Raw genomic sequence first — 144,179 nt, forward strand, 5'->3', positions numbered from 1 at the left:
TTTTCACTATGCAACCTCTTTCCCTGATTCATGTCTCTCCTTGAAGCTTAGTTCACATATTTCATTTTGTGGGGATATATTGTAATTCACCTAGTGGTGTTAGCTCATCTAGATCCTTGAATACCAAATGTATTCTTCAAATCTGCTTTTCTTAACCAGAAATGAATCTCCTGGTTTCATACTGTGTACATTTTAAAACTGAAGATTCTCCTCATTATTTCTAGCTTTACCATAATGCAGAGCTTTAAATTCTGTTGCCTAAACTTCCAAACAGACCCTTTAAAAGTAAAGACAAAGTGCGTGTCATACTTTGAAAAAAAAATCTTGGATTAAAAGGTTAGAAGGAAAGGACACCAGCGTAAGTAGCCAGAGGTACAGGGGTTCAGACAGGCCAACATGAAAGGTGGGTGGCCAGCTTTCAAGGACTAGCTGGTGGCCTCTCAATCCTGGTGTCCTAACTTTGAATACTGCCATTACTGGGACATTTGACTCTTTCAGTTTTGGTCTCAGTCAAAGGGCTCCATCTTTCCTAAAATGCAGGTGAACCCAGGTTCAGGACAATGGCTTAATGTGTCATGAACCACTTATCCTTGTGTCCTCAGTCTTGAAAGGTGATGGGTCATGTAACTTCAGGGTTCCTCATTGCAATCTAGAAAGCTCCAAGGAAGACACTCCCTAAATGATTAACAAATCTCTATGTAGCTCTGCAAAGAGATTTGCATCAAGATTTACAGTAACAAAGAATACAGAATGCAATTCTAGCTTTGTTCTGATTTTACTTACCTACTGAGCATCCATAGGCCCAAGTGAAGAGTTACGGTTCACAGCAAAAATGTTTTTTAAGTCCATGATTATCCCAAGAGAAAACTCAAAATATTCTTTTAATGGGTAAGGGTCCAGGATTGTACCTATTCCCCATCCCAGTGGGCCCTATGTCATAACTGCATGAGAATGTACTACATTGTTTGGTCCACTAGAACCTATGAAATGCATCCCAAATAAAATTTCTGTTTCAATACATAAAAAAAACCCAGAACTAAAGCATGGTACCCATTAAATTTTAGGAAAGGTTGCCACAGTGTGTGGATGTGGTTTGTCACCACGTCAACAGATGTCATGTTTGAAATTATGCTCAAAATGCTATCACAAACTCGCGATATAATTTGTTTAATTTCAAAATTTTACAATTATGTTTGCAAATATGAGACTTTCCATTTGTGGTATACTGTTCTTAGGTGTATTATGATATTATTCATGTTCTGTCCATTTTATTGTATGTTGATTTTAAAGACAAACAAAAATGTAAAAGAGAATGTTTAATTCTTACAGAAAATAAAGGAATTGAGTTATGTCTTCTGCCTTCTTTCAACAACATCAACTTTAGAAAACTTGTACCTGTTAAGTACTTTCTAATATCTAATTTAAAAAATTGTTATTAACACATTTGCAGCATGTAATGATTCCATTCATCATGAGGAGTTGGTACACGTATGTGCCATGTCTTAACCCTCGTTATTCCACTTCACCTTTCTTCCTTCCCTTCTCCCTCCTTCTCTTGGTCTCCTTCCCATTTGCAAAAGATCTACCACCTCTTTTCTACTATCTATATTTTCTCAGATATACATAGTTATATATATTTATAACTTTATCATATATGTATACATTTGAAAATTAGATTAGATTGGGTTTTTTGTTTTGCTTTATGCCTCAGGAATGCCTTTCTCAAGAATGCAGAAATTACCTCATTCAAATGTAAATACCAAGGGAGATAGCACCACTAACTCTCATTTTCTATGGGAAGACTGTGTCTAACATGAATAAGCCCCTCCAAGTTGCAAACCTAAATTTTATAGAAAGTTACAAATTTGTTCACCTCCTCCCCAAGGTCAGTTCACTAACACACAGGGTGACTGCACGGCCAGGTGCATCTGGAAGGTGTATGGGATTGTGTGGGAAAGAGGTGTATCATGTCCTCTTACTTGAGGGCTACTTATTGTTTATGTGGAAATCATGTGTGTTGTATGTTGTATTTGGGTATGTACCAGGACAGTGAATTCTTCCTGTCTTTGTAATTAATTGGCAAATTGTCCGTAACACATATCATATTCTGGCCTAATGATTATTCAACAATAAAAAAGTGTTCATTCTCTATTACATTTTGGGAGTGGTTTTATTTGGGAGTGTTGGGAAAATTTTTATTTTTAATTATATTCATTTAAAAACACAATTTTATCAAATGTCATTTAGATCAGCCTGACACTAATGAAAATATATGTGTAAATATTTCGACAGGTGAGAGAAATATAAAGCATATGCTAGACCTTTATTATGAAATTTATTACTAAGATTGTCTAATTTATTTATTGATGAAATCATTTGTATGCATAATCACAGTGTAAATAAAAAGGATTTATCACTTGTCTATTATATGTGAAATTCTCTATTTTGCATTGGGTATGTATGTGGAAGAATAAAACATAGATCCTATCATAAAATATCTCAGCATCTTTTGAGATTTATTCTCTTCTAAAGCAGTAAGTCATTAACTGTAGTGTAAATGTGAGTAAAATAAGCCGTATGACTCCACCTACTTTATAAAGCGTCAAAAGATAATAACTTTTTTAGCTCATAATAATCCTGGGGTAGTAGTAATTTTACTAGTAGAATTGTGGTATTCATCATGAATACATTTTAATAATAATAATAAAGGCGAATATGACATATAAATGATTATTTTATATTATTAAAATAACTCACTAACCTTTTCAAAATTTCAAAAGAGTAACTGAACTTTCTACTTTTGACCATGAACCTTAGTACTTTACCTATGTTCATGAAATATTGAACACTTCACTCTCAGCAAATTATTATTCTTCTGTTGTGAATAGCAGTGAAATGGTTCATCAAAACTCAGGTAAAAAAACTTCTAAAATGAACAATCAAATATAATGACTAAAAGGTTTTATTGTAAAATGTGAAAAATACAGTAAGATAAATGAATATGTGCATACTCATCAATTGGGATAATATAAATATAAGTGATTTTATTCACAAAGAATGATTTCTCTCAAATGTCTAGCAATTACTTAATCACTTCTGTAAGACTTGTGAGAATGAAGAGTTAAATTATTTATATCAGTTAAATGGCAACTGTTTACAGATGAAAGTAAGAAATTTTTTCTTTGGTATAACTTAATTAAAATGATGTAATAGAATTTGACAAAATGTCTGTATTAGGAGATTTTTAAAACCTGGAAATAAACATCACAGTACTGCAATTGAACTCAGGGCCTTGCACCTGTTTTGCACAAAATCTGCCAGGAAGCTCCATCTCCCAACTATTTTAAAAATTATATTTGGACACAGAGCCTAAATAAATGGCCCAGTTTGGCTTTACACTTGAAATCCTTTTACCTGTTACCTTACCAACAGCTGGAATTGCAGGATTACACCATCTTGTCTGAATACAGGCATATAAATCTCACACAGTACTGTTTAAATAATAAATCTTTCAAAAAGATAAAGTAGCTATGAGAATAAGTACCTTTTGGTCAATGCAGAGATTTTTGGGAATTATACTGCCAAGTTAAACTAACATACACTCTACTAAATTCAGTTTATTAGTAGTAAACTGAAATGAGTTTCAGATCTAAACTGTCATCTGTAGAAAATGTTAATTTTCTTGCAATTTAAACAACACTTAAAATACAAAAATTCAAGATTATTTGAAGAATGCATTTTTTCTAAGAATACAGTTATATTAAAAGTATACTTATTGACTAGGAATTCTCATCTCATTGATTATGTTTCTTTTGCAATCAAGATTCTAGACTCATAGTTTTACCATTTCAGAATGGAATAAACAAAAAAATAGGAAGTTTTGAGAGAGAAACTTTTCTTACACTTGTATTCATTTCTATTACACATACTATTAATGAACTACAATGACCAACTTCCAAAATGACTAACTAAAGTTTACGTTATAATAACTTGATGGTAGAAATTTGTGTGAAACTTACCCACATATTTTTTTTTGGTCTGAATCAGAGTTTTTTATACTAAATTTAGTGTGCACTAGCACATGTGCAGCTACCCCAACTACTACACAGAAGGGATCATCAAACATATATTTTCATGTATTTTCTTTTTAAAGCAATTCACAATAATGAAAGAAGAAACAGAAAACTCACTTTTTTTTTTTTTTAACTTAATCAGTTTACACCACCTTGTCTCAAAACATTCTGGTAATGGAAACCTATCACAGCAGAGTTAAAGAGCTCCCCAAGGGAACTTCAGCTCTGTGGCCTCCAAAATATACTTGTGATTTTACAGCTTCTTAGAAATATCTTTAAAAGATAGTAAAAGCACCTTAAACATAAGTAATACAGTGAATTAATTTGGATGCTGTAAATAAATATTATTACAGTTTTTCCTGAAGCATTTTTTTAATCAAGGGAGAACAGGTAAAGAAAATAAAAAGATAAGAGTCACTACAACTGGGAGAAAGAAGGGAAAAGTTTTACTTAAAACTAAAAAAAAAGTGTATAAATTTCTGAGGCAAATATTTTTGGTACCAGGGATCGAACTCAGGTCCTTGCGCTTGCAAGGCAGGTGGCGGAACCACTGAGCTAAATTCCTGGCCCTAGACCTGTCTTGTTCGTAAATTTGTCTGTGGATCCACTTTTGTTCTATGAGTATTTTTTCTGCTGTTATAGAGGTACCTGGTTTGCTCAGAATTTACTGTGTCACATTTTCTCAACCTCACCATTGATTTTTACCTTAATTAAAAATTTTCACATATATAGTACCCAAGGGGTTTTGTTATTTATTTAAAACTTTCATACCTGTTACTTTGTGTGAAAATGCACTCTTAGATTCAAGGGAAATTGATTTTTAAAAATATACCAGTATTACATTTTCTTTGCTTTTCCACAACTTTATCCAGACTAATACCGAGTGTAAGTAGGAAAGATGGGCCACATTTAATGCGAGTCTGGATGCACTGTGGGGTATGTACTCCTCATGCTTTCCCATGCCCAAGGCCCTCCCTTCTCTGCTCTCCACGCATGGACGTCTCCGGAAGCTCCCTCCTGAAGCCAGGATGCGAAGCCTCAGAGCATGCAGGGTCTTCTGTCCAGGCAGATCATTCTGGGCCATTTCTGATCAAAACTTTTCCTGTTAAGCCTTCACGCTCCCATATTGAAAATAGTTGACTGAATAGTTTACTCTTACTAAATTTTATTTTGTTATTAGTACATGTTTTCTGTACATTGTTACATTCATCACCAGATGTGTGTGTATATAGCACATCTTGTTTTTCATCCCTCCCTCTCCGCCTTGGCTCCCTTCCTTTTGCAAAATATCTGTCTCTTGGTTCTCTATTATCTCTCATTTATTTTGCTCTTTAATATATTTATACTTTAATTTTCTCATGCAAAAAGAAACCATGTGATATCTAAGCTTGTGCATCTGATTTATTTCATTCACTATTATGGTCTCAAGGTGCATCCATTTTCCTACAAAAGACCATTTTATTCTTCTTTGTGCCAGAGAGGTACTCACTGTTTGGAAATACCACATTTTCTTTATCCAGTCCTCTGTTGATGGACATATAGGCCTCTTCTAAGGTTTAGCTATTATGATTTGTGCTGCTATACACATGAGTATGCATGATATGATGTGTTAAGATTATGACATGATGTCTTTAACACTTTGGGGAAGATGCATAAAAAGGGAATAACTGAGTTAAATGAAATGTCTTTTTTAGATTTTGAGGAATCTTCATGCTGAATTCCATAGCAATTGTACTGGTTTAAATTCACACTAACAATGCCAAGAATGTAGAAGTGTTTCTTTTTCCCCACAGCTTCATCCATATTTGTTATTATTTAATTTAATAGCAATTCTTTCTGGAGTAGAGTGATATTTCAAAGTATTTGTATTTCTCTAATAGTCAGAGATTTTTTCATATATTTATTTGCCATTTGTACTTCATGTGAGAAGTCTGTACTTATTTATTGGACCTTTTATTTTGGAGATCTAATTTTTTGAGTTATTTATATATTCTAGATATTAGTTCTCTGATGTGTAATTGGCAAATTTTTTTCTCATTCTACAGTTTCTCTTCACTCTTTGTTTCCTTTGCTGTGAAGATTTTAAATTTGATATGATCTCATTTGTTGCTTCTTAATGTTCTTTCTTGTGCATTTGGGGTTCTATTCAGAAAGTCTTTGCCTATGCCTATGTCTTCAAGAGTTTTACCTATAATATCTTCAACCAGATTTACAACATGACCAACTAGGTTTAATCTCAGAGATGCAATGTTATTCAACATTTATAAATCCCTAAATGTAATACATCACATAAATGAAAGTAAGGTTGAAAAGCAGAAAAAGCCTTTGACAAGACCATAAATCTGTTAACGATAAAACTCTAAAGAAAATAATAATAGAAGTAACTTATCTCCTTCTAATAAAAGCCATTTATGAAAAACCTACTGCTAACCTCACATTAAATGGGGAAAGCCTTAAAGCTTTCCATCTTTTTAAAAATTTTTATTTTTTTGGTAACAGGGATCAAAATCAGGATCTTGCATTTGCGAGGCAGGTGTGGTGCCACTGAGCTGAATCCTTGGCCCTAAAGCTTTCCTTCTAAATAAGGAAAAAGTCAAGGACTCTACTTAACCACTCCTGTTCAGTATAGTACTCGAAACTCTAGCCACAGTGATCAGGAAAGAGAAGGAAATGAAAAGCATATTCATAGAAAAGGAAGAAGGTAAGTTATCATTATTTGCAGTTGACATGACCTTTTACATGGAAGACCCTAAAACTTCCACCAAAATAATCCTAGAGATAATCACCAAATTCAACACCATAGCAGGATACAATCATTCAACAATCAATAGTACTTCTGTGCACCAATAAGGAACTCACTGAGAAAGAAGTTAGAAAAACAATACCATTCGCATTAGCATCAAGATTATATATGTAGGAATTAACCTAGCCAACAAAGTGAAAGTCCTTTACAATGAAAACTACTCTGCTCTGAAAAAGGGTATTGAAGAGGACATCCAAAAATGGGAAGAAGTCCTGTTTCTTGATAGAGAGAACACATTTTGTGAAAATGCCTGTATCTCCAAAATTGATATACAGATTTAATACAATGCTGTTGAAACTACTAAAAGCATTCCATATAAAACTACAGAAAACAATTCTAAAAGTCAAATGGAACCAGAAGAATTCCAAAATAATCAAACGAAATCCTGGGCAACAAGAGCGAACAGGAGGCAGCACAATCCAGAGTTTGACGTTATGTTACGAAGTTACAGTGATAACAAGATCGGGCACAGAATCAGACACACAGATGAGTGGACAGAATAGAAGACACAGGAGCCACTCCAGCCACACTTAGCTATCTGATCTCTGACAAAGCGGTCAAAAACGTATCTGGGGGAAAGTCAGCCTCCTTAGAAAATGGTGCTGGGAAACTGGTTACTCACATACAGATGTGAACCTCGACACATCTCTCTCAGCATGTACAGAATTAAAATCAAAATGGATCAGAGATCTAAATATTACAATACAAACCTTAATTTTATTGAATTTTCATCCTGATCCATGCTGTCTTTTCCTTCCTTCTTGTGTATTGGTATTATGTTCAAAAATTCCAAAGGCTTCTAAATTCCACCTCAAGTTCTTTGACAGTGGTGACTTGGGAGGAGAAACTGAGAAGGAAACAACTACCAAATTTAGTTTAAGAAATACTATTTATTCCACATTTTTTAATACAAATGGTTTCCTCAAAAGGGCTGCAAACTTTAGTAATCTTTGTAGATTTTTGTGTTTCACAGTTTCATTGATAATCAGAAAAATGTCCAGATTGTTTTGTATGATTTTATAGAGCATTAGTTTGATTCCTTAATTTAAAAATTAATTTAACACAGATTGTACATATTTTTAAAGAAATTTTTCTGTCCGAAAGATTAAACATAGTTTCAGTAACAAAGTCCTATTAAGAATGGTGCTCATCAAATATGTTTCAGAGATTTTCAAACAACTTTGTCTTTAGTAAGCCTATCGTTGTCCAGTGTTCTTTAACATTGGGTTAAGAAACATCAAACCTTATTGAATATGGTGAGAAGAGAGAGAGGAATTATTTGAGTAATCTCCTTCTATTATTTACATATATAAAAATATTTAGTTTTTCCAGGAGATTGGTACCAATTTACAGTTAATTAGGAGCAAGAAAACACTGTAGTGTCTATTTTAGCCACTTACCCACCCAATTATTCAAATACACCCTGACCACAAATTGCATATTTTTGCTAATTTTTATAAGATAATATAAAAAGAAATAAAAAAGACAATTTTATCAAATTTATTCTGTACAAGAATCGATTCGTTGAAATGATACCTGCCAAAGGGATACTCAGGATCATCAGTGCATGAACAAACCTACTGTCCCAGTGACACCTGGGTAAACTGGTAAGTGGTTAAGAACATAGAAGAAAGGAGTTTTAATATAAAGTAATAAATGTTTAAGGAGGTAAATATGTTTAACCTGATTTAAATACTATACAATGCAAACCTGTATCAAATATTACATAAAATCCCATTAGTGTGTGCAATTTTTAAATTTATATATGAATTGAAGTACATTTTAAAAAGGAATTTAAAGTATCTGTCCATCTTTATCTTTATTATTTTTTTATTTATGTATTTATATTTTAGAAGCAGGGTATTGCTTTGTAGTTGACTGGCCTTAAATTTGATGTTTCCCAGGCTGTCTTCAAACTCACCATCTTTCTACCTTCAGCTCCCAAAGTCTGGGATTAAAAGGAGTGGCTAACAATCCCTGCTCATGGAGTTTTTGTAAATAATGCCAAATGTGATATCCACTACTGTTTGAAAACATAACATATTCTGGGTAGTTTACACATTTTGCCTCACTTTGTGTTACTACTTTATCTGGTTAAAATTTCTTGCCATTCTATCCTGTTACTGTAACAATTTTTGTCCACAGCACTTATCATTAGCTGACACCTCAGTACAGATTCATGGGTTAATATATTACCCATCTCCTCTACTGGACTATAAGAACAATAAACAGGCTGAGATTCGCTGTATGTGATGAATATACAGTGCCTCTCTGTGCTACATTTGCAAATCTTGAAACAATGCATGGAAAATAGGAGACACAAAATCAGTATTTGTTATTTGAAATCATGAAGAAATTGATGTTCTGAGCAGTTAACTGATTGCTTTAATCCTTTCTGCTTTTAAAAGCTACTGCACAAGTTGGTACTAGGTCTAATACGATCAAACATGAAACCTGTGCATTTTCTCTGCACCATCCTATTTCCAGGGTAAAGCTGTGTGCTTGGAAGTGTCTCAGTCTCCAGACTGAATGCCCTTGAATGTGGGGAGAGAGGGGCGCCTGAGAGAAATCACATAGCTGCATATGTCTCTCGCCCACTTAGAATCATCTCATAATTAGGTGGAGATTCTTAAAATACAACAGAGACTTTATAAGGCTCAGTGTATTTTATGTTAAGGTTATCCACTGTGATCTTCTATAAAATGTGAACCTGAATGAATATTTCATTAGATATCTTATAAAGAACCTCAAAGAAGCCAAGTATGGTACATGGTGTGTCAAAAAAACTAACACGGATGGCATTGAGACACTGCCATTGTAAAATATTCATAACTATATAAGTATTTGTTAGGAAGTTGGAATCATAAAAACTTCTTGCCTGGAAATACATCCTCTTTTGTCATTTAGGAAGATGAGGTGAGGCCATGCTCTGTTCTTTTGGTGTCCTCCAAACATATGGGGGGAAAGTCAGACATTGGTAAATATACTTTACCAAGGTAAGACTCTAAACAAATAACATTACTCTAAAAATAGTAATCAGATTAAGAAAACTTTCTCTCTCTCTCTCTCTCTCTCTCTCTCTCTCTCTCTCTCTCTCTCTCTGTCTCTTCTGTCAATCTTTTACATGAAGAAACCCCATTTTTCATTCTAGGCCCTGTAACTCAGTACTCATAAGATGATAAAATGGTAAAATTGTATAATTTGTTATACCTTGCAAAGATCTTTCCTATATTACTTCACCAAAGGCAACCGCACAATGAGATCTCTCAAAATGAGAAAATAGAAGCTTAGAAAGTTTCTGCGAGTTCTTGAAGATTTCACACATGGATGTCAGAGAGTAAACTTAATGTGCTTTTTCTTATTTTTAAATTTTGTTCATTCATTTGTCATTTATAATCCACAGATGGCAGTTCACACTTTTATCAGATGCACCATACTTTGAAACATGCATACATTGTGGGATAGTTAAATCTAACTAACAAATGCACTATCTCACAGGATCATCATTTTTGTGCTGAAACACATTTAATCACACTCCACATTTTACAGGAATGTGCCGTTTTTACCATCATCACTTTGCTGAACAATAGAGCTCTTGAAATTTATCCTTTCTGTCTACCTATAGTTATTTATCTTTTGACCAGCCCCTTTGCTCCTTCCAATCTTTTGTGACCTCTATTCTACCCTTTACTTCTAAGTTATTAGCTTTTCAATCGCACAGATGAGTGAGGCCATATAGTATTTGTCCTTCAGTGCTACAGTGGACATGAATCACAAAAACTTCAGCTTTTGTTTCCTCCTTGTCTTCCTCTTATTCTTCCTGCTCCTTCCCCTCATCCTCTTTACCTCCTCCTTCATCGGTCTCCTACTCTCACACAGGTAAACACACTTACTAACACTCCAAACATGTAATAATTGATTTCCTCAGAAACATTTTCCTGTAAGCATTTCTGTCCTCAATCAGAAAACTGAAACTTTAAAAATAATGCTCAAATATCTAAATATGAGTTTTTGAATAATACTAATAATGATTAAACATTCTGAGTACTTATTGTCAGACATTTTGTTATTCTTGGATATTTACAGTGATCTTAGCCAAAAGACCAAGAAGCAGTTTTGATTGGTTGTTTTACCTCATTAATACATTAAGTGAACAATATAATTATGTCAGCTTTAGAAGGACAAAATCTGTGGATGAGATAATTTAGTTTAGCACTGGAACAAGATCATGTAACTCATATGACTAACTAGGACTTTTGTCGAGTCTTTCTTTTCTATAGTGACTTTGTGTTTCATTTTGCATCCCTTGGTTTTTGCTTTCAGTATTTCATTTATTTCACAAACAAGTGTCTGCTATGCTTATCTTTATACTTACCAATGAAAATATAGCAATTAATGTCAAATATTTTTATTCAACCCGCCAATCACTGGAGTCAAGCTAAATAATTAGCACTCATAAACTAAATGTGCTCATTTTTTTTAACCTTCAATACTTCTACAGAACGTATTCTTTTATCACAGTCCACATGAATTAATTACTGTAATAGAAAACTAAAATAGAGGGCTGGGAAGCAATTATATGATTATTGGTTTAAGGATCAAAGATTTTGTCTGAACCATTCTGGCAGCACTTTTAAGCTATTTTGAAGCTATAGAATCTAAAACAAGTCTACAAAGTTGCCAAGATATCCTGTATCAAAGAGTAAAATCCTTATGGTTAAACACTGAAGAATAGATATCAGCCTGGGGATTTCTATTATAATTTTGAATTAATGTTTTTCAAGAGAGAAATATGTGCAGGAGAGATATTAGATCAATCAATAGATAGATATTTCAAGCTTCCATATTTATCAATGCATTATCTGAATAACATGCTATAATTTTTACTTAATTTTCATTATTATAAGATAAGGAAACTTCAAGGAATGTTTAAAGCCTATATGCTGTATTGCTCTTTATGGACCACTATTTCAACCACAACTAAAAACATTTTTTCTGTCATCTACTTATTCATTTAATCCATAGGATTTGATTTCTTTAGACGTCATAATTTTCAAGTTGCAGAAAATAAGCATCAATTCAGAAAAAATTATTCACATAAATCTCGCTCTCACCATCCAACTGCTTGCTACATGGGTCCCAGATGCCATTCTGATTGATTTTCTTATGTTGCTATCAAAATGTCCATTAAACAATTAGTTAAATAAGAAGTAAATTAAACTATCAAGATAAATAAATTACCACTAGAATGGAAAAGTTTGCCAATAAATCTTAAAATTCTGTGACTTCCTTTCATAATCTGTGATTTTAGCATCACTGGACTGACATCTTAACAGAAAGCATAAACTAAAAATAAAAATCATTTGTTCTTATGAAGAACTCAGATGCTCTGTGTTGATTCCTTCCTATTTGTCAATTCACTTAAACTCTCACATGGACACAAAGACCTCTTAAAACTTCCCAAAGACTTGAAATCTCCACTGTTTGACTGAACACTAACAGTGCTGAAATCTGGGTAGCAGAGAGAAAGGAAGACTATACAAACTGACCCATTTGGCCACTTTTAATGTGACTAATTTCTTGATGAATGGAGTCATGCACCTCACCAAAGTCACACAAATTGCAGCAGGCTGATACTGTATCTTCCAAGAGAAAATTTTATGCCATATCACACTGGCCCTGCCACATCTCGAAGTTTCACGTAAGTGGACGAGGGCCTCAAGCAGCATCAATCAGAAAGCCCTAAAGGTCAAGCCAGATGCCCTAAGGTCTTGTGTGGACTGCAGTCAGAGAGATTTCATATGGAACCGCAAACGAGATTTGTGGGAAGCAGAATATCTAAATACGTGCAGAGCGGTTGTCTGTTCTAATGCAGCGAAGCCAAGCAGGGAAGCAGAATGAAAAATGAAGGCACAGTTTGTGGAAATGCTCAATTTGTCTTTGCAGTTAAAAAACTGACAAACAGAAAAGAAACCACTACTGGTAGGAAGCTCTTTCAGTTCATTTTTTCTCTTTTTTGTTTTATTTTTGTTTGATATGATTTTATACATACAGAAAAGTGGCATGACTACACAAGATTGCTTATAGGCTTTTTAGTTTTTTCATTTAAATGGATTGTATTAGATTTACTGAAAATTTTCATAGTAGTTGTATAATTTTCAATTTCAGATCATCACATAAGAGGTCTATATTTGTCATATCCTTGAAGATATATTCATATATATGTAATATTCACATATCTACAGTTGTATAATATGTAAAATATAATGTAATATATAGTCATAAAACATGTTATAAACATGTGTATATATATTGCATATGTGTTAGCATCACATTTACACATTTGAGTTATATCTATATCATTAGCTGGGCATATTCAATATTGACACTGTATTATACACTAGTATTAATATTAGATGGGATATTGTACCAATTTTCCACACACATCCAATTTCCTTTTTACCTTCACTTTCTCAGTCGGTTCTACAATTGGCAGATTTCAGAGACTCTAAGTGGACAGCTGAATACAGTTATCTTCTAATCTCCAGGAAGTTGTTACATCTACCAAAATTACTCATGAATTATTCCATCCATCAGTAGTGAGGGGAAGTGGACCTGAATACGTCCCTGGCAGTGTCACCTCCGTGTCTTCATTTTCTGTCTCACTCTGGAGGAACAGCTGTTGATCGGTGGAGATGGTTTCTCCTATAGCTTAGAGCTGCACTGGGAATGTGTGGAGAGGTATTGGTATATATGAAATCATTGCCTAGTACCCTATAAATATGTACAATTCTTATGCTTTTATATATTACCCAACATAATTTAAACTTAAAAAGAAGTAAACTCACAGCTGAGGTATATACATATATTTTCTCTGGAAATTTAGTTTGGACTGAAGTTTCCTAGCTGTGCTCCAGGGCAGTACACAAGGACATCATCTTCTTGCCTGAATCAAAAATAGGGGAGATAAACTTAATATTTATTATCAAAATCAATGTCATTGGCTTCAGCATTTTACTAGCAAAAACAATTGACCATATTCAGATATACTTGAACTTCTCTTTTCTGAAGGTGTATATTGAATGCATTTATGGTCTGTATCCTAAGTTCAAAGAATATTAGAATGTTCCTGATTAGTCGGTCATTTATGACGCTAGTCTTGAAGAGTTGTTTTGCTTAATCGTTGCTGTTTTGAGCAAAATAGAAAACAGGTATTCCTTTTATGGTCTGTGATTTTTTTATATCAGTTTAAAAGACAATGCCTGTATTGTTGTGGAACATTTTCTTATTTGACAATTAAATATATTCTTAACAACTCTGAATAATAACTACCTAGTTTGTGTTTACTCATTTCAGTTATGTGATTTCTTCCAGAACTGTGAAACATTCTGACCAATCACTTTAATATGAGCTATTTGGGCATTAAGCAAAATCTGCATTTCTCATTTGATAAAATAATTTTGAGAGTTCTAGGGTAAAGGTCTGGATATTCAGTGGTGATATGAAAGTGAATAACTAAGAGTTTGTGTTGAGGTAAGAGCAAGTTTTCTTGAGAAACATTTTATTGAACCAAAATATTTCAGTTCATAATACAAAGGAGCATTCTATTTTACACCCAAACAAACTGTGACATCCATACTAGAAATTGCACCGTATCAGGCTTCCCAAATATGCCTCAGTTTTGAGAAATCTGTGCTCTTTCCTGAAAGGGCCTCTATGACTTCACGCTTTGCTCGATTCATTCTGTGCTGAGCTGCTGACCTTCAGTGCACCGCGCTCAGGACCACAAACGCCTGGGAAGCAGGAACTGGGACATGATTACACGGATAAGACTGGTGTTGAGAAGGTGAAACGTCAGTCATGAAGAATATTTAATGTAATTAATTTGCTGGTAAAATAATGTTTTTTAACATAACAGTAATTTTAAACCTCTTTTTCAAAAATACATTATGCAACCTGAAAAGGACAAAATAATAATCGAAGGGGACTGTGCAGTCAGTGGTGAAATCAGCGTGCTCCAAAAGGAAACTACTGAGGGTGAAGGTGTAGCTCAGGGCAGAAACATTCACCTTCCCAGGACCACAAAAACGAATAAATGAAGTCTCTTTTTTCTTTGGAACTGTATTTCCTTATACTTACTGTTTGGGTACCAGCATCCATACCCACCTGACGGACTCTTTCTTCCCTGTCTTACTGTCACTTTTCCTGCTTACTCCAGAATCTAAATGTCACACTCACTAAATGTCTTTTCTCTCCAAATTGCTTCCTGACTATGGTGATCTCTCGCCTACTCACAACTGTTCTTATCATCTGCTAATTGGCCCTTTCATCTTGCCCTCTCTCCCATAGAAAGGTCATCTTCCACCTTCCCACATGAGGACCATTCATAAAATATAACTCAGATGAAGATTCCCTTGAGATCATTGTCTTAAAATATTTAGTGGCTAAATATGTACTCGAGAAGAAAAGGCAAAGTCCTTACTATATTGCCGGATGTGGTGGCACACACCTGTAACCTGAGCATACTGAGAGGCTGAAGCAGGAAGATTGCAAGTGTGAAAGCATCCTAAGTAACTTAACAATTTAGTAAGAACTTTTTGTTAAATAAAAAATAAATAAATAGGGCTCAAGATGTAGCTTAGTGCAAAGACCTTGGATTAAATCCTCATCACACACACATACAGACCCTGAACTAAGAATGTTTGTGTTTTACCTCCAATTACTTCTCTAACTTCCCTTGTTATTCCACCACACACACACACACACACACACACACATAAAATTGGTCAGAATCTGTGCTACTGAAAGTGGCAAATACAGACCACATGGGTTATTGGGCACTTGAAATATGACTAATTCCAATAAGATATATTGGAATACATAGTCTACCTTTTGATAACTTGGTACAATAAAAAAATACAAGACAAAGGCTGAGGGTCTGGATAAGATTTCCATGCATCCTCCGAGTCTATGTGCTGCCAGCTTGGTTGCTCTAAGAACCCTGGGACCTGAAGCAAGAGCAGGCCTGGGGTGTCCTCAGAAGAAGGCACCCCTATGGGAGCCCTGCCTCTCAGGACAACCTGTGCAGGGCCCAGCCTGACCCAATCTCCGCTTTCCCCCTTCATGCAGTCTCTTCTCCCCTCCCTGATCCAGTCCTCATCTCCTTGTGTCCTTAGTCCCTCTCCCAAGTACACAGCAGTGGACGAGGCCTTTGGACTCTGAACACCCTGCACTGGGAGCTCAATAAAACCCCATTCTTTATAAAGTTAGGACACACATGTGTAAATACCGAATAGTTACTCTAGTGTGAGAAACTGAAAGTGTAAATAAGGACTAAAAGGTATAATAGATAATGTGAAATAGAAGGAAAGGGGCAAAGGGGAAGGGGAATTCGGAGGAGTATTGGAAAGGAAAGAAGGGAATAGAATTAATATGAGAAAATTGAAAAATGGAAACAAAGTCTTTGTAAATAGGGAGGGATGGAGGGGTTGAAGGGAGGGCTGCGCAAGGGTGAAAAATAAGAACCAAGAGAGAGTATGTAAAGGTGCAAATTTCCAATGATGAATGTCATCATATTGTATACCTAAAATGTACCAATAAAATAAAATAAAAAAATAAAGTTATCCTGTTCTAGATACTTTGTTCCACTAACAAAAATACATTAGTATACCCGTTAATAATTTTATATTGATTTAATGTTGAAATAATAATATTCAGATATATTGGGTTATTAAATATATTGTAAAATATATTTTAACTATTTCACTCTTATTTATATCTGGCAATTAAACCATTTAAAGATGCATATGTGGCTTGCATTTAGGGTCCTACTGATCATCGAAGATCCAGATATCTAAAGTTCTATGAACAGGAGCTGCTGTTCATATGGCTACATATTCAATGCCAGTGTCCTCATTTGTAAGAATAAGTATATGTTCTATATTTTCCATGAACACAGAGTAAAGATCTCTCTAAGCTCCTGTCAAGTGGACATAATGATTTCCTCCTTCAAGTTAGTGACATTGTTCTAAGACCCTGTCAACACCATTAGTGTTCATGGTACCCAGGCTACTTCTTTTTCCTGATGTCTACTCTTATCTCATACATTTTGATACTCATAAGTGATCATTGACATATTAATTCTGTTTTCAATCAAAAATTAATTTATCCTGTGGAGATATTTGATTCTTTTCTGAATTCATGGAAGAGGACAATGATGATAAACAAGTTTGTATACTGAATCAACAGCTTAAAAATAAAATGTTACAATTATACAAAATTCTGCATAAAGTTTGTGTGTGTGCATGTGTGTGTAAACTTGTGCATGGGTCAAATTATTTACATTTTCACATAAGTTTATGGAAAAAATTTACATGAAAGTAGGAGCTAAATAAAGTTGTTAGAGAAAACATTTGAAAAAATAATGAGAATTTCAGTGCTTAAAACGAATAAGTTTGGAAATATTTGTAAAAAGAATCAGTTCCTTTATTCATGTACCAAATGCAACTTAGAAAGAAATTCAGAGAACTTTGTAATTTGTATATATTTAAAAGTTCTCAAGAAATGCTATTCATAAAAGGACATATATTTTCTATAGAATCATAAAGCATCACAGCAAATAATAACTGTTCAAAAGTTTCCTTCTGGGCCGGGGATTTAGCTCAGTGGTTCCGGTGCCTGCCTTGCAAGTGCAAGGTCCTGAGTTCGATCCCCGGTACCAAAAAAAAAAAAAAAAATTTCCCTCTATCTTCATGTTGGATGAGGAAAGTCCCTCAAAGGTATATATTGTTTTGCTTTTACAACATTCAAGGTGATATTTCACTTTTCATGAAATTATGGGGAATTTCATGTGTATTTATAGTATTTACCTCATAGTTTTAAATATTATTTTATTGAAACTGTCCACTTTATGTCAACATTTTCATATCCTCGATAAGAAGTTGCTAACACACTGTCTCATAAATAATGTTTACTATCATATTTTATTTTGAGACATAATATATTTAAATAAGTACAATATAGTTAGAAATCTTAAAAAGGAGGCAATTTCATTTAGTTTGACCTAAATTCTTCATAATTTTTTAAATTCCATAAACTCTAGTAGTTACTTTCAGTAAACTCTTAAGGGAAATTTTCGTTCTTGAGAGATTTGGAAAATAAGTGAACATATTCTTTTCAAAAATGATTTTCTCTAATTTCACCCCAGTACAAGTTATTTATTAATGCATAAATATCACAAATAATTTGAGATAATTTATACTAAAGGTAAACATTACTGAAGCTACTACTGTATTTCTTAAAATATTCTTTTTCTTCCTATACCTCATTACATCTTTAAATTACTTTCAATGACATTTTTAGAAAAAAAAACAAGTGAGATATATATGGCTATTTATAATTTTGGGGATCTAATTTATAAATTCATTTCATATATTGCTATGAGCATTATGTAGTTAGTTGGGGATGATAATTATTGTAAGTTATATAACAAAGAATAACAATACCCACTCTCACTCTGCTCAAGAGTGGGGCTTAAATGAAAAAAAGTCTACATATGAAAAAATAACATACATTCACTTGATTTACTCCCTGGTAATGTTGAAGCAATTGTGATGTACTAAGCAATAAGTGACCAAGATATTGAGGACATAGATGTAAATAAGAAGCAGTTTCTATGTATTATAAGGTCAAAACAGAAGGTCATTTCTAATTTTTAGCATGTAATTTTCTTTTCACTCCATTGAATGTTATTTCTGTCATTACACATGCCATCAAACTGGATTACCATTTTGTCTTGTCTATAGAACAAAAATCACTAATTGCATGACGTCCGGGAACACAACTAATTTAGCACAGAGAATTAGTGCATATTGAAAATTTTTGCTCAATGAAAAATAATAGGTAGCAAAGATGGTAGAGCACAATCACTTTTGAATAATGTAAAGATTATTTATTATCCCTTTTTTCCCTGAACAGTGTCATAAATGCTATAAGCCTCAGATCTCTCATACATGAAGTAAAATAAAGGAGTTGAATCAGTGACATGTAGAAATTATTCACAAGGGCTTTGAATGACAAAAGTTGAATAAATAAATAAATAAATAAATGAATGATGGTTTAGTGAACTCAATAAATCTATGGTTAAAATAAATATAGAGAAAACCTTCTCTTACTTCCTAACATGGCGTTAAAATTAATTAATTTCAGTGTCTCAAAATAGAGCAACTGATAAAGCATTTGCTAAGTATATTTACTAAAAATACAATTGGGTTTAATGAGAATATTGTGGTAGTTGTCCCTCATTTAATAATAATTATAATTCAGGATAATGTTTTACAGATTCCTCAACCTTTTGAATGTTTTAATTTAGGAAATAAATTCTTCTTACTGATATATTTTTTTTCCAAGCTTGTGAAAGAAGAGGTAAAGGTTATTGCTACATTTGCCTCTTTATGGTTTTGATTAGTCACTTCCAAAATATGAATTATCTTAACAAAGTTACCATATTTTAAAATGTTTATAATACATAAACAATATATGATATTCAGAACAATTCTCAAATGAATGTCAATCTAACTGGAAAATGAATAATTTAGATAAATCTTAGCATTACAGCATTTTTATCTTGATGCTTTCTCTAGACTTTTACTTGTTATTTTTAAACTGTTTCAGTCCATAGCCACATCTGGCCACACACAAGGAAAACATGATAGATTAATTCATCCTAGACCTTGTGACACTAATCCAAATTCTGGAGCTTTATTATTGCAGAGAAAATCTTCTGCTTTTTGCAGCTAAAGAGGAATCGAAGTCTCTTAGAAGAGATCAACCTGAAAGTTATGGTGATATTTATTTTCTGAATATAGTGTCACTCTCCCTTGCTGCAAGATTTGTTCACAACCATTTTTTCCTTGACAAGTTATTAGAGCATATTTAGAGTTATTTACTCAGGAAAATGCAAATTCTAATTTTAAGCTTTTAAAAATTTAATGTATTTTTGCAGTACATGATTGTATGCATTGTAGGGAATTGGTACATGTAGATAACATATCTAAGTTCTTTTTTATCCCCTTTCTCTCTCCTCTCCCTTTCTCTTCTCTCCATCTCTTGATTCCCTTCCTTTTTGCAAAAGTTCTACCTCCCTGTTTCCTATTACCTACCATTTATTTTGCTCTTTAATTTATTTATACATTGGATTTCTCAAATGAGAGAAAACATGCAATATTTAAGTTTGTGTGTTTGATTTATTGCACTTAACATTAAGTTCTGTTTCTTTACTGAGAATTGTGTGTTGATTGATGAGAAGATCTTTTCTTATATTTTTAGGTTTATTAAAATGATGTCTGAATTAAAGTGAAAAACATACTCCAGTCAATCTCTATATACTGAGGCTGAAAAAATGGAAACAAAGTCTTTGTAAATAGGGAGGGGTGGAGGAATTGAAGGGAAGGCAGGAGAATGGGGAAAAAATAAGAACCAAGATACATCATGTACAGGTACAAATTCCCAATGATGAATGTCATCATATTGTACACCTGAAATGTACCAACAAACTTAGTGAATAACAAAAAAAATACATTGAAAAAATGATGTAAGTATTGTTCCTTGAGAATTTCCAAGAAAATAACATTAAAAGTCACAATTACTTTAATATATAAATTGACAAGACTTCTGCAGTCAATAAGAGAATAAAGATAAATAAAATGTCAGTAAACACTATCAGTGAACTCTGGTACATTCATCAAGCATGGACATGAGATATTACAAGCGGAAAGTGAGACTGAAAATAAAAACTAATCTAAATAAAGGTAATAAGAGCCAGTATAATATAAGTGCATATCATTAGGAAACAGGAAGAGACCAAGATAGCAAACTCGGTGGAATTTTCTGTCAGATTTGAATAATCAAAATAAAATCTGGGATTTCATTATCAAACTTCTAATGCTGATGCAAATGTAATTGTGAATTCAATTGCAAATGCAATTGTGGATTCTAAGCATTTCATTTTGAATATAATATTACATGTTTTTATGTGAGTAAATGTATATAATGAATATAAACTTCAGAATAGCACAACATTGTGGTAAAAATAAGTTTCTTAGTCAGAAATTTATGAACCAGAAATGCAGATTGACAGCCAGGGATGGTGTTGTATGCCCATAATCCAAGCCCTTGGGAGGTTGAGGCAGAAGGATTGCCTCAAGTTCGAGGCCAGGCTGGACTACATATTGAATCCAGGGCCATCCTGAACTACAAAATGAGACCCTGTCTAAAAAACAAAAAACAAACAAACAAAAAAAACCCCCCAAAAATTTGGTTGACTGGATTTTGACACACACACAGAACTGAATATTGTATAAAACCAAGTGTGATAGAGAAAAAGTGTGATAGCTTCTGTTGTCCAACTTATGAATTGTATGCATTGAGTCAATGAACTATAACATTTTGTACAAAGCTAACATTAAATAGAAAACACTTTAGCATAATAGAAAGTGCTCTATCTTTTGGTTGCCCAACATTTATTGAATTTTGAAAACATTTGAGCCTTTGAAAATGCTTTCTACAGTGAACTCAGTGATCTACAATGGTAATTAAATTTTTAATTAAATAATTTTACTTCAGAAGCTATTACAAATCTTTAACAAACATACTCAAACATTAGACTTCTCTCCCATACCAATAGTTTGCTTTATCTTTCAGGGAAAGTTAAAGTAAAATCTTGCAAAATGGAAGCTAGTAAAATGTATTCTTAAAATGAAGGCCAGAACAAAGTAAATTAAATTGACAGAAGACTTAATTTTAAAATTCTAGAATTTTGCCTTGGAATTTCTCCAATTCTGAAAGAAAATTTTTGACAGCTCTTGAGCAGCTTTATTCAGAGACTGCTTTCTTGACAAATATTTGTTGTTTTTTTTCTTGTCAATGATTTATAAAATTGATAATTCAGGAATGATTACTCAGGAAATTGAAAGATGTGGACAAAAAAGGGCTGCAGAAATTACAGAGTTAGCTGGAAGTGTTAAAGTTTTTGAGCCCATGCATAAGACTAATGAGCGATGGTGGATCATTAATAAATAGCTAAGTGTGTGTCTCGGGCCTCCTTGATAGCTCATGAAAAGGTCATTATCTCTTATTGCAGAAGAGTGTGTTTAGCTGAGCAGTAGCCTGAAAATACGATAAAGTCTCAGATTTCCAAGGACATTTGAATTCAGTTCAAAAACACATCTCGTATGCTCTTTAAAGGGCCCTTGAGGAGGAAATCAGGATGCTTACACATGTTTCGCACACATCTGGATGAACAAATCTGAGAAGCTTGGCTCTGCTGATGCCCTCGAACTCTCCCGGCCTTCAACAGTGGCCTTCCTTGGCCTAGGCTCGTAAGAGGTACCACTGTTGCTGTGATGGAGCACACTGAAGAATCCTTTCCCATGCAAGCAAACGAATCTTGAATTTCAAAGCAGTAGCTATGCTAGAATAAGGGTGTGACCTGCTGGGCTGTGCTGGCTCTGATAAAGTAGGACAGAGATCTCAGTGCAAATGAGCAGCGATAATTATTTCACATGTGCCAGCAGGAGCCAGAACAGAAAGGCGCAGAATATGACACTGGATTGGTTTGGAGGCATCTTGTCAGTTTCGTGGAGGGCATTGTAGATGTTGACCCTGGAAGCAAAATAGATGGACAGTTAGAAACCATGCTGCTTTAGCTACAATCGAAAGCGTTAAGAATAAAAAGTAGAAGACTTCACTCTGGAGAAGGGGCTTTGTAGAGGGAAGAGGGGGACGTCTTACCTAAAATCAAGCTGTCTTACTCACTGCCACCTCTGAGCCCATTTTCAGATGTAGAATGGCTCGATGAAGAATCGGTTAAGTTTTAGAAGGAAGGAAAACAGGCAAGTCCTGAGAGGCTTTCTTCATCCTTTCCACAAAGGAGAGACGGGTATTTTTTGTTGTGCTTCAGAGCAGGTGGCGTGGACCCAAATTGGTCACGGCAGAGTCTGAGACAGGGTGATACGTGTTCTTCTTAAGGAAATCTTGAGTTAAGGCTAATCTCACCTCGGTTGTGGCTCCTCAGAAATGCATGCTGTCTCATTAAGGAAAAATTATGGCAAGGGTTCAAAAATGTTATATACAATGTGATTATTCAGAAAATTAGAATGGAAAGTGGTTTTAATCTGAGCTACTTGAGAAGCTGAGGTGAGAAGTTCACCACTTCAAAGCCAGTGTGGGTTAGCAGCTTCTCTTAGTCAGGAAGACTCCATCTCAAAATGAAAAAAAAATGGAAAATGGCTTGAATTGTAGCTCAGTGGTAGAGTGCACCTGGGTGCAATAAGCATTACCATGGAGCATGGGGGAGACACTTTTCTCTAGTAATCTGTTTCCATTGTCTCTCTAAAGACTTTTTTCAAAAAATTATTACAGTCCATGAAGAAATGTCAGTTAATATTGTTAAAATTTCACATTCAAATACCATAAAATACAACTGTAAATAATTTCACAAAAACTTTTAAGAAAAGTATAAAATGAGTCTACATGTAAAAATACACATTTTGTAAAATACTGGCAAAATTTCAGACTTGCAGCTAAGAAATGAGTTATATCAATAAATAATATTCATTTAATTTTGATTGTTCATTTAATCATTAAAAAGTATTATTTTAACACAAACTTCTAATATGAATATCTTAGCAATATATTATATATGATAAATAAATATTTCCAAATAAATCAAACTATGTACTAAAGTTATCTATATAAATATATTTGATTGTACACAGTTTTAGTGGACAATTTCATTATTTGCACACATATATATCAAGTAATTACTACTGAGATTGAGGTAGAGAACATTTCTACCACTCTCAGAAACTAGGTGTAGAAACTTTCCACTAAGTGGTTTTACTATATACAATCAAGCAATTTTGAAAACTTACATTGTGGTAGTTTGACATATTACTACTTGCAGATAAAGAGATTACCTAGTTTGGATTCTGCATTGTCTGGTTTTTTCTACAACATAATAAACATGAAGTCTATCAATATTGACATATATAGGTAGATGGGTACATGAATATAGGATAGTATACTAGGATTACTACTCTACTATGAATATACTACATTTTGCACTTGTTTTGCCTAAACCTTGCACTTGATAAGAGAGATTTAGTTGTTTTCAGTTTTGAACCACAATTGAAAGAAGTGGCCACAAGCATTTTTCATAACATATGCATAAATTTATTTTAGGAATGTTTCTAGAAATAGAACTTCTGAGTCATTGGTAGTTCTATGAATGTATGAACTATAAAATTTTTATAATATACAAAAGGTTGTTTAAAGTGATTCTACAATTTTATACTTGTATTAGGCTATTCTTCAATAATTTATAAACTCTAGGGGGCTGGGGATTTAGCTCAGGGGCACCGCACTTGCCTTGCAAGCACAAGGTCCTGAGTTCAATCCCCAGTCCAAAAAAACCCCATATATATATATGAATTCTACTTGCTAAACATCCTTGACATTTGGAAATATCATAGTCATGTTTCTGGCTTTGCTTTTTAATTTCAGAAATTCAGGTTATTCCAAAGTGGGATCTCAGCCTGTGTGATGATTAATCTAGACTGTCAGCTGGATTGGCTGGGGAGACCCTAGGAGATTAGTAAAATAAACTTCCAGGAGTGTTTGTGTGGGTCTTGGAGGTGAGACCTTGAGCAGTATACAGGAGCCTGGGTTCCTCTTTGGCACTGTCCCCTGGGTTCTGACCCCTGACTGGAGCAGCTTTCCTCCACCATGTTCTTCTGCCATGCTTTTATTTCAGTAGGGGGCCAGCCAAACACGACCAGAAATGCCAAGCTTTGAGTTGAAATAAACTTCCTTTCAGCTGCAGTGTCACATATGTTGACCCAGGAGTGGGCAGCTGAGGCATACATCACAGTACAGCAGACTCCTAACTGGGCTAACATAGAAACAACTTGGGTTACAGCAGGAATTTTAGTTTTAACTTATGACCAAGGTCTTGAGTTACAATCCAAATGCTGGCCACTTGTGCTTCCAGATGGTCTCAGATACAGATTTAACCCTTAAAGAGTCCTGGAAGGAACATTACATCCTTTCCTGTGTTGGGTTAACTCAGAAATCCTGGGTCGGTGTTTCTGCAAGGACACTGAGATCTGCCTGTATACAGGAGAGAGACTTTGAAGGCTGTGTAGAGGAGCCTGAGCCTTCAATTTGAAAAACTTGAGTTACAACCAGCCCTTGGTAACGAATTGAGTTCATAAGTCAAGGGTCCACTATATTTGCATTTCCCTGACTTTCATAACATTTTTACACTATAATTATTCTTTCATATATCATCATTTGTGAATCTTGTTCAAACTTTCATTTTTGTTAGTAATATTAGTCTTAATATTGTCTGAATATTAATTTTGTGTAGAAATATTAATATACACATTAATATCTTCTTCCAGATATATAGTATTCTAGTTTTACTATTCTTTATATTATAAAATAGATATAATACAGTTGTTTTATAGACTAACATAACTGAATCAGTTTAATGACCAATAAATAAATATTTCAAAAGGAATGTGGTCTATATTTTGTGTCACTTTCTGTCTTAAAATATTCCAAGATTTAAAAAAAATTTATTATCACCATTACTGTGGTATTCATATGACAAAATTCAATGTTGGTTCATTTCATGATTTTTAGTAATATTTTTACTATGATTTTTCAAAAGAAGGTTTTACTCACATTGTCCAACATCACACTTCTGAGATAACCGTGTGGCCTGCATCACGTTGATGGCGCCCAATACATCACTATTCAGTTGGATCTTAAAAGTATTGAAATAGTTATCTAAGTTTAGGGAGGTGGAGGTAGAAAATGAGCAATTTGCAAGAGGATTTCACATGTGCAGGGACCAGCTTGAAACCGCGCTGAGCAAGGTTTTAATATTACTGAATTGGCTTATAATTTGGCTACTGATTAAGTTATGAGTCTGTCCTATGCCTGTGCATGACTTGCTAGATGAGACTTCAGCTGGCATATGGAAAAAGAATTCCCTGTGCCAACAGTCACAATTGAGATCTCAATAATCGATGATACTCTGAAGTCTCTAAAAGCAAGATGACATGGCAGCTGGGGAATTATGACCATGCGGCTACTGTCCTAGATCAAACATTAGCTAAAGATAAGGCAGGTGGCTTGTTAACTATGACCTGTCCTTCACAAGGTTGCATCCTTCCTCCCTTTTCTAAGCCTAGCTCATCAGTGCCTTAGTCCTACTCTTCCCTACATCTGCCTTTGTTTCCCCTGCTATGTTGTGGGATCAATAAATGCTGACAAGTCTGAAGCTCATGGTCTTAGCCAGGAAGAGTGAGGGTGAAATCCTGGCCCCCTCATAATAAACAGTAATTTGTTCTTTATTCTTTGTCTACTATTTCATTCCCTGCTGTACCCTCAGTCAGGTGGCCTAGGCAACCCCAAAACACATCACTAAAAGGAAGGAAAGAACAATATTAGGGATAGAAAAAGTAGGATGACATCACTGTGAATCCGGCCTGGGAAAAGCAATCATGAGTTGAGGACAATCAGGTTTTTTTCCAACGTCAAAGGAGAATTTTTAAGCACCAGTGATAACTGAAGAAAGTTATGACTGAGAATTGCAAATGGGCATTATTACATGTAAAATAATTCTACAAGCCTTATAAGAATGTATAAATCAAAGGATGCAATAGAATTCAGATAAAAGAATCAAGTTATGTGCTTATTCTTGACAAACTCCTGGCCCCACAGAATTATTTTATAATTGTATATCAAAATAAAATTATTTGTCTCTGCAAAATCATACTAGAGAGACCACTTTCCTGAAAACATAGTGTGTGAAAACATGAGAAGGTGACGATGACTTATTAAGGTATATATTTCATGATGTCAGACAATATGGAATCACATGAGAAATACAGAAACTTCTGTGAACTATGTTGGAGTTAAGAAAATGCATAGTCACAGAAAAAAGTAATCAGTAAGCTACAGTACATTATTTGGAAGGGGGCCTGCAATTCTTAGAGTGCCGCTTCTGAACTGAATGTTTTGCAATGTGATTTTCATGCATTGAGACAACTACTGAACACCCATCAGGATCTTCATGTTTACTCCATTCCTATTTTGAGTTCCAGTGTGTTGTATATATGTTAGTGTGCCATACGAAGCTATGTAAACATGCACACAGGTAAATGGGTATTAATGGTATTTTCTGTGTCTACCTTTCATACTCTTCTTACTTTTCAAATCATATTTATGCACAGCCACAGCTGCTTTCTCTGTGTCCACTTCTTCTTTTCTCATTCCTCCCAATACAGAGGCTACAGCAGAAAAGAAGGGAGAGATATCTTTCGTGTTTCATGGTTTTATAGGAACAGGTATAGAGCTACACAGTTTTTTAGGTACACACTCTCACTTCTCCTGTGACTCCCAACTTTTACACCTATCATTCAGTTTGAGAGAAACTTAATACCTTCTTCCTTTAGTGAAAATTTAAGAAACAGGTCAAAAATAAATTACGTGTTTCACTTATGTGTTTTTAAATGTACCATGTGGAAAATTACTTATAAAATTTATTGACCAAATAACATTTTATTGACTCTGTCTCCGATGATTTACTCTGAGATATCTATGCACATCCTTATTTGTCTCAGTAGCTTTTAAGTCTCTTGCTCATGGGATCTTTCCTCTGAATCCTTCACACTCAGCACAATATCTGCCCTAAAATGATGGTTGGTGGATGTTTGTCTCATTGGATCAAATGTTCAGATTTCTCAGTGTGAAAGCTCATATGCTTTTCTGGTATATTTCAAACATTTAAAAAATGCTGTAGGTTATGTAAAAACACATTATCACATAGGTTGCCGGAATTAATGTCAAATGAAACCCTAATCATATCTTTGTTTTTTTTAATCTGGTACACTTCTCTCCTCAATTTCCACTGTTGCTTCATTAGAGGCACAACTTAAAGTAAATTTGGCAATATCTATTATAATCTTTATGGGAAGTTTGCAACTAAGACCTGGAAATCAGGACTATTTGAATTATCTCAGTGTATATACAAACCAAAGTTGTTGGCATCTAATTCAAAAGTCATATAACTTCCTAATACCGAAATGGAGTTGAGAAGCATGGTTATATTTAGGAAATATAATGAAGGCCATCTCTGCTAAAGAATCAAATTATAGGGGCTTCAATAAATCTTCTTTTATCTAAAGCCCAACCAAAATAAAAAGTTTATCAATGTAATACATCAGAAATTTAGGTTCAAGCAAAACACAAAGAATAGTATTGAATTTTAAAAGCTATAATTAGTATGTCACATTGCCATATTTCTGTATTTTCCCATTTAAACACACATATGTACATACACACACTCAGAAAGAGATGGAGTGAGAGAATCTGTTTTTCTCTGAAATTCATCAAATATCTATGTATAATTTCTGATACAGGAGCCTTCGAAAGGGCACGTCTGTGACTAAAATTAATAGTACAAATCTAGATTTTTAAAATCATTATAGTTTTCTCTAGAATCTGGAAGGTATCATTTTTCTACCCTTAATGATTTTCTTGGTCTTAATTAGTCTATATTAAATAAAAATCATGTAGTTTTCAGTTTATTTTTTCCTATTATTCAATAATTGAGACAAGAGAAATAAAGCTACAACTAAGGGAAGCACCATAAAACTGAGACATGTATAGAAATAATTGATGGTATATGGAAATAAATGCATTTGTGGTATTTTTAAAAGCACTTAAGATACATTTTGAAGAGTATTTATACAATTTAAGATAATTTACTGCATTCAACGAGCAACTCTGGTCAAAAGTAGACTTTCATCACACAAAATTCATTTCTCATTTTATTAGCTTTTATAATTGATAAGATGATTTATGTATGAGATGCTGTCTTCCATGTGTGTGAGAGAGTGTGTTTGTGTGTTCACATACACATTTCTAGATGTGGAAATTTCTTTTGTTGAGATTTCAAACTAAGTCTTTGGAAGAAGTTGGTATAAAAACTGCTGTTACTACTGATTTCCTGAAACAACAGGTTTCACCAAATATTAGGATACCTTCTAAAATCATTATTTTTATCTCATGTCTCTTTATTACATATTAGATTTTAACTTGCACATCCTACATTGTTCCTTTACATAATGTGAAAAAAAAACCCCTGACAATCCTGTAAAGTTCCACTGGAAATTTAATCAGCAATTAAAGGAAAAATTTGTACTTCGTTTCCTGTTAGCTGCTCCTGACTATTTCTCCATCCCTTCAGCGGTGTGCCTGTTTAGGCCTCTGCGTCTGGGGGTTGTGAGTTCTGATTACTCTGTACCCAGAGCTTCTGCTTTTAGAGTGCTCTGTAACAGTGTGAATGTGCTACAGCATTACGTTTTCCTTTAAGTAACTCAACCCCAAAGCACCCAATTGTCTTCCTTAGAATAACCCCAAAGCAATTCATTCATTGGAGTTTGAAGCTCACACTTGAAAATACACGTTAACCTGGCCTGAACAGACGCTGAAGGCTTCCCCTCCAACTCCTCGTCTCTTTTCCGTTTGTCTCGTCCTCCTTAAGCTGCAGCCGAACTCTCATTGCTCTGAAATATTATATATGGCATCTTTCCTGTCTCTGGGCTTCCTAGAGCTCCATCACTTTCTTTCTAATTTACCCACCCAAACACCCTACGGAGTGGACCTGAGACACCTCTTGAAACCCTTACACTTTACTTTCATTGTGAGGGCATCAGCATCAGTTACAAGTGGTCACTAATGTTTATGAGATTCCTAAGAATATTGTAAGTCATGTTTCCTATACACGCTCCATATACATTTCAATTATTTTAGATGAACTTTAATAAATTATATGGTTAATAATAGAATTTGAAAACTATGTCCATAAAATTCACTTGAGGATACAAATACTGCATAATTAACATGAAGAATCTGCACCCTTATTTCTGTTTTAGAGTTTGTATTTAGGTACAAAAACACAGATGCACACAAACACATGCACATACACACACTCTGAGCAAAGAGCTATGATAAACAGTATTTCAGTATTTCCTTTATACTTGTGCAAGGTTATCAAAGAGTTAATTAATATTAAATTTAAAACTAAATAATACCCAGGTAGTTGGGAAATTCTTTCTTAATATCTGTTTTAGCAAGTAGGGATTACCAAACGTATTTTAGCAAATTTTTCATTTCAGAACAATAGAATTAATAATATCAAAAAATATTTTGAATAAATTGATATTGATTGGAGCAAGGCTTTTTATTAGTCATCCTTAAAAACCTAAAGAGGCATTTGCTTTCTAAACAAACAAAAAACAGGTAAACCAAACCCAGAAACTTTTTTCAGAGATAGTGAAAACTAGGCTATACTTCTCAAAAATTTCTTACATTCATTTTCTTTTCTTCTAAAATATACACATGTAGACACACACATTTCAGCCCTCTATATCTAAGAGGTCCACTTCTGCATATCATTGCATGATCCATCATGCAATGTGCATTAGATCAAAAATAGCTGTATTTGTACCGAATATGTACAAACCATTTTGTCATCATTTATTAAATAATATAATATAGTAACAACTTACAAAGCATATACATTATATGAAGTAATCCAGAGATGACAATGTATATATAAATATATGCCCAAGCAATATGTAAATATTACATCATTGTATTAGGGATTTTATCATCCATGCATTTTGCTATGGCAGGTGTTGAGGAAAAAATTTCTTGTGGCTATCAAACAATGATTGTGTGTTTGTTTACATATACATATACATATACATAGACACACACCTACACACCTAAACACACATAAGTATGTGTACAAACATTCTCTAAATACCTATCTAAACACCTAAACGTATATCACATATGCACAATTGTATTTGGCGAGCTCAGCCTGTTCTCTGTTAACCGAGACCACCAAACTCATTAGCAAATTTACTCAAATATTAATTTGTTTTTAAATATATCAAAGTGGACCACCATGTATTTTACTATGACAGAAAGGGAAAATAACAACTTACCCCCAAAAAGAAACTATCTGAGATTATTTATCACCTATGGGAATACTGCCTTATTATTACAATGACTTTGCATATTGTTCATGTATATTTTTTAGACCTTTGTTAAACTCTCATTTTCCCTTCATTTTATCTAAAACCAAAACCAAACCACATTCAAATAATGCATACACATAGCACTGTGCTCATTTTCTGAAGAACAGAGTTTTATAACACTTTTGAGGCAGGGTGAAGAGGGTGTATTGTCTATTAGGTTCCACTTTTGAAGCTGCCACTTAAAAAGTAAATGCAAATTCATACTACAGTATTGATAATCTGTCCACACACAGAAGAGAGAACCTTAAAACTGAAAATGCTTTCAAAGTCACAGCCTTGGTTTCACAGTGTGATTTATTGTTGACTTTCCTCAGCATTTTCTGGTTGTTAATTCCCATGGGACTTGTGGAGTGGCTACACTGCATTTCATAGCCTACTTCTGGAGAGCGCTTTCTCCTATAGGTGGTTGAAAAGAATCGCTGAAGGCAGGCTTTGTAGAATGTTGTTTTTAAATTCTACCCTATTCAATTATTTTTCTTTTGATGGATGTCCCACTCTAGTTTCTTTATCTTTAACCAATTTAGCACCAGAAATTCTGGGTAAAGTAGAAATTATCACAGCCATTTTAGAAGGGATGGTATATAAATTATTTGCCAAAATTGTTTACTAATATAATCTTAAGAAGGTTAAAAATAATACTTTTACTGTATTTTAGCTTGAAACAATATCTTTAAAAGTAATACAAATAATGCATTAAATTCTATTACAACCACAGTAATTATGTTTATAACATTTTGTTACTTTTTATTTCTAGATGACTAAAGTGAGATTCCTAATACTTTTAGAATTACAATCTCATAATCATAAATTATAAAATACAAATTTATCTTTAAACATAATCTAAATATATTCTCTTATTGCTAGAGAGGAAAAAATGATCACGAGTTGAGGAAAATCAGGTTTCTTTCCAGTATCATCTTTTGGGTATGGAAATATCTGTTCATATTGGAGAGAATCACTGGGGCCTGTTAACCACCATCTTGCTTTGTTTGCAGTGATTTATTTTGAAAAAAATTCATTTTATCACTACATTCAAAGTCACAATTAAACGGCATTTTGTTCCATTTTAGAATGGAGTGGAAGTTGTTTTGCCTTCTTTAAGTATATTAATCTGCCCTTAACATACACAGTGGGTTAACTGGATAATTATCAATACTGCATAGGTCAAAAAGGTAGAAAATGAATTTGGAATGCTTTTACTTTAAAGAAATAATAAATATTTGAAGAGATAGATATGCTTAATGTGATATAAATATTATATAACACATACATGTCTTGAAACATAAATACTACTACATTAATAGATATAATTTTACATTTCTATATATTGGTTAAAATAAATTTATGATAAAAATTCACACAAACTTTGTAACTTCATTTGAGGAAAATTAAAAATTGTAAAAACCAAATGTAAGATAGGCCAGGGATTTAGCTCAGTGTTTCTGCTGCCTCCTCACAAGAGCAAGGTCCTGAGTTTGATCCCCAGTACCAAAAAAACCCCAAAAAACAAATGTAAGGTAAAGCAAAAATACATAACTTTTTAATGCTATAATTAATATCTCAGAAGCAGAATATATTCTGACTCAGTTAAAATTTATATTCTTCAAATCTTTTTTGAAAGATGATGGCCTTTCATACCTACTTGTGACCTTGTGATAATGAAAGTTCTAGCTTTAATTCAGGGTATCTTCTTTCCCATTTTGAATTAATGGGGCAATTACGCTTCAGGTAATGAATATGCACTCACAAATAGCATCTGTTATGGCTGTGTCTAGATGTTCCCCCAAAGCCTCATGCTGTCATAGGTGGGGCTTTTTCAGAGGTGGCTGGATCTAGAGTGTGTGATGCTAGAATTGATTTATGGTGCAAGGCTAGGGTCAAGGGTACTAGGATTAAGGGTGTGAGTGCTGCCTGCCCTAAGTAGCCTGGATAAGACATAAGGGATAGAAAAAGCTATAGTTGGCCCTCATTTGCTTTGCTACTTTCTTCCCCCCCATGAACTGTTTCTCCTCTGTGATGTTTGTCTGCCATGCCACCCTGGCAGGAGCAAATCCATTATTGACTGAAACCTATACAAAATGTGAGCCAAATAAACCTTTCCTCCTTTAACTTTACTCATTGTGTATTTTTTATCAGCAATAAGAAAAGTAACTAAGACATCATCCCAAATATCTAATAAAGCATCTCATCAACTTGCTTCTTAATTTCTTATGCACTATTAGTAAATATGATTTCATCAAAATTTCATGCATACTAAAGGGTATTCATCAAAAAATTTGGTTCATACTACTTTTACTCCTTTTTTATTATTTTATATTAGACTAATTGAATAAGATTTAATTTTTCTACTGGGATTATATATCGAATTTCAGCCCAAATATAATTTGAAATATCTTACATTGACAGGTAATTAGTAAATGTTGATTAAGTAGGTGTAAGTGAGTAATCTGTAGTATTATTAATCACCTGTATATTAAAAAGAAAGACTGGAGAAAATTCAATTAGAATTAATTGATTTTTAGTGTCCCATTCCATTTTGGAATTTAGTTTTATATTAAGATTCTTTCTATCTTCTTCTTTGTTTAAAGTTGCAAGTATTGCAAAGGCCTATTGATTATTGTATCTTATTTCTGTATTCCTTGCAAAATATTTGGATTGGCTTACTTTTATTTTATTTTTATTTTTTATTCATGCCTTCCAACAATGACATGTAGCAGGCACTTACAGAACTTACTAGAAGAAAATTTAACAATCAAGTGATTTTATAAATGGAAAACCAGGTCTATACAACTTAGTCCATTTTCAAAATCATCACATACAATATAAGTATTTTAAATGGCTTTCGGTTATTTCTTATGAAACTGTTAATGTTTTCATTACTAGAATTGCACAATGAAAAGAAATCATTTGCCTTTATATCAGTTCCTACAGCCAATTATTAGTGAATGAGTGAAAGAGAGCAACAATTATCTTTCATTCCAAATGTTAAGTAAAGGTACTTGCACAACATAGGCCTTAAGGAAGTGATGAGTTAATGAATGTGTTCATAAATAAATGAACAATGAGAAAAAAACCCTAGATCTTTTGTTCAAATCCCATGTTTTATATGGAAAACAAGTCTAGAAAATCTGTGGTCACATATACCAAATATGATAAGAATATTATATTCACCCTATGCTAAGAAGTAGCATATAGCAATTAATAGCCAATTAGGATATAAAATAATGCAGCATATTCACAGTAATTGTACTTTAAAATTTCAAATAGTACTCTTTTTCATGACTTATAATAACCTTATTTATTTACTTATTCATTTATTCCACTCCCATCTTGCAAGGGCCACCACATTTAAGCACCTGGGTGAGACTCACACAGTGCAATGCCAAATTAATCTTACTGGTCTCAGTTCTCCTCAGTGTCTGTCTTTCTTTGTTGAATATAGTTTTATATCATGTTCTCTTCAGGATATCTCATTAAAATGCATTTAATCCAACAAACCAATTCTAACTAAGATATTTATTAGTGAAATTGTTAAAGTACACTTTTTCTCTGGAAGTTTAACCAGAAGGCTTTAGTGCCTGATGTCATAGACGGAATGATTTCCAAGTCACAGGGCAATCCTTTTCCTGACACAACATTGTTTGTTTACTGCAAGTTGTGCTAAAGTCCTTCACTGCCATGTGTGTAGCAGAGCATACACTACCAGGTCTCTGTTGGTATAGTAACGCCTCAGGTGAACCTAGACTGGAGATGACACAAGGAAATGCTGGTGCAGAGTTAAGGGATTTAAAACAAATGGAAAGGTTAGACTCCAAACCCTGTTTTTTTCAAAAATTGACCACAAACATTGTATTTTTTATGGTGTATGTTTAGGTAGCTTTTTAGTTTTTTTGATGCCATTGCATCAATATCTCTCATATATCCTTCCTCCCTCATTTGTGATGTTTCTGGCTTATCTTTGTATTGAACACATTGAACAGTTTTAAACAATATTCCTTCATATATAGTCCCTTAAATATTGCAGTGATGTGTGCATACCCATGTTTATAGCAGCACTATTCATAAGAGCTAAAATACCGACAGTATCCTGTATGTTCATCCATAGATGAATGGATAAAGAAAATGTGGTATCTACATGCAACAGAGTACTACTTTGCCATAAAAAAAAGAAAAAACTTGAGTCATTTGTAGGAAAATGGATTCACCTTGAGACCATAATGTTAAGCCAAGTAGATCAGACACACAAGTTTAAATGTGGCATGGTTTCTCTTCTATGAGAAACCCAAAGTACAAATAAAGAGCAAAATAAAAAGGTAAGTAAAGGAAGTGTCAAGTGAGATCTTTTTTAAAAGAAAGGAGACTTAGAAATAGAGAGGGAAGAGGAGTATAAGGGAATAAAAAATAATTAAGAAGTGTTATGTATCAACTCCCCACAATAAATGCAATCATCAGGCACTGCAAACTTGTTTTATTAAACATAAGAATTTTAAAAATATATTAATGCCTATTATTTTACCAAAAATACAGTAGTTGAAAATTATGCTTGAAATTTGCATTTGGGAAAGTTAGACTTCCTTAAAGGAGGGTTTCTATTACAATTCAGATTTGGAGTTAGATGCAATGTTCAGACAATGCACACGGAGAAGCATGATGGCCATGGACAAGCTGCAGTCTCAATCAAGTAACAGGCAATGATTGCCCTCCTAAATGCAATCCACCCTGAGTCTATTGCGGATTGATGTAAATGGAGCAAAAAGAGAGAGGAGGCCAAGAAGGTAAAATTGAAAAAAATATAAAGAATTGTGAAATACTGCCCACCATAATAGCGAGGAAGGGACTATTTGAAAAATGAGGCATGTGATAGAAATATTCAGAGAAACAAAAAACCTAGGAAGAAAAGAACTTTTGGTAAGAGAAACTAAAAATTGTTTTAGAATTAGTATTTTTCTACTAGTGAGATATCCAGAGAAGCTAAGTGAGAAATTCTAATATTGAGGAGAGTAATCTCAAAATGTGGGCCCTATTTGGCTACACCAACAGGAAGGAAGAAATGCCTTAAGAATGACCAAGGTGGTTCTAGGGAGAAAAATAGAAAATAAAAAGACTAGAGAAGAGAGAATCCAGAGGGCTCACGGTGTGTTTGAAGCCAACATGGCAGGGCAGCAAAACACAGTTTGTATACAACTTTTTTCCATAACTAGGAACACTAGCAATAACCAGAACTATTATTTCATTAAACCAATTTTATTTTTATTAGAATGTATAAATTAAACTAAATTTTTGTACTGTTCAAATTTTTCCTTGTTTCTTTCCAATATAAAATCTAATCATAATAGAGTGCTTAAAATTCTACAGAATGTACACCATTAAAACTACATCAATATATATCATCCCTTTTTAAAATTTGTGGTGTTCTATTCCTTTAAAATAAGTAAACTACATCACATGCTTTATTATTGTGGCACAGATTCTTTCAGATCCAATCTTAGTGTTGTTCTCCAATTGATTGTATATCTAGAGTCCAAAATACTGAGCAAGTGTATTTGTATCCAATGAGAGTTAAACATAGTGCCCTTTGTTATGCATCTAAATTATGATTACCTTATTTTATTAGAAGCTGGTTTAGATATATCTTGCATGAAATATAGCCAAAGTGTTCAGTAAAGATATCTTCATAACCAGATTTATATTTATAAAAGAAAAATTGAATTCTCAGATCTTTCCATGAAAACAGATTAAATAATACACTATACCTTGGGGAATGAAAGAACATGCAGAATTAAAGAGTGAATTTCATCTAAAAGTAATTCCAAAGTAATTTGAAAAAGATTGAGATTGTAACCAGACAGCCGTTCTTCTGTGTGCCTATTGTATAATTTGTCTCATGTAATTTTTTTTCTTAATTGGCCTTAAAAGTGAATTTTTTTATAAATAAAAGTAAAGTTTGTCTGAGCATTAAAATAAATGCATCTGTGAATTCTCAGCATGTACTTCAGTGTGTTTCTATTGAAGCATTTTATGAGTCAGAAGGCATAGTCATGCAAATAAGATTAAAAAGAAAATCTTTCTGCCCTCTTTTACCTGGCTTTTTTCCAAGTATAGTTTTCTTTTTAATTTTTAAAAATTTTCTTACTGAAAGAAGCTGGTCCTGAATATGGGAGTTGGAGTGAGTTAATCATAAATCATCTATATAACACAAAATGTCCAGTAAGGTTAAAAATTAAGTTTATCATCTTAACCTTTAAGTGTGTTCTTGATGGTTTCACTGTAATATATCTACTTTTTGTGACTTAAAGTCATTCTTTGAGAATTGTACAGTCTGGTAGTAATCTTACAAGACTATCATTGAAAAGGTGTTACATTATTGATGAAAATATCATTTATGTGACAAACAATTAGATTTTGAACATAGTTTATTCCATTGATGAATTCCTAGGGAGGTTATTCTAGAAGTTGTTCAAAAAACTTGGGCAACACATACATGTCCCAAACTCAAGAAATCGATTTCCCACTGGTTGATATGTGGAATACACTAAACATATGCACACACATGGACATATATATAACATGATATTAGATATAGGAGATTGCATTTCAAGTTCACTTTGCCCAATAAATTGTAATGACAGAATATCTCCGAAGTGTCCTAATAAGATTGTGTGAAATTATTGACGTTTTCAGAGATGAGAGACTGTATTCTGTTTTGTTTTGTTTTTTGAGGGGGAGCTTTGGAGATTGAAAAAGTCCATAAGAAATTAAAGATTTTAGGTGAAATTTAAAAAAGTAATTTGCACAAGAGTAAAGGATATTCTCAGAATTAACAGACACAGCTAACTCTATAATCAAATGCTCTTGTAAAGCAGTTCATGAAACTAAAAAGACTAGTAGTTACTGTTAGCATCAAATGACATTTAAGACATTTATGAATTACTAACTTTGAAGACACTCCATAACATAGTCTCAACAAGAATATGTACAGAATTTAATAATTTTAATCTTCTACTACATAGTCTTTTGTTTTCCCCGATTTTGTCATATCAATATTATATCTGAGTGTTTCTAACTTGTAACCCAACCTGTGAATGTATAAGACATGTGTCCAGTTTTCCTTTGCAACTTGGAAGCTTTGAGTTAAATATCAAGTATCCACTATCATTTCCCTGGGTTTAGAACCAAGTGGAAACCTATTCATCATCCCAAGAATATGCAAAATATGCCTAGCATGGACTGAAGTATTATTCAATTTACTTGTCTTAGAAAACACACCAATTTAACCAAGGAGACTGGCATTTGAAAGTCTGCCAAGCTATTTACAAGTAAGGCAAAGAGCCCAAAGGCAAGAGCCCAAGGGGGAAGCTTTTCTCTGTAACACCAAGATGCAATGGAGGGAAAGGTAGTGTTTAACATGGAAGATCATGTTCCAATCTACCTTTGTTTAATCAGTCTATTTTGTTTAAGTTTGTTTGTTATGAAAATATGATTTAGGATCAATCTAAGTGGAGCTGATAGTTTTTCACAAGGAGTAGCTTTTTGTACAGAAGATGAAAAAGAAATAATGATAGGTAAAATAATTGTTATAATGATATATCAATATAGTGAAATATCAACTTAATTGGATCTTAGGTATCTTGAAGCAATTTTCTTTGTAGTGTCTTAAAAGGATCTTAGGACTGACAAGTACTTAATTTAAACTTTTGTGTTTTCTGAACATAGATTTCTCATTTCATAAATTATTTTGTGCTCTTTTGTGCTTCATCCATGCAATGTTATTTTTATACCTCAAGATTTCTTTTGAAAAATGGACATTAGCATAAACTAGCAATGCTTACACATGAGATACCCAGCCAAACAACACAAATTTTGTATTGTTGAATCATTAGGTAGGATCAAAGTAGAAGTAAAGATAATATAACTAATTAGATCTGAAGCAGCTGGGGGCATTTCACTTAACCTGGACAGAACAATCTGAGGACAGAGTTGATGTTTTCCATGATATGGGAGGATATAAACATTTAGAAGATTGTGTTTTATTTTTTTCTGTTTTAAGCAATTGTCACTAAAAAGTACTAAAACTTCACAATTTCCATCCATTGACCATTTAAACACCATAAACCCCAGCAATTACAAATATAGCTATGTCTTTTAAATTTATCTTTTGCAATGGCATAAAATAATGATAAAATTTATGTACAATCAACTTTGTGTGGTGGACACATATTTTTAAAAATTAGCATTGTTATGGTTAAAATGCAGTGGGAGAGGAGATATATTTCATACAATGTAAAAAACACCTTTGACATTCTTCACACCAGCTCTCCAGACTTTATTAATAAACCCTGGAGCTGTGATACATATTTGTGGTCTCAGCTGTGGAAGATGGTGACAAAAGTGCCCAGGAGTTTGAGGCCAGCCTGGGCAACATAGTGAGATTCTGTAACTCCCAGTCCCTTAAAATCTTTCAGTAATAAATGCTGATTGATTTCAAGCCTTCTCCTAACACATATCTGATATAAGTAACGTGATTTCCATTTCCGGATGCATGGCAGTATTCCAAGTGCAGTCCAGTGTTTCCTGGGCTTTAATGTTCTACGGCTCTGCAAGCACACAAGTAATTTTATAATATACTAAAAGAACACCATCTGCCTGTCTCCCTTTCATTCTCTTATGAGTACATAGTGACTCTTCCACAGGCTTTGTCATGACAAATTGAGGGCAGAAGCAGATGGAAATCTAGTTATCTTCTATTAAGACAGATATTGAGAAGGTTTGCAAATGTAAAATAAAGCTGCTTTCCACTATTTTTTAAGAAAAGATAGTTATATTAAATTAAATGCATTATTCATGTTACCCTGTAATGGACTTGCAATTGATATTTAAAGGGAATTTTTAAAAATGTGTCAGGAATTCCAAATTTGAAGTGAACCTCAATTGCTTCTCAGTGGAAGATTCAGGCCCCTCCTTCTGAATGGAATTGGCTGAGCATGGCCGGCTCTGGAGCCTCCGCCAGGCAGGACTGAGCCAATGTAACTTCCTCCCTCAGGTCACTGTAGAGTTCTGATGGTAGCAACTGCTCCATCCAGCCGGCTGCCTTCAGTGAGAGAGAAAAATAAAGACATGGAAAAATTACACCTGCCAGAATTAGCAAGAGTTTGATTGAGAAGAAATTTATTGTGCTTAATGAATTGAATCTTAGCACCTCAAGCTCTAGTTGCTGAACAGGAAGAAGTACAGACTTGTTAGACCTGGAGGAGCTGTGCCCACCCCAGGCCACATGCCCCCTACAGATTGTCCTGCAGTAGACATGGCAGATCAAGTGTGCTGCTTCCATGGCACTGTTAAAGATGTTGAAGCATGGCTGTGCTGAGTTCCAATACAAGGAATGAGTCTGTTGCAGGGAGAATTTTTTGACGATTACACCATCAGAGTGATTGATGTGTGTTCAATGCCATAGTCAGGAACTGGTGTCAGTGCAAAATCAGCTGATCCAGTGGGCCCAGCCTAAATATCAGATACTTTGAAGCAAACCAGATGGGAAGGCCTGAGTTGATATCACAGTCACTGTGGCATTGTTGGGTTTCTGGTATGGAAATCAACACTCAGCAGCATGGTGACACCTGTGGGAGAGAGCTGTGGGAGAGGCTGTGAGTTCCATTCAGTGTCCAAAAGGAAAGGTTGCTATGATGCCTTCAGATTGACTCATACGGGTTTAGTGGTCTTAGGGCATGAACCAAGACCAGCAACTTCAAATCTGGGTCACTGATGCAAGCCCTATCTCCAGGCATTAATTTGTGGCCTACGCAGACCTCATTACTCCACTGCAATTGATTATGGAGTTGTATTTGCATAGGAAGAGTGGAATGGAAGGCGTAGTACATCAGGACCATGGTGAGTACTAAAAGCACAATGAATCAGTTGGGAAAGAGATGTTGGAATTAGCTAAGAAGTATAATAAAGCTGTAGAAGAAGAAGAAAAGATGACAACTGAACAGTTGGCAACAAAGGATGTTGGCAAACCAGATAACAAGTGTCATTGGGAAGAACATGTGAATGTTCTTATGACTTAAAATATCAACCAGTGTTTAGCAGCTATTTTGGATACTATCATATTTTAACAAAGCAATGTCAAAAGCTCTTAGTAATACATTCAGCATATAGCTTTTTCTTGTTCTTGATGCTCACAGTCAAGGGATCTTGAAAGGTGTGCTTGGTAAATGAAGCGCTCTGGCATCGTGTGTAGCACTGCATCTATCACCTTCCATCTCGCTTGTGCAATTTCTTCTGTTTCTTTAGTCGGAGCGTTTGTAGATTACAAAGTTGTAGAAGAATACATCAAAGTGGACAAATTTTGTTAAGATCTCATTTAATATTTAAAGTCGTTGCTTAGAAAATAAAATACATTTAAAATAAAGAAATTTCAAGTTTAATTTCTATTTACTCTATAATTTTTAAGAATGTAGAGTTACATGCGTAGAACTGAAGTCTACAGAAGTATAGCACAAGTTTGCCAACTTTTCAACTGACAGTGAAGTTTTATCTTGTTGATTTTCAGATATGAATTATTATTTTTGCTTTGTCTTTGTTCTTTAGATCATGATTTTATTTGGAGTTCAGATCGAATAAAGTAAAATACACAACAGCAAACCTACCAGGGCAGGAGTTTCTGAACCATGACTCTTCAAACTAACCACACCAGGGACTATTTCTCCTGTCATTAAGAATGAGATGGGAGTAGCAACTCCTAAATCTAAAATTCCTGGTACACCTGGATGTAAGAACGTAACATCTCCATACACATATAAGGATAATATGTATAAAATACTAACATCTCTGTTTCTATGTATACAGAGAGTTAAAAGATTCCATATTTGTGTGAGCTGCATCTTATTACTACTCTCAAATCTAGTATACAAAGAGTTTTTTTCCATTAAGTGTGATTTCTGGGTGTGTTTACATCTTTGGCCACTACTAGGTTATTTGTATATTAAATAACAACAAACAATACTGTCTTATTCATAAGAGTATTGTGGTCTCTGCTTTGCCTATCAACACAAAAGATTCACTAATTCTGTCTTAGAAATTGAGGAATTAATTTTGCAGCTATGAGAGCAATTCTGAAGGACTTAAGATATTCACTGAGTGAAAACCCACGAATATGCATAAAAAAGTTGAAGGGATGTGGACTGTCCACAAAATGTATGGGAACATTCTCTGTGGCTCAAGTAAGAGTTCATGGAAGGGATCGTGGAGTGCAACTGAAAAGTTAGTTTCAGACTACATAAAGAAGCAGTTTGTACTTTTTGCATACCTAGTTGAGCTGTTATTCATTCATAGTCTAAGGATATTGGAGAGATATCATAGATTTTTAACACTGAACAGTATAACAAGTACTGTAGATAGCATTTCAGGAGAAACATCAGTTCTGCCAAAGAGTGTTACGTTCACTTTAGAATAGAGGAAAGGACTGGTGTTACACAGAGTGTCTGTCGCACCTCTGTCTGAACTAAGGTGGTCACAGGGGAGAAGACTGTCATTCAACAGCTAGAAAATTAAAATCTAGATAAACAATGCTCAATAACTGAGCACTTTGAGGTCACAGATTCAGCTACCTTTGTCAGAACTTGCTTTTTGCCATAATGGAACATTCTCATCAGCTGGAATCAGTTCTCATCACAGAAAAGCAATGCCATGCCATCACTGTTAACATACACTGATTTAAAGCCAAGTATTTTTCAAACATATAAAATCTGGACATAGAAGAATTTCTGGGAAGTGAGACAATTCCATCTTTTTCTCCGAATATTCTTAAACACATTCCCATGTTCCTTGACTTCTATCCATATTCAGCTTTATTTTTCTTAGATGGAGTTGCAGCAATAGTTGAATTAGCTATTTAGTAACCTACCTAATAAATACATAAATATGTACACAGAGCTAAATGATTAATAATATAATGTTATCACACTATTACTTGGGATTTAAAAACAGTAAAATCCTAGATCAAAATAAAATGAGAGATAAAAGGGAGGGTAATCTGTGAAGCACATTCTATCTGCTGATTTATTCTTCAGGATGAGAGTAAAACTATCAGTTAACTCTGAATTTAATTATATATGAAGACTAAATTTCATCAGTTACCATTACTTGTAAAATTTTGAATTTGTTTTGAAGATGTGAAAAACATACTGATTCGATAGCAAAAAAAGCAAGAAAATCAAAATAATGACAAAATAAGACATGAGGTGAGAGATTTTTAAAATGTGTCAATAATTACAAATATGAAAATGAATTACACTGCCTCAAAAATGTCAATGTTTTTAGGAATGCATATAAAGAAAGGCAATTGTATGTTGCCCATAAGAAACAACACAAGACATAGAGGCACAAATAGAGCGAAAGAAAATGACACAAAAATATGCATCATTGATGTCTCTTCTTTCTTGGTATGCTAAAATACTTACATATTTTTCTATGACGTGTATTGATTCAACAAGGCTTTGTTAGAGATCAATATGTTAATATGCATTATTAAAGAAAGTAACTAATCACTATACTGTCTAGAATTATATACATTTATTAAAATATAAAAGAATTAAATGAAAATCTTTCCTTTTTCAAGGCAGGAAGATTTGGATCAAAAAAGGCACACATGGGGCTTCTGGGGAACTGATGATTTTTTCTTAGGCTAGAAATATTTATTTCTGTAAAAAATTTACTCATAATGTTAAATATATTTAACTTTTACTTAATAGTTTATATGTACATGCAATATATAAGAAAGGTTTAAAAATCTTATTTTCTTAGGATATCAAAAATATTGTGGGTGTCAGGAGACTGATGAAGCAGGTAGCTCTAGTACCTGACTTCCAAAGAAACAACAGCAAAGCTCATCATCACAGCTCTGGAACTTGCGACATGTCTGCATCATCTAAATGAACACTGCATCGAGGATAGAGAAATGAAAATAATAAGGAAGCTCATGGGGTGACTTTTGTACTTGTGCTGCCCTCAGCGGGATGATGGGGAATGGGGTGCTCCGCAGTGTTTAAGAAGCACTGCCCATTGAGGTGGCTGGGCAAATAGCATGAGAATGACCTAAGTTGAAAGTGTTTTATTCAAAGATTGTAACACCATATACAAAATTGTTTTCATATTAAAAGGAATGGACCATGATTATTGCAGTGTTCTCCTTAGGTGGTAAATACTAAGAGTCTGGAAAGAGAGGTGACATTTTGATGAAGAGGTTTTTTATCTGGGGATATTTTTAGGTCAGGAATTATAAAATGTTGCAATAAAATTTTCGCAAGACATAGAAAGGTTTTATTTAATATTTATGTTATATATAAGACACTAACACAAAGAAAAAATATCTTTTTTGACTTTGTGAGAGATTTTATTCATTTCCTTCTATTAGTAGAATTTTAAATGAAGCATTCATTCAATTGTACTTTGGGGAATGTTGAAGTTGAATGACTTGTAAAGGATTAATCCAGATGAATAATTTATCCATCACATTCCTCCCTCAAAATAGTGTATCATAGATAATGTGAAATATGAAGAAAAGGTCCAAAGGGGAAGAGGAAGTGGGGGAGGTAGCAGAAAAGAAAGAAGGGAAAGAAAAAAATATGAGAAGAGAAGGGAAAAAACAGAAACAAAGTTCTTTTGGCTTTATTTATTTATTTATTTCTAAATGGGGAAAGGTGGATGGATGGAAGGGAGGGAAGAGGAATGTGGACAAAACAAGAACTAAGATATATCATGTACAGCTACAAATTCCCAATAATGAATGTGATCATAATGTACACCTAAAATGTACCAAAAAACAACGAAAAAATTATTTAGCTTAATGTTTGCATTTATATTTGATTTTTAATATGGTTACTGATTTTTCCATCCTCTGATGAGGCATATTTGGAGATAAATCTGAGTTGCCATAGGTTACCAGTCACATTTATAGTTAATTAACTTGAATATATTTTTACTTTTTGTTAAACAAAACTTTCTTGAACCTTTTAGCTATTTGCTCAACCCTGTGAGTTGAAGGCAAATATTTATATTTTTGTATTTTATACCCATTTTCGGGGATAGTTCTGGACCCTTTTAAAAAGTTTTAAAAGAAAGAAAACCTTGATTTTGAGGAATGGTTTAGGCTGACTAAAATAAAATTCTGAACTTGAACTTGCTCCCATGCTGTGAATATTGAAAAAGGATCGATTTTGCAACCACTATGAGAAAAATGCAATTCCCCAAAGCACAGTTGTAACATATCTATTCCCAAAACAATTCTGAAAACATTAGTTATTTTTAGGAATGCAATTAGTTTTTGTCAAATAAGAAAACTGTATCTTTCCTCTGTTGTTTTTGTTTTATATTTCAAGAGGGTTCTCAAAATGTATCAATTATGAAATATTTTACTTACTTATTTGTATTATCAATGAAAATAACAGCTGGAGAAAGTTAAGTATGTTAAGTAACAGAGTAATTTGTGTATTTTATGCCTTTATGGCCACAATAATGCAAATTTTAGTAATGCAGGGTTTAAAAAATTTTTTTTTCAGAATTACATCTCCATGACCTAAAATAGTATTGGTCAATATTCATAACATTTATTCATTTAATAAATGAAGGATGGCTATAAAACCAACCTCATTACTTATTTTTTTTAACTTTTATTAATATATGTTTACTGTACACAAAGATTACATTAATTGTATGGAACTGTACATGTGAATTACATATTTCAGTTCCTTTTTCCCCTTCCCTCCATCCCCTTTTATTTTTCAAGCATCACATTCATTTATCTTATAAGACTTTATAAAATTAATTATCACATATACAGACTGAAAACCAGACTAGTAGGCCAAAGAACGTTTTGCATATATATGACAATTGTACTAAGTCAAGGTACACAGATACGTTGTCCATGCTGGACTACATTATCTTTTCTTCTCTTTCTCTCTTTCTTTCCCTACAATGTTATTGTCAGCTCTCCTTAAATCTCCGCTGTGAACATATCTGTAGCTATTATTCCTGGAGACATCCAGAGACAGAACTAGATAAATAAGTGCATATCTTCTGAATTTACTGCCAAACACTTACACTGAGTTAGGGTAACCATGGAAATGTTTGAGGAAAGGCAAGAGAAAGGAGGGGAGGGATGAAATATGTATTTGTGAGATTTGTCCTGGGAGACCAAAGAGTTTAGCCAAGATCATTCTGCACAATCAAGGATGAAGTACTCCTTATTACTTGTAGTATAACCTGGAAATATTTAATTGAACCTGACCCTCAAAATTCCCTGAAAATAATTCATTCTCTTTACTAAGAGAAGAACTGCTCCCTAAGAGAGAGTCAATGAGAGCATAAGTGGACTTATAGGTCCAAAATCACATACAAAATGAACATTGAAAACGGTATTTACTCTATAATTTGGCATCAAAACTTGTATGGTTCCAAAATGACCTTTGAAGTTTGCAGTTCTCATTTATCCTATTTATTGTGAATATTCACATTTTACTTTAGTATATTAATGTTTTAATGCTACCCCAGACCTTGTGGTATGTATACTATATTATGATAATATTAGAAAATTTGAATTTTTAAAAAATTTTGTTTTTAAGAATTTCACATTGGACATGAAGACTATAATGTACTCATAACAGATACATAGCAGATAGGTAGGTACTGAACCACATTAATCTCAGAGAGCATTTTTCCCTAAAAGTAGTATTAACGAAACTTAATTTTAAAAATTAAAAAAAATTGCATAATAAGCAGAACTAGGCATAAATCTTCTACTTAAATTGACATTTAACATTTCATTTGTCAAAATTTTCTTACGGATATAGATTTTGAATGAATTTTGTCACAAGTAAAATACTTTGCCCTATAGTATCCAGAACCTGATGAAAGTTCTTGTCTTCTGGGAGCTTGGAGTCTTAATGTCTCAAATATGCTCAAATCAGCATAAGACAACAAGCAGACTACAGAGAAAATTTAAAAGACCATGTAATGAAGGCGAAGAAAGATCCAGATAAGAATGGGGGTGGAAGTAGATTTAAAATACTTATCAAGAGAGAACTTCTCTGCACACTTCTGATAAAACATAAGGGGAAGACTAATGGAGAAATTTTTTATGTATTCATCCTTTATAAAAATGAATGGATCATGTGAGTATAATTACCAGATTTTGGCTAATTAAATGTCCTCTGCCATATAATTAGATCCTCTGGGGTATTATTATTTTTCTACAAAACTATTTTCATCCTACTAAACAAAAACTTCTTGATTAAAGAAAAACTTCTCTTCAATTTTTATTTCCATAGCACCACCCACCTGTTTTATAGATTACCTAGTTGAATTGTCTTTTCTACCTGAACACTTTTATTTTTGCATTTTTGAATCTTACATACTTTGAATTTGAATTACACCCAGAAACTCCTCCCGTGACTGACACTCTGAAGTTTCCCACTCCACTCTCCACTTGAACCCAGAAGATAACTTAGAAATTTGTTTCCATTGCATTGTTGATATTTTTTTTGGGGGGGGGCACTGCATTTAAAAAAGTGGATTTGAGATCCCAGCCTCTCAAAGACTGAATCATTTCACAATTTGGGTTGCTTCTGCTGTCATCTCTAAAATTCTATCTAAATATTGGTAATGAGTTATAGGAAACTTTATAAATATTGGGTTTTTAATGATCTCATAATACAAACACTAAGCAATTGAAGTTTCTGTGCCTCTTCATTGTTCAGAAAAATCTATTATTCAATTTCAGATGGGCAGTTGCTCTTGCTGGAATGTCTTCTCTTTAGTTATTTGATGATCAGTGCCAAAAATCTCTCCTTTCTTCATATCATTACCTCCAATATAAATGAATTATACTTGTGGAAAACAACTTTAAACACTGTAATTCAGAAGGCAAAGAAGTCATTTATTGTAAAAGTATAAAAGCCTTGTGAAATATACCTTGCATAATTACATTACTTGTTTACTATTCTTGGGGTCTTGGCATTATTAAATTATTCTTATATTTTTATGATAATGATAGAAATATTAAAACATTAAATTCAGCTTTAAAAAAATCTATCAAAGACACTTAATGAGGTGGAGCTCATAATTCTTTCCTTATATATACCTGAACTGTATTTATCTTCAATTTCATATCATACACTAGGATATGAGATAATTATCAGATATTTCAGCAAATCTATTACATATTGTGTGTTCCATATAATCACTTTTTATCCGAACATTATTTTGAGTACTGAAAAACTTAAGTTACTATTTGTAAAACTAGAAAAACTTTGAAATGTAGAAGAATAATTTCAGCATACAATATTTCACATGTAATATATTAGAAATATTAAACTAAAATTCTTCATAGGTTATCTAAAATTCAAATTTCACTGAATATTCCAAATTTAAACTGGGTGTTTTAAATACCATAGTACTGCATTATTTTTATCATAGTACCAGTGATAAAGGGAAAAGAAGATATTATAATATTGTGTCCAGAAAATTTTTTTTAAAAAGGTATAAGACCAGGCAAAATCATGATCTTTGGACATAAGAAGGAAATCTGATAAAATTACTTCCTCTGATATATATATATATATATTCAGAAGTCAAAGAAATCATTTACTGTAAAAGTATATATATATATGTATATGTATTACAGGAAGTAATATGTATTTTTTAAACATTGCTACTATGAGGATTTTTTGAAATACAAATAAATATACAATCAAATTTATGAGTTTGTAAAAATACAAAGAAAATATTTAGTCAATTTTACTCGTAAGTTAGCAGTTCAATAACTTATTTAACTTGTGACAATAACCCCCAGATCAAGACTTAGAACACAAACAATACCCCATGTCTTCCCTCCTTCACACAGCCCTCCTTCCTCCTCTCTATTTGGTATTATAAAAACAACAAGCATTTTATAAATAGAGATATAATTTCTGATTGATTCAGGTTTCAATTATCTTTTATTTCTGTATGAGTTTAGTATATCAGACTGTATATATAGCTCTTTTTTCTAAATTTCTTCTTCCTGTATATATAGTTGGAAATTTTTCTCTATCTGTAGATCATAAAAACAAAAACTGAAAACAAAACATTCTTCAAGTATATACAAATATCTTGCATTTATGACATATGTAACAATATTATATATTTGGAGTCTTTAAAATAATAAAAGAGTTCTTGGACATTTAAAATATGGTAACCAAATTTTAAAATTCTACATACCTCACTACAAAATCGAAATCTTCTCAATTGGAATAAAAAGAGTAAATAATAAGTAAAATTGAGGCATTATAAATACTATTTAAAAACATAAATATACACTAAATATATAGAGAAGGCAGGCCAGTTAAGCAACTAAGTACATGAAAAGTAAAATATGATGAGGTAGAGGATTTTTTTTTTTGGCTTTACATATTTTTAAATAGGTGCTGGAGAACCCATAGACATGAATACTCTAATGTTTGTAGAGAGACAAAAGTTTGACAAAAGTTTACTAGCTCTAGCCAAAAGACCAGGCAAGAGGCAGTTACATGATCATGTGTATAGCAAAGCATGAAGAATTTACCCCAAATCAACAGAACTAATGAACAAGTTTAGAAAAATACGGGATAAAAAACAATAACATACAAAACTTTATAATATTGCCATAACTAATATTCTCTAATATCAATGATGTTTTTCACAGAACTAAAAAATATACAATACTAATATTTCTGAGGAGCTATAAAAAGCTGAATAGCTAAAGACTTTTTGATAAAAAAGTAAGAGGCATAGCATTACTTGACTTCAAAATACAGTACTGCAGAGCTCTTATTAATCAATGTATCAAGGTATAGGCAAAAAATATGTATGTATACACGCACAAAGATCTGTCGAACACAACAAGGAGTTTGGAAGTTAACTCACATTTAAAGCCAACTGATTCTCAGTGACAGTATTAACAAAACATAAGAAAATGGGGACTTTCAATAAATAACACAGAGAAAATTGAGCATGCACACACAGAAGAATGAGACTGAATATTATTGCTCAGTTTAAAAAACCAAGTCAAGGGGCCAGGGATTTAGCTCAGTGGTTTCGCTGCCTGCTGAGCAAGCACAAGGACTGGAGTTCAGTCCCAGTACTAAAAAACAAACAGAACAAAACAAACAAACAAACAAAAAACAAGTCAAAATGATTAAATATTGAAATGTAAAACACACAACAATAAGACGTCTTGAAGAAAACAAAGGAGAAATGTTCCATGCCATTGGAATGTGCAGTTTTTGTAAACAACCTGCAGAACAAAGAAAACAAAAGCAAAAGTAAACAAGAGATAACATTTAACTTAAAGCTTCGCTCAGCAAATGAATTAATCACTGCAGTAAAGAAAAACTCTCCAGAAAATAGGAAATATTTGCCAACCACAGTCATGGCCAGGAATTAATGTCCAAAATTTATAAATAACTAAAAAAACCCTCAAAATAAAAGAAAAAATGACCTGACTTAGAAACGCACAATAGACTGAAGTATACATTTCTCAAAAGAAGACATGAAATTGGCCAACAGGCATTCTAATTATCAACATCATTAATTATTAGAAAAATGTAAATAAACACCATGATAAATTATGTCATTTTTAAGAATGACTATATGAAAACGATGAAAAATAACGAGTACTGATGGTGATGTGCAGGAAAAGGAACTCTTGCACATTCTTGGTGGGAATGAAACTTTGTGCAGCCATTATGGAAAGCAGTAGAAAGTTTCCTCAAAATGTTTAAGACAGAACTATTCCCTCACCCAATAATACCACTACTGGATATATATCAAAGGAAATGAAATCAGCATTTCAAAGAGCTATCTGCACTCCAATGCTTATTTCAACACTATGCATGATAGACAAGAAAAGCAAACAACTTAGTGTCCATCAACTGATGAATGGATAAAGAAAATGTGGCACTCATACCCAGTGGAATATAATTGAGCCATATGATACAACTAAATCTGTCATTTGCAATGACATGGATGGAACTGGCCATCATTATGTTAGATGAAATAAGGCAGCCATAAAAGAAAACAAATATTGAATTATCTCACTAATATGTGGAATATGAAGCTAATATAAGAGAAGTTCACAACAGAATAGTGCTTACCAGATGCTAAGTAGAATAGGGCAAAGCAGGGACAGGCAATTTTTCTCATTGGGTACTAAGTTATATTTAGGAGAAATAAGTTCCTATACCCTATTGAACAGCGGGTGACTATATAAAATGATAACATGTACTCTATTTTCTGAGAAGCCAGAAGAAAGGATTTAAAAATTTTCACCACAAATAAACGGTATTTGTTAAGGTGATATGTATTTACCTTAATTTGAATGATATGCAATGTACACATATATAGAACTATCACATGGTACCTCAGAAATATGGGCAAGTTTTATGTATTGATTTGAAAATTAAGGGATATAGAAAGTAGACCTAAATTATGAAAAGAAGAAATAATCTCATTTGACTCCAAATGTAGAAACTACATTTGTTTGACTCTTTTCCTACTTAAAATCATACAAGACAGCACTCTATTAAATGATGGCAATATTTATATAGTTCATCTAAAATAAAAACAAAATATTCTTAAGAAACCAAGCATTTGGACATACTTAATAATAATATAAATTGCTATATTCAATGCTTATATCAAGATACTGCCATCAAAATTTTTCATATAGCTTCATAAAAATAATATAAGACTTTATTTTAAAGCTAACATAATTTGATTAAAATAATTTAATACTTTAAAATATATTTTAATAAATAAATAATTAATGAGACATTTGTTTTAATATATTTAATATAAATATGTAATATATATTTTATATTTTACTAAGATATTTTAGTACATTAAAATAATTTAATACTATTTATTTTAAAGCTATACCTAAATTTTTTTTATTGTTATGACTTTTAAAAACTGCAATTCACTATCGATTTCACTAATATATGGGAAAGAAACCATTGTATTTGAATAATACTATCTGTACACTCAGTGGAAAATTGAATATTAACTTTCTTGCACACCAGTATACTGAAATTATATAAGACATTTTTCCTACTTCAACATTAATATCAATAAAAACATTTGATAAATTAATATGGAAATTGAAAATGTATAGTATATACTCGATGTGTTAGTTCCCTTTTCTTCTCCTAAAAGGAGTAATAATTTGAGCCTAATTGTCCTATGATTGTGCTTACTTTTATAAAAAAAATATAAATTTATTTTATTTTTTATAAACTCTTCACATAAACATTTGTTTTCTACAGTAAGTGAATTGAACCCAGGACTTTTATGGTGAGCTACATCCCAAACTGTTTTTAATTTTCTGTTTGAAACTAGGTCTTGATAAGGTTGGGTCCCAGCTTACAATAATCCTGCCTCAGCCTCCAAGAGTACTATAGTAGGATTCTTGGCATGCACTATCGTGTCTAGCAAACCTAAATTTTTATGTGGTTAAAAATGGATTTTGAGAAATTTAACATATTAGTTTGTAAATACTATACTGACTTTTATTAATTTTGTAATACATATTTCTGCAATATCAATTTTATAGGATAAGTTGATTATTATTTTATATAATCATATAATTATAATGTTAATCATGATTACATGATTAATTTCCTTCTATTTCTCTTTTTTTCTTGAGGCCAAATCGGCATGTGAAACTATTAACCTAATTTGCAACTGATAGAATGTCTTTGAATGGGTAGAAGACATAGAGAAAATCATGGAGTTCTGGGTTAGAAATTATACGGGAAATTTTACATATGTATAAATATCAACTAATGAAAGAGTATCGAAGCAATGTTTTTTAAATTGGTACTGATTCACATAAGTGAAAAAGTCATGTTCCGCTAATTTCCTACATATGAATGATGATATCGAATAAGGAAAAGATGGACACATTCTCATAATTCATAAAGTACTGCTATATGACAAGCAGTCTCTTAAGTACTTCGTAATGGTATATTACCTAATTTGTTTCTAAGAACACTTCATGTTTTTGTTTCCCATCTTTTACTTCATCAGTAATAAAGCTCATAGCACTTAAATAATTGACCAAAGTTGCACAGTTGGGGTCAAGACTGAAAAACCTGCCTGACAAAAGCATTTATCTCAAACTATGAATTTTGAAAACATGTACTCTTGATGGTATTCATTTAATTACTAATTAATAAATTGATTAATTTAGCTATGGTATCCTGGTGAGTGATAAGGGGCATGGGCTCCATATTATCCAGTTTGGCTTTTCATTCTACATCTCTTATTGAATGGTATCCACAAAAGTGTCTCTCGTACACTGTCCCTGCCTCTCTCTCTCTCTCCATATATATTCCATGTACTGATGCTTTATATTTACATATACATGTGTATTTAATTCACATGGGTACAGTCAAAGAGTTTAAGGACTTCTCCACAGGTAACCACTACTAAATGTACTTTCAATATTCCAAACTTGATTACTACTAACCTTCAACTTAGAAGTAATTAAAGTTCATTCTTAACAGATTCTGAATGCTCTAAATACACTAAATTGTTTTTTGGGTCTATTTATCATTTTATTTTCACTCTCTTGTAAAGAATTAATAATTCATGAATAAAAATTAATTGCAGTGTTAAATCTGACTTAAAGGTTTTTAGAACAGAGATTAAGTTTTATATATTATGCTCTTTCTACCATTTTTTAGGGATAATCATGATGGTTTGGTTAAATGAGTAGAAAAAGTGATTTACAAAAAATGTTCTTTTTATTATGCCACTTTATTGCATTTTAAAGGTCATATGAATTCCAACATCTCTTCATTTGACACTAAGTTACATATTAAATATTAGTTGTTGCATAATTTCAGGTGATAAAGAGTAGTTGAAGGCTGCCATGTGTTTAAAATCTGAACATTGTTAACAACTTGTATTATTACTGTTTTAAGTAAAACATTTAAAAATTTTATTAACATACAATGGAAATTTGATGCAGAAAATTTTGATATTTAAAATTACATTTATTTCTAGATTTTTGAAATAAAAGAGTTTATATAATGTGAAAAAATGTAAGTTATATCTATAAAATCAGACAAGTATTGCTACTCAGGCTTCATTAAACATACAAATTATATCTTGGAGAGAATAAATCTGTCATATTAATATATTTTATGTAATACATTAAATTTGCTCACACTTTTATACTTTAATTGTTTTGAAATTGTCTTCACAAATTATCTCAATTCAGGGAAAAGGGATTACATATTTCAGGGCTATGGGATAAAGGAATGACACATTTTTAAGTAATCAAAATAGAGTAAATGATACACTACTAAACAGAGAGAATGGTGTGGTAATTGTTAGCATGGTGAGACTGATTACTCCTTGAAAAGGGGTGAAGGGTAATATTTAAACTAAACTTTATTGGTTATTAGGAATTTAGCATTAGAGAAAGGAATAAGAAGAAAATTTTTGGTCAAAAAATAAGAGTTTGTACATGGATATTACTAGCAAAAGTAAGTAACCAACTAGTGAAAAAACTGAAAGCTCAATATGCTGCTTTTAAAGTTAGTTGGCAATTAAGAGAAATAGAAAGTTAAATGTTGGAAGTGCTGTAAAGACTGTATCTTGAGAATGCAGCACAGATACAGATTTTAAAATTAAAATGATATTCAATAACACATGTTTTGAAAAGATACTGTCATTAATAGGAAAGGAAAAGGAATTAAATTGGGTGAAAGAGAGCCAGAAATCAATTGGAACAGAGAACCAAGAATTATTTAATAAACTTATTCAGCATTTGGTAAATAATGGCTGTGACAAGTGGTGATAATGTTAACCAACGATTTTTCTGAAATTCTGAGATTAAGGTCAATCACGGGAGAAGTTTGAAGAAGAAAAATAATAGTTATCCACCAGAACAATGAGCTAGAGTTCATTCTTGATGAATTGATTTAAGCACTCATTTAGCCTGCCAGAAAATGTGACCAATGGAAGGGCAGTAAGTACTGAATTCAGAAGGACAGTCTGGGCAAGAAATATAAAATTGGGGAAATTAATATTAGGCAATGGCTGGAATCAGAAGAGAAGAATTGTTTAGAATGGGAAAGACTATTCAAATCTATAATCACAAGGAACATATGACTCAATAGAGGCGCTGAAGTGTAAAGAACGAAATCATTCAGCCAGTCCAATGAGAAAAGTTTCAAAAGCAGGTTTAAAATGTAATTTGCAAGACAAAAAAGATTTGTAAATTTTCCCATTTTAAGTAAGTGAGGAGCCTGGCTCCAGGCTAGCATCCTTTTATGAAGGCCTTCGATGGAAGCCACTACTGTGACTTCTCTGATCACCCCTTCTCTGAGGCAAGGCTGTGTAGCAGTCCAGGTGCTGCTACTTTGGAGATCTCATTACAGAGAAAACAACGGTGCTGGGAGGTCTTTGTCTACACCGTGTTCAGTGCTGGGGCTTAGCCACTCTTAGCTCTGTTTCTCTGTTCCCTCCCCAGACCAATTGCATGAAGGGCAGGGACATTTTATCCAGGCTTCCTTGTCAGTGAGGTGGTTTCTGCACTGGGCTGATCCACGTGTCCCAAACCCAGTGCTACCCCCCGGGAGAAACACACCATTGGTATTGCCATGTGTCTGTTAGTCCAATTACTTGTAGGAATGCAGTTGGTAAGGTCTTATTGTTACTTTAATTTTTGCTGTTAGTTTTAATCAGTCATGTTGCCCTCTCTCAGATCTGCTCTCTCCAGCTCACCTTGACAATGAGTAGGCACAAAAGCCCAGGCGGAGCTGGATGGGAGTCCCTTGAACCTGGGGATGCTGCTGATCTCAGTGCAGAGTCTTTGGAGGAATTCTCTGGAAGAACACAATCAAGCACATCAAAATGCACTAAGGGCTCATCGTGATCCCTTAGAGTGATCCCAACACGTTGGCCCACTGTAAACTTTGATCAGACATGGTTACTCCTCCCTGCCCCATCAGTAGAGACCTACTGAACACAGGAAGATCTGTATTAACATTTCTTCAGGCCTCCATAACCCTGCAACTTTCCATCAGCACAAGTCTTAAAATGAATTATTTGTAGGATCTCTCTATAATGAAGGAAAAATGATGCGGCAGATTTTATAGACGTAAATTACAAGTCGAGTGTCTTTTTATGTGGACAATGGGGGTACACTTTAATATTAATTTCATTCTTTAATATATACCATCTTCAGTAATTAGCTAGCATTAGTGCTATATTTCATTTTTCAAAGATCTAGTTAGGTTCAAGGACAAAAATATTTATTCATCATTGCATTTATTGGTGGCCAAATCATTTACTGATATAGGAGATCAATAAATTAAAATTGGGCAGAACCACTGTTTTTTGTGCTTTTTTATAGCAGCAACTAAAACACTTTGAGCAGCACACATGTGCTCATGCTAATATTGGTATCAGTGATGATCTTTCTAAGCTAACATTTAGCAGACATTTTAAATCCTAGGCTATTCTAAAATAAATCCAGCAGATGTAGAGAGCCTTCAGATCCGGCTCTCCTTTTAGCAGATAAATCCTTGGCTATACAAATATATGTGCTAGAGTCTTGCTCAGTGTCTTTCTCTTTCTCATTTGCTCTCTCTTTGTTATAAACTTTAAGTCATATTTCCATCAGTTTTAATCAAGTGAAATCAAATAAATACTGGTTACTATATTTTGCCAAATAGTTAAAAAATAAATTTATTTATAATTAACACATTGTGTGTTCAGAGATTGTTACATTAACAGGAGGTTGGCAGTAGTAAAGACAAAAGATGTAAATTTTAACATACATTTTCCCTGATGTTCAACATGCCTTATTCAATACTTTGTCAGTATCAGTGTTTCTGCATTGTTAGCTTTCATGAAGTGTATCTCAGGAGCTTTTAGAATTTAGATGTATTTCTGTGTTTGTACTGTTAGTACCTTTGTAGAAAATAACTTATGTCTTTGAAAGCTAATGTTTATGTAAGAATATGTATAAAATGTAGACCACATACATCTATTGAGATAACACCCTCAATTTAGGCCTCAAAGTGTTCTCTAGCTATTCTCTACCCCTTTCTCTACTTAAAATATCAAACAAATTACAAATAATTTATAAAAAGTAAAATTACAATTCAGTAAGATTGGCTCTCTATGTCAGAAAAATCAAGTGGTTGTTTTCTGTGTACAGAGTAAGAGTGCATTCTAAATAATAACAAATCTGCCCCTTGCTGCAGAACTGGGAGACATCCCGACCAGATCCCAGCAGAATGCCATTTGTATTTAATAAGATGAACCATCGGGCAACTGGGAGTGGATTTTCAACCTTGGCAATGCCACTGAAAGGCATTCTTGTTGCTTCAATCCAGAAAAGGAGAGTACATTTGGCAAGGTTCATTCTTGGCTTAGACTTGGAGCCCTCTACAATGGAAGGCTTAGGCTTGGCCAGACAAAATCAGAGGCTATGCCGAGGCTGGCTCTCCAGGAAGTCAGACAATCCAGGCGAACACCCAGACCCCAGAAAGCTACTTCCTGGGTGCCACACCAGCTTTAAAAAGATGCTCTTAGGCAGAAGGCAGCTCACCCTGCTGTGTCTGGAAAATCTCTCTTACAAGGACAGCCCTTCACTGCTCTCTGTTCTTGCTAGCATTTCTCTTTGATGTGGTGAAAACATTTTATAGAACTTCATTTACCCCTCTGGGCCTCAGAGGTTTAGACTCAGACCCCAACTGATATCCAACAAAACAGTCTTATATAGAGTTTGTAATCAACCCTTTCCCAGGATGCACAGGCTTTACATTTTTTTCATGTGAACTAAGACATAAGCTATCATGACTATGAAGAAATACTCCCGTTCTGAGACAAAGTAGCAAATTATAGATAGATTTTTTGGAGACAAGTTCTCACAATGTATTTCAGGCTGGCCCTGATCTCACTATGTAGCCCAGGTTGGTCTGGAATTCACAGAGATCCTCCTGCCTCAATCACTCTCCTCTCTCTCTCTCTCTCTCTCTCTCTCTCTCTCTCTCTCTCTCTCTCTCTCTCTCTCAAGACAGGCCATTCTCAAATGCACAAGGTATCAAGGCATGGAGGGAGGGAGGAAAGGAGATGGAAAGACAAATTACGATGTGTTTTGTGTATGTACCAATTCCACACAAGGAATGTAAATATTATGTACTATAAACATGTACTGATAAAAAATTAAAAATACAAAGATACTTAAAAATTAGAAAGTAAAATACTTTTTAGTTAACAGAAAGCTTACTAGCACATTCATAAACTTTTAATCTTTACAACTCTGTGACATAAAGCCTATTAACTCAGTCTTACAATTGAGTTAGCTGATACACTGAAAAAAACTATTAGTCCTTATAGACTAGATATTTCTTCCATTTGAATTTATATCAGATTAAACAATAGATATAGCTCTATTCCCATTTAGAGAGAGACAGGGTCCTTGTGACTGTTGTAGCCAATAGTACGTGAAATCCTGAGGTAGTTCTTATTTCTGTCCACAGGAGGACTGGCAATTCCTCTGCCCTCTTGTCAGCCTAGAATTGTCATTCCAGAATTCTGAGGACCCTCAGGGTGCCATGCTATTTGGTGGTCTAACATAGGCAGGGGATAAGATTTTAGGGGAGAGAGAGAGAGAAAGAGAGAGAGAGAGAGAGAGAGAGAGAGAGAAAAAGGAGGAAGAGGAGGGGAGGGGGAGGAAGGGAGAGAGGGACGGAAGGAGAGACAGAGATGCTTAACACTTCAGATAATCAACCTATAAAGAGCAAAGCTTGCTTTGGCTCAGCCATGGAGGTCGTGGTGCATGGTCAGTTAGCCCTGTGGCTTTGGGGACAGTGGGGATGTGTGATGAAGCAAAGCCATTCATTTCTCAGCCACTGAGTGAAAGGGCATGGATTGGCTCTCTCTACCCAAGCAGACACCTGCACGGGGATGGGTTTGTCAGATGGGATAACAATGTCATAGGGTGAAGTCCACAGTGCTATCTGTGCACAGGAAAGCCTGAGGGCTCAGCAGCCACTCTCTCAGAAGCTGGAAGCCATGGGAGAGGGAGCAACAATCCAGCACCAGCCTGAGGCCAAGTGTGTGGAAGCTCTCTGGAGAGTGCTGGTGTGAGTCTAACAGAAGGAGCAAGTTGGAATCTGATGCCTGTGAATGATGGAAGCAGGAGAGATGGGCCTGCACAGTCAAACCTGCAAGAGGTTTGACTCCTTCCCTATTCACTCCACAATGGGGGCAAGCCTACATGGCGGTGCTGCCTAGGTAGGACGGGTCTTTCCCACAGTCTGCTGGCCCAGTCTCCCACACCACTGGGTCACCTCCACAGACACACCCAGAAGTGGCTTTGCTAATCTACCAGGGCTCTCCTGGTCCAGTCAGGATGACAGTCAGGATTAACGTTCTCAAAGAGGAGAAGGGAGGCTCTGGGGCTTCTCTTCCTCTCAGGAAGTCCCCCTCCCACCAGGCCACACTTTTCAAAGGTGTCATCACATCAGACAGGACCTCAGTGGAGACCAAGACTCCAGTACTGGACCTCTAGGAGTGTTTAAGACTGAAATTGCAGTCATTGTATACAGTACACATTGAAGAATTTAAGATACGATTTTCAAATCAGAAATTTAATTTTATATTTTATTGAATATTTTATTAGTCTGTACTATTATTCTAGCCACAGACTCTATTACTGAACACAATTTTTCTGTTTCTCTCTGTCTTTTTATGTGGTGGTCTGTCTGTTTTGTTTGCAAACATGCACATATACATCATAAACATTTCCCTATCTTGATCACATTTAAGTCACACAAGGATACCCTCAAACATCAACAAATTATATTTAAAAAGTTGTACAACAGACAATGATCTTTAAAACAATGCAAAGATAAGTATTTACATTTAAACTAATGAAATATTTAAAGCAAATTAAATACCTTAAGTCATCTTGGAAATTAAAAAAATATTCTATCTGAACTAAAAAAAAGTTGTCAAACTGCAATGAGAATGCTTAAGCAATAAATATAGTAACATTTAGTAGCCCATATGTGAAAAAGTTTTGGGTAAATTAAAACCTCCACTCCAAGAAAATGTATCACATAAAATCCTATCAAGAATTAAAAGAATCATACCACAGTGATAAATATGCACACATGTTCATAGCAGCACAGTTTGTAATATCTAAAACTTGGAAGCAGCCCAATTGCCCATCAATTGGAGACTGGATAAAGAAAATGTGTTTTTTTTTATGAAATGGAGAACTACTCAGCCTTAAAAAATGAGAAAATAGAGACATTTATATCTAAATGGATGCACATTGAGGTGATATTCTTAATTGAAATAAATAAGACACACATGTTTAAATACCATATAGTTTCTCTAGTGTGAGAAACTGAAAGTGTAAATAAGGACTAAAAGGTATAATAGATAATGTGAAATAGGAAGAAAATGGGCAAAGAGGAAGGGGAAGTGGGAGAGGTAGAGGAAAGAAGGGAATGGAATTAATATGAGAAAATGAAAAACTGGAAAAAAAATCTTTGTAGATAGGGAGGGATGGAGGGGTTGAAGGGAGGGCAGGGGAATGGGGAAAAAATAAGAACCAAGAGAGATTATGTAAAGGTGCAAATTTCCAATGATGAATGTCATTATATTGTATACCTAAAACATACCAATAAAATTAATTTTAAAAAAAGAAAGAGATGAACTTTCTTTTTGAACACCCAAAAGCATCCTTTATAATTTTTGGTTCCATAGCTTTTACCTTTACAGTGTTTTATGAGGGCAATTGATATTTAGAAGAAAATGAAGTATGGTAGAGTTCTGAATAATCTACAAATACAGAGTTCATTTATTCCACTGTACTTGCTGTGGGAAACAAAAACAATGCCTAAAAAAATCCTATCACAATCAAAACAAATGAAGTCTGAGACGGGAGACTCACAAGTTCAAGCATAGAGTGAGCAACTTATCAACCTGTTAAGGGAAACCCTACCAGAAAATTTAAAACTAACAAAAGGCAAGGAATATATCATTGCAAAATGCCTGAGTTCAATTCCTGGAGAGGGAGAGAGAGAAAAGAGGAAAGAGGAAAGAGGAGAGATGAGAGAGGAAGAGAGGAGAGAAGAGAGAGGAAGGAGAAAGAGAGAGAGAGAGAGAATTTTAAGATTTGTTATAGAACTTCTGAATAGGACATAATTGAAAATATTGTATCTAAAATAAGAACTAAATAAAATACTTTACATCTGCTTCATGAACAAATCCTGTTATGTAAACAATCCAATATGCAAAAAATGATGGAAGACCTTTCCAATTGTTTAACAAATCTTTAAAATGGTGATTCAAACTCTAAATTATTTTCAGAACCAGTCAACATATTGTAAACAAGGAGTACATTATTAAAATACTAAAATTAGTAGTTATAAAAATCTCAAATAAAATTGCATAACAACTAAAAGAAATTTGAAATTGTTAATATTTCAAATATCTACATCTTAAACCCATAAGTTCTCTCTATAAAATTTAAACATAATTTTTGTAAACATTTCACATGAGAGTATTTGTAAATTCAATGCCACTATTTCTTGTAGTATTTGTCTCTATTAATCATTAGCAGCTATTGATTGGTGAGTCTTTGTAAAACTAATGTTTTTATGGGTATAATAAAAGAACTGCATGAGTTGCTGTATTTGCAAAATAAATATACTAGTGAGCTTACAGGTGAAGAACTCAGTTTGACATTGAGTTTTCCATGGAAAACATTCATTCCACTTCTCAGCAATTGGCAGCAAATATGGCATCTGAGCAATATTTCTGGGTCTTATTTTTATGCATTCTGTTATTTGCATTAAAATGATGTGTTTATGAAATGCAAGGTAATTCTAGTAATTGACATAGTTCCATATGAAACAATTACACAAATCACATTCATAGTGAAATAAAACATTATCTAGAAATACTGTACTGACCTCTGCAAGATAAAGGCAATTGATTCCTGTGGGTAAAGTATGCAGGTGGTCATTGTGATAAATCTGCTTGTGATATCAAAAGGAATTTGAAAGCCTGAGGTGATCCTTTTAGAAAGGTTATAATAAGCTATCATTTTTACTTGTTTTTTTTAATAGAAAAGCTAGTATTATTCCCCAACATTACTAATTTCATTTATGGCTTAAGTGGTTCTGCCTTTTTATTATACTTTTGTTGTTTTTGCTTTGCAGAGGTGATAATGGAAACTATTTCCATGATTATTATTTCAGATTTCTGCATTTTTTTTCTTTGTGGACTGATTTGCACATATATCAATATTATACTTTATGTCAGAATATAGTGAGAGAATAAGATATGGAACTATGCAAGCATTCCAGTGTCTGTTCTTGACCTTCTCTTGGACAACATCCAAGTTCATCAGAACTGAAGTGCTGAATGAGAAGAAAATTACAATGATGCTTTCTGAAATCTTTCCATAATGCTATACATCAGAAAGGACAAAAAAACCAAAAGGACAATATCTTACCAGACTCTAAGTGTATTTCTGACTCAGCTTTCAGGAATACATCATAAATACAATTCTCTTTACAATACCATTCAAAGAAGCCACCTACTACTCTACTACTGAAAATAAGAAGTTGATATTGTTTGTTGGATATGTTAAGATGAGGAATCTTATTTTATAGGGCTCCAATAAATTGATACTAAGAAAAAAAGAGAAAGGAAACATAGAATAGGACCTGATTATATCAAACTCACAAATCACATTGTTATATATTTCAATAAGGGGAACATATATGAAAATTGAATTGAGTACAAAGTAAATGGATCAGCCTTTTTATAGCATATCCATAAATTTCCTCAGATCCTCAATTGATGTAACAATAGAGGACAGACCTAAAGAAAAACATGTACAACATTTCTTAAATTTCTGTAGTATTTTTTATTCTAAATTATAGAATATTAAGTATTTATTTTCTTTGTCTTTTACATTTGATAAAAAAGAATTGATAAATAAAACAGACACACGCAGTTATGGCTGTATCTAGATGTTCCCCCACAGCCTCATGCAGTCATAGGTGGGGCTTTTCAGTGGTGGGTGGCTCCAGAGTGTGTGAGTCTGGGATTAATTCATGGTGAAATGCTAGGATTAAGAGTACTAGGAATAAGGCTGTGACTGCTACCTGCCCTAAGGTTGGGTAGCCTGAATACAATATAAGGGATGGAAAGGGGCTTGTCTTGTCACTTGCTTGCTTTGCTGCCTTCTGCCCATCATGAACTGTTTCTCTTCTGTGATGTCCCTCTGCCATGCTACCCTGTGTTGGAGCCACCAGATTATGGACTGAAACCTCTGCAAACTGAGATCTAATTTAACCTTTCTCTTTTTAACTTTGGGTGCTAGGTGTCTTGCGTCAGCAACGGGAAAAGTAAGACATGTTTTTTATATAAATGAAAATGTATTTCTTGAATCAAAAACTTTGTATGCTAGTATGTAGTTATTTCTATGTTTTCCATATAGTAAAATGGCAAAATACAATTGATTATGAGGGAGTAGGATAAAATTTAATAATGACAAAAACTATCAAACATAAATTTAAAATATATGAATTCATGCAACAAGAATCTATTTCACTAAAATGAAAATTCATGGAACACAGTATTTGAAGTTTAAACTGCTGATATTATGCAAATTAGGATTAGATTAAAAGACTGCTAAGCAATAAGTGCTCTTAATGTGTATACATACATATATATATATTTTTGATCACCATATAATGAAAAATTTATGTTCAACATATAATGAAAATATACATGAAAGAGACTCTATGAAATGGAGTCTATGGTAATGATCCATTTCCTTTCGTAATCTATGATTTACCAAACCATGAATGACATCTGTGGAAGCAGAAGTAATGGAGCTATGAAGAGCAGCCTGTGTTAGGTAAAATTTGAAACAACTCTAGTAATTCTCAGGTGTGGCTGCCTACATTGAATGCTCACCCCTCTGCAGGAGCATCATGTGTGCATGATGATGTATAACCCCTGAGATTTAGGTACAAATTAATTGAATATAAATTAAAAAGAGATTATTTTGGGTGATCCTGATCTCATCAAGGGAACCTTGGAAAGAAAGCAAGGAGGCTCACCCCTGCTTGCCCTGAGTGACCACGCACATCTGCTCTGTGAGTTGCTCCTAGAGGACACTTGACAGGAATGCAGTGTCCCTCAGAGCTCATAGTATCCCTCACCTGAGAGCTGACTGAACACAAAAGCCCAGTCATATGGCACAAAGAAATTTACTCCAAATGCGCATGAAAGACAACTGTCTCAGATGTGTTCACAGGCTGACAAGCATTTGGATTATAGCTCCCCTAACCCCATGTGGAAAATCAGGCACACTCCTCAGCCAGGAAGCAAGAGGAAATAAATGCCTTTCCTTTCAAGAAACTGGATGTGTAGCGATTTGTAGCCATAGAAAATGACCAGAAGCTACTTGGTAACTATTAGAAACTCAGATGACTATTTATCAAACGACTTGCATTAATAAATTATAGAGACGCTTAGAAGAGAAAACGTTCTCAATTGACATTAGTAAGCAAAGATAAGACCTAAGATGATTTGAAACAAACAAACAAACAAAAAAATAAATCCAATCTGATATTTCATAGTAAAGATAGATTTCTAATTTTCAATTTAGTAGTTTCAAGAGGGCAGAGAGACTGAGATTTAGAGTAATTTTAGGCCCATTCTTCAAAGAGTCCTCAGAGATGCAATCTATAAAAGGAATAAAAGTTGAGCAAAAAGTGACCAGGTCTCTGAAGGTTGAAGCAACTGGTTTGCTTAAGAAGTGGTTGGAAAATATTCTTGGCAGGTGAAAAAAATGGGGATTAAAACATAAGGCCTTCACACTGAGCTGCATACCCAGCCCTACTTTATCTAGACACAGGGTCTCGCTAAATTGCCAAGGCTGGACTCAAACTTGGGATACTCCTCCTAAGCTTCACAGAGCCTGTCTTTGAGGTGTGACTATCATTTCTGGATGCTGTATGGATTTTTAAATCCCTCACAGTACCTCGGGGTGACTCCACTCAGCTCAGTAGGCAACTTTTCTACATAAACAGGATTGAAGTACTTTGGGAGCTGCTCTGGTAGGAATATGGGAAGCAGCTAACGCATGGCTCTGACCCGGCCAGGATAGCTTTAACACTACATTGAATAGGATTATGGAGCGGCTGGGCCTTCATGGAATTTCCAGGACACCCCGTTCCCTGTGACCTTTCCACGTGCTCTTCCAGAGTCTCCAGGCTTTTTCCAGAAGGTTTCTTCCTCTCATTTGCCTGCTAAGATTGTAGGAGGTGCAAAGATGAGGGCAAGAGTTTGGTGCAAAATATAGATAGAGGAGAAATCTAGTGGGAAGAATGTAAAATCCGTCTATGTGATTGTGTGTGTGTGTATCTAGCAGCAAAGTTTGGAAAGTTATGTAAGAAAAATAGTGTTGAGTTTTACAAAATAGTCTCAGCTCAAACAGAAAACTCTACAGGGGTAGGAGGAGAACAAAACATGTTATTTAATAAAAATTCTTTAAAAACCTAAAAGTAGTATGGTATTTGTGAGTGCTGCATATATAAGAAATACAATATCTTTGATAAAGATATTATAACAAGGCAGTGAAAAGTCAGCAAGCACTTTGAAAGCATACACAGTTTACAATTTTCAAGTGCTCATAAACACCAACAATATTCTAAGCACTTGTAACTATTTAATTCAGTCTACAAACCTTTTAGGTATATGTCATTGCAATGTGATTTTTCATTGACCCTGATGTGCAGCAGACATAGTGATTCTATCAAACACAGCACCACTAAGTAGTCATGGCTCTGCAATTTGAGCACAGCCTGTCTACTTAAAGACCCTCTACTTTCCATCCTCCTACTCAACATTTTTTGTGCATTAAATGAACATACTTTGTAAGACACCACTAGAATTTTACTCACATTTGTCTTAACCAAGAGTAGGCACAGTATATCTATACTAGTTTAAAGATAAATTCCATCATAAACTTTTCTTTTTTGCTTCCAAGTTTTCACACAGTATCTCTTTCCTCTATTCATTCTTGCTTGCTTATGACTGAGAAATATAACTTAACCAAGTGACAATTTTTAATAGCTAGATGTCTATCTCTCTTCAGGAAATCTAGAAATGAATGCTTCACATCAACCAAACATCAACTACTGATGAGATACTTAGATTTAAAGGCTGCACCGTCTTTCCCCTGCAAGTTGAAAGACTTGCTACATAGGTCAGCTGGAAGGGCATCTCGTGCAGGGTGATATCCTACAGGGCTGGTCCCAACAGCTGGCAGTGTCTGGATCTTCTTGTGAAGGGATGTGTGGAGGGATGTGTGCCACTAACCCACTAGAGGAGCCCGGGAGCCCACAGGCATTTTATTAGCAATGGTCACTTGACCTTCCTTAGCCACTGCCGCGTTCTGGGTTTGGTGGATACCTTGTCCTGGGCCTCTCTTCCAGGACAGGAACCAAAGCATGTCAAAGAGCAAATGGGACTCTTCATTGCTTCCCTCATGGAATATAACTTTTTATAGTTTTATCATTTTAGTTATTTTCATTCTATTTCTTTCTTACATATTTTTGTGTGAATGTCACTACAGTGAAGCTTTACTCATTTTTATGTTACTCCAGTTTACTTACAGTTTTCTGCATATAATGTCTCTACATTCTCCTTTGATCCATATCCCAACATTTATAAGGACTAATAATGTAAATCTAAGACTGTCAGATTACACCTCTGCAGAATAGTATATTTCCTGTTTTAAATATTTTAAGTTCTTGCAAGAACTTATAAATCTTAGGAAAATGTAGATTCCTTTTACATTTTCAATGAAATCCTCCCAAATTAATATATACTTTAAACAACTCTTTTAATAAGTGCTTAAAGCATTCATTTATCAAAATACATACAGTACACTGTGGTTCTCATTTAAAAAGATTTTGAGAAATGAGACTTCTCAGAGTATAAAATTTCACACAACATTTTTTAGTAAAAGGTTCACTGTAAGCTAATTCACTGTTTACTCCATCTAAACCTTACAAGTGAGAATATTAAACTAAATTAGCTGCCACACCTTATTCTGAGTCACTTGCATGCATGGCGACTATCTGTGCTCACCACTGGTCACTGTCAAATGTTTCAAATATTGGCACGTAATATTTATTTTGGAAAGTAAGTAATTTTTACATTGAAACATGATAGAATTTTATTTAAGGAATTATGTAGAGAAAAATTGAAAAATGAACATCTTTTTCTTAAAACTTAAAGAGCAAAATATGATTGCTTATTTTGTGAAAAAAATGAAGTGTCCTACTGCATCACATTTCCCATTTGATACAATTTGACCTTTTGTAAAATAGAATAAAATAATCACACAACCAGTGGGAATTTACTTTATCATTCTACATGTGAACAATAGGTATAACAAGCCATCTATTTACCATTTTCAAGTGAAAGAAGAAATAAATGCTTGATAATTAAAGTTACTTGAATTTTTCTGCAAAAAGAAAGCAAAGTAGAAAAAAGGAAAAATAAAATCGTGTAAGTGTGAGTGTGGAAGCAATCATAGAAACAGTTCTCACTTTGGCACCCACAAGGATAATTCATGAGATTTTCTCAATTTGTACTTAAAAATAAGAACTCAAATGTTTTCCTATGTGATTGAATTAGACACAGTATTTCCTACTCACAGGGAATTAAACTATAAAAAACATTTTAACCCTTATAACAATATATATCCTTTTTCCATGTGAAATTAACCCAGAGATACTTGTTAACTGCCTAAAAGGATGATTCACTGAGATTTTTAGATTATCCTTCTCCTGTCTTCAGGATGTCCTCTTTTTGAGGCAATATTTTACAAATTCTCTCCAAAGGTTTTTTTTCTGAAATAATTTCTCTTTTTATTCCTTTCTTTGAACTGAGTGAAATACTTAAAATTTGTCAAAAAGTTATAGTGAGATTTAATAAGCAGATAGTCATGTAAGGATGCATATACATTACATGGATAAAAAGCATAAAGTAATTAAAACTACCAAAGCAAAATCTGGAAAAACAAAATCCATTTACTTTACTTACAATAATTTTTGCTCATTTTCTATTTAAGAATTTCGGACATACAGCCTCAAGTTATTACAATATTTTTACCATATAACTAAAAACAAGTATTTACTTCCAGCTAATTGTTCTCTTAATTTTCTTATTTTCTCACCACTTTATTTTGGAGGCACAATCACATCTTATCCTTTTCTAGACCTCTGTCCCTCTCTACTTCCCTGCCATTTCCATGTCTGTTATATACTATATTCCTATAATATTACTTTGCAAAATATAGTTTCATATTTATCCGTATGCAGTTTGCTTGCCTGGTAAGAAAGTATGGACATGTAAGAAATTCTCCTTCACTTTTCAGGTATTTTTGTGTAGGTTGTGACTGAAAAGAGTTTGCTGTAGGGCTGGAATGAAACTTCACTCTCCAAAGATCCAGAAGAAGGAGCAACTTGTGCATTTGTCATTCAAGAGCAAAGGAGGAGGACTGGAAAAGAGAGAGAAATGAAAAGAACAAGCAAACAAATACACAAGCAGTCAGAAAGGTTAGAGTAGAAATCATATTTAGTAAAGGATGGCAGATAGGACAAGAATAAGAACATGGAGCCCTTGTTTTTCTTTTGTAGATGATGATCTACAGGAGCTCACAAGCACAGTCCAACAATTGACTCAATTTTTCATAATTCTGACTACTGTGTTGAAGATATGCCTATAAGAGAATGAAATCAAAAATAAAGAAATCAACGAGAGGGTGTTACAATCAGGAGAGGGTAATGATTAATATGGAATCCTCCTAAATCATGAATAAATGACTATGACTTAATAGAGACTGAACATATTCCACAACACTGAAGTATGAGACAGGTCTTAACATTTGAGGGAGTAGGGAAATTTTAGGAAAGTAAAATGGAGGTAAGTTGTGTAGTGGCTGCTGTTTCCTAGGCACTGTCTGGGGCCCTGGGGATGTGATCCTACTTCACACCTTTCTCAATCTATCCATAAAGACTTTCTAGCTTCTCTTTTAAAAGAGGATGCATCTGACTCTGAGATTAGGCGTATGATCTTGGATTTTAAAATGCTTTTAAAAAGCTGCTAATGAAATTTATATCAAAGCATTGTCTTGACATAAATATACAGCAAATATAATTGAATGGAAACCTTCCATAGGAAGGCATAAAACACACTAGAATGAAGAAAGGTTTGATAAATTCATACATGATTGCTTATGGATGTATTTTTAAAGCACTTATTAGTGATGCATACATGGAAGCACTGTTGAGCAATGATTGGGAATAATGTGTGTATTACCTTGTGGTTTGACCTCCTGAATCTTTTCTTAACATTTTAATGAAAGATGAAGCCTCATGTTAGTAGAAATACTTTAGTCCCTGAAGGTGGCAGGGAGAAAGAAAGCTCTGTGGCTGGAGCCAAGTAATCAGGCGCCTCTGCACCTGGTATTTTCCTGGTGAGGGAGCCCTTGTATTTGTGGTAGGACGGCAGACTCCTCCTTATCGCAATTTGTTGATTGAAAAAATAACGTTCTAAAGTTACTGTTGAGATTCATATAAAAGTTTATAATTCCATTCAAATATGAGCAAGTTGATTCAATGGGAAACATGTAGTATGTTAAACTTATATTCTATAACATAATACTCATGTTCTTATAAACTTTATTCTATAAGTCTAACCTTATGTTCTGTAAGTCAATCTTTATGAATTTTACTGTATTGCATTTAAAGGCTACAATAGTAAACACTTTCACTACAGTTTTTTTCATTACCATTGATTCATAGTTTGAACAAAAATACAATTTCTATTTTTTTCTGAAGGATTTATCCAAATAATTATTAATTACAACCACTTTAGAAAGTTTCTTAGATGCTTAAATTTGTAGTGTAGGGAACTCTTACTACCATTTTGCATGAGATATTGAATATTACTTCTGTTAACTCAATATTCACTAAATTTTACAGTTTTTCCTAAGTTTATACATATTTTAATAGATGGTTTCATATTATGAAAGACCTTTTAATATACTTCTCTTACTAAAAGTAGACTACTAATTTTTGGGAAAGAGAACTCTGACAAATAATGCAGAATGAAAATGAATTCTCATGAGGATAAAAGCCACTGTTTTGACAATGAGGTTTTATGCTTACCATGACTTTTTAAAAACAGATATTACTATTTTAACGTGCAAAATTTATTTAGCAGTTTTCTTATGATGGCAACAAGTTCTGAAAGATTTTTTAAAAGACCCAGAAAAAATTTCGTTAAATTTTTATTTTATTCAAGCTATATAGTACAAATGTATGTTCTGAATAATGTAACTCTCAAGACCATATAAAATAATACATCCATAGTTACCATTAAACGTTTTGCCCATTCTTGTAAACTTTGAATGAAATGTAAAATTTTCAGATTTCTAATCATAGCAACAGTATAAAAATAGTAAAGTATAAAAATAGAACATTGTAAATGGGAGATATGTGTGTATGTGTATATATGCCTTCACCACTGGGAGAAAATATCTTTGTATATACTGATGCATTTCTATCCAATATTCTTCCCACACTAATATAGAATTTTTTCCTTTGACATCAAATATTCTTTCAAAGTTAGATTCCAAAAAGTAAAATACTATGCATTATATAGCTAACCCCTATATCATTTTATTCTAAGGGTTTGATTGCATTATATTATACATGTAATCTTTCTACCTAAAGTTTTAAGTATATTTTTATTGTTTTCTTTGCATACGCTAATAAACTAGAATATTTTAACTATGTTAATGGCATTCCCTTATATAGGTTTAATAAGTCCAAAAGAATAATACATGAAGTCTTTAAAACCTGTTTACAAAAGCATCACAAAAGATTTGTGTCATTTGCACGTGCTTTAAGAAGTGACAAGACAGTGCAGTCCATAGAACTTTGAGGACTATTGCATAATGTATTTGTTATGGTGTCAAATGATCAAATGCTGAAATCTTTACATTTATTTTATCACCAATTACTTTAAAACATTTATTTGTTTATTAGATTTTAAATCTGCCTCAATTTCTTGTCTATGAGCTTTTTCCAAATTTATGTGTGCATGGGAACCTTCTTTTGCTTAATGTTTCTATACACACTTTATATATTAGCCTTATTCATTTGTCATAAGTTTGAAATACTTTATTTGCAGAATTATTGCATTATTATTAAAATGCATATAATGTTGACATTCTAATGTTTTAAATTTTATAATACAGTTTTTCACATTTTCACTTCATATGTTTTCTATTGTGTCTCTATATAGGAATATATTTCTTTTTGAATATTAGGTAAAATATATGCAGTCTTATTCACAGTACACTGTATTATCTTATTCTTTATATGTATTTTTTTTGAAAGTCACTATTTAAATCCCACTTATCATCTTTTGAAAGTAAATCCTTAACTGTTTTTAAATTATTCAAGCTCATTATATTATATCATTTTCATTAATTTTCCATCTAAACTATTTTAAATTTTCAGATACTTTCCAGCTATCTATTATATTTTATTTAGTTGTTTTAAAATTTTCTGTTTATGATTTTGAAGATTTTAATTTATTTTCAGAGATGAGATGTATTTTTATACACTGTAAGGATATATGAAATGTATTTTGTAAATGTTAGACATCTATTGCTTTTCACTAAAATGTCATACTATAGCACATGAATTAAATCACAAATTTCTATCAAGAAGCACAAGTAAGAAACTATAAGACCTGAGGATAGAAAAGGGGCAGATAGGATGGGGAAAGCTTTTCAAGTTAGTGCTAGTTTACCACTAGAGGAGCCAGAATTTCTGACCTGGTACTGCAGCATATGGTGGCCATGCATAATAATACTGTAAAGTATGTATTAAGAAAACTGGAAGAAAGCTTTTTGAATGTTTTTGAGGAGATGGACTTGCTTACCCTGATTTAAACATTGTACAATGTACATGTATATCAAAACATCACATGGTGTACTATATATACAATTTTATGTCTTTATATTAGTTTAAAACTAAAATAATTTAAAAAATGAGTTCCCATAACCACAATAGAAGAAAGAGAATGTCAGGTGGAAGAGGAAGAGGAGAAGAAGGGAGAACCTCTTTTCCTTTTTTTATCTGCCCCCACTTCTAGTGAATTTTAGAAAAGAATTGACAATGAGGGTTAAATTGGGGTTCCATTAGACTTTCAAGAAGATCGATAAAATTGTTCTAATTTAATCAAATTCACCAAGGTATTGGCCCAGGACACTAATAACCATGCATATTTTTCAACTGTATGTTTATGGTCACCTGGCAAAAAGTACTGAAGATAGAAATGAATCTTTAACACTTTTGGCAAGGATTTTCAGCAAGATTTAAATAGCATTTATGATTTGAAATCCCTGGCAGGAGTATTTATTTATGTGTACAAATGAGAACATGTCTCTGGGATGAGCAATGTATCTTAGATCAAATCTCATGGATAGCATATTTCTAAAATGGTTATGCAAAATGTTTGTTGAGTGAAAGATGCAGTTATGAATTGATATGAAGACTTCTGGTTTATCCCCTGAGAATTCCAAAATTAAATGTTTCATCTTGAAATTGTCCACAGTGCTTTGATTCTTTTTAAAACATAAATTTATGGGATATATAATAGACTTTTCTTTCTATGGCACTTTTCAAAATCCCAGCCACTCCTCCCTTAAATAGTAGTGTTAATTAGCAAGGGTACATCGAGTGGCAGGTTTGAATAAAAGATTGGCCATAACCTTACACTGTACATTTCCTTGTAGTACATCATCTCTTTCCACTAAGACTGTCCAGGTGACTGTGTTCTAGAAAAAGGGAGATGAGTAGAAGTAATCCGACCAACTTCTGAGTGATATATTTAAAAGGGACTGACTTCCCCTCTCCCTTTCTGCAGCCCTCTCTCCAGATTCCTGCAGTCTGCACTCAATGTGTTGGCTGAACAGATTTAGGCCTGAGGTTGAGAAGTATCAGCAAAGGGCAGGGGAATAGAGTAGGTGGATTTGTGTTACTTAAATGTTTTGTGCAGAAAATCCACCCTATTTCCCTAAATCGCTTCTCAGTGTAGATATTCATGTGGAAAAGACACTGAATTTTCTACCTTGTTTGTATTTAGTCTCCTTTTAAAGTAATGGGAACAAAATCTTAACTGATTTTTTTTGTATTTGTCTCTATATAGAAACATTTTCTTTAGCTTGCTCATGCATATTTTCATACTCTTTGTGTACATAAACTTAGTTCTCAGCTTTGTATACCTAGAGGTGAAAATGCCAGGTAAGAATTTGCAATGATGACATAATTTAATAGATAATTATAAATTGTTCTCCAAAACAGAAAAATGACACTAAACTCTGTGTAAATTATTATTATTATTATTTTTATATTTTTTTGTTAAATTTTTTTATTGGTACATTGTTAGGTACACAACACAATTACATTTCTCATTGGGAATTGTACCTTTTCATAATGCATCTTGGTTCTTATTTTTTCCCCATTTCTAGCCCTCCCTTCATCCCCTCCACTTTTCTCTATTTACAAAGACTTTATTTCCATTTTTTCCATTTCTCATCATTTTTCCTTTCCCCTGCCCCTCCCACTACCCCTACCCCTTTGGACCTTTTCTTCCTATTTTGCATTATTGCTTATTCATTCCAATTATTGGTACATTTTAGGTATACAATATAATGACATTCATCATTGGAAATTTTCACCTTTACATAATCTCTCTTGGTTCTTATTTTTCACAGTTGCCCAGCCCTCCTTTCAACCCCTCCATTCCTCCCTATTTATAAAGATTTTGTTCCTATTTTTCCATTTTCTCATATTAATCCCATTCCCTTCTATCCTTTCCCCTAGCCCTCCCACTTCCTTCCCCTTTGCCCCTTTTCTTCCTATTTCACATTACCTATTATACATTTTAGTCCTTATTTCTGTGTAAATTATTATTGCAACAGTGTATATGAATACTTCCCAAATAATCTTCTAGGATCTGATATTATCAACAAACATAAACCACAAATTTATTATCAACAAAATTATAAAATTCAATGCTAAGGTTGTGATTTCATTTTGATTTTAAATGTAACTTTAAGGAACATAGCAATCAGCAATACTATTTTACCCTATATTAATTTTTGTTAGAGACACGTATTTCTATTTATATTCTTCTGCATCCATTCCTTTATCCAAATCTTCCGTCCAGAAAAATTTTTCTTCTGCCTTTGTGCATATTTTGCCCTCTTCTCTTTTCTTTTGGTAACATTTTCACACATTTTTATGTCTAGCAATGGTGTATTGTCCCTTAATCCTCAATGAATATTTGTCAAAATGAAAATTCTGATTGGACAACTATTTTCCAGAAGGACTCTGATCATACCACTCCCCTGTATTTTGGTTTCCGTTGTTTCTACTTTCACTCCTCTGCAGAATGGGCAGAAGTCAGCCTCCTAATCAGTGCCAGCTTTTAAACTGTGCCACTGCTCCAACTCGCCCTCTACAGGTTGTGATATTGGTTCCTAGAGTGAATCCACAAATCACATTTCTACTTTGCTAGCTAATTCCATGCTAATCTCTGCCCAGAGTGGGGAACAGAAGCAAATCACAGCCTGGAGAACAGAGAAGATCTTTGCTTCCAAATTGCTTCCCTTTTGCCTGAGATTACTCTTACAGATATGAAAAATGTCTTTTGCATGTTTATTGTAAAATAAATATAGAATATTACACATTCATAAAGGTTTCAGTAACCTTGCTTATTTATTCCTTTTATACTTTCCTTTAACCAAGTAACAAGTCTGTTTATAACCTTCATTCTTCACACCTTAATTACATCTTATTTAAATATTACACATATAAAACACAATTTACTGAACCAATTTTCTATCATGAAAATTTCAAGTTTCTTTGGTTAATTATTTTCTTAAATCTTATAATTATTTTATAATTTCATAATGACATTTATCTGGCATATAATGCACTGTGTGAAACACTAATGTAAGCATTTTATAGGTATCGTCTCTGCAATAACATAAAAACCTTCAAAGGAATCAGTTTTTCTTTTTTACTACCAAAAAGCAAGAGAGTCTAAGAACTAAGACAGTTTTCTTAAGCTCACATATTAAGTAACTGATCTACTTTTAGGTCACAAAAAACTAAACTATTTCAATAGCATTTTCACCAAATAATTTTTGTTTGTTGCTTCTCTGATCACTTTATTGATTTCCAACATCTTTTCTTGCAAAAGTCCACCATTTCCATTTGAGGAAAGAGGCTTCACCCAGCCTCAGGGCTATGGTGTCAGTATGGCTTCACTTGAGCAAATAGACAAAGGGCCTGTGATCTACTTTTATACAAACTGGTGGATTTACATCTTTGCAATAGTTAACTAAAACTGGTTATTGATTTAAGCGAGACGTGTCAATTGGGACAATTTAGCACTATTTTTTGATATGGGAGGCACTTGCATGGCAAATATGGATTTAGATCTGAAAGTATGTGATTCCAAATTGCTGTAGCCATACTGGGGCCATTTGTGGACTCAAAATAAAACCAAGACACAAAGACCAGCAAAATTGAGCCAAGAGAAAGAAGCAAATCTACTTCTAAAGAAGGAGGTAGCACTCAGAATTCAATCATTCTCAGAGTGGGTTGTACCCAAATAAAACCTCTTGACAGTAGGCTATTAATAAATTTTAAAAATCAAAATTCTTCTTTGAGATATTCAAAAGTGTACTAAGTGTTTCAAGTAAGGTAGCGATTTTTAATATGTAAAACAATCATTAGGTAGATGTTATTATTGTCTCCACTGAACAGATAGAGAAAATAAGGCACTGAGTACTTATGCAACTTGTTTTATGTAGCATCCAGATCCATGGTGAGTTGTGAATAGAGTTTGGTCAGTCAGAATTTAGAGTCCTTTCCTCACTGCTGTATTTTTTGATCACTTATTTGCCTTTCTGTTCTTAACAGTCACAAACATCTTTATTTATATAATAAGTAATTATCACTATTTTTAATAATACATTTTATTGTTTGGGTATACTCCAATTCATTCTTCTTTCTAAAAGTAAAAAAAAAATGAAAGAAGATATTTTTAAATTCAGATTATTGTTGTGATTTTTGTCACATCTCTCATGACAGTGAATACACTATTGGGGTCAAATAGCAGTTAATAAGAGAATAAGTTATGTTCTTCAAAGTCAGGACATTTTGTGGAGTGATGTTCTGTGGATATAATACAACTATTGTAAACAGCAATTCAGTTCTGGAATTTGTATTTCATCAAACAGACCCTAGTTAGTCTTACTAAAGCAGTTAGTTAGCCATGTTGAAGCTCTTTTTGGACTTGCAATGTGAGATGAAATTGTTGACAATCATACACTGTGTAACAAGTGCAGAATCATTTCCTTCATCTTTAATCTGTCTTCACACTGTTTGATATAGATTTTTAGCTGATAATTTTACCAGTGAAAAGCTAAATATTTTAAATAAAGAAAAATGTTATTTTTGGTAGAATCAAAGGCACTAAAAATCCTTGCAGGGTTAACTTTTTTTATGACAAGTGTATTCAGTGCATTTTTTAAACATGAACCTTTAAAAATACAAAGGAATAAAAAAAGCATTTTAAATGGAATGCAAGAAAGCATTTTCTTGTATGATAATAGTGCAATATAACGGTTATTCACTTCGCAGGATAAGATACCATTGTCCTGCCACAGAAATAAGACTCCATGTTTTTTGATAGGAACTATAAAAAGTTACATTATTCTATTCTAAATTGAACCATTTAGCAAACCTGCTATTGCACAGTCACACAATTTTTTCTGTAAAGATGTATCTTGTATATCTCAGGCTACTATTATTGGAAACAATAAAATATACTATTGTAAGATCAATGAGGTTGAGATGACTATATTCTCATAAGCTAAAAAAGACAATCAGTATGATAATGAGAGCATGTTAATTACTCTCCACCAGCAACAAAAATGCAAATGATATACAGCAGGAAATTAACAGCAGTTACTGCTCAATATGGCATGACTTTTCCATTAAGAATAATATGAGAAGTTGTTAAATTATAGAAAATGAGAATAATGAGGCTAGAATATTAAAGAGCTTTAAGTTTCCGGTCTGTCTGTGGAGGGAATCATTAGGAATGATTCTGAGCAAGAGTTACATTCAGCGTAGGTTCAGCAAGCTTGTCGAGTACAATAGGGAAATCTTCAGGCACGCTTTTGTTTTTACAGGACGGAACAAGACTGAGTGTTCTGGCTCAGCTAGAAGCAGTTCAGTAACCTTTCCTGAATAATACATTTGCCAAAGCCTGCTAACACCATTTCACTCTTTTCTTTAAAAATGTTGGAGTGATGGAACAATGAGTGTAATTTACCACGTCCCAGAACAATCTGAAGAGTTGGAGGAAGTCTTTATAATTACAAATAATTTTCAGAGAAAGGAAAATTATTACATGATAAAGACACAGATGAAATAGAAATATAGTGGGAAATGTTTTTTAAAATCCTTACCTCCTTCATATGATCTGCAAAGAGTCATATCAAATTTCTTTTGGAAAGTTTTCCTACAGAAAAAAACTTCATTCAAATAGACCACCTACTTTGCCATCATCTCTATAGAACTGTCTGTCAGATGTGATGCAAATAGAGCAGAAGTAAAACCTAGAAAGTTTGATACTAAATATATATTTGAAAAAATGTTCAATTATAAAATACACTGTAAATTTTCTGGGGTACTATCATCTTCCAAGAGAAAATCATATTAATTTATTCAAGTGAGGGGCACACAATTTATTACATCAGTACTCTACAGGAAAATTAAAACTCTTGTTCCAGGGAAAATGGACTAAGGCCATAGGAGAAAATGGATATTTTGCAACATTTTAAGTTTTTATTTACTTAGGAATTTTTAACAACTAATCAAAGAGAATAATGCTAATTTATGTTGGTTTGTGCTATAACACATACACAGATTGCAAAATTTGTCATGATCTATCTACTTGATTTTGTTATATTCTTAGTCTAAGATCATGTGTTTTAAATTTTTCAAAAAATTCCATTGTGAAGTGAATAAACATTCAATGTATTCAATGTACATTTTATCGTTATATGGCTTAAATAATAGATGAATTTTCATCTGTAGGTTAAAGTTTGAAGTTCATCTTTACATACCATCTGGAAACTCCAGTTCTTCTATGAAAATATTTCTATTCTGCTCAAAGATGGCCTATTTGTCCTAATAAAATGTTATCGGAAGACCAACCTTTCCCTTATTTTCCTTTAAATATCTATTGATGATAGCCTGCACTTATGATTTCATATGTGCAAAGATATTCTAAAAGCATCCTGGTTAGAACTACATCACTAAAATTATTTCAAAACAAAATTATTGGCATAAATAGACATATCACAGCTCAGTACAAGCAGTTGCTAACTACACACAAGCAAGCGTAGCTGTCTCCTGCATAACATTGCACTCCAGGTAGGCAATTCATTCCTTTGTAAGTATCTCTGAAGCAGCCCTCAAAATGATTATGTTGCAGTAAATATACATTTTATTGCTTGCAGCCTTGTTGTTATTGTGTTGGATATTTTCCCACCATAATGGTTTTTAAAACATTTTCTCCGAAATTAATATCATACCATTTCTATCCTTTAGAATCTGTGCCAGCTTTTTCAACAAAATACAAGCAAACAGGATCATGAGAAAGTCAAATTCTTCCTAAGCTTCTACTCTTCCCACCCTAGTGCTTCAAGATCGTTTGTCTCATACTCAACAAACAGAAGCAGCAAGAGAGCTTCCATTCCACAGTAACTGGCCAGGCACGGTCTTAGAAGCCCTCAAGGTGACTGCTGCTACTGCTCACAGCTGCATCACAGCATCCTGTGAAGACCTGCACATACACAGAAGCAATCTAAACTGGGGAGGATGTGGACACGCCCAGCAGGTATTTTTATGATTTTTAAAAATATTGATTTTTCACAGTAGATGAGGGCCCAGGATTTGACATACTCTGGGGTGAAGCACCTCAAACAAAGCAGAATTGGAAAAGGCAATGATGCAGCAATAGCAACAAAATCTGTTTGCTCTGGAGGAGCCTAAACTCTACCATTATATATGAATAATCACTCTTGGTATCTGTGATAGCTCCATAAGATGAGGACAAACGTAGAATGCTGAAGTTTCAAATTGGTTTATATGTTAAAGTACATTCAAATAACACAATTTTGCAGAGGATTTAAAATGAAAAAAGTCAGTTGTGAAATCAGTTTCATCAATGATAGATATTAATGATTCCTAAACCTTGAACCTTTTGCACATTTCTCACTTACACCATAAACATAAGCAGAGTCCTTTATTTGCACAAATGTTTGGCTGAGCTTTTACACATAAATTCTTATTTGTCCTTAAAGTTAAGGATTACAATCCCCAAAATGTTGCTGTTCATTTTTTCAATCTGAATGCCCCTTCCTTTTTTCTTTTTATTTCTCATAATGATTACCAGAGGAAATGACAAGCATTTGCTTATTTTTATTCTTACTTTTACTATATAAATTTGGTGAATGAAAAATAATATTTACAAAATAGAATTGCTTTGTGAAACAATTTGGTGGTTTCTTCTAAAAGAATTCGTACTACATGATGCAGAAATCATACTATTTTGTAATTTATTAAAATAAGGTGAAATCTTATCTCCACAAAAATGCACAAACATGGATATTTATAGCAGCTCTATTCATGATTTCTACAACTTAGAAGCAATCACTAAGTCTTTCAGTAGGTAAATAGATGAATAACAATGAGTTTCAGACAATTGAACATTATTTAATAATAAAAATAAATTAGCTGACAAAGTGCAAAAATTCAAGTAAAGGAATACACTGAAATGTCAATCTGAAAAGCTAATGTCTGATCACTATGATATGACAGGTAAGAAAGGTGAAACTATGGAGAGAGTAAAAGATGAGTGATTTCTAGTGGTTAGGAGGGAAAGAGGATTGGATTGGACAGGCACCAGGAATTGTTTTAGGGCCCGAAACAATTGTGTATGACACTATAATGGTGAATGCATTTTTCAAAACTTACAAAACATGGTACAAAGACAGTAAACCACAATGTAAACTTGATGTGGTGGTGTTGGTTTATCCATTGTAACAGATGTTCCCCGCTGGTATGGGATACTGATGTTGGGGAGGTTGTGGATGCCTAGGAGGTGGATACACATGCAAACCCTGTATTTCCTACTCACTTTTCCTCTAAAGCCAAAACAGTTACAGAATAAAGCCCATAAAAAATGCAAATACCCTAAAAGAACAAAAATACATATTACAATAAATTTAAACTTACTTTTCAACTACACAAGCCCTTTACGTGTAAATGAGTATCATGTCATTATATCAGTGTGGCATCTTCAAGTGTTTGAAAACATCACTAAAAGTGAATTTTGAAGCTTCAATTTCTTAGCACATATGAGTTCTACAGATTAATGAGTTTTCATTTGGGCAGCTTCATACATGCCTATAAATTCTTCTCTAATAGCCAGTTTTCTACTATCTGATTGCTACTGTCCAACTTCTTTTATATTCCATGTATAGGAGAAAACATGTAATATTTGTCTTTTTTATCTGACTTCACATGGTGATTTCTAGTTCCATCCATTTTCCTTCAATTCTTATAAACATTAGTTTGCATGTCACATTGAATGAGAGTGTTATTATTTTGCACTTTATTTTTTTTCTTGAGTTCAATTGTGGCTATTTATTTTTGTACACATAGCCATAATTTATTTGAATGTTCCCCAAATTCCAACATCTCTAAATATGGTGCTATCTGCCATCAAAAATCAAACTACAATGTTGTTACATCTAGACTGTACACAATTAATAAAATAAAGGAGAACAATAAAAATAGGCAAAACATTTTGAAAAGACATTTTTGAAAACAAGATATAAAAATGGCTAAGAACAGAAAAAAACAGTAGTCTAAAATATGAAAGAAATGCTAATTTAAAACAAGGTTGTACATGATTTGATGATTGAAAACTGATGTAATGAAAGTCTGATCATACTAAGATTTAGCAAAGCTTTGGTTGTGGAAACTGATGCAACTACTTTGTAAAACAGTTTGACAATTACTCCTAAATAGTACTGGACACTTCTATAATCACATGGAATAAACTGACATCTACTTTCATGATGGTTATAATCAAATGGAGTGAGAATATACTATAATAAGATTAAATGAATTATGGAATATGTAGAGAAGCAATAATGACACAGAAATTTCTCTCTTATATTTTTTTTCAGAGAGAAAAATATATACTTACAGAAAACTTCTTTAGAATATTCGTAAATTTTTATTAATAAAAACCAAAAATTTAAAACTACCTAAATGCCCAACAATGTCAGAACTGCTATCAATTAAGAAAAATGAAAGATATTGCACCCTTTTAGCTGAATCAACTATGGTGAATTTACAAGGGCAGTAAAGGTATACATGGGTACACATGTGTGCAAATGCTTATCGAATATAATCACATGTGTGTAATATATGGAGATCATATATAATACATGTTCGGCAACATTTTAAATTCTAAGTAAATTTCTAAGTAAACAGCTACTGGAATAAATGTAGCTGTATCACTGAGTGCAATTCTTACATTGAGGAAATTTCAAGATTATAGGAAATTATAGAATTTTTCACATTTTTATTATGGCAGAGATCGTTTGAAATTCTAGCAATTCTAGCCTGTACATTTAATCATATTTAAATTATACATCAATAAAATTGATTTATTAAGTGTGCTACATTGCTTTCTCTTTGTGATGCTAAGGATTGAATCCGAGGCATGTGTATGCCAGGTGAACACTAGAAGACCCTGAAGTTATTATACAGTTTAAATTATGCTAAAAGATACTTTGACAAGTAGTATGACTTTAAAATACTGTCATAACCTCTTAAAGTGTCTTCTATGTAATGGTCACTGATTATTTTTATAAACAAATTGCATTATGTTGTTTGAAAATGTCATTTTTAATTTCAAAATCTTTATTTGTTAATTTTAAAAATGTAATACAAGTGTAGAGAATGGTGTAAGCCTGTATATATATCAACAAATTCTGGTTTTTGCCCCGCAATATAAGCCATGTGTGAGTCGGGCTTCAATGTGTCTATGTGTACAGACTATTTTTAATTTCTTTCTGATAGTCTGTGATTCTTGACCATTTTGTAAGTTTTATTTCACTTTTAAGAAACATTACTTCAGTTTTAACTGCAACTTTTTGCTTGTATGAAACTTTCAACAGCTTCCCAGCCAGTGTCACAATTTAAAGCCATTCAATCTGTCCTCCCATCTAAAAGTCAGGTTCTACTAGTGTGAGGGCTTTTGTCTAGATGTCCTCTCAAAGCCTCATGCAGCTATAGGTGGAGCCTTTCCAGAGGTGGCTGAATTTAGGATGTGTGATTGATTCTTGGTGCAGTACTAAACTGGGCTGGAGGGCACTAGGATTAAGGGCGTGAGTGCTACCTGCCCTAAGTAGTCTGAATAGAATAAAAGGAGCAGAAAGACTCTGGTAAATTCCCTCCCTTGCTGCTTTGCTGCTTTTGATCTACCATGAAGTGTGGACCCTGTGCCACCTGCCTTGGAGCCAGCCAATTTCGGGCTGAAATCTTCTACAAACTGTGAGCTAAATAAACCTTTCCCCCTTTAACTGTAGGTCTTGGGTATTTTTTTTTTTCAGCAATGAGAGAAGAGTAACTAACACAACTAATCCATGGTTTTGAGTGTGTGTATGTGTTGAAAATGGGACATGGTATGCATTTGCATTCATTAGTGTGTGTATTCACCATCACATAAACACACACACATATGTGTGCCATCACGTTCATACTGCAGCTCTTTTGTCTTCTGGATCATTTCTACCATTTTTTCTTCCTGTGATTAAGTTATTGGATAATTAAAACTTCATTTGTTCTTTAAGTTTCCTCTCCAATCAGAAGCCTGTTCCACTGCCACCATTCAAAGATGCTCTCTTTCTCTTCTATGAATCTACAGAATTTAAAAAAAAATCTGTAAGTGAATATGGTGGCCCTACACATCCACACTTGAAGTGCAGCTCTGATGTCAACTAGTTTGCTAAGTAGATGTTGAGATGCATAAAAAACATGAACCTTAAGAGTCCATCATTGTATATGTATATAGCCAAATAAATCGTTTTCAAGTTTGTTGTATATCATCTCCTTTGGGCTGTGTTACTTATTAGAGATACAGCTGCAATCCGTGTTCTTATAAAATAACTGCACTTCTAGTACCTAAAGAAAGAAAGAAATATCCATATAAAACATCTAACTTAGATCAGAGAAGTCTTAGAGAAGAAGGTCTTAAGTGTCAATCAATAAATTTGTAGTATGAAAAATGAACATACTCTACTCAGCCTTTTAGCTAATTTACAGAGAAATCATTTCTTCTTGGTAACATAAAATACACTCATCCACTATGGCACCATAATTGCTAGTTTATGTAAACTAAGTGTATGTGTAATCAATATTCTTAAAAGAGTGTATGGTGATTCAGGGCAAATGAGTGTTTTTGAAAATTAGGCCAAAATTTTTTTTCGGTCAATAATTTATGTATTCATAAAACCTGAGAAGATTCTCAAAGCAAGCCTGGCCATCAGTCTTAAGCAGTAGCAGTTAGTACAGAAACTTAAAATTATAAACTCAGTTTAAGGTTTACTTTAAATGCCTGATTCTGGATATGTGAAATAATTCACAATGTTTATACAAGGAAATTACCATGGAATTTATTCAGAAGCTTGTCTAAATAAATAATGTAAATTGAAGTCTATGCCATAAAATGTTTATTACTGTAAAATAATTATTTACTGGCAAAAAATTTTAAATGTGGCTGGAAGTTATTTTTAAATAACCTAATAACAATCATTTCCAGATCTTAGAAAAAAGAGACTGTTTACTGAAAGAAGATAGATTTTTCTAGAAGAGACTATTTCATGCCTCAGGATAATGGTGATGATGATAGATAGCTATATGTAAAGAGGTCACTTGTGTTTAGTGTGTGCATACATATATTTATAGCATTTAAAATCACATTGTACATATCACATAACCCGTACACACATTATTGTTCATGAGCTATCTTGGAACTGCATCCTATATTCCTTTTAGAAAGGAAGATGAGCCTAATTCATCAGTCCTCTGACCAAGCTGTCACTGTGTACCATCTCTGGGAAAGCACTCCACTAAAGACTAAAGATGAAAACTGAATTTTAAACACATTGACAGAGTCTCTGCTTTAAAAGGCTGACATTCTTGGGAGAAAACGTGGGCTATGATAATCTAATTAAGATTGAATCCTGCTGTATGGTGGAGAAAGAAATAATTCCGTATATGTGGATCACAAGTGAGAGTCAACTGTAAGGGGAAGACACAGGTCAATACCCCTGACAGGAGGTAGGCTTTTGTTTCTGAATTTCAAGGAAAAGGCTAATGGAGTGTCTGAAGTAAAAATAATCCTAATTTGTTTCCAGAATGGAAAAAAGGTTGTATTTGGATTCATTAATCAAGGAAATATAATTTTTTCTGTGTTAAACAATTGCTTTTCTTGACACTGGACAATAAAGGAAGCAGAAATGTCAGTACCGGAAAACTAACTACTGGCCAAAGGCAGAATAGTGTGAATTCCCATTGTCTCCAGATGAAATCTAGATTTCTTTTGAGATACAATGGGGGAAAATGAAAATAGAAGTTACAGTCATGAGTACAGGATCCAGTGTAACATATTTAATTGACCTCAACAAACATTATCTCTTAACTGAGAACCACTGGAGAGAAAAATACTTCAGAAAACGAAAGAGATGGAAATAGACAACTATTTTCTAAGTTTGGACGTACAAGATACTGCAACTGTCAAACAATTATCCATCATGTTACCACCTTGAACTTGATAAGGGCTCATTTCAATACATCGGCGGCAAGCTTTGCACCACAGAGCAGGAAAGCTGAGGCAAAAACATTAAAAAATGCACTATTATTCTCTTAAAATAGGACTGGAAGAGTAGGTGGACATTTAACCTCAGGATAAGGTTGAGGGATGACAGGTATTTTTCTGAGGAACACCTTAGGAACTTCGAGCTTCTGAGATGAATAATACACACGTGCAGACTTGAGGAATAGAAAGGGAGTATCTCTGAATTGACTTGATTTCAAAATGCTACCATAGGCCCTGACTGAACACTTCTGTAGACAGCATGTCACAGAATATCTAAGAAAGCTAAAGACTTACTAGGACCAGGAACTATGAGCTGTGGCCCTTCTGTGGACCCCAGGTACCAAAGCCCTTTTGAATAGCGCATTAGATATTGATGAATATTTTGTCTTTTCATCATCTGCAATGTACTTTTGGATCTGAAGCTAACAAGCACCATGAAAACTGAATTTGAAATCTAGGGCATAGTTTGACAAACCAATCATGTGTACGGAGACACAGAAGGATCACTTGCTATGGAAAAAGTACATAACTCCCTTTCTCAGGCAAAGGTGATCTCAAAATGACTTTTACAGATAGAGCAAGTGAGAAGGCATGCATATAATTATGGTATATTTATATATGTCTATATATTTATTTTACAGATAATATCGATGTTATATTACATATATATTTTTTTCCATTTCTTAAATTTTAAGTCACTCGCTACACATCCTAAGGAAAAAGTCCACACCAACTAATCAACTCATGGATTTGATATAAAAAAGAATGACAGTAGAGAGATATAGAGGAAAGTGAATAGTGTCAGCAGCAGGAGCTTCTGAGGCTGCTGGGCAAAATCAAAGGTTAAGTTCCTTGCATTTGCAAACAGGTGACCTCTGAGGGTCATCTGCTCTTAGTACTTAAAGGAGTTAGATATGATCAAAAGTACTAGGAAAAAAAAAAGAAAAAAGAAGTACTAGGGATTTTTATATTAAAAATTATTACAGTGAAAGATACTCCCCCTCACTTCAAACACACTTATCACATAGTTCTTGCCACTTTCTGAAGCAGTTCTGGAGATCCTCCTCTGTGTCTGTAATTGCACTGATGTGACCGCCTTGGCTTACCTTTCATGGTCATTTTGATTTTGAGGAAGGACCAGAAGTCACCTGGTGCCAGATTCAGTAAGTAAGGTGGGCGAGGACTGAGCTTAATGGGTTATTTGACAGAAGCCTGTAGATGTTTGAGTTGATTAAGGATATTGAGGCAGCCACAGCTCAATTGAAGACACTTGCAAACATGGACTTTCAGAACTGTTTCAGAAGTTAAAACAATGATGAGATAAGTATGTTGGAAGCAAGGGGGAGTATTTTGAGAAGAATTAATGGTAATATGTCTGTTAGAATAATGGTATTTTTAATTAAAACCTTCAATGTATATTTTAACCACATCTCTGACTTAATGAAGACCGGTTAGGTCTCCTGGAGCTTTGGAGACACAATGGGAGGGGTGATCATTTCTGTTTACTACTATCTCCTGATCTAAATGTTTGCAACAAAAGTAGAAGAAAAAAGTTTTAACTCAAACTGCCAAGAGGTGATGACAAGGGAGGAAAACTGAACTAGAAAAAGAAATGGCTGTTAAGCAGCTACCCAGCTGCCAAATGCCATGAAATGATTTCAACTAAATGTTGAGAAATGCTCAGAGAACAAAAGATGACATGCTTTACAGATGACAAAGAATGAAATAAAACTATGCAATTTTACAGAGCATTTTATACTGTCTATAATATTTTGATGTTCCATGGGATTAAAAGTGTGAGAGTAAGTATTCTTATCCTGTTATATCCAACTAGAGCTTTTGGCTTGTAGACTATGGCAGAGACTTTGTATTTTTGTATGTATACAGGTAGGTGTGTGGATTTATTTGAATATATTACTAAATTTGTCATTCAATGTCTGTTGTACTGGTATGTGGATTATATTTTTTTGCTATCCTTCCACTAAAAATGTTTTCTAATCACCCCAAATAATTTAGCCTAACATTTAAACATAAATCATGGTAAAAGAAAATAGTATCAAAGTTAAATAGGTATTAAAATACTGTAACTCAGAAATCAAGGTAAAATACAGCTAATTGAGAATTCACTAAATCAAAACTGTACCCTTTCATTTTCCAAAACAGTGACTAAATAATGGCATTCACAAAGATGTAAAATTTGTTCTGCTTTCTGTAGCAAATGCAGATTAATATATGTAGAATTAGCTCATATTTCAGCATTTTATTTGTTAACAACATGAAAATTGATAGTACAAAAATGTTACAAGTGAATATTCTAATCCAATTATGTCCATTATCCAGAAGTATTACATCTCTTATCCTTTCAAGGTACTCTCAACATTACTTACAATACTAGAAATGATTATGAACTGAACAAATCCTTGTAAGAATACACGACAGCCCCTGTGTGCATGGGGTTGGTCAGGACCCCTCGAGGTTGCACAACTCTCAGATGCATAAGTCTCCAAGGTCAGCTGGTGTAGACCTGGGCATGACCTCATCACATCTCCCCACCTACTGAAGTCACCTATAATTATCCACACTGCCTGATACAATGTGAACGTTTCATCAGTAGTTATGGTATTTTATTGTTTGGGGAATAATGACAAGAAAACTTCTGTGCATATGAAATAGACACGCTATTTTTAAATAAACGTGTTGGATCCTCTGTTGGTGGATAGTGCAGATATGGAAACCACAGATATGGAAGGCTAACTTACAATGGCATGTTTGTATATGTAATGTACAACTTCATAACTTGCAAACTAGAAATTTCCATGTTACAGAGTGTGTAATTGAACCAGTATGAATTTATAGATTTGTTGAAGGACCAAATAGCCAATTCCCCTCATTACTGGAACTAACATTCCTTTCCAAATAATTCACTATTTAAAAAATAAATATGGTTTCTAATATGTCAAAATACACCATTCCTTATCTTTTAAAAATTATGCAGAAAGTAATAATGGTGTATAGTATTTTAACATGTGCAAGTCTGTTAAATCAGACCCTAAAATATGTAACCTCACTTGTTTTATTTATCTTGAATTTAACAAACTCATTTCATGCCAAAATAATTTGTAAAAGAATATACATTGTTGGGTTTATAATCACTGTGGTTTGATGTGGAATTTCCTCAAAAGGCCTCATCTCCAAAATGGAGCTGTCAGGGGAGGTGCACAATTCACAGAGGGGATGGAGTGGGAGGTTTCCCGTCACAGGTGATGTGACTTCAGGCATAAAGGTGCAATCCAGTCCTTTCCTTTCTTCCTTTTGTCACTACCAAGAAGAAGAAAGCCACACAAGAGGCTCAAGATTGTGTAGGGGTCTAAGTCTGAAGGCCTGAAACCTCCCTGTCCATTTGCTGGTGTGAGTATTGAAAACTTGGAGAAACTGGAGAGCAAATCCAGAGACAAAAGCAATGACTAGAGGTCTTTTGAGAACAGGAACTCTTCCTTCTTTGTTCCATCTTTATTCCTCCCAGGCTGCAAGCCTGTTGGCTGGTGCCCCCACATCAGGGGGATCTTCAGCTTGCTATCTACCTGCCAGTCATCCACAGACACACTCAGGGCTCTGCTAACCTGCTACAGCCTTCTTCCTCAAGTGAAGTTGGCACATCACTACTACCAATAACATCAGCTGCTCTTAATCAACCAATGATAACTATGTAGATTTCCAAATTCTGATATTTATGCTTTAAATACTATAATGGTAAATAATTTCATCATTATTTTCAAACTATATCCTAAGCATATTAAATTCTATCTATTATGACAAAGTCTTAGATAGTTATAAATTCTTTCTCAAATGCATGCAAAAAATTCTTCTGGTATATTTTTAAATTAGATTTCTGGGTTGTATTCATCTTTAACGCAAAATTTGTTCTCAGACTAATTGCATGAGTTTACATTCTCATAAGATATATATATATATTTTTCAATTTTCAACCAAATACTAAGTAATAACTTCACAAAATACGGTAGGGGTGAAGTCCTATTTTGCATCCATTTAGCATTCTTATGATAATAAGGATGAAAATATTTTCATATTTTCAGTTATGGATGCTTTCTGTAGCAGGCTTATTTATATCTCTTTCTCATTTTCCTGAGGTTTAAAAGTTTCTTATTGATTCAAATAAGTTTGATATTAAATATCATTTTAAAATTTCTTTAACTTTGTGTTTCTTGTTTTAATTGAGCTATAAATATCTCGTCTTTGTTTTGTCTCTGCATGTATTATGTCATTTGGACAACTGGAATTCTTCATTTTAACCTACTCTCTTGTTCATGTATTATTTTATGATTTAAGCCTTCTGTATTTTTAAAGGTAATTCTCTTCCAAGGAATAATAAATGCATACTCCCACGCTCTTTCTAAAGCATTAAAATTTTGATGATCACATTGAAGTATGTAACCCATGTGGAGTAGTATTTTGTGACACGTGAAACTGAGATGCATTTTAGTTTTCTCTCTCTCTTTCCCTCTCCCTCTCCCTCTCGGATCATCAGAAGGCATCAGCTCCAACTGTGGAGAAGCTTATCTTTGCCACAAGAAAGCCCAGTGGTAGAATTCTCATACATTTTGGGCATTTATGGCTCTCTTTCTCTTTTCTACTCCATTGGTCAATTTCATTGCACAGACAACTGCATTAACATTGTATTTGTCTTAATTACTATTTTTCAAATAGGGAAAATTACTTATAGGACAATTTGTCATGTCTGGTTCTATCCTTTACATAGTGTCTTAAATATACTATTTTTCTTCAAATATGTTTTACTGAAAATTTTAGTTATGCAATTATTACTGTAATTGTAGCTATGTTGTAGATCAATTTATACCTCTCTACCCTTCATCCTGACACACAGTAAACATCACATACATTTCCACAGATTAATAGTTTAAGTCAAATTTAGTTTAGTTTAATAAGTTCAAAAAGACAGTCCGGTACTTTGTGATTTGCTTTCATATAAAATGTTTTAACTTTGTTACATTGGAGATACTATTTTATTAAAAGTTTTTTTATTGGGTTTCATCATGTAAATAAAACCCTACATGGATATTTATATGAAACACTTGTTATGGCCCATAGTTCTTATATTTGCACATACTTGTGAAGTTTGTATATAGATAATCTGAATCGGTGAGAATGATAATTTTGATTCTTGCGTTTTCTTTTTTTTTAATTCATTAAGTTTATTGGTTCATTTTAGGTATGCAGTGTGATGACATTCATCACTGGGGATCTGTACCTTTATATTATATATTTTGGTTCTTATTTTTTCCCTGTTGCTTTTTCATTTTGGAAGTTTTATTACTTTTACACTTTCATTGCTTTTTATCAGATTTCTGGCTCTTGAAGTTGACTTGAAAACAGCTAAAGATGAGGATACAGGTTTACCTAGTGTAGGCATTTGATAAATACATGTCATAAAACTGAGAAAGCTAAGGAATTTTATTCATTTCTTGAGATTTAAATTTGTTGGAATACAGTTCTTTGTAGTTTTCTACTTTTAGACTTGTAAATTCATCTATATCTATTTAATTGCTGAATTTCTATAGTTACAGTTTTGTGTGTGATTTCTTTGTTGTTGTCATTAAAATCCTGCAAACATTTATTCATTATATTATTTTCTTCATTGAATTGAATTGTAACTTTGTTTTCTCTATTTTATATATATTTTCTATTCATGTTATGCCCTTGTGTTTATTACTTTTCTTCATTATTTAATCTAGTTCTAAAGACAGATGATTTCTTCACGAAGTTTTCCTACGTCACATTTACAATATAAAGCACTTGACCACATTGCATGATGTAACCGAATTAAAGCAAGCACGTTTGTACTTAAACTTTTAAAAAGTGGCATTTGAATTCAGGCCCTTGGCACTGAGCTACATACTCAGCCTTTAAAATTTTTTTTACTTTTAAAAAGGGTCACACTAATTTGCCAAATGCCCTGACTGGGCTCAAATCTGCAATCCCCCTCTCAGCCCCTTATAGTGTTGTTATTACTGGCTTGCACCTTCGTGCCTGGCTTGTTCAATAGGTTTTAATTTGCTTATAAACTAGGGCCTAAGAATTTTCTTTTAAGTCTATACCTTAGAGATATAATTCCACAGGTACAACAGGAGCATTCAGAATAATATTCATAGTGAAATTAATCACCTTTGCACAAATAGAATAAAACAATATCTGTATACAAGTAATACTATGGAAATATAAATGTATTGTATATTCTGTTGTTGACATATGTAGCTACTCACAAGTCACAGAGTGGTTGGTAGTGTCATTTAGCTTTTCCATGTCCTTACTGATCTTATTTGTAGTTCTTTTATGAATTAGTCACATTGTATTACACTACAATAATATTATAGATTCATCTATTCAGCTAATATTGTGAATTTTTTATTCCTATACTTTGATGCTCTGTTATTGGATATATATATATAATAATGATTTTAATATTTTAATTTAGGTAAATAGACCATGGCAATGATTATATAATACCTAATTATTTATTTAAATTTATTGAATTCAATTATATGCAAATTATTACTCAACAATAATTTTTAAAATTCATTGGGCACTTTTAGTAATTCATCACCAGGATATTTTCTCTATAATCCTAGCCTATCATATTAGAGAAACAAAATTCTCATAGGCATTCTTTAGTCATAAAAGTAGAAATTATTTTAAAATATGCATTTTAAAGATATTGCATATGTTAATGAAAACAATTTATTTTATTATATTATTAAATTGTTATAGGATGTTCCAAATATTTTTATTGATCATAATATTCTCCAATATATATTTTACTTTCTCCATTTTATGATAAAGACAATGCTACTGGTTCAAATTCTTGTATGGAACTATCAGTCTACTTCTAAATTTTGTTTTCTGTAGTAATAAAATATTATCTGACTTTGTTCATTATGTAGCAATAGAAGCAAAACTCTAAACATAATTTGTAATATATATGGAATTTTAACATAGGCTTTCCAAGGGTCATTAATGACTTATTTTTAGTCACTTGAACTCCTGTGCATTTGTGACATGTATCTGTATGTTTCTCGAGTCTGAAGGTTTTGCCTTTTGTAGTTCTTCTCAAGTTTATCTAATTCTTTCATGTTGTTTTTTTTCTGATTTTTCTCATTAATTCACCATGTATAACCTGTGTAACATATTAATATGGAATTGAAATACATTTTGGAAAATAATAAATTCAAACTGAAATGTAAATGTCTATGTGAGATCACATGGTACTTGTTTGACTGTGCCTGGCTTATTTTGTTTAACATAATTGTCTTTAGTTTCAATCATATTGTAAATGATAAGATTTCATTTTTTTCTTTTCTCATTATGTATCATGGCCACATTGTATTTATTCATTTATCAGTTGCTGAACACCTGCAATACCCCATTTCTTGGTCATCATAAGACATATTCTAGTAAACATGGAAATGCAGCTGTCTCTCCAACACACTAATTTAATTTCAATCTCTCCAATATACTAATTTCATTTCCTTAGTCAAACACCCAGGTCTGGGTTGCTGGGTCATATTCTAGTACTATTTTAACTTTTGAGGAACCTATGCAATGTTTTCCTTAATGGCTGACCTAAATTGCATTCCCACCAGCAGTGTGAAAATATTCCTATTCTGCACATCCTTGCCAGCACGCATTATCTTTGGTCATTTTGATAACAAGCATTCTTTCTGGAGTCAAGTGATATACCTTGTAGTTTTCAGTTAAATTTCCCTGATAATTACTGATAATGAACAAATTTTTTCATGTATTTATTGGCTAATAGTGTATCTTTCTTGGGAAATATCTCTCCAAGTTTACTGCATATTTTTGAGGTTATTTTCTATTGAGTTTTTAGAGCTCATTCTATATTCTGCATTTTAACCCTTTGTCAGATCTATAGTGTGTGAAGATTTTTTTCCCATTCTGTCCATTGTTCTTTCATTCTAATTGTTTCCTTAAGCTTTTGTGTTTTATGTAAATCCATGTATCCATTTTTAAATTTGTTTTCTGTGTATATTAGATGAAGAATTGATAAAGTTGTGGAAATTTTCTTAATCTGACAGTGGTTGCAATGTGCAACTTGCATTCATAATACAACTCAAGATTCAATCCAGGAATCTTAAGAACACAGTAGGACTTTAATTCTAGTACTCAGATAAAGGGCTCCCTTTTCACCATATACTGAAGAAAGAGCCCATAGATATATTGTACAGACAGATTAGCTGCTATATTCACCTGAATATGATAGTCTTTTCTTACTTAGTGAGCTCTGGGGATACCAGAGAAATTGTCAAGTCTGTCACAACTCGGTAGAGTCAGTCTGATCACCAGATATGAATGAGCTTCCTGCAGTGAATCAGAATCTCAGTGGTGCAGTGCTCTGCTTGACCACCATGCTCACCACCATGTAGAGCTCTAGGTCCACAGGAGTGCAACAGACCCTGTGTACTGTGAAAGGCAAGGGAAACATACTGCTCTTCAGCTTAGGTCTACTTCTTCAGATTGAGTATGAGAAACAGAAAATGGCTTTAAAAATAATGATATCAGTAAGATCACTAAATAAATAGGTGTATTCCAAGGTTAAGGGGTAAGTAGAGCTGAACAGCTGGGGCACAAAGATTCTGAGGGCAGAGAATCTACTGTGTAGTACAGTAATGTTGCATACGGGTAGTGATAGATGGTTTTGGAAATAAATGTATTACCCCAAGAAGATAATCACAAAGAAACAAGAAAAGAAGATGACATCAGGTCTTTGCCTTCCATAACTTCAAAAATCACTTAACATGGATCAATAACAAATAAAAAATAGAAAATCACAAATTTTTTATGTAAACATAGGAAAGATTTCTTTGTCTTTGTTTTGGCAAAGATATTTTTATATGGCACCAAAAGCACAAGTAATGAAAGCAAAAATAAACAAGTAGAACTGCATCAAACTAAGAAGCTTCTACACACCAAAGCAAACACTAAGGCAGCCAATAGTAAGGGAAGAAGTATCTGAAAATGTATAACTAATTAGAGGTCAATATACAAAATATCTAAGGAATTCACACAAATCAATAGCCAAAAAAAGGAGGCACAGGACTAGATTCTATTCTTGAAAAAGATGCAGTACTCATAAGGCAAGATAGCATGTGCACAACAGCCTGAGAAACTTAGGGAGACTCTGTCTCAGAAAAAAATATAAAATAGACTGGGAAGAATGTAGATCAATGGCAGAGCAACTAGGAGTTCAGTCCCCAATACTACCCCCCCCACACACACACACAGAAGGATGAAACAAGGAAGGAAAACAGGAAGGGGAAAGAAAGGAGGGGGAAAAGACCAGCAAGTATAAAAGAAGGAAGTCAGCATCATAATCATCGCTGAAATGTAAATACAATCCAGAATGAGATATCATTCCACACACGTTAGGATAGCTGTTATCACAAAGAGATAACAAGTGTGAGCTAAAATGTGAAGGTAAGGAAACCCTGTGCACTAGTAGTGGGAATGTAAAAGGGTTGCCGATACAGAAAATACTATGAGAGTTTTTCAACAAAATACTTGCATAATATTTGTGAACATACCTATTGCAAACTTTATAAACTTGTTGATATTAAATATTTTAGTATAAAAATACTTTGAGGTGCTTTGATAATTTCTACATTTCTTTAAGAGTAAATATAAATATATTTGTATCAGTCAGTGCTTACTAGAGAAACAGATTTAATGCAAGATGTGCAAATATATAAGAACTTACAAGATAGGCTTAAAATGGCCCACGGAGTCAGGAGAGGAAGACCGCAGAGGGTCTGTCTGTGCTCTAGGGATGCGAAGGACCCAGTCGAAGGCCGGAAGCCACTGCAGTGTGCCATGCGAGTTCATAGCAGGAGGCTGAAGGGTTTGCTCTGGAAGCCAGGAGACGACATCCAACATGAAGATGAAGACTGGAGCCTCTCCGAAGAAACAGAATCGAGACGTACTTCTTCCTTTCCGTTGTATACCATTCTGGTGACAATCCTTCCTAGGATGGACCTTTTACACCCAGAACTCTGCTGATCCAATTTAGTTGGGTTTTTCTTAAGCAAGTCGACACAATCAGGTAACATTCACAATAATGAAAAAAAAATGCTGGGTTTTCTATAATCCGTGGCATTCGCTATTCTACTATCTCCAAGGACTTCTAGAATGAGTTTATTAATTTAAAGAGAAAAAATTCTAGCTTTTAATTTAAAAAGAAAGAATTCTGGCACTTAAAATGTCAGATAGACTCAATATCTATTTGTTTCCACCTCTCTAGTTTAAAGAACATAATAATAATATTCTGGGTCATTTGTTCAATTTATCTCTGTGACATTTCGTTCACTGCTCCCCATTTGGAATCACTACAAAGCCTTACTTCACTTACCAAATGCACCCTCTTCTTATCTATCCTTTCACACACAACTTATCAACCAATAGTAATGACTATTCCAAACAGGTTGATATTTTAAGCTTTCGCATGTGAGGTAGAGCATGTGGTACTTGTCTTTCAGTCTATGGCCCTTTTCATTTAACATAACAAGTGCTGGTCACATCCATTTTGCTCCAAGTGACAGGATTTCATATATATATATATATATATATATATATATATATATATATATATATATATATATATATGAGAGAGAGAGAGAGGGAGAGAGAGAAATTGAGAGAGAGATTCCATCTATTCATTGATGTGCACACAGGTTGATTCCATACCTTGGTAATTGTGAATTGAGCCAAAAAAATAATGGGTGAATTGGTATCTCCTAGGTATGCTGATTTCATTTCCTTTGCATATATACCCAGAAGTAAGATCATGAAACATACAGTGATTTGGTTTTTATTCTTTTTTGAGAAATCTTCATTACACTTCTCTGTAATGGATGCAGAAATTTACAGTCCCACCAGCAGTCTATGAGTTTCACCTGTTCTCTCCATAGTCTTCAGCACTGTTGTTTTTTTAGGATTTTGAGATTCTGTTCACTCTAACAAAGTCAGGTGAAATCTCATGATAAATTGATTTACATTTTCTTAACGGCTAATCGTATCGAACCTTTTATTACATTTATTGGCCAAATATATTTCTTCTTTTGAGAAATGCCTATCCAGATATTTTGCCCATAATTTAAGTGGTTTTATGTTCATTGTTACACTTTCTAAATTCCATGTATCTTCTGTTTATTAATTCATTCTCAGATAAATGGTTGGGAAATATTTTCTGACATTCTGTATGTTACCTCATCAGTTTATTGATTGCTTGTTTTGCTGTCTAGAGGCTTCAAGCCAAGCTTGAACATGTATCTTATTGTTTGAAAATTTCTCAACAATTGTAAGTGTGAACACTCAAAATATTTTTCCATAGTGATGACTATGTATTTTAAATTATCTCCAATTTAAATATCCTTCATCTTTAACTTGATATATAACTCTGAAGTCCAGAAATAAAATTACAGAGTTTGGTTTATATTGTGGTGTTAGAGTTATTTAGGAAACAATAGTTCCTGTTATGTTAGGCTTGTTAAGAAATACTGATTGAATGTGGACTCAAATTTCTATTGGTTCCATAGTATTAACCAATTGAAGAGAACAGTAAGATTGATTGGCTGCTGACTTCAGTGTGTACTTCTATAACAAAGAGATCTCATCCTTGCTACAATAGAATAGACATCAGTGGTACACACATGCTATGCCTGAGTATCTGGAGAAGTCCATATGAAGCCCATGACTGTGAGCTATCTGCATTGAATTTCTTCACTCAACAGTTTGTTTTCATAGAACTAGAAAACTGCAAAGATTGAATTTGTCTTTTCTGCCATTAGGGCATTTGTTAGCACCAAAATCCAATATTTTATAAAGATTTTACATTAATAGAATAAGAACCTGGTGAATATTCTTTGAAATCAGCAAATCAACACTATAATGAATGGAATTCAGTAGTGATGGAGGAGCCCCTTTGTGATACCACTTTTGCAGTATTCAGAATCTGTGGGCCTGAGGGAGAATTGGGAAGGCCCATTGAAAGCACAGCTAAAGCTGTAGCTTAAAGTAATACTTTCCCAGTATTAAGTTCCATCCACCAAAATTAAGGAGTCTCTAAACCAAAATTCTCCATGTGGTGTTTTCCAGGAAGAATGAATGTGTTTGGGAACAAAAGTCTTCAGGGTTCTCCAGGAAATGAGAATTAATAAGAGATATGTATCCTGCCATTTAGTAAATAGTCTATCTTTGACATGAATCAGTACATTTTCTAAGTCAGGTTTTCCTGCATGGCAAATATAATTTCTAAATGATGCTGAGGAACAAACATAAATGTTTTCTAATGAAGGACCCATAACTTCTGCACTGTTCACTGTGTCAGCCCAAGAATACACTTTGGTATCCCTGATACAATAAAAAAAAACCCAACGCCTTAAACTATAATTATCTTGCCCCACAATATATTGTGGCACCATGGCAGAGCTGTATGGTACGAAACACATGATAAGAAGAGTGAGTCCAAGCACAAATGTTATTTAAAAAAATTATCTGACTTCTTTTAGCAAATTCTCAACACTACAAAAATAAATAGGTGACCTAACAAAAATCTGAGTATAATGAATAGATCTGATATATATATATATATATATATATATATATATATATACACATGCGCCTGACTATCTTCATCCCCATCCTATGGCCAAGAAGAATTTACATGATCATTTTATAATAATTATTACATAATTTAAAAAGTAATAGTTCTATTTGCCAACTAGTTCACAGAAAAGCAAAATCATTAAAAATTAGAGAATGACTTCTCTAGGGCCTAGCAGAGGGAAAGCAATTTAAGTATAAAATTAAAATTTTCCTTAAATAGACTATACTCACTTCTCTAACCTCACAAGGTACATTTCACTTGACTCCCAAAGTCATTAGGTGGTCTGAAATATACCGTTTTCCTTTCAATTCAATCATTATTTTCTCTGCCCTTAATGGACTACAGAAAAAGGGCCTACTTACCTGATCTTTTTTGCTTCAACAGATTACTACTGCTCAGGATTTCTTCATTCTTCAAGGATTATTCCATTTATATTGCAGTTACTTGTTCAAAATAAATCATTCATAAGAACCACTTTATTTCTTTTTTCAGGTAATAAAGTACGAATTTCTCCTGAAAAAGCAAAATCACTTTTTTTCCTGATTCCTTAAATTCAAATAATAGGCTCTGTGGGTGCCTCTATCACAGAATGGTTCATATAAAAAGGAAATTTTCTGTGGTGTCTTGCTAAGCCATGGAATAAAGTCTTTTTACAGGGTTTCCATGGTAACATGCATGCATCATCTGTCTTGCTCACATTGAAAATTCTTCCCTGATATCTTCCATATGTGTATTTGTTTTGTACACTTTATATAACCATAACCTGTACTAATTTAGTGAAAGTAATCAAGTTCAGATTGCAATTATGCTGACTAAATTAACTGATTAAAAACATGCAGGCAGAACAAGAATCTATGAACCTCAGGGAAATGGATGTGGGAAAACAAAACCTACTAGTTGGTCACACTGTGTACTTTAACATCAGATAAAATGTTAAAATTATTTGTGGTTCATCTAGGTGGTTTAGCTTTTATGCTAAAAGTATCCACATAAAAGTTAGGAGCGTCAGGAGGGCTGCTGGGAGAGAACAGTTATGAATGAATTGGGGGACTGTTGTTGCCATTGCTATAGCTTCTGTTTCAACACCACTCACTAGTATAAACATACAGGTTATGGGACAGCTAGTGTATACTGCTGATGCATGCTTAGTTTATATGACAGGTTGTTTTAAAACATTTAACACATTTGTCCTTTTTTAAAATTAAAATTACATTGCCTAACGAGCAATGTCATTATTTACAAAGGAAAAAAAGTGAGGTTTAAATGTTAAGCTCCTGCCAAGTGTTACACAGTGTATCTAAAATTCAAGACAAGCATGACTCCAAAAAGTAAAATTGAACTTTGTGCTACGCTTTCATTGCGGTAGGATTCTGAATGCTGTCTCTTCGAGTCATTTCCAGCGTTTTCTTAGGGCAAGAATTGAGTTTGGCACTGAAAAAGAATGACCTCTCAGAAATACTGTTACAAAATGATGCAAAAAGAAAATGCCATGTGCAACGTAAGAATCTGTACTTTGAATATTTCATTAGATAATATTTCTACCTAAATAATATTGAGTATTATTTATTTGATTTATTGAGACAGGGTCTTGCTATGTTGTTCAGACTGGCCTTCAACTCACTGTGCAGCACAGGCTCGCTTAGAGCTCCTGGTAATCCTCCTGCTCAGCCTCTTGGGTGTTGGGATTGCAGGTGTGCACCACCTCGGCTGACCTGTAATCTTGAATATTTTGATTAAAAAAGTATAAATAGTAGCTGAACTCACTACTGGGAACTATAATTTTACATGCATATCTCCTTGCAAAAGATGCACTATACATGTCACAAAGTCATCTTGACATCTCATCACGATCCCTTTACAAGACAGCTGTCCTGCTTCATTTTCTCAGAAAGGCTCCTTGCCTTCTAACACACATATTTCCTACAGCAGATACTGTAATGTTCAGTCCAGCCCTTCTTCAGGGCAAACACATACCCTAGCTGCTAGGAAATTTGGTAGTTGATGAATTACAGCTTCAACTGTCAATTTTAGTTGCATTGATCAAAAGAATTTCCTTGGCCTGGAGTTGCATTCTCACCCAGCTGTCCACCAGTATCCAGTGCTGTTGCTTTTCAAAGGCTGTCTTTCCTCACTTTGAGAAAACTTAAGAAGACCATGCTGACACCAAAGGACCCTGTCTGGTGGTCTGAGGCCTCTCATAAAACCACACTCTTGGCTGCTTACTCTTTCTGGTCTATCTCCAACTTCCTCAATGCATATCTGTCTGGGAAGCTTCTCAAATTTTGCATGGAATGTTACTTTAGAAGAAAAGTCTATAAATGACTATGGGCATCTTAGTTTCCGCCTGAAAATGTAAAGAATCAACAATTATTCCTAACTCAATTGAATTATCTTCAGGTTCAGAGAAAAATATACAGCTCTAATTTTCACTCTTGTCCCTAGTCTTGAAACCTCGGATACATATAGTACCAGGAATGAGTGGAAGCTTTGATCCTCAAATTCACTTCACCCTTTGTCTCTTGGCCCTTACACCCTGGAATTTGCAACCAGTTTTCAACTTCTGATCCTTCTCCTAGTCATTTAAATTTGAAAATCAACTTGGTAAAAAAAGAAAAAATTGAATTCCCCTTTAAAATTTACATTAAAATGAGAATGCAAGAATATCTAGCACTTCAGAGAAAATCATAGATAAAAAGAAAATAACAATGAAAAGGACTCCATAACTGAATATATAAAGTTAATATTTCACCTAAAATTTTGTCATGTTCTGTTTTCATGAAACCTCGAGTCCTAATTTATCTTTTATTCTGGGCAGGTTTGGTGTTACGCTCCCATTATTTAAAGGTTTTAGATTAAAAGTATTCAGTTATCCTAGAATTGCCTGTGCCTTGCTATAAACCACTAACTGACACTGCCAGCAAATAGAACAAAATTGTAAACTTTTATCCAAAGCCTCTACTAAAACACTTTAATAGGCTTTACTTCAGTAGCTCATACATTTACATTACTCTATAGAATTGGATCCTCATGTTACAGTTTTCACAATTAATTAGCCTTATCACTGTTCATTTCTATACTATTACAAATAATTTTCAAATATTTCAGTTCTAAATCAAAAGTATATTATCAATACTCCCAAATTGGCACAGTTAATCTAATAATTTATAACTCTAAGCAATGTTTTGCTATTGTTATCTGAGCAAAATTATGCTGTGCCTGATTTCTTGTTGTGTGCTGACTGATGGAAACCACAGAGAAAAAACACAGAACAATGTACTTATGGATAATTGAGTAGATAGAATCCAATATGCTTTACCTGTATGAAACAGAGTAGTATCAAAATAACCACCCATTTTTCTTTGGATGTGTTTTTTAATGTGTTATGTAAATATGGCCCCAAATTTATTTAGCATGAAATTTGTTATCATTCTCAAACATAGGTAAGTTTATTTGTTGAGATTTGTGTTGAGGCCAGAATAGTTTCAGACATTCAGTTAATACTTTCATTCAAGAGGAAAAGCAGTGCAGAGTGGATACTCCATTTTGTCCCATTCACAGATCATTCTGGGATCATTTAAACAAACATCTTTCCAGAAAATGAAATTTTACCCCATTTATACCAGTTGGTGGAATTCAGCTGGTTTTCTACAACCCTCAATTATTGACCTGGAACTTGAGCACAAAATAGTGTTGGTTTTCTCATCTTCCATTCTTTGAGTTCTAATATTCCATAGTGTCTAGGCAGACTTCTTGCTTCCATGTGTTTTTTTTTCAAACTTCTCTTTTCTCAATGTATTTTGTTTTTAAAACAGCCTGGATCAAAACCTTTGTTTTATGCTTAAATTCTTTTATTGGTACATTTTAGATATACAATACATTTACATTTATCATTGGGGGCTAGTAACTGTATATGATGTATCTTGGTTCTTATTTTTTCCCCATTCCCTGTGCTCCCTTTACCTCCTCCATCCTTCCCTTTTTACAAAGACTTTGCTACCATTTTTTCCTTTTCTCATAGTTTTTCCTTTCCCTTCTTTCCTTTTCCCTTCCCCTCCCACTTCCTCTACCCTTTTGTACCTTTTCTTCCTAGTTCCAATTATCAATTATTCATTTTAATCATTTTAACCCTCATTTATACTTTCAGTTTCTCATACTAGGGAAACTATTCGGTATTTACACATGTGTGTCCTATTTATTTCACTTAAGAGTATGGCCTCAACATGCATCCATTTAGCTATAAATGTCTCTAGTTTCTTGTTCTTTATGGCTGAGTAGTACTCCATTTTATAAAAAAAACTCCACATCTTCTTTATCCAGTTTCCAGTTGATGGGCACTTGGGCTGTTTCCAAGCTTTAGCTATTACAAACTGTGCCTCTATAAACATGGGTGCACCTATATTGCTGTGCTGTGATTCTTTTAATTCTTTGGGGAAGATACCCACCAAGGGAATAGCTGGGTCAAATGGGATCTCTACTCCTAGTTCTTTGAGGTATCTCCATACTGATTTCCATAGTGGTTGCACCAGACTGCACTCCCACCAACAAAGGAAAAGGGTTCCTTTTTCCCCAAAACCCAGCCAACATTTGTTATTGGTTGATTTCTTCGTAGCAGCCATTCTTTCTGGGGTAAGGTGGAATCTCAGTGTTGTTTTCATCTGCATCTCTTGAATGACCAGTGATCTTGAACATTTTTTCATATGTTTATTTGCTGCTTTTACTTCTTTGTTTGAGAAATGTCTGCTCATTTCAGATGCTCATTTTTGCATTGGGTCTTTGAATTTGGGGGGGGGTCTGATTTTTTTCAGTTCTTTATATATTCTAGGTTATAGTCCTTTGTCTGAGGTACAGCTGCTAAAATTTTTTTTTCCCACATTGTAGGTTGTCTCTTAGCTCTCCTGGTGGTTTCTCTTGCAGTACAGAAGCTATTTAATAAGACGAGATCCCAGTTGTTGATTCTTTGTGCTATTTCCTGTTCTACTGAGGTTTTGTTCATAAAGTCTTTTTCTGTGACAATGTCTTCAAGAGTTCTACCTAACTTATCTTCCAGCAAGTTTAGTGTTTCCATTTTAATATTTAGATCTTTAATCTACTTCGATCTTAGTTTAGTGCATGGTGATAGGTATGGGTCTAGTTTTAATCTTTAGCAGGTTGAAATCCAGTTTTTCCAATGCCACTTATTAAATAGGCTATCTTTCCCCCAAGGGTCAAAACATTTTAGATTCAAGGTCTAAAGAGATATCAGTTCCCTCAATGTACTTCATCACCAAGAATTCTGTGTGCACAACTGATGCATTTGATTGTCAAAGAATCAGGTACTGAAATTAATAATTCACTGACATTTTCCTTTATTTAGAAAATTTTCCTTTGCTTTTGCCTTTCAACTTGCACCATTTAAATATTCGACTGAGGAATGTTTAGAAATGAAGACATGAAGTCTTAGACATGTCTACTCCCCTATCTATCTTCCAATATAGATCACCTCTCCTCTCTCCCTCCCCTGGAGCCCCATCTCCCCACTCTGCAGCGCCCTGTGTGGTGTTGGATTTCACTCTCAGTTTTAGCTCCTTCTGCCTTCCTAAATGTATGAAGATTAATCTGGCAGGGGTTCAGATTAGTCTTTAGAAAGTGACACTACTTTGCATCTGAGTCCTCTTTGTCCTAATCTTAAGGAACCACAATTTTAAAGGCAGTTTCCCTTCTCAGTCAAATCTTCTATCACATATTTCTGTTTCATTTTCTGCTGAAAATTTCCAGGTTTCCTGTGACCCAGTAGAAGCAGAGCAGGTGAGAATAGAGGAAGACTTAATGTTGTCAAAGAAACATGAGAGAAGATGGAGTGCTTAAAAAGAGAAATGTAGGGAACATGCTTTCTCTCACATGAGAAACCTAATGTATAAAAAGCAAAATAAAAGATAGACAATAGGAAGTAAGGAGATAGATCTTACTTGAAGGGGATCAAGAGATGGAGAAAGGGCAAAGGGAAAGGAGGGAAACAGATGAGCAAAGGAAATCAGGTGTGTTGTGCACATATCTGAACTCCACACAAGGAATGTAAACTATGTACTGTGAATGTGTACTAATCAAAAAAATCAATTTAACAAAAAGAAGAGGGATTCTCGGCATGGATTGACACAAGATAAATTATTTTACTGTGCTTTCTGGTAATGCCGTGAAATCTTTGCAATTGTTAATAGCATATTTAGAAGTTTTATACATTTGTAGTCTCCTTGATTTGCTGAATAATGAATTGCTTGTTCTATTCATGCTATTTGCTATTTGATTATTCATTTTCCATGTAACCAGATATGACATATTAATATTTTACTTTAAAATATCTCATATAAAATAAAGGATGATGTATTCAAGATGTGATAATTTGATATTTGTACACATGTGAAACAGATACTGACATCAAATTAATTTTACATCAATAACCATTGATGTTGTAAAGTAAGTACCTGGAGTGTGTGGAGGTCAGTTAGGAAGAATGAGGCCTAATTGGCCTCCTTGGCGACCACTGAGGAGAAAGAGAGCAGGGAAGCTGCTCACACACTGCAGGGAAAAGGAGAAACACCCGAAGTTAAGCTGTTTACCCAGAGAAGTACCATGGAGGGTGGGAGACACATGAGTCCTGTGGAACCCTAATTGTTCCTGCGGGTGTCTGAGTGAATAAAGCCAAGGTGCACCCGTCATTTGGGGCTCTATGTCGAAGGGAGACATGAGCCCCAGCCCCCAGATTTTAACCTCTTTCTGTGTCTCCTTGTTTTTCATCCCTGTCACCCCTTGGTCAGGTTTGAGCTCAGCTCATAGGCTGCTTCCCACAAAAGGGTGGCTATCTTATCATTGAGTTCGTACACTTTGACCGATATTGCCCCATCCTTCAATTCTTTTCTCCTAGTAAACATCATTCTAGCTCTTTATTCTAATTTTTTAAAAATTAATTTTAGCTTCTATATATAAATGATATCACACAGAACTTGTCTTTTTTGACTGGCTTATCATACTTTGCTTAATTCATCCAGGACCATTCACAGTGTCATAAATGGTAGGATATTCTTATTTTCATGACTGAATTATGTTTTAATATGGGGCATTTAATGTGTATGTGTATGTGTGTGTGGTGTTTCCTGTATCATTCATCTGTTCATGAACACAGATTGATTCTATAATATGGTTGTTTTGAATATGGCTACAATGAACATCAGCAAGGAGATATCTCTTCACAATAACTATACCATTTCTTTTGGCTGTCCACCTAATAGTGGGACTGATGAACAGCTGCATACCTTTTCCATAGTGATCATACCATTGTACATACAGTCCAACAGTATACAGGTTTTCTTTTTCTCCATCACTTGCCAACATTTGTTATCAAATATCTCTTAAAAGCATGAGAATATACCCTAATTTTTTGATTTTTTATATTTTTTTCTCAGATGAGTGATGCTGAACATCTTTTTATTCACTGTTGGTTATTTCTATGTCTTATTTGAAAAAACGTCTGCTCATGTCTGCTCCTGGTTATATGTTGCTTTTTGGTTTTATTTTGTTACTGATGTGTGAGTACCAATATCAATTTCTTATTAGATACATTGACTAAGAATAGTTTTACCCCTCTGGTAGTCTTCATTTCGTTGATTGGGTCCTTTGTTTTAGACAAGAGTTTTAGTTTTATGTAGTCCTATGTTTCTTTGCTCACTATACCTTTATATGATTTCCAAAAACTTCATTAAAAATATCTAAATCTTTACTAAATTTTGAATTATAAATCTGGCTGCATTCTGACTGTGAGAGTTAAGCTTCATTGATTGGTCTGAGAGCTTCAGCACACTCTTGGGTGTGTCTGAGTGGGTCATGGACCCCTAACTTTGGGTACTGCATGATGTTTCTGGCCCCTGCCTCTTGTAATGCCCCTCGGCTTTGCTTCCTGTTATCCAGGAAGTGAGCAGCATTGTTCTACCACACTCTTCTGCCATGATGTGTTTTTTCTGGGGGGGTGGGAGCTGGTAGACCATGGACTGTACTGTCTGGAACCATTAGCCAGTACAAATCTTTCCTACTTTTTTTTTTTTTTTTCTTTTTCACTACCAGGGATTGAACTCAGGACCTTGCACTTATGAGTGAGGTGTGGTGCCACTGAGGTAAATCCCCGGACCTTAAATCTTTCCTACTTTAAATTTCAGTGTTTGGTATTCAATGGGAAAGCTAATGAATGCAAAGAAAAGGGTCTATTTTTTATTTGATTGTGGATATTTAATTTCATCAACAATATTTATTGAAGAGACTTTCTTTTCTCTGTCACACATAATAACTCTTTTAATATATATAAAGTTTATGTACAATTCTTGCCTCAATTTAAATTTTTTTCATAGTGCCTATTTTTGGTGGAATGTCATTTTGACTTTGGGTCATTATTTTTCTGCATGTCTTATGGTTTGAATACAAAGTTCAGAAGTGCTTTTCCCATATTAAATGCTCACTTATAAAATATTAATAATTTTAATATTTCATTTTAAGAAAAAATTTAAATTTTAAAATATAAAGATATATCTTGGTGTGTTTTTTCTCTCTTTCTTTCTTTTCTTTCTTTTTTTTTTTATAGTACTGGGGATTTAACTCAGGACCTTGTGCTTGAGAGGTGGGTGTGGTGCCACTGGGCTAAATGCCTGACCCTTGGTGTGTTTTTTTCTAATAGTGAATCTAAACTGTGTATTCCCAAAGATATCAAATGTTATCAGGATTACATTATTCAGTTGAAAAAATTTCATGTTTTTGAAAGTAATACATTATGCATTAAACATTTCATTGCAGACATATGTATTTTTGAACAAAATTTTGTTGATCATGAACTATTATATTTATTTTATTACTCATGTTTATTATTTTAATTATTTTTTATTTTTAAAATGTAACATCTAGTATGGAGTTTCACTCCAATAATCTATATCAAACTTATTTAATCTATTACTTCCTAAAAGTAGTGCTCTTTAGGAAATACTTGAATTTTGTTGAATTAAATTTACTGAAAATATATTCTGTTAAACATTGAAGAAAATTTTCATATTTGCAATTAAATATCTACATAAAAATTATGTAATCTTATTGAAATCTTTTCTAGCATCACTTAGAGATTCACTGGTGCTATGACTTGTATCTAGATGTCCCCCCAAATCCTCATGCACTCACAGGTGGGTTTTTTTGGATGTAACTGTATATAGGGCATTTAATCCTGTGATTAAGGATATGTGTAACTAAATAGGTTTAGCATCTTTTTGAGTGTGGATAATAGAAGCCTCATCCTGAAGGTGGAGGGCACCAATCAATAGGCTTATACCTGGATGGAATACAAAGGGAGAGAGGGAAGCCAGGCTTGCTGCTCCTGCTGCTGCTTGGTGCTTTGTTGCCTTCTGCTTGCCATGCCATGAGTGCTTTCTCTTCTGTGATGCCCCTATATCATGCCACCCTACATTGGAGCCAGCCAACTATAGACCAAAACCTCTACAAACTGCAGGCTGAAATAAAACTTTCCTCCTTTCACTTTGGTTGTTATGTACTTTGTTTCAGTAATGAGAAAAGTATTTAAGAACACTAGAATTGGTGATATGATTCACCATCAAAAGTAATTTTGTCTATGTCTCATTAAGAGTGATTCATTATAAAAGAATGAGATTATTTCAACAAATATACATTGTATGAATAACTTTATCAACTACTGAATAAACAGACAATACTCAATACTAATCTTATTCCTTTATCTTTGAGGAATTCTTTTCAGGACTGAGGCAGAGAAGTTATTTTAAAGCACCAATAATATTCATTGGTTTATCTAGTAGAAAATTTCCATGATATAGACTTCTTTTTCATGAATCATTTACAAGTCTACAAAGTTATTATTTTCATTTCTTAAATCACAAATTCAATAAAAATTATTAGGCCAGAGTGTTCAGTCCATTTCTAGATAATTTTGAAGACATGTGTTTTTTTAAATCCAACAATGTAGAGTAATTCCTGGATTCTGGTTTATCTATAACCACCTTGCCTAATGTAGGCCATAAATTCAATTTCTCCCTGGGACAGGAGAATATTCATAATATTTTAATTAAAAAACTTAGTAGCAATTCTGTCTTTGATATTCATCTTATAATCAATATAAACAAGTTTTGATACATGATTCCTTCACAGGTCTTATTACCATTATTTAATTTTTAATAAAATTTTAAAAATTATTTGAGCCTCAAGTATTTTTCAGGTAAATTGCCTCTACTTTTAAAAAAATCAACACCACACCATATCACAATACCCTTTACCACAACTTAGTTGCATAAAATTAATATGAATTAAAATTTAAATTCCTAAGTGGGAAAAAATGTACAATTATTGAATGAAATACAATAAAACCTTAGATTGAGAATAACTTACTCTTCAAGTGTTCCACAAGAAAAGCAAACATTTCCAATAAATTTTAACTTGATAAAAAAGGGATGTGTTGTTAAGCGAGTAGTCTGTGATGCCAAAAGTCAAGTGATCACAGCTGAGCCAATAGTTCTGTGTTCCCCGCACCCCATGGTTTTGTCGATAATCATCCCCAAACATCAAGAGGTTAGGAAAGAGGGGCCGGGAATTTAGTTCAGTGGTGCCTGCCTCGCAATCGCAAGGTCCCGAGTTTGCTCTCCGGTGTCGCGAAAAAAATTAAAAAGAATATTTAGAAAGAGGTTACAGAAGAGATCTCATCTAAAGAGGAGATGGGGAAAAAGGAGGAGAAATCCTTCTCTCCCACTGTGATTAGTGAGTTGGGTAAAATGTGGGAAACTGCGAAATTTTGTAAAAAACCTTCACTCCAATTAGGCTGTAACAGTATTAGTGATGAATCTGTATAGCTACAATGCAACACCACATTTCCATGAAAATCTCCAAAAGAGGGAAAAGCAAGTGTCATTGGATAGGTTCCTTGTAAAGTTATGTGAAAAGAAAGACACCATTGGGAAACAGCAGTGATTGTTTTAGCAATAGTGAAATCGTCCTACATGATGACCCTCCTCTCTCGTGTCTCCCTCGCACCAGGCATGAAGGTTTTCAAAGATGTAAATGAAAGTTATTTTTCACTATATTTTGTATTATATTAAGGTATTATAATGATTTTATATGAATATTTTTGAGTTGTTGAATGAATCATCTGAGTTTCCTTTATTTCTTAAGGGGAAATTCAGTTTCATCTCCAAGTACTCTGGATTATAAGCATATGTCTGCAACAAATCATGTTCACAAACAAAGGTTTTACTGTATTTACATTTTCTGAATTGTTTATTAATTAGTTATTTATTAAACTTGTGGCTGTATGACCTGACCTGATAGTGAACAACATAAGCTTGGAAATCTAAGTATCCAGGTTCAGTTCTCAGCACTTTTAGGTACTAGTTAATGATGATGAACAGGTTTAACTTTTATAAATATTGAGTTATTGCTTGTAATTAGTTGAATTTACATTAGCTTTTTTGAAATCTATTGTATTCCTCTTTGACTCTGATTAATAACAATGAATTGAACTTTGGGGAATAGGAAAGGGACTAGATGTTAAGTATTCTCCCCCCCAAAAAAATGATAAGTACTTGTGGTAATGCACTCACTAAAGAGATCATTTTACACCTTCAACAATGTGTACACACCTTTCAAAATGATCTGATATACTTGATGAATATATGCAATTTTTACTTTTCAATCGAATTTTCCAACATTAGCCTTCTTGATTGGTGTAAACATTAAATATGATAAGGAATATGAAGGGCTTTACACATAATTAGGAATTAGTGAATGCTAAGCATGATTATTACTGCCTGGAGAAAAATGATCTCAGTGTATGATATTGTGGCTATAGCACCCCTAGCCGGAGTGTGTATTGTTTACTATTTTCAAATGTGGGTCAAAAGCAGGGTTTACATGACATTATCATTATAACAGATATGAGCATAAGACTACACACATATATATATATATATATATATATATATATATATATATATATATATATCATAGGGGCAAAAGCAACAAAACAAATGCTGGAAAAAATTTTTTTCAAGTCTATGTCAAATATGCCTTCATACATTTGGAAATCAATATTTTTTCATTTACTGTGAAATTAAGACATCTAAAAGAACTATTCACAGGTATCAGGAGAGAAGATGAAGGTGATTTGACCATTATACAAATTGTTCTTTTTACAGCTACATTTTGTATCTATTTGCCTACTTAGACTACAGTTTTAGCATTTTAATATTTTTATCATAAAACTTGAAATTTCATACATTATAGATAACCAAATCTCTTCTTAAAGTTGGTATCCCTAAGTACATGAGAGTCAGATATTTAGAAATAGCATGTTATTAAGGTTTATTAAAATTAATTTTAGGGCCGGGGATTTAGCTCAGTTGTTCCAGTGCCTGCCTCCCAAGTGCAGGGTCCTGAGTTCAATCTCCAGTACAAAAAAAAAAATTACTTTTAATTCAGTAAAAAGTAAAATTACTCCAGTGACTACTTACCTATGTGTTTTAACTGTTTAAATTGCTATTTTATTCCAAAGTATTCTTTTCAGTTATTTATTAAGAATTCATCCAAATCAAAGTGCTCAAACCTTGAAACGCAAAGAAACCCATGGTTTGGGCTATTTAAAGATATAACTTTTATTGTGTACCTTATTTTCATTCCTTTTTGAAATCTAAATAAAATCACAATAAGAAAAATAGAATTGAGAAAACGTGAGGATGTTAACATGCTCAAGGAAAATCACATAGGTATAAAAATCTTGATTCTAGTACTAAATAACTTGGAACACTGGTCTCTGTTGGCTGTCCTATTTAAAGCAATATATTTCTCTGTGTTTCTCCTAAACTCATGAAAAGTCGGGCAGCATCCTGGAAGCATTATGTGGTGCCAAGTCAGAGGATAAGGAGGCTCTGAGTGACAGGGCTCAATTACTGGGAAGCAGCAAGGAGCTTTGCAGAGAGCTTAGGTGAAAAATGAAAAATCCAGACATCTGAGCATGAAGGTTGGTGTGCAGGGCATCAGCGGGAGTAAAGATGTCACCACTCTAAGAAGTGTCTGACTTCTTGCCTAGGCACTGCAATGCTTAAGTTAGCTTGCTTTGAAATTGCAGAAATGAAAAGGAATGAGAGCAAGTCAGTTTCTTGTGTTAAAATAATGTGTATGATACTGTGTGAAATACTTTTATATAGTTATTACATATGTATCTCTCCTCTATTGAAAATATGCATGAGTATGTAAAAATGAGATATATATTGCTATAAATAATATATAAACTATTAGAATGAAATGCATAATACATAGATAGATTTTTCTTTAAAATTAGAAATCAAGTGGCCGAAAATATTGCATTCATTTACCTGGGAAAAATGTTTTTCCCTTTGTATTTTGATCAGAAATGTACTTTGATCATTTTTATTTTTTATTCTGAATTTTAATCACCATGAAAACAGTAATGTTTTATCTCTTCTGAGTTTTATACCATCTTAAAAGATAAGTTTATTAAAAATTGTTTTAGAGTGATTCTTATATAATTTTGTAGTATACCTTGAATTGTCCAGGAGTACATATTTTACTGAAAGTCTTACTATGGAAAAGTTATGAGGCTTAATATTTCCAACAAAAGAATTAATTAAATCAGAAATTCCCTTATTAAAATTTCTCAAAGCTTCATTAATCAAACAGTATGATTTGTTAATCAGATTAATTGAGAGTTAACATTGTCTATGAACCTAAAATGATTTTAGTCACAAATTCCAGTTTTCATTGTAGTGCTCTGGAAGAAGTATATGATACATATTTCTATCTCTGCATAAAAGACAGAAATAATTTTATTCTATGGCTCCTATTACTTTTATTATGTTTCTACTATTAATTCTGCTGCTACATATTTCTACCATAATCATAATTTTATTTTTACTTCTATTATATTTTTTGTGTGTTCACTTCAGGAACATATATACATTATATTTTTTGTAATGAGAATGTATTTCTTATTTGTATTTCCTACCTAATTCAAAATAAAAACTGGTAGGATTCAAAAAATAAGAGAAAAGATGCTTATTACTGGAGGAAAAATAAACATGTTAATGAATTTCAGTTTTTAACTGATAGGGCTAAATTTTGCTTTTTAACACTATTCCCATAATATCTCTTAAAATCTTTTTAACTTAGACACTCTTCTTAATAATTTATTTTATTGTATGGCATCTGCTAATTTCTATTGTTTTCCTTCTTGAATATTTTAAAATTATAACATTTGATGATGTAAAATTTTGAAGTATTTTCAGTATCTCACAATGGGAATATATCAAAGACTGTCTAAAATTCAATTGAGTTACTATCACAATGCCAAGAAAAGTTTCATATATATCTGAGCAAAGCAATCCAAAAAAGTTTATGTAAAGATAAATTACAGAAGAGTCAGACTAAAACTATGATAAATATAATTATTGCATATCAAAAAAATATATTAATAACATACTCAGGCCAAATTAAATAAGAAAAATATGTTTCACTGCTCATATAAATAACGAGATTGATTTTTAAGTTATCATAACTAACATTCAACCATGGTATACTTAAAAAAATGCTTCAAAACTATGGTAATTGACCTGCATCTATCTCAGGTATTATGAGGAAACTTTTGAAATTTTTGTTCAGGTGAATCACTTGACCTGCTTTCCATTTAAAATCTCTTACTCTGGTTAAGGATTTAGCTACTAGGGTCAAGTATGGTATCAGAGACTGTTAGTGGTCACTGTGGTTGTCAAAAAGGGAGAATGTAATGATCCCTTGACTAGAAGGTGGAGATAAATGATTAGATAAATAATAAAATATTAAAGAAGGGATAACTTGTAACTGTAAATGGACTGTGAACTGTGACAGGAAAAATGGTCGATTCTGGTTTGGAGCATATGGTATTCAATATGAATTTATTAACTTCCTGTAAAGTGGGAAGAAGTAAGTTTGAAAATAGTCATAGGGTTACTCTTGTATATGGGTGACAGTTGAAATGGTTTTTAGACATGCAAGTGGAAATAATTTGAAAAGAGTGGTGTATATAAGTTTAGACTCAAAGTCCACAATGAAAATATAGCATTCAATACACTGCAGCACTTAAATTATAAGTCATGATTAAAATTATAGGGCAAGAGAGGGATTACTCTACCATTTAAAGAGAGAATGATCAGAATCTGCATAATATTTAGAAACTGTTGGAGAAATATGAGAATAAATCATAAAACTTAGGATTCTACAGAGATTGCTACTAACAAAAATACTTAGAGATGAAGTAGAATGAATATGGTCTAGCCTATCAACTTGTCGAAATTAAGATCTTAAATGGTGATATTAAATATTATTTCAGTTCCACAGATGGGATCCACAGATAATAAATATAGACAATTATTTCAAAGTATTTTGGTTAAAAGGAAACTTAAAAGTGGCATTTGGAAGAAGATACATGATCAGACAAAATCTATTTTAGATCTATTTTAGAAAATCTAGTCAAATTTTCTCTGATCTTGTATTTTCTTCCAAATGCCACTTTTAAGTTTCCTTTTTACCAAAATACTTTGAAATAACAGCTTTTGGTGGTTATAATCTAGCACAATAGAAACACTGATAAGACCAAAAACAGAGAAGACACAATGAGGAACTTGGCAGGAACACTAAAGTAAAAGATGTGAGGATGAATTAGAGAGGATAGGTGACAGTAGAAGCATTCCCTTTCCCTGGACTTATAGATAGGTCAGTGCTTAGAATGAGAGTTTAGAGAAAGCAGAGGCGTGATGCAGATAGGTAACCAACATTAATGAACTACCGGTTTGAAGCATGATTCCACTTGTGCACCTTATCACTATTACCTTGTAACATATAATGAAAAAAATATATAATTCAATATAATCCTCAATCAGTTGAATGCCAAGATTGTTTTCCTGCAATGAGGTGGCCCCATCAGGGATGAGGGGGCAGTGACACCCAGAAAGCATTATTCATTATGTCCAATCTATGCAGTAATTTCATTTTGATTGTCATTACTGCAGAAAATTCTGCTTCCCAAAAATAAGACGTTGAAAATGGAAACAAGCTTTCTCAATGTTTTTTTGACAACCTCAGGATATTCTGCCTTTTCTTCAGAATGTATGAATTTGAAATTGTCTCAAACATCCTTTTAAGGTCACCCTCAATTGCATTCTCAAACTGTTGATCTTCCAGTACAGAGTTGATTTACCTGGTTTATACACAAATGTGTCCCAAATCTATTCCTTCCTCATTTTCCAGCTCTTTGTGATTAGGAAGTAATGCTCAAATACTTTTGAAAGCTGAGATAGGTAATCATGTACCAGCCAAGGGAAAGAAGCCTCTGGTTCAATCTCTTTTAAAACTTCTGCTAATGTTTTATACGTATCAAGAATTAAACTTCAACTTGTTCAGTCATTGTTGCAGTTTAGCATGAATGCAGCCACTTTATCTGCCAATTTAAACAGTTGTCATTTTCCCCAGAAGTGACAGACTGAGTTAATTGAGCAGACTGAATATGTCAAACAAGTAAGTTTTGGCAGTGAATGGTGATTATATTTTCTTAAACAGACTCTGAATCCATTCTCATAACTTAAGTACTCTGGCCAGTGATCTAGCTTTAGGAAGCAATTTCACTTTTGATTACAAGAAAAGTTGTATGTGCTCCACAGCCATCTCTGCATGAACAGACTTCAGTTAAATGGGTGTCCTTTAACGTGGCTGACAGTTCTAATCACAACCTATAAAACCCAGTTAAAGTCATGTGACATTTGACAGTTAGCCAGCATTTCTCTAAGTATGACACAGAATACAGGCACGGATTCAGAAGCAACCTCTTTGACCCAAGCAGTCAAGCCTGAAAGCCACCCAACCATGGCAGCCATTTCATCCATGAACATACTAACCGAAAGTACCAATTTTCTTTTCCTGATGTGCTATCATATAGAGACTGGAATAGTTCTGCAGCTGTGGTGCTGGTTGGCAACAAGAATGCACATAGTATATCGTCATGTTCATCCTCCTGAAAAATATATCAGACAAAGTCAAACATTATTACTTTTTTGTTGACATTGATAGACTCATCAACCCAGATTGCATACAATGGTGATTCATTAATCTTCTCTAACAATTGTACTTCAATATCTTTTTCCATTCCATCAGTTCATATAGTTATGGTATAGCTGAAAGTGGAACATGTGCCACTTTTGGAACTGCAGTCTTTCAAAAAAGTTCATGACACATGTCTTTAGCAGCAGGCAAGATCATGTCTTCAAAAACAGTAAAGGGTTTCTTAGCTTTAGCAAAGCAGTTAGCCATTAAGAACAATGCTCTCAGGGCAGACACATTTGATACAGTGGTGGCCTTCAATGATTATTTCTGTTCTTCACATTCACTTTTTTTCTTTTGAAGTCCAAAGTCTTGTCTTTTAACAGACACTGTGTGGTCCATGTGGCAAAGTAATGTTGAAGGCTTCATGGTTTTGTTGGAAAGCTGGTCCCCAAATATTACGCACGGAGGGCTTAGAGACAAATAATGTAAGTTGGACTCTTGTTATTTATCTTTTAAATGCAACTTTCTTTTTTTTGGCAGTTTCTTTACTGCATCTTCTTCTTTTCTAAAGAAGCTACCCAGTAGTGTTTGTTTATTACTTATTTTACCTAGAGTTAGCTGCTAGGCTCACCAAAACTGTGACTGAGACACCTGCACAGCGCAAGAAAGACATGTGGACAGAAGTGACAGAGTAAGAGCTGGACCATACAGGGACCAAAATAAGTGGTAGGCTCTGACTTAAAGCCTGCCACTGGATGCAGCTGTACAATTGAAGTCGATCAACTCACCTGACAATATAAAGCCTACTTCCTAATGCAGCTTCATTGTAATTTGCCATTCACTGATACAGTTTTGGTCTGAATCTACAAGCAACTGATTTATTATAATCTTTGTGCCACCAAGCCTTCCTCTAATGTTTCTGCATGAATCTGCTTCCCAGAACTGGCATCTTCAACTCAACCACACCTCAGATCATCAGGAATTAGCTTCTCATAAGGAGGGTGCAAACTAGATCACTTGCATGTGCAGTTCACAGAAGGGTTTACACCTACAAAAATTTAATGCCAATGCTGATCTGACAGGAGCTGCGGCTTAGGGAGTAATATGAGCAATAGGTATCATTTGAAAACACAAGCGAAGCTTCACTTACTTGAGAGCTGCTCAGATCCTACTCTGCGACCCAGGCCCAGTTTCTAATGGGCCATAGACCATACCTGCCCATAGCCTGGTGACTTGCAACCATTTTTTTTTTGTGGGTTATATAGAAAAATGTTACTTTTCCCATTTAACAGAGGATAGAACTACAGGGTTTAAATAATTTGTGCTCAGTTGCACCATACCCGACTGAAGGTCGTACTTTGCTCTACCACAAGGATGTTTTCTCCTAGCATATCTCACTCAGGACTGACTGACTATTCATAGCAGAAAAATAAAATTTTATCTTTAGATTGGATCTATACTTTGAACCAGAGTAAAAACATGACACAATATCTTTATTGAAATCCAAACTTGTTTGAAGTGAGTTTAACATAAAATGACAACATATAAAATCCTTCATGCAGTCCCTAGAACTGTGTAAGCACTATACAAATTCTAGCTAATATCATTACTGTTGTAATTTGCAGCATTATTCTCTAATGGTGAGTGCTAGGCACAACACAAAAATAAAATCAGATACCTGGTCTTTTAAATAGATAGTTTAATTTATTTTAATTTTGATATCAATATGAGAAGAAATTTTAGTGAATAACCAGCAATAAACCAAGATATAATTAAATAGATACTATAACATAAATGCAAAGTAGGAGATTCTAGATGAGAGATTCATTTTCCCTTTGAAGCCAAGGAGAAAAAAAAGAGTATCATTAATTAATGAGGTATAATTTTGGCTAAGCATGAAGAAAGACAAAAAAGAATGAAGAGAGCCAAAAGGAGGATATTTCACATTGATATTATGAGTTATGATAGAAGCAAAATAAGCCAGCTAAATAGTATATTCTATAATCAATAGTCATATAAAAAGTTTTAATAATTTCTTAGATTATCACAAGTCTTGCTAGTCAAGTACTTAAACTGTCGCTGATTGTTTACTAAAAATTTCTTCAAGAAAAGCTCATATTTTCACAAATTTATTTCCCCATGTGTTCAGATTCATGTTTTCTTGTCTCTGTGCATTGTTTATGAATAACAAAAGGCCACAACAACAGTGAACACTTTTCAGTTTGCTTCCTCACAAACAAAATAAGACTAATTATTTCCCATTCTTTCCCATTTCTCTTATTATTCTACTATTTTTATTAACCTTTCTTATTTATTTGTTTATTTTTTGCTTCCAAGTGTAGTGCAATAAAGGGATCTCTGAGCCAGTATCCTTGAAAAAATAAGAAATGTTTCTAAATCACCCTGTTTTTCTCATCATGATAATTAGATTGTCTTTTTGTCTGAAAATAAAAAACCTCTAAAAAGCTGCATATTTACAGTTTTGAGAAATTTACAAGTGCATTAGAAACATTTCTCTGAGAGTAACCCAAGCCAATTTTAACTAATGGAAGAATTTAGAGACATGCTTTGCACTAACCAAATTGGATTACAATACTGCAAAACTTAGCAGAATTCTGCCAGTCCTGATTCTGAATAACCTTGAAATTTTTGATTCTATGCTATGCATTCAATGTTAATTATTCAAGAAAGTCTCACATAATTATATTTAGATTGAATTACATTATAGGGAAACCAGGTTGTTTGCGGAAAAGGGCTTATAATTACTTCAAAATTTAAATTTATGATTACCATATGGCCATATAGAAAATGTAGTTAATTTAATCTTTAAATTAAAATTTTTTGAATAGTACATGTAATCTTTCATATCAGTAAATATGTATTGGTCTAAGTTTTGTTCATACTGAGCAAACATAATCCTTGATATATTTACTTGCAGTTATTGAAGATACTTCTTCATCAGTAACACTTTTGTGTCTTCAAAGCTCCTTATTGATGACCACATCTCTTTGCTGAGTTACATAAATGAAAATTCTTCTGTAATTCTGTAATGTGTTAAAATATTGTCTAACACATTTGGAGGACAAGATGAAAGAAATGGAAGAGAAGTCTTTAATTTGAAAAATTTGAGAACTCAACCAATGTTATAAGATCTAAAAGTGCACCGTTCATATTCTTATCATCTTATCACACTGTGGAATCTGTGAAGGGTTTTAATTCCAATCTCTTCCTAGGTTCAGCCTCATTTAGTGTCTCATGGACACTGTTAACCTTTACTATTTTTAAATTCCTCTCTTTCTACCTCTCTCACTTTCAATTCTATATTCCAAAATGTTTATACATTAAGTTTTGAAATATGGTGCTGAGAATTCTTAGTATTAAAATTAAATTGAAGAAAGTTAATAAATGTCTCAATACACAAATATAATATGTTATAGAAATGAAATAGGCTTATGATTTTATATTTAGACATGAAAATAGAGAATAATACTGAATTAAACTCTGAAGGCTCTAATGAGTGGCAAAACTTTTTCCGTTTCCATTTATATTTGAGTCCTTGTCGCTAGAATTGACTAATGCTGTGTTAATTACTGTCCTTTATTAAATTTTTTCAGAAGGAATAGAGCATTAGAAATTTTATATCCTGAAGTGTTTAACAGTTAATGAACCTGACTCTTCCATGCAGAATGAACCACTGTGATCAAACACGAGGCAAACAGGATGGAAGCAACTGAAGAAAGCTACTCATAGATGTTAACAATGATCCTTTTAATTACCATGTTCTGATTCTATCCGTCATAGAGGATTTACTGAGTCCTATATCATCAGATGGTCATTCTGTTCTTTATTAAGGAAGTTCCAAAACCTTTTAATCTTCCAATAACTAAATTATTCCCACTGCAACAGAATTAAACCCATTCTACTACTATGAGGAACATTTTACCAACTAGTTAGGCAGACAGTTCCAGTTATTCTTCTGTTTTCCTGTGAGAAAAACCAGGCAATTATCTGAGATAAGAATCAATTCAAGCCAAAAGCTATGTGAATCAAGGCCTCAGTAATTTTTTCAGCTCTGATTCTAATTATGCCCTATCATGTTTTAAACCACTTGGCCTCCAGGAACCCTTCAAACCAAAGAGCTCTTACCAAACTGATGTGAACTCAGGTACATAACACACATTCAAGTACACACGTGCAAGTATGTGCACACACGCATGTTTTAAAGCTTAACCCAGAATTCAGTTACTCTAAGTTAAGTATTTAAATGCTTCTTTTAAATATGATTCTCTATGTAAGATCTGAAGCATGTAGGTTACCTATTCTAATTATTTGTGATAAATTTATTTATGAATCATTTCCTGTCCTAGGCATAGCTTGATGCTAAATATTCATTACCTGAAGGTAATTGTGAAATTACTCTCTCTGGTCTGTGACAGGAAACTAAAATAAGATAAGTATCATTGGAATGTTCAGCACATTAGGTCCATAGACCTAAGACCCACTCTAAGGTCCATCAACCAAGACTCTAAAGGAATTATTAGCATTATGTCTAAATATTTTTGTGTGAATATACCCAAGCTTACCAGATAATTACTTTAGTTTTCACTGTTTAACTCTAACATAATGGAAGAGTAGACATTACCCAAGCCTTGAAGTTTTTCTGTGTGTTTATTAATATCCCAAACTATTTCTTCCTGCTAATTGATCTTTCTAATGAGTTTTTAACTCTAAATTTGTTGTTCATGATTTTTAAAAAATCATGTCACTTTTTTATTAATTTATTTGCACTTTAGGCAATTTGTTAGAAATTTAGAATACTCTACCTTATTCAGTATGAATAAATGGAAGGAAAGTATAGCAAGTTTCCTTCTAATAATTCAAAGAACTTAAAAAACAAAGCTGAATGAGATAATATATAAATATATCTTATCAGTAATACTCATCAAACAATAATTTGTAGAGAACAGAGCATCAATATTTAAAAACTCCAGGATAAGCTCAATTTCTAAATCTTCTGCATGCTAATATTTGTGACCATTAAACTATAAAATGCACAGTGTGAGTTAGAAACCAATAACCTTTCTGATTATATGACAGTTGCCAGGAGTCCATGCCCTTCAATAATCAAATCACTGAGTGGACTCTGATAAAAGTGACTGAAGTATATTTTTACCCATTCTCCTAATTCTGGGAAATATGTTCTAATATATTTCAAAGGAATAGGTTCCCACTATTGCTTCAAAGTAAATGGCTTTCCATGAAGATCTGAAGCCATGAAGACAGTGAAGCCTATGTTAATACAAGCCAAGGCTCATAGCTCCATACAACAATGTTGAGCAGACATTTAAACATTTACTGATATGAATCCATTCTTCAAAACTGAGGTTTCTTCCTGTTTGATTAATTTACTTTAGAACCATTACATTCTTGTCATTCATTGTTTAATGATATTTTAACTTGCCTTTTTTTTAAAAGTTTTGTATCCTTAGCATGTATCAGCGGCAGTAGTCATCTGAGTTTGGAGAAGATGCAGAATGTAAGGCTGCACTGGGGTCCCTGGTGATGGTGATAACTAACTCGCAGCTCTTTTCACTCTCTGCTACCTAGCATCCAACTTTCTGGATACTCACCAGCTCAGTAGTGACTTATGACTCACTCTGTACTCTCTCCTCAGAAATGTATTATTGGATATGACAGAGTGTTCTGTCCTACAAATCTCAGGGTGCATTTCATTAACTCTTTCACTTGCTATTGCTGCACTTCCACTTCTCTCAATGATCCTACTTGGTATGTTAGAGCATGGTGCTGCTTCACCACAGGTGCTCAGGTACAAGGTTTCCATGAACCCATGGAGACTTCCAGGCTCTGCCTCTTCTGACTGTCCTCCAACCAGTGCCACTTGACAAAGCCAGATGTTAAGTGGATGAAATAAAAAATAAACATGTAATGGGATGTTGGTTCATATTACAAATTAAAATAAAATGATGTCATAATATGGTAAGGATGCTAGGCTTAATTTAATTTGGAATCCTTAAAAAATTGATGAGAATTAACATGGCCCAAGGGATGTGTATATATTATGTGGAATGGCAGATAATATTGATATTTCATATTTTAACAAGTTTTTAAAATTGTGTTATCATAAGATTATCTAGAAAGCAGTGGACAGAAAATTAAATCATGCTAGAAGTCTATTACATTTAATATTAAAGCAGGTTCATGAACAGAAAGAGAAATCAACTGAAAAAGAAATTTAGAAATATATAGAAATATAATAGTTATATCTCATATCATTGAGGTAAAGATGATTTTTTAAGGATTGATGACATTAAGACTATCGAATTATATTTAAAAACAAACTTTTCACAACACACACAACAAGCATCAAATGGATAAGCAATGTATCAATAGATGGCAAGAAAACATGAGTGAGTTCTCCAAAATATGGATATGGCAAAGACTTTCCAAATGCAACAAAAATGCAAATGCAATTAAAAGAAAATATTTACTAACAGTTTAAAAATATTGAAAACAATTCTGTGGTTAAAAATACCAGAAGCAAAATTAGACAACAAATGACAAACTAAAATAAAATATTTGGAAAATATTTCACAATAAAATATTTCTATTCTTGCCCAGCACCTGGAAGGAAGCTCCCCCGCTGCCATCCCAGGCTCCTATGCCCAAGAAGGTGAGCCAGTCCCAGCACCCAGAAGAAAGCTCCCCCGCTACCATCCCAGGCTCCTAGAGCCAAGAAGGTGAGCTGGTCCCAGTACCCAGAAGGAAGCTCCCCACCTCCATCCCAGGCTCCTAGGGCAGTGAAGCTCAGCCAGTCCCAGCACCCAGAAGGAAGCTCCTCTGCTGCCATCCCAAGCTCTAGGGCAGAGAAGCTGAGCTGCATGGGGGCCAGAAGCACCCCCCCCACCCCCCGTGGAAATGAGAAGACACATAAACAAGCCTCAAAAACAGACTTCCAGATCACCTACAGCAACCCCAAAGGGAAACGAGATGGAACACTCTGATACTCAACCACCTGGACTCTCTGAACTGTCAACAAAAGAGGATCTGGGAAAAATGAAATCAGAAATAATTACTCAGATAACAGCAAAGATTTTGCTCATGATGCAAGACATGATTAATAAATCTAGAGAGGACACAGATAAAAAAAAATAGAGGATCTGAGGAACATGATGGAATCCCAACATAGGAAACAAATGGAATCCATAAAACAGAAACAAACAGATTTCCAAGAGATTAAAAACTTCATCAAAAGTCTGCAGAGCAGAATGAACCAATGTGAGGATAGAATTTCAGATATAGAAGATAAGATTGCAATTAGTGAGGAGGAAAAGAAAAATTGCTTTAAAATTGTAAGGTAACATGAGAAATCAATCCAGCAGCTGCTAGACAACACAAAGAAGAATAACATAAGACTGATTGGAGTCAACGAAGAAAGAGGAGAGAGTGCAGATGACATAAAAAAACTGTTCACAGAAGTGATGGCAGAAAAGTTCCCAAGGAGGGGAAAAGAACTTGACATACAGATAAGTGAGGCACATAGGACTCCAGCTAACCTTAATCAATAAAAACTACACATAGGCATATGATTGTTAAGATTCCAGAAACCCAAAAGAAGGGCAAAGTTATACAAGAAGTTAGAGAAAAGAAACAAATAACATACAAAGGAGCCCATCAGAATCACAGCAGACTTCTCAATGCAAACCCTCAAGGCAAGAAGAGCTTGGAGTGATGTATTTGAAGCCTTAAAGGAAAACAGCCTCCAACCCAGATTGATGTACCCTGCAAAACTGTCTTTCAAAATTGATGGAGAAATAAGATGCTTTCATGATAAAGAGCACCTCAGGAACTTCATGAATACCAAACCGTCACTCCAAAAAATTTTAGACAATACCCTAGGAAAAGACAATGAGGATCACAACCCCAGGAAACCCAGCAGAATGAATCCATTGGGTGTGACAAATTAAACGCAAAGCGGGAGAATCCAACAAAAAGAAAAAGTCATGACAAGGCTTTTAAAACTTTTGACCTCATCTCCCTAATGAGTGTATAATTCAATCTTATTATTATACTGATTAATATTTTTCTGATTCTAGAATGCACACCATTCCTTGTGCTATACTGGCTATTTATCATCTTCTTATGTCTACATTTTAATTGGGTTGTCTATTAATGTGCTCTAAGAATTCTTTATATATTCTGGTCATAGGTTATATGGATTGTAAATATGGTCTGTTTAAGGACTACTTTTCATTTTAATGATGTCATTTAAAGTTCTAAATTTTGATGGAATCTCATCAATTTTTTTCCTTTTATACATCATGGTTTTTGTATCCTAGGTAGTTCTTGCCTACCTGGAGTTAATAAATATTTTCCCTTATAATTTCTTCTTAAAGTTTTATACTTTTAGGCTTTCTTATTTAGGTTCATGGACCCCTTCAAGTTATTTTCATGTATGGAAAAACAGGGTTGAGGTTTATTTTTTATATACAGATACCAGGTGTTCTAGTGCCATTTGCTGCAAATGCTATCTCTTCCTCGGCTCTTGAATAGAGTTTATATTCTAAAAATGCTAAAGTTAAATAATCTTTCAAAACTCAGTGGACCATATATGTGTGGTTCTATTTCTAGGTTCTCTGTTTTATTCAAATGATCTATATGTCTTTCCTTACACCAATACGACCTTGATTACTGTAGCTTTAGAAGAAGTCTTAAAATTGGGTGTTAAATGCCTTCCAACACTGTTTTTTGTTTTTGTTTTTGGCTTTTCTGGTTCCTTTCTACTCCTACATAACTTTTAAATTTCAATATCCAGTTCTTCATTTATAGCAAGTCTACACAGACCTGAATTTTTATATATACCTTGTGTTTTCTAATCCTGCTAAATTCAAGTACAAGTTCTAGGAGCTCCTAGAGATTTCTTAGTATTTTCTCTGTAGATGATCATTTCATCTACATATAAAGATTTTGCTTCTGCCGTGCTAATCCTATCCTAGTTGTGTCATTTTATTGCCAGACTATTTTGGTTTAGACCTATGTTTCAAAGTCTAATGGACAGATGAAGAGTAGGCATATATGCCCTTGTTCCCCGCTTTAGGGAGAAAGCATTGTATTGTCTCCATTCATAGAAGGAGTTTTTGTTGGAAGTATAGAGTACATGTCTTTGATCTGTTAAGAAGGTTCTGTTCTACTTCTAGTCTCCTGATAGCTTTTACCATGAACAGCTGTAGAATTTAGTCCAATACTCTTTCTCCAACTAGTGACAGGATCATATGGCTTTCTCCTTTCCTCTGTTAAAATGATGACTTTTGTGGGTGGATCTTCCAATGCTGAACCAACACTGCCATCCCTATAAGAAAACCACTTTCTACATCCTGCCTGATCTGACTTCTAATAGTTTGTTTTGTTAAACAAATTTCTATTTATGTTCATACGTTTTCCTTCTATTATCTTTATCCAGTTTTAGGATTAGCACAATGTTGATTTCCTAAAATGAGGGGAGAAGTGTTCCTTCTTTTTTCTGCTTTAATTGTTTGATATAGTTTATCAGTGAAAATGTTTATGAGCCTGCTGTTGTCATATAGGTAGGTTTTCAAGCTAGAAATATACTTTCTTTAATAGGTAATATTCAAATTTTATATTTCCTCCAGAGTTATTTTCATTAATTTCATTAAGTTACTTCTTAGAAGCTGTCAAATTTATTTCAAAAAAGATTTTTGTAATATGCTTTTTATATCCTTTTAAATTCTGTAAAATCTGTGGTAATGTCTCCTAGATCTTAATATTGTAATTTTAAAAATGTATAACTGATATTGTGTAACAGGAAGAAAAGGTCTAAAAGAGCAGGAGAATTGGGAGGGGTAGGGGAGGGGAAAAAAGGGAAAGGAAAAAATATGAGAAGAGGAAAAAAATGGAAACAAGGTCTTTGCAAATAGGGAAGGGTGGAGGGGGTGAAGGGAGGGCAAGGGAAGGGGAAAAAAAAATAAGAACCAAGAGACTTACGTAATGGTACAAGATCCCAATAATGAATGTAACTGTATTGTATACCTAAAATGTACCAATAAAGTTAACGGGGAAGAATAAAATAAAATAAAATAAAATAAAATAAAATAAAATATGTCTATTCTCATTTTTTTTTTTGGTACTACAGATCGAACTCAGGACCTTGTGCTTGCAAGGCAGGCACTGGAACCACTGAGCTAAATCCCCAGTAATATTTCTATTCTTAATATAAAAAGAACTTCTAAATTTTTGTTAAAAGCCCTAGTATCTTATATGAAGATCAGAAAATTTCAGAAAAGGCAATCCACAAAAGTCATAAAAATGTTCTGTAAGCATAGGAATTTTAACTTCTCCCCTAATGAGAAAAAAACAATTAAGAGTACACTAAAGTTTCACTTATCACTCATGACATGGGGAAAACATCAGAAGCTCATCAATTAGCAAGGATATAGGAAAGCAAGCACACACTGATTTTGATGGAAATAAAAATGATAGCAGTCCCTTTGGAGAGGACAGTGCATGAGCTTTTAGTGTTCAGTACAACAGTCCCACTCCTTGGAATGTATTTTGCAGACACAATTCTAACAACACAAAACACATACATACAATTTAGTACAACATTATTTGTAATTTGCAAAGTGTTGAAATCTAGTAAGATTAATATGGAGAACCTAGAATAGATTCACTTTACAATGGATAATTATTACCTGCCGTGATAAAAATTGAATATCTAGGAAGTTAGGTGGAGGAATGTCTAGGAGATATTGTCAGGTAAAAAGAACACCAAATGTGTGTCTATTTGCGCAAATGTGTGTATGACTTGTATAAAAGGCAAAGAAAACCAGGATAGCATTTACACACCTATATACACGCATTTATTTTTACAAAAGACACATACAAAAGATAAATCTTGACTTCTGTAACCTTGTTCTTGTTTTATGTTTTCAATAAAAATTAAACTAAATACATTCAATAATAATAGAAAGGTGAAATGTGTAGAAATAAAATTAAAGCAAATTGAAATCAGTATATTGGATGTATTTCAGATGAGATCAGGTATGTTCAGGGTACTATGGTTATAGACCTAATATATTTCCAATCAGTGCAATAAACATCTTGTGTGTTTGTGTGTGTGTGTGTGTGTGTGTGTAAGAGAGAAAAAGAGATGGACAGAGAGCTCAAGTAACTTTTGAAAATAATATTTGACAATATACAATGAACTGTAAAACTTGTAGGAGTAGAAATTGAAAAACAAATCTTCAATTCTTCTTAGGTCTATTTTTATAGTATTGTGCAAAAAACTGTAAGAATTTTAGACATATTATAGGGCAGGTCAAAATACTTTAGATATAGATACATTTAAAATGTTGATATTAAGGCTTGTAGCAAAAAAGAGATGAAAAATACAGAATGGAGAGGTAAAAATAGGTTTTTTTATGTGCTGGAATCAGAAGTGTTACTCGAAATTCATGATTTATAATTTATATATATGCATAATTTCATTCAAAGAGCCTATATTTACGAATGTGTATATTCATAGCTCTATGAGCATTACTATGAGTGATGTATATTTGTGTTGTTTACATATGTGTGTTTATATATATTATATATATATATATATATATATATATATATATATATATGCAGACATATTTTCTAGCTCCATCTCCTAAAAAGATCAGGACACAATGACATTCCAAGAATAGTAAGCATATCTGGAGTGTAGATATCGGTCACTAATAACTTTTTCTACTGCAAGAAAACAAAGATCTTTTTAGAAAGTCTCTTAGAGGGTCCGAGCACATAGATGATCAGTTTGAGATGTCTTATGCCAGATAATAAAGAAGTAATAATGATATAAATAACATGGAACATGTTTCTGGCCAAATCTGGGACAGTTTAAGTAACAAAATAATTCAATACATCTATGAATTATAAGCAATTACAACATAAAACATTAAGCCAGAGAGAAATATGCCAGTACATATAATTATAGAGAGGAGACAAATTGAAAATCAAGCATTTTGCAAGTATAGTAAGAATCAGTCAAACAAAAAATCACCAATGGATACAGTTACAGGAAGAAATTATTATGGAGGATAGGTTACATGCATGTCTTTAAATGTTTAAATAATTGGTGCAAATATGAAATAAACAACTATAACTGTAGAAAAGCAAACAGAATATCTTTACAATTTTATCAGAATCAACATCACCAATAGAAAATTATGGACTTTTTTTTTTTACTCAAACTATGAATCCCCAAAAAAGGACAAGGTACCACAGATTATAATTCAGCCAAAAATACATACTATAACTTGATTATAATCATGAGAAAATATGATACAAGTTCAAAATGAAAAAAAAATGTTTATTTTTTAAAAGGAATAAGACAGCAGTGTTCCTCAAAATGTGACAGACTATAGGCTTTGAAAATATTCCAGATTAAAGAAAGCTAAAGTGATATGACAAATGCAATGCTTTTATCTACCTTAAATCCTATAATGGAAATGAAAACAAGTTATAAATAGCATTTTAGCTATATTTTGAAAAAATGGAATTTGGATGGTGTATTAAATAAGTGAATCAATACTAAATTCACTAAAAGGTAATTATACTGCCATTTTTTAGTAATATCTGTATTCTGAGAAATTGTCAAGTGATGCATGTAAAGGAAAAGTCCATTATGTAGAGAAGTTAATCTCAAATACTGAAGGAGAGAAACTTAGATCACCAACACAGGGAAAGCAAATGATAAAGTAAATGAGATGAAAGTTTAAGAGTTAATGACATTAAGTGAAAAGTATATAGATATCCTTGGTAATATTTTCATTCTTGCACATATTTAAGTTTGAATTTATGTCCAAATAAAAATTTAAATAAGAAAATTATGATATTTGTAACTACTTTCAGCAACTTTGGAAAAGAGGGAGTGAATGGATCAACAAATGCCTTTGTTGGCTGAAGAGTGCTAGAAATACACATTATTTATTGCTAAAGAATTCTTTGATAAGTTGTATAGCTACAGGAAGTTTTCATTCAAAACACTGGGAATCAGACATTTCCATCTGGATCGAGTTCTGCTAAACTCCTTGACCAGGCATACTACCCTAAAAATCATGGCAAGATGTTAACAGAGAAGTAGTTGTGAAAGCAATAAAAAATAAATTTCAATAAGAATTTATTGTGAATTTTAGCAGGTTGTTTTTCTTCCATATTTCTGAAAAGCAAGAGACCAGTTAGACGCAGAATGTCACATAAAATTGCCCTAAAGGATGAAAATTGTATCTAATGTCATGTGAGAGGATAATAAAAATGACTAGTAAAATATTAAACAGGAAGAGTGTGTCTCAGGTGTAAAATAACATCTATGAGCTGCTTAAAGCAGACAGCATTATTTTTCTCTATAAAAACTTATCCTTTAATTTGTGAGTTTTATAAATGTAGATGATCTAATCAACCACTGAGTGACTGAGTATGAGTATTATATTTCTACATTTTTTAAAATAACCATCATGTTCAAGCTTTTGAAATATTTGCTTCATTTTTATAATCAAATTTAATAAGATACACTGTAAAAACTATACTTTCAATCTGAAAACATAGATCAAATCATGAATCTCCTAAAGTTACTATGATAATCAATCATTTTTATACTAAATATAATACTAAATTTTTATACTAAATATTTTATACTGAATACTCAATATTTGTTTTTATTTATTCATTAAATGTTAGATATCTACTTCTTGAAATTTATTCTCTTAAATTCTGGGAAACAATCATAAACAAAACATATTCCCTAGGATGGATGATCTGAGTGTATGGGAGCACAAGGTTTTTTAAATAAAAACATGAAGAAGTGGCACCTAAACTAGGTTGGGAGAGTCACAAAACATTTGTTTTTCCTTAAATTCTTTTATTGGTACATTTTAGGTATACAATATGTTTACATTTATCATTGGGTGCTTGTACCTCTACATTTGATTGTGAAAATGGAATGAATAACACAGAGTGTCTTCTCAGTATTAGAGAAATACTGGCCTTGGTTTTGTGTGCATTGAGGGAAGAAGGAACGTTCTTGAATTGGCAAAGATCATGTGTACGAGCACACATGGTGTGATAGGGATGTATGCTGAATGTTTAAATTTTAAAATGTGCTCCAGTAAAAAATATTTTACCCTTGTTCCTCCTCAAAGTACTCAGAATACTCCCCTTGCACTTATCCAATCATTCTGCTACTTTTTGAAGCCATTCCTGAAGTCTGCTTTCATGAGTGTCTTTACAAGCTTTGATCACCAGTATGATGAATGCTGCTGCCTGTGCCATGCAGGGGAAAGGCAGGCCCTTCAATCACTGCAGCAGGTGTTCATCCATCCTATGCACCTTGCTCAACATGCAATTGGGTGCTGTGTAATTTCTGGCTTTTTCCCAAAGTTAAAATGATCATGAAAGGTAAATGCATTGAGTTTATGCAGGACACTGAGGCAGCCAGGGCAGTAAGCTAGACTTTCAGGAGAGAGAACTTTCAGAACTTTGGGAAGTGGTACAAACAGTGCCATAGGTGCATTTGAAACAAGTGGCTGGATTTTAAGGTAGTTTATGGCAATGTCCCGTACTGTAAACATTTATTTAAATTGAAAGGTCCACCATAGTTTTCCATCACCCTTCATGGCAGCACAAAGAATGATTTGCTTCTGTAGATATGTTAGAATGAGTTGTAAATATTTCAGTATAGTTGGAAAATAATAAAAGGAATATTAGACACTTGGCTTAAGTGGAATCTAGTCACTCCACAAAGAACCTCAGAGATACAGAACGTATCATAATAATCATTCTCAGGGCACACTTATCTATAAACCTTAATCAACTACTATATGGTAAATCTGAATAAAATAGTTTTGCCTTTTAGACTTAAGTCTCTCAGAGACATCACAAAAAAAACCACATAAATGAGCAATTGGACAATGAAAAAATAAAGAGACCTAACAATTTGTACAATGGTCGAGTGATATATCACTAAATATATGATGCATTTTTGAGACATGTTGTAGAGATAGTAAAACAGGAGACAAGGCTGGGATATTCTTTAGTATTTAAAGCATGGCAGAAAAAGGGAAAACTAATGAAAGTAAACTGTTGGCATTTTTGTTCTATGTACTGCTCTATTAATGTTAAATCTTTTAAACATTATAACATCGTGTGGAATACCGTTATCATACTAATTTATGGATGAGCTAAACAGACATAGAACAATTAAATAGTTTACTTAAGAATGTGGTGAATTTAGGGTCCCAACCAAGTATGGCTCTTTTCACTGAACCAGAATCCTATATTCTTCATGAAATAAGTACAGTATTAGTGAGAAGAAATAGACAATGCCATAGGGATGACCTTTCTCTGATATTAGGCTGAGGCTATATGCAAATATGTGTGTGTGTATTTCATTGAGGATGGTGCTCTAGACTGAGAGAAGAACATCTGAAAGGGTAAACTCGTAAGTAGAAACTTTTAAGCAATGGCTATGATTTTAAATTTTATTATCATGAAAAATAACAAACTTATTATTATCATGAATAATAATGAATTAATTATTATTTTGTAGAAATTTTTATTAGTGGTAGGGCACACACAGCCAGTAGACTAAATTCAGTTTTCTTCTTTTCTTGTAATTAAAGTTCCACTGAAACTCAGCTGCATGCCTTGTTTACTGTATTGTCTAGGATTCATTTTATGCTATAGCATCAGGATTGAACTATTATGACACAGACCATATGGCTTGTAAGGCCTAAATTATTTATTTTTTTGGTTGTTTACAGAGCAAGTTAGTTGACCCGTGTTGTGTGCAGTAAAAAGAATATCAAGGGTGTTAAACTGAAAAGTAACAAAATTTATTTTAATCTAAGTGGATCATTAAAGTGTGGCTTTGGGGTGGTCAAATTGGCTAGAAATAAAACTACAAAGTTGAAAGAATGGATCGATTGTATGATGATTAATAAGTATAGAATGCACTAAAAAGAAAGTTTTCAGAGAATATTGGATGCCCCGTTTAAGCAATCGAATAGATGGAAGGTGGAGTAGGGGAGTGAGAAGGATAAATGCAGACGGTCAAATTCAAGCAAGGTTTCAAAGGTAGTTCTTACTGAAAGGCACAGCAGCACCATCTAAGAGAGAGCTGAGTGTTACATCAGTGGCCCCAAATCATGACAGAAAATAACATTTGAGCTCCTCTGAATATTGTCAATAAATGTAGAAGATTGACTTAACCTCATTAAGATAGCATATGTTTTCATGCTGGTGCATGAGCAATGGTCAAAAGGACGATAAGGAGAGAAAAACAGTGTCATCTCAAGCCCAGATTCCCTTGCACGGAGCAGAAGGAGGAAGTAGATTTTCCTATTAGGCCAACAGACTGGAAGGAACATGGACTAAATAATGTGGGAGAATCTACCAAACAATTTTTGGTGAAACTGAAATACAAAAAGTCATATTAGTGAAAATAAAAAATATGGGAGGATAATTTTTAAAAAGATGGGGCTGGGGTTGAGTTTGGCGGTAATGTGCTTGCATTGTGTGTTCAAGGCCTTGGACTGGATCCCCAGCACTGCAGAAAAGATTATATATAAATATGTATTTCCATTAATAAATAAACAGTACATAAATATATCAAAATATGGTGGATATATGTGGTCATTATTAGGAAATGATTAAGGATTATAGAAATATGAAGCAGGGTGATAATTGCTAGCTTTGCAATCTTCAGAAAACTGCCATTTTTAATCTGATCCACCTGCAATGTCCTAGTGGGGAAATCATGAGGGCTATGAAAAGGCTTGTGCATTTAGTTACTTCTCTAGTCTATTTCTTTCTGAGTGATATCTATTGTTTCTAGTATTCCTACTGAGAATGTCCATCTTTTTACCATAAAAGTAGTTCGAAACTTTGAGTGTCATCACAAGAATAAGAGATTTTGCCGCCGGTATTGGACTGAGGGTAGGGCTGGGGTCAGGTTCAGGGTCTACACCTCCAGTAGTTTTTCCTTGGGAGAATCTCATTCCTGAGTCATACATAATGGACATAATAAATAATATCCCTAAGCAAATAATGACTCAAATGTTTTATACTTTTAAACAGTACATCTTGGCTTCAGTTAGATATGTGTAACCCGATGTTAAATTTCTCCACTTGAATGATCTCCAATTGATCAGACTTATTCTGTTCCAATGTGAATAGAAACTTTTCCTATATGATCTGCTGCTTTATTCCATTATTTCTTTCAGTGTCATCAATGTTCTTTAGATCTCCAAGGTGACACAAATTAATGATTATCTTCAAATTTTACCTCTACTTGGTTTGCTGTGGTTAATTGGTCACCAAATCATGTAACTACAAATTAAGTCAAAATATATAGATTACTTATCAAATGAATCACGTAGTATAATTTAACATAGGAAAAATTATTTCATTATTTAAATTATTAACAAATTATTTAACATTTGTTCATATAGCAAAGCAAAATGAGTACCTTTCCCATAAACTGGATAATTATGGAAGCCAGGATATGAGACACTACATTGTAGTCGATGACAGAATACTTTAAATCCCACTCACTCGTTCCTTGAACTATCCATGTCAACTCTAGCAAGTTACTTATGGTGTGATCTCACAAATTTTCTACATGCAAAAGGGAAGCAGAAAGAGCCTGTGCTTCACAGAGTTCTTGGGAGTGAGCATACACATATTAATGAAGCTTTTGTAACTGTCGCTGTTAGAAAGAAAATGCTAAATAACCATTTGTTAAAGAAAGGCCAGATCTGTGTAGACAGAACAGCACAATTCCTGGCACACCATAAGCCCTCAAAAACGCTAGCTGGCTAATGCTAACATTATTTCTATGTGTGACAATTTATTTGCCTTCTCTTGTTTCCTAGGCATTAGTATAATCATGTTTACTTTAACTCACCTGTTAATGAAAACCAGACCTGACCTTCCCAGCTTCCTCACTCCATATGATGAGTTCTTTGTGGCTACTGCAGAATCATCTCTGCTTCTCTGCTACAGTTCCTGAGCTGCGTTTTGCACAGTGTCCTCCCACCGGAGTGCTGATAAGGAGGAGCAAGAAGGCCGGCCCATTGCTGTCGTGGGCTGGCGAGGAGTAGGCCAGCAGCTTCATGGCATCAATGCCAGAATCCTCCACTTCTGCTTCTGTGATGCTGCCAAGCGATGCCGTCATCAATGGCTCCCTTCTCCTTTCTCCACTCTGGAGTCAGTTAAATTTAGAAATGACACACTGACCTTGATTTTCTAACCCTTCCAAAATTGTGTAATTCCTTTCAGGTCAATCTCTTCAGTGTTTATTTTCCTTTTATAATGAGGAATTATTACTATGTTTCCTATCATACCAAATCAGGCTCCTGTCAAATTTGATTTCCTATACTTTCCTGTTATCCATGAGACTATCTCTATAAAACAGATGGTCACATTGATCAATATTTGACTTCATATATTAGAATAATATAATTAAAGCTTGGTTCCAATCTTACTACAGCTATAGATTTTTCTAAATAAGAAGAAGTCTCGCCACTCTTCAGTATTCTACTGACTTTATTTCAGTATTTCCATGTGTTTTGGCTAATATATTTGGACAACTTATGCTTCATTCATTTCCATTTATACCATTCTTTTCCTATATTTTTAAGGGTTTCCTTAACTCAATCATATCTCAATGATCTTTACTTATCTATTGCTATGTACATTTTTTTATTTTTGGTATGGGGTATTGAACTCAGGTCCTTGCACTTACAACGTAGGCAGCCGAACCACTGAGCTAAATCCCCTGCCCACTGTGTACATATTTTAAGAGCAAAAAAAAGATGTATTTTTCAATACCTCATATGATTGTATATCCAAATACATTTGTAAGATTGCATGTAAGAAAACTTGGCATCTCATTTGCGTTATTCCATAAAGACAGAAGTATCAACCCTAAGTTTTTTAACATGTGTGCTTTGTTTAGGTTTATTTTAGTTGATTATTTAAACTTTATTTTCATTAGTCAATGTTTGCAGCACTTAATGATTACATGCATAATGGGGGAGTTGGTATATGCACATAAAACACCTTAACTGTTTTTATTTCCTCTTCCCTTCTCCTCCCTCAATTCCCCCAACTCTTGTTTCCCCTTCCCATTTGCAGAAGGCCTACCTCCCAGTTTACTGTTATCTACCTTTCATTTTTCTCTTTAATTTATTTATACTTTGGGTTTCTCACATAAGAGAAACCAGGCAATAAATAAGCTTGTGTATCTGATTTATTTCACTTCAAATTATGGCCTCATAGTGAATTCACTCTCAAATTTGTCCTTCTTCATAGTAGAATAGTGCTCCATTGTATATAAATATCACATTTTGTTTATTTTTCTATCAGTTGATAAACATATAGTCTACTTTCACCATTTAGCTGTTACGAATTGTGTGGCTATAAACATTGGTATGCACTTATCATTGTAATATGATGTTTTCATCTTTTTCAAGAATATACTTAGAAACCAAATTGCTGTGTCAAATGAAATAAGTATTTTTAGTTTTTTGAAGAATCACAAAGAGCAGCAATATGTGGAAACTTGACCCAGATCCTCAGCAAGGGGTGTGACGGGAGGAGAATGGTACTAATACAACTCTCGCCACCTGCTCACGGGTGTAAAGCCTTAATTCACGCTTGTTTATCTGTTCTTTAAATCATTCACTTTTTAAATTCTAGTAAAAAATCTGCTTGAATAGCCCTGGTTTTGCTGATATATACTGTGTCTGTTATCTAAAGAAAGTTCTGCATAAGAACTGATTACAGTATGATGATCAAAAGCTTATCTATTAATGCCCCAACCCAGAGCTCATAGTGATGTTTTCCTTGCTCTACTTATTTAATATCTTGGGTCTCATAGACATTTTGTTCATTAGAATACTTGATGAAAACAGAGCCTTGTCACAAAATTGCATGATTAAATAAATTAATGTATGTAAAATGCATGAGTGTTGTATATATAGTACATGCTTCATCAATGCTACTTTATTAAAACTAAAATGTTTCTGAATATTACTGAAAAGTATTTTTGAACCATAATGCTTGCACCAGTTTTCTCCAAAGTCTCTATGTTCTTTGTTTTTTTTTTCCCTTTGTTAAGGGGGATCAAACTCTGGACCATGTGCTTGTGAGGCAGGCAGCGGAACCAATGGGCTAAATCTCCAGCCCTGTGTTTGTTTTAAAATACCTTGATAATCTAATTCTATTCAGTGCATCAAAATTATTTTGTATTTTGTATTATTTTGTATTTCTTGCCCAAATAATCCATTCATCCTAGTGAGGTTGAGTTTCCTATTTCTCTCTCTCTCTCTATAATACATATTATATATTATTATATATTATATATATAATATATTATATATGTGTGTGTCGGTGTGTTTTTGCATGTATTATATATACAATATATATATTTCTTAATAACAGTAAAACAATAACTAACATACATACAGGGATTTATATCTTATAAATCCTTTCTTATATACCACCAGTTTCAATACTGTGCTATGACTTTGAGATAAGAAGCTTTATACTGGTTTTGCAATGGAAAAACAAGAGGTTTAATTCAACAACTCATCTCAAGTACAGCATTCTGAAAATAAACATCAATTCTTTTTTCTGCTTGTTCTCTATTCCTTGACTTCTCTATCTCAATAACATGAAATCTCCATTTAATATCATCTAGGTATATATTTCAGCTGAAAGTTCCAATTCAAAATTTCATGACTAAGTAATTCTCTGACTTTTATAACATTTCAAGCTGTTTATATTTCATTTCCCTTTTAAATTATAAATACTACTCTTTGGTTTAGAACTTTAATTTCAAAAAAAGGAAAGAATAACAGATCAAAAGATTGCACATCAAGAAATATTAAAGTGACGGCAAATATGAACATTAGCCCTGCTTGATTTTAGTTACTCTTTTCTTTTATATTATGTAACAATACATGGATACACTAATATATAAGAATAAAACTAAGAGGAAAGAGTCAGGTTCCTCTATATCCTTCTTTGATATATCACTATCATTTTGGTGTACGTCTACATAATTTTTGATGCTTATTATTTATATTATAGCATTGTGGCATTATAGTATAAAACTATATATTTGTACACACATATAGGTGTTACAATGAATGTATGTGTATATGCATGGACAATAATCTCTACAATATCATATGAGGTATCATTAACCTCAATTTCCAGTTGAGGAAAATTAAAAACCATGGGATTATGCAGTTTCTCATGACAATTTGGGGACGTAATAAGACAGCCTTCTGTTCCAGAATTTTGGCCCTAGGTGCTTATTTGAGTACTTGCCTTGCTCTGGTTCCTGAAAGAGAGCTCCATGGCTTTGCAACTGTCAGCCTTCTCCTCTAGCAATAGAATTTCCTCAAAAGCATTCAATCCAGTATTATAAGTTTTTAGCATTTGTTTAGATATTTTACCAATGAAGTATACTCTAAAGTATACCTTTATAATTTAATATAAAAATTACTAATTTGGTGCTACTGCCAAAATTACAATAATCCCGTTTTTATTTTTGCTTGTTTGTGATTATATAGTCTTTGCTCTAGTACAAGGCAGAAAAATGAAAGAACTGGTCATATAGTAAGTAACCTTCTTGTAAATCTGTCTTCATATTCCGAGAAGCAATCCATAAAGGGTTTTAGGAAAAATTATGCCCTAGTACTCTAATGAAGAAATCAATTAAAACCACAAAATACCATTACTTATAGAATAATCTTTAGCTTCAATTCTATAGACAGAGTTTCTCATTAGGCTAAGATGTAAGAGTTGAAATTAGAGCTCTTTTTTTCCTGAGTGACCAATGCTTAAACATAACATGATTATTGGAATATCTATCAAAGAATTATATCTCAATTGAGAAAGTAGGAACTTTCATGGCAGAGATCTGAAATAAAATTTTCTGCAACTTGTATTATTTCTATATCAATAATTTGAAAACAGATCTTGTCTAAATGGGGAAATTAGCAAATAATGAAGCTTAAAGAGTACACAACTGGTTAAAACCTGTCTTCAAATTTTGGATATAAGATTGACATTCCTCTATTGCAGGACTAGTTACTCTGCAGCCAAGGGTCTTCAGAGCAACAGATGTTTCCTGATTTTTGCTAAATATTGTATGCCACACCTACTTGGATATTTTATTATCTTTTTAAATTTCAGTATTTACTAGTTGGACTCATAAAAATTCACTCTTACAAATAATTTTAGTAGATGATTAACTACACATATATAACATATATAACCACATATGAAAGTAACACTGTTTAGTATTTGCTTTTTAGAAATTATACTGAAGTAGATTTTAAAGTTTCTAATTAGGGATATACCTGTAATATCTTTAATACTAATTTTGATCATGTCCTGATTCAATGAAACTTTAAATGTAATTTTGTGTTCAATTTTCAGGATACTTCCTTACAGAATAAGTAAAATAACATATTTCTCTAATAAATTCTTCAATCCCTTACATATTAAACATTACCATCTTTCTAAGGTAGTACCAAGCTCTTAAAACTGAAGTTGCCTTTGGGAAAACAAATGAAATATCTTTTCATGGTTCTTTAACATTGCTTGTTTAACATCTTTAAAACATGAATTATAAGTAAACGGTAGGTTTAGCTACACAAAACTCCAGGAAAAAAATCAGTTAGTGATCATTAATGACATTAAAACATAATTTGATCTCAGACATGGAAATTGGAAAAAAATAAGACATCTTCATTGCTAGTAAGTAGGAATAGTGATATATAAAACCATCGTAGAAATAGGATCTGAACACTGTTTGGCTGATTCATGGGGAAAGTAAATGCCCTTGAAATACATTTCTCTTAATGCATTTAACACTTCTCAATCAATTTCATTGATAGAATTAGGACAAACATTGGAAGGAATCACCTGAAATATTTTGGTCATTTCATTTTTGAGATGCTCAATATTCTTGATCTTCCTTTGCTCTTTTTGGCTCATTTGACCTATATATAACTTTAAACAGCTCCCTGGATGACAGATAGGCTCTCTCATCATATGGTAAATGGTAATACACTCCATTACACAGTAACTTTAAACTCATAGCCCCACGGAGAAGCTATGCTAAGAGTTTAACTACTCTCCTGGCAGATATCAGCCAATATCGAGATAGATTAGTAAGGGAGCCTCAGCTGACCACAGAAGGGTCTGGGAGGGAATCACGATCTTTTTCAATTCTACATAAAAGCTTCTGGAAGTTCAAACGTTTAATCTACTCTTTATTGAATTCATACAGGAAAAATAATTCTGAACCTTCACATCAGATCAAAATCTGCCTCCAAGTCAATTGTTGGTTGGTACTCTAAAGATTTTGATCATTCATGTACGGAACAATGAAATGTTACTAATAAAAGACATGTAGTTTTAAAAATTCTACTAGTTTCATATAACAAGGACTTTAGGGCTGGGGATTTAGCTCACTAGTTCCACCACCTGCCTCGCAAGTGCAAGGACCCAAGCTTGATCCCCTGTACCGAAAAAAAAAAAAAAAAAGAAAAGGAAAACAAGGACTTTATATGAGTTAATATAAAATTGGCAGAAGCAGTAGCATCGTCAGATGACTGCTAGCTGTGTTGAAATATCCAAAGAATATTTTTAATTTTGCAGAGATCTCTAATGATTTTATTCCTTATTTAATGTTTCCTTTGCTTTTAGTGTGCAACATCCAAATATAAAATTATATATTGATATAAAATTAACAATAACAAATTGAAGGATAAGGACACTGCCTTAAGTTTTCTTTTTCTTGCTGCAGAAAGGCAAAGCCATAGATAATTTCTGCAGCCACCTACATGTCAGAAAAATACATTTTACTTAGCTGATAGAAAATGTATTTTATTTATTTTCACTTTTAACCGTGTCTCTTTTTAGAAACACATTTTGGAAACAAATGAAGCAGGTATGTATGGGTCTTTGAATTGAAAACCATTACAAACACACACACACACACACACACACACACACAGGTGAGTGGATATAGAAAGAAAATCAGACGGGACCTAGTGTAGTATTCAATGGAGCACCCCCATAATATAGCCAGCATTAACCCAGACACTTCATACTGGTGTTAATACTATAGAAAAGGAGGTACAAAATTTCTCAAGGGTGCATCAGGACTTTCAGCTCATGGATTTAAAAAGATTTTATGTATAAAAATAGTTGAGAGATTGATTTGGATAATTTTCACAGTTTTGATGTAGAAAATACCATGACACTGCCTTGCCTTCAAGCTTTGTGACTGCCTAGCATGACACCACATCCTTCTCGGGACTAAGGGAGCCTTTACTGCAGCACAGATTGTAAGAAATTGTTCAAGTCACAACAAAAGATAATGAGAAGAGCCACTGAGAAGCAGCAAATGAAGATCTCAAATGCTTGTCTTTCAAAAGTCCATTGAGTTGCTCTCACTTGCATGCAAAAGGTATGGCTGACCTTTGAAAGCTAAATACTGAGGAACTAAAAGTAGAAACATAAAAGAATAAATATATCTTTTATTCCCAATTTTCAAGTGGTCATTTATCTCAATTGTTTATAATACACAGTGCTTTGAGTACAAGACATGTTTTCAATATATTATTAAATCAAATATGATCGTATGTCATTTAGGAATCTTACAAATATGTAAAACATTGAATAACACAAAATAAATGGATTTTTAAAAACCTATTACTGGTACTGTGAGACAAAAAGGGCCATGTGCAAACATGTTTATAGCAGTATAGTTTGTAATAACTAAATCTCGGAAACAGCCCAAATGCCCATCAACTGGTGACTGGACAAAGAAGGTGTGATCCCCCCCCCATATATATGAAACTCAGCCATAAAGAATGAGAAAACTGGAGACATTTATAGCTAAATGGATGTACTTTGAGGCCATACTCTTAAGCGAAATAAATAGGACACACATGTGTAAATATAAAATAGTTTCTCTGGTGTGAGAAACTGAAAGTGTAAATGATGATCAAAATGTATAATAGATAGGGCTGGGGATTTAGCTCAGTGGTTTCACCACCTGCTAGGCAAGCACAAGTTCGATCCCTGGTACCAAAAAAAAAAAAAAGTATAATAGATAATGTAAAATAGGAAGGAAAGGCCCAAAGGGGAAGGAGAAGTGGGAGGGGTAGGGGAAAGGAAAGGAGGGAAAGGAAAAAATATGAGAAAAGGAAAAAATGGAAGCAAAGTCTTGGTAAATAGGGAAGGGTGGAGGAGGTAAAGGGAGCACAGGGAATGGGGAAAAAATAAGAATCAAGATACATCATATACAGGTACTAGCACCCAATGATAAATGTAAAAGAGTTAAAATGGGAATTACATAATTTCCAAATTGTTTTGTAATTTTTCTTATTTTTTTCATTGATTTCTACATTAAGTTATCTTGATACAAAAATAAATGTCATTTTATTACAATTTTTTGAAATTCATTAGAAATAAGCTTTATATCCCAGTTTCTGGATTCCACTCATGAATCTCGGTGTGAATGAAAAGAATTCATATTCTGACATTGTGAATTGTAGTGTTTTTGCTTCATAGTATTGTCCAAAACTTTTATATCCTTAATGAAATTTGAAAATGTTTTATCCACTAATATCTAACATAATGGTATTAAAATATCCAAGGCAAGGGATTTAGTTCAGTGGTTCCAGCGCCTGCCTTGCAAGCATGAGTTCAATCCCTGGTACAAAAAAAAAAAATATAAAAATAAATATAAATATATATATATATATAAAATCTCCAAATATTTTGTACATTTTTCAATTTATTCCTATTTGTGTGTCTTGTTTTAAAAATGTTTTATTATGTGAATCTTCATTTATGATTGTATTATGTCCTTCATGCCTTTACCCTCTGGTTGATATGAAAAGCTTCTCTTTATATGTAGCAATGCTGTTGTATTAAAATTTATTTTTCTAACTTGAATAGAATCACATCCTCTTTTTACTCCCCGACCCTACTTTTGACGTTTTGTGTTGTATACTTTCCATCCTCTTACATTCAAATACTGTTCTTTATATTTTACTTTTAATTATTGTAGTTGTGTCTGTATAGACATGTATATTATATATATGAATTTTTTGATTTTAATGATTTTAAGTGTAAAATTCAGTGACATTAATTACCTTCACAATATTTATAATAACCATTTCTATCTAGTTCCAAAATGTTTATATAATTCTAATTTTAATCTTACACATTAAGCAGTTTCTCCCTGCTCAGCTTCTCTCTTCATTCTTGGCAACAAAGCATCCATGCTATATCTATCCTGAATAATTCATGAAAATGGAAAAAATGTGACCATTTGTATCTTAGCTTCTTTTTTACTTAGCAAAATATCTTGAAATCTTATCTGTATAACACATATATCATATATAGTACACCCACAAGTTACGACCAACCTGAGAAAAGAACAACTTGGGTTAATTAGGTTAATGGAAGATCCATCTGCTTCTTATTGTTTACAGCATGTACCAAAGTAAACATCTGGATTTCAGCTGTATTGACTTAAATTATAACCAGCCCTAGGGAATTGATCAAGTTTGTAAGTCAAGGGTGCACTGTATATGTATGTATACACATATACATATATAGAGATATATAACATGCTGTGTTCACATATGAGGATATAAGATCAATGTAATTGAAATTATTTTCAGATTTTTCTCATATGCTTACTTTTTCTGATGTTTATTTTTGTAGATATAGACTTCCATCTGGTATGATGTCTCTTTTACCTTAAACATTCTCATTTTCTTAAAGTGTAGTACTCCAAAGGAGAAATTCCTTCTTTCTTCTGTCTGACAGTCTATATTTTGCATATATTTTAGTCTTTTTCACTCCACCTTAATTTTGAGGTTATTGATAACTGTTTCAACACTTTAAAGATTTTTTTCATCCAATTTTTTTTCTTTCAATTTTTTTGAGATTTTATTTTATTGGTACATTTTAGATATACAGTGTAATGACATTCATCATAGAAATTTGCACCTTTACATAATCTCTCTTGATTCGTATTTTTTCCTCTTCCCCTGCCCTCCCTTCAACCCCTCCATCCCTCACTATTTACAAAGACTGTATCCATTTTTTCATTTTCTCACATTAATTCCGTTCCCTTCTTTCCTTTCCCCTACCCTTTCCACTTCTCTTCCATTTTGCCCCTTTTCTTCCTATTTCACATTACCTATTATACCTTTTAGTCCTTATTTACACTTTCAGTTTTTCATACTAGAGAAACTATTCAGTATTTACACGTGTGTCCTATTTATTTCACTGAAGAGTATCGCCTCAATGTGGATCCATTTAGCTACAAATGTCTCTAATTTCTCACTTTTTATGGCTGAGTAGTACTCCATTTTATTAAAAAAAAAAAAACTTTTTCTTTATTCAGTCTCCAGTTGATGGGCATTTGGGCTGTTTCCAAGTTTTACCTATCACAAACTGTGCTGCTATGAACATGGGTGCACATATATCACTGTGGTATGATTCTTTTAATTCATTTGGGAAGATACCCAGCAGGGGAATAGATGGGTCAAATGGGACTTCCAGTCCTAGTTCTTTTATGTATCTCCATACTGACTTCCACAGGGGTTCCACCAGCCTACACTCCCACCACCAGTGGAGAAATGTTCCTTTTTTCCCACAGTCTCACCTGAATTTGTTATTGGTTGATTTCATGATGGCAGCCATCCTTTCTGGGGTGAAGTGAAATCTCAGTGTTGTTTTCATTTGCATCTCTCAAATGATCAGTGATGTTGAACATTTTTTCATGTGTTTATTTGCTATTTCTACTTCTTTGTATGAGAAATGTCTGTTCATTTCAGATGCCCCTATTTGGACTAGGTCTTTAAATTTGGGAGGACTGATTTCTTTAAGTTCTTTATAGATTCTAGATACTAGACCTTTGTCTGAGAAAGACCAGGTGAAATTTTTTCCCACATTGTGGGTTGTCTGTTCACACTGTTGGTGGTTTCTCTTGCTGTGCTGAAGCTTTTTAGTAAGAATAGATTCCACTTGTTCATTGTTTGTGCTATTTCATAGCACCTGAGGTTTTGTTCATAAAATCTTTTCCTACATCAATGTCTTGAAGAGATCTACCTAACCTCTGTTCCAGCTCGTCCTCATTTCTATTTTAATATTTAGATCTTTAATCCATTTTGATTTTAGTTTAGTGCATGGTGAGAGATATAGGTCTAGTTTTAATCTTTGGCAAGTGGAAACCCAATTTCTCCAGCACCATTTATTAAAGAGGCTATCTTTCCTCCAGTGAGGCTATTTGGCTTCTTTGTCAAAGATGAGGTGGCTGAGTGTATTTTCAGTTGTTTATGCATCTTCTAATCTGTTACATTGGTCCTCAGGTGTGTTTCTATGCCAGTACCATGCTGTTATTATCACAGTAGCTTTGTAGTATAGTTTCAAGTTAGGGGTTGTAATACCACCTGCCATGTCTCTGTTGCCTAGAATTGCTCTTGCTATTCTGGGTGTCTTCTTGTTTCAAATGAATTTGTGGATTGTTTTCTCAAGGTCTGTAAAGTATGCTCCTGGGATTTCAGTTGGGATTGCTTTGAATCTAAATAGCAGTTTCAGAAGTATGACCATTTTCACTATGTTGATTCTTCCACCCAGGAGCCAGAGATGTCCTTCCATTTTCTGATATCATCTTCAATCTCTGTTTTCATAGTGCTATACTTTTCAGAAAAGAGGTCTTTGACTTTTTTGTCAGGTTGATTCTTAGGTATTTCAGTTTTTTGGATGCAATTTGTGAAATAAATTGTTTGCCCTATTTCTCTCTCAGGGAATCATTTGTTTGTGTAGAGAAAAGATATTGATTTTTGAGTGTTAACCTTGTATCCAGCTACTATATTGAATTTGGTTATTAAATCTAGAAGACTTTTGGTGGAGTTCTTGGGGTCTTCTATATACAGTATCATTTCATGTGCAAA

At 33.5% G+C, this 144,179-nt stretch overlaps 1 long non-coding RNA gene and 1 pseudogene across 2 annotated transcripts; one reads left to right on the plus strand and one right to left on the minus strand.

Moving 5' to 3' along the window:
• Positions 1 to 12,174: 12,174 nt before the first annotated feature.
• LOC110349525 (uncharacterized) lies at positions 12,175 to 98,623 on the minus strand. Of its 2 annotated transcripts, XR_015448890.1 has the most exons (6): positions 98,346 to 98,623; positions 25,624 to 25,705; positions 22,666 to 22,957; positions 22,150 to 22,536; positions 13,725 to 13,822; positions 12,175 to 13,599 (listed from the first exon to the last, which is right to left on the minus strand). It is a non-coding gene; the product is annotated as an uncharacterized LOC110349525 (long non-coding RNA). The 2 variants fall into 2 exon arrangements; XR_002395549.2 differs by having other exon boundaries at positions 12,175 to 13,822.
• LOC101721812 (ubiquitin C-terminal hydrolase PSMD14 pseudogene) lies at positions 40,294 to 41,170 on the plus strand (annotated as a pseudogene).
• Positions 98,624 to 144,179: the final 45,556 nt, after the last annotated feature.

Source organism: Heterocephalus glaber, unplaced genomic scaffold (genome assembly GCF_053883595.1).
Source record: "Heterocephalus glaber isolate CG9 unplaced genomic scaffold, H.glaber_assembly_v1.0 deba00000594, whole genome shotgun sequence".
Taxonomy (NCBI): Eukaryota; Metazoa; Chordata; class Mammalia; order Rodentia; family Bathyergidae; genus Heterocephalus; species Heterocephalus glaber.